Raw genomic sequence first — 143,562 nt, 5'->3', positions numbered from 1 at the left:
TTCACAACAGCTCAGGCAGTCTGAAGTCTCATTAACCCAATTTTGAACAGGGTGGGATGTGAGTAGAAAATTCAGCACTCAGAGCTCTGGAGTAAAGGCACAGCAAAGGGAGGGGGACAGCAGATGCAGTACCCTTAGAGATCCTGGGATTCCTGATTCAGGAATTGGTGTGCTCCTTGTGCCAGGGCTGTACCTTCTGCTGGAAATCTGTGTGCATTCTGGTGCCATCTCCTCAAAGGAATCATGACCGTTGATGATGTTTGGCAACCACAAACTGAGCAATGAAAAAAGGCTGAACTGTTTCTCTACTTTGTTAATGACACAGCTATGCTGTGGGAAAAACAGGTTGTGAACTGAAGAACAGGCCCAGAATGTACAAACAGAAAGGAAATCAATTACTGCTTAGCAAAAGAAAAAAAAATAATTCTGTCATTTCAAAAATTCTGGGCACACATCTTTGCTGTTTGGGTGTTGTCCATGTCTGGATTTACATAGGTAATTCAGACAGACAAGCCAAGACTTGCATGTACAGTAATTCTCTTTCAAGCTGCTTCTCATTTTCCCTTTCTCAGCTCCCCTGTTGCCTTTCATGTCACTGCATGGAAACCAGGGCATAGTCCATGAAATTAAACAATAACAACTGATGACCAAACTTTAGAAGGAAAAGATGATCACTTATCTGCCAGACACTCAAGCCATAGGGTTCACTGTCTCTGAGGACAAACATGACATGGTAGCTTGATTCTAAAAACAGATGGGCTGTTTCAGTAGCCATTAATCTCACTGCTAGTTCACAAACTTAAAACCACCCATTTATTGTATGACCGTGGGTGTGCATCCTTTTTTAGCAAAAGCACTCCTTCATGAGGAACCAGTCACAGACACAAAGACCCTGACAGTATCCAACTAATTAATCAATAAATGGTAAAGTGCAAGATGTAGATCCCTCTGCACTGCTAGACTGAGCCATCCTGATGCTGGATTTATCACAGCCTAGACAAAGTTTCTAATAAGAGCACCAACTGTACAAAGTAAGGGTTTTTGTTGCCTTCAACTGAGTCAGCTGAAGCTCTCAGAAGTGACTGACTGAAAGGGTTACAAGTATTGGCCTGCATTAGGAAAGGTTCCTAAGCAGACCAAGAGATGTCAGTGTCTCTGCAGACTTGACACCTATGAGGGCACAGTGGGAATGCTGCATTCAATTTTCTGACCCCTTCCCAGTTCAAAAGGAAAGCAGAGGAACTGGGGAGAGTTCAGCAAAGACCTCCCAAGACAGAGATCCAGAGCACTTTGCCTACATGAAGAAGTTGAGTTGGGCTTCTTGAGTTGGGCTTGTTGAGTCTGGCAGAAAGAAAAAGAGGCAAAATAACAGCAACATACAGCTGCATGAAAGAGAGTTACAAAAAGGATGGAACCAACCACTTTGGCAGTAGAAGATGATACAGGGAAGGACAACAGCCACAAGCTGCAGCTTGAGATGTTCAGATTGGACTTCAGCAAAATTTCTTTATTCAGAGAGCGGTGCAGAGAGATGGTGGGCTCTCCATCCTCAGTGTTTTCCAAAACATGAAGAGACAGAGGCACAGGTAACCTACTTTCTGCTTCAAGAAATAAGTTGGACAAGAGACCTCCAGAGGTCAGTTCCAACCCACACTGGAAAGGTCTGTGATTCCCAGAGCTATATTTATTTCATCTCTGAAGAGAGAAGATCCCCTAAGTGTGAGGACCTGGAGAGGAAGTTAACACTTCTGAGAGAGTCCAGTGAGGTATTTTTTATTCCCTATGTCCCAGCAAAGAGCAGGAAGGACTAAACACGAAACCCTCTGCACTGGCTGAGACCTGTTCAGATAAACCCAGTCAGTCCAAGTGGGTGAACTGTGTTCTTGAACAGAGGAAAATTAGAGTAAATTCTCCTCTGTCCCACCCAATCAGAAACTTGTCACAAATTATAGCAATCACTTGAACTTGGGCATATGAGCATGCCTGACTAGAAAATCACCAAAGAAGGATTTTCTGTGCTCTCTCACATAGTGGACTGTCCTTTACTGTCCCCAGGTCTAGTCCATCTCTGATGCTTCTGAGCAGAAATCAGCTTTGTGCACCAAGGTAAAAGTCCCAACTATTTTATTCAGGTTGCCAGCTGAAGCATGGGACCCAATTATACTCAGGGTCTTGAGGTGAAGTAGAGGTCTCATGATTATCTTGAGGTCAATGCTGATAGTCCATTTTTCCTCTGAGCCCTTGAAGAAAGGCTCTAAGCACAGGTCACAGGGATCTTGTGCTTTGGAAACAGACAGGACCAATAAGATTTTGTAGTATAACCTGTACAATCTGCAGGTACAGAGCTCTGTCACATTGTCATTGTGCTGCAGGAATAAATGGCAAGGACATGTTGCCTCTTCCTGGCACTTCTATTGTAAATGTCTCGTGAAGGAAAAATATATTCCAATTTCCATGTCCTGGGGTTGAATAGATAAGCAATCATTTTGAAAAATGAGTGTACGCACATATAAACACCCACGCGTATTGTTAAACCTTCTGACCAAGGAGAGATAAGCCTGATGCTGATTGTTTATGATCATGCAGTAAAATTTCTGTGGAATTGTTTTTCTTGGATGAAAAACAGAAACAGACACATTAACTCACTTCATTGTAATGCCCATTTTATTGTAATTATCTTGCAATTCTCTGAGCTTTCAGCATCTTGTTTTGGTATTATAAACACCTGCAAATCCTAGGCAACATAAATGAAAAAGAACATCTTGTTATAATAATATCTATAGAAAATGAGATTGGTGCAAAGTATGATAATTGCAGCTTTCCAGTTCTCCTATATCCATACACAAAGCAATATCATATAAAGGCTATTTATGCAAAGTGCTAAGTCTTTTCATGTTCTTTATTAGAGCACAGCCCTGTTGTGATAGGTTTCATAAATAGGTAAGAAAAAGATTGTTTCAAAAAAATTATAATCAGAGTAATTATTATTCTATTTTTTAGGTGAGTAGTTGAGATGCAGCTCCTTTAAGAAGTTTCCCTGACATCAGACAAAAAGCCTGGGGCAGTGGGGGGAAGGTAACCTAGAGCTCCTAATCTCTTCAGTCCTTTTAAGAACATCCTCTCCTTTAAGAGACACATCCCAAGAATTTAATGTTGTCAAGGGATTCAGGAGGAAAAATTGTTCCTTCATTTGTTAGCAACTCAAGTAAAAATCAGTGGAAGGAAATCCTCCTAAACACTGTTTAAGCTAAGGATTTGGATGAGTGGCATCTGGCCTATCCATTATCATACCCAACACTTGGAAAAACAGACTGTTGGTGCATCCCTGTAGCTGCTGTATCACCACTCAGAGGAACAGAAGGGGTGACATTGCAGAAGGAGATTGTAATCAGATACAGAGCTCTGAGATGGGCTGGAAGAGCCTGAAGGATCCAGTGACCTGTTCTAGGATCACAGCAGGTTAGGTAAAAGGCAGCAGGATTGCAGCAGGTTCCATAGAAGAATGCTGACAGAAACTTCCAGTTTCAGTACTTTAAGAAGGCATTTTAGGGACTAACTCCTAGACCTTTTTAGTCTATGACAGGACAGGTATCATCCTGGAGTCATATGGAAAAATGTGAAGAAAACAGCTTATAATACCTCTCCTTCCCCTAGAGCAGGAAAAAACAGTTGCACCTCAGGATAATGGGAAACAACAGTGACTTCAGTGTGCTAGGTGTGGGTGAGAGCAACTTGTGACTTCAGTGCTGTGCCTTTGGAATCATAGAAAGTAGTGGAAATGGCTGTGGTAGAAAATGTAAGACAACTGAAATCTCACCACCTTTCTGCACACTGCTCCAAGGCTGCACTGCCCTCGTGGGGCACATTTCCTCCAAGTCCAGCCTGAACATCTCAAGCCACCCCTTGTGACCGTAGCTCTGAGCTGCCATCAGAGGGCCCAGGTGGTTTGCACAACTCCACCTTATGCTCTAGGATTTTTGGTTGGTTTTTCCCCCCTCCTTTTTAAAAAAAAATAAGTTATTTGTCTTGAGGAGGATCACAGGAAGCACATGGGTGAATGTTGGTACTTGAGGGATGCTGCTTGTGTCCTCATCATGAATGGATGGATCCCAGGTGAGGAGTGCATTCTCAGCTGAGTAATCTGACAGAACTTTAAAGCATTTCTTGTCTCATGTCAGAGGGTTTTCTGTGGGATATGTGGGACGATTTCTGAGACAGAGAAAGGACTGTTGTGATTGTGCACCTGCAACTGGAAGAAGCATAATCTTCCCAAATGGAATATCTTCATAAAGAAGGGTTTATTTCTTGTGCCATGCAAAGTGAGCCCTTGCTTTATTGATTTGAGAAGGTCTGCAGTCACAATAGGCAAAACTGGTGTAAATACTTAAAGGCATTGCCAGGAATGGCTATGGGACCCAGCCTGCTATAGGAATAATATTTCATTGTCTATCTTTTGCTGCCTTTTATCTTGAAATATAAGATAAAATCCTGAAATACACCCCTTTTTTGTGATGAAAAATACAAAAGCACGTATACCTTTAGAATCTATATGTAGTGCCAAGGGAGAGCTGGAAAGGAGAAAAACATACCCCCAGAATTTTAGGGAAACATGAGGAGTCACAGCTGTAGTCCATCTCACCTGGACACTTAGTGTCACTGGCATTCTACTCATTGCTCTTTACTGAAGAATATTTTCTGAGCCTTAAAACCAAGGTGCTGGGATAAACCATGAGGTGCAGGCAGCCATGTGAAGTGAAGATGTTATCTCAATTTGCATCCCTGGTAGTTGGAGCAACTTCCAGCAACAACTGGAGGTGTGAAGTGACTGTCTGTAAGAAGCGAGGGTGGTACTTAAAGCGAACCAGTGGGAAATACAAAACGATGCCACTGAAAACGAACAGGCCGATGTAGAGGATCTCCATTTGGGGCTGATCAATGATGGGAGCTAACACCAGGTACACAGCTGCCATCAGCACAATTATGGGGATGATAATTGGGACCTGTGAAAGCAAAACATCAGCGTAAGGAGTCATGGAATTCTGGGCCTGTGTGTCTGGACAATCCTGGAACTTCTGCAGAAGGCTTTTTAGATGAAACCTTTCTGCAACCTGAGGTATTACGTAGAAATTCCAATTAATCCAGACATCCCATTTCCCAGCCTACCCCCACTCCAAGGCTGAACATCCCTGCAAGAGTTGCACCACCCTATCACACCTTAACCCCTGGTCTTTCCTGCCCTCCTAAACCTGAAGATGCAAACAACTGGGTTCAGTGCCAGGTCTGTTCTTGCTCTCCCCACTACCCTGCATCTAAAAGCCAAATTGTAGATAAAACACAAAGCAATTGTATTCAAATCAACTGTACTTTAGCACAAAAAATTTTATCCACGTGTTGACAGACAGGTGGACAGGCAATCTCACAGGCAATTTCTGGAAGCCTGGTCAGAAAGCATTTAAATTTCAATTTGAAGTCACCTTTCCTCAAAGGAGGGTGGCTTGTGCATTCATTAATAATCCTCAGTCACTGAGGGAGCACTGTAGATCAGTTCAACTCATGGCATCAGGGAAGAACAGGACTCCTGATTTCCTGCCTTTTTTCTGTTTTGTGGGGAACAAACCTGTCCTCATGTCCTCACAAAGAACTTGGGACACTCCATCTAAGTTACTTTTTCTTCTGCAAGGTTCTTACACCTGGGCTACCCTCCAAGGAGTTTGCCCAAAGTCTGCAAGCATGAACAGGTGATTACAATGTCGATCACAATCATCCCTCATTTACCACTTAAATATTTTAGAAAAAAAGAGGATATGGTAGATACATTTTCATAGTGTGGAGGTAGGGCATTATTAGCTTATCAAGACACAGAATTCAGACTTGACTTATGCCTGTATGTCCCCACTATCTCACCCCTTGTTGGCTTTGCTGACACAAAAGTTGAAATTAAAAAAGGAAGGACAACCACATTAAATCTGTAAGCCAGCAGTGCTCACTCTCTTCTCTAAATGTTCTCTTAGTCATTTGAACAATATAGGAAAATATTTGAGGGTTTTATGTTATTACTTTACCTTGTAAGATCTTGGCAGTTCTGGTTTCTTGATTTTTAAATATAGGAGCCCAGAAATAGTCATTCCATAGAAAAACCATGCCATAAAACTCAAAGAAAAGAAAAACATTAGACAGCATTAAACTTGGGGTGAGATCATCCAGGAATGTCAGTCCTGCTTTGCAGATCCCAGATGTTCAACTCTCCAATTAAAAAGGTGAATATTGATATAAATTCAGTATTTCTTCCATTGATTTCCTTTCTAGCACAACCAATAAGAACTTTAGAATTAGCTGAACATTACTGATTCAACGAGGATGAATCACATTCAGTTACTCTTTAGTGACAGGAGCATTCATGAATTGCAAGGGTGCTGGTTCCCAATCTCTTTCTTTTCTTTCTTCCCTCCTCCTCTCCCCAGTATTGGTTAGAAAGCAATAGCCCAGGCTCAAAAAGATAATGCAAAAAAATATTATAAGCAATGTAAAACCCAGGAGCACAGGGGATGCAAACAAAAACCCTACACACACATACCTGAAAAAGTTGACAATACTGGTGAAGTTTCCTGATGCTATCATTATTAAAGACATTGCAGATGTAAACAGCAGAGCAGGGGAGGGCGTGAGGCATCGCACGTGAGCCATGGACAGAATGTCTGGCTGGAAAACAAAGCAAAACACTGCATCATCATCCCATGGACTCACAGGTCCTTACTCATCCCTCTCAGCTGCTGGTGGGAGCTTTGCCTGCAGCCAGAGCCACTCAGTCACCAAATAATCATATAAAACTGACCAACTCCAAGGAGTGTAAATACAGAAAACTCCTTCAAGGGTATTTTTATTGTGTCTCGCTGGTTTCATATCGAATATGCTCAGTTTGAGCAGGCAAAATGAGGTTTTCAAACTACTGATGTGACAGAATGAGTCAAATTAGAGCTTTCCTGACTGCCATCAGGACCTTTTGCCATGGACCCACTCTTCTGCTCTCTATCACATCTCTCTGGGACTTCACTTCTCTTGGCATGACTGGAAAATGAGCCAAGGACTACTCCCAAAACATTTATGTAAATACAAATTAAACTAGGATTTGTTTCAGGATTGGTAGCCTCTTTATTGTTTGTTTCACTGGGAAAACTTAATGATAAAGGCTGCTTTTAAAATTTTATTTTATTTTATTTTATTTTATTTTATTTTATTTTATTTTATTTTATTTTATTTTATATTCCCATCCAAAATATCATGCAAGAACTTTTGCTAGAGATGAGTGTCTGAGAAATGGCCTAAGCATTCAGCTCATAGTCTGGAATGGTCAGATTCAACCATCTGTGCACTTAGCACAGAGCTTGCCATGATAGAGCAGGCACTGTCCTTAGAGAGAGGAGTTGAGGAATGTCTGGGGTTACAATACAGAGTGTGATAAAAGGTATCTATTCTATCAGCATCTGTTGAGGGGGGGGGCAGTGATCCTTATCTCCACGGCAGATATTCTGCTAATGGGCCATCCATTGAAACCAGGCAGGGCATTGTTCTTTATCTTTTCACACCCCATCCTTCCTCCAGCCAGTCATTTTCTGCTCATGGCCATTGAGTCCCACTGTGGGACTGATAAAATTACTGCATCCCATTGAAAGTTGCTCCAGCCAGGGGGAAGAGCCCAACATTTCTTACCAAGATAAAAACAGAGGTTTTGGGACACTAAGGGAGCCCCTTTGTCCACTGGACTCCAGAGGAAAACCGGATTTCTCCACATCACCACTGGAGCTCCGGAGGGAAACTGCACCTTGTACAGGAGCACTGCTCCAACTGAGCCACATCTGTCACTGCAGGAGGATGCAGCCACCATGGAATGGGACTGCTGCCAACACCCTGCCTGACGGGTGTCAGGCTGTACTCTGACTGTGTCAGGGTTTGGGGTTTGTTTCTTTGTAGTACTGTATTTCTATTTTAATTTCCCTAGTAAAGAACTGTCATTCCTAATTCCCATATCTTTGCCTGAGAGCCCCTAGATTTCAAAATTATAATAATTTGGAGGGAGGGGGTTTACATTCTCCATTTCAAAGAGAAGCTCCTGCCTTTCTCAGCAGACACCTGTCCTCCAAACTAGGACAAGGAACCAGTAACCACTGAAACCAGGAACCACCAAAACCAGCAAGCACCAGTCCAGTCATCTCCACCAACCTGGTCATTCACATGCATAAAAGATTCCCTGCTATGAACCAGGAGTAGAGCTGATGTGGAACCATAGATCCACAGAATGACTTGGGTTGGAAGGGACCTTGAAGTGAATCTAGTTCCAACATCCCTGCTGTAGGCAGAGACACCTTTCACTAGACCAGGCTGCTCAGAGCCACATCAAGCCTGGCCTCAAACTTGCAGGAATTTGGCATCCACAACCTCTCTGAACAACCTATTTCAGTGCCTTCACACCTGAGGACAGAAATGCCAGTTGTTGTGGGTGGGAATGACCAAAAAAAGCAGAGAGACTCAGGAGGAACACGAAAGGCCTGCTCAAAACAGAGGACAAAAACAGCTCAGCCTTTTTTCTCCTCTTTGTGGAGCAGTGTGGTTAAGTGTGTGTGGTGTAGCTGTGAGTGAGGGGGTCTGTATCAGCAGCTGGGGTGTGGCAGCAACCTTGGGGGCTTGTATGCCCAGGTACCAGCAACTGGAGATACTGGGATCCAGGGGCTGAGTATCTGAGCCCAGCTGCTGGAGGGACCCACACTGCACATATGTTCCTATATGTATTTCTCACTTATAAACCCCTGATCAGCCAGAGAGGGAATGAAAGACCCTTGGTGTTGTTAGTGCTGGTGTTTGTGTGAGCCCCAGGTATGTGCAGTTCTGTATGTATATATACAGCTATACATGTATGTATGTGTGTACATAAATAGTTTCATACCTGTGTTTGGGTGTGTGTGGCTACTGGGAATACATGCTGGACTTACTGGTTGGACCAGGGAGGAGGGAGCTGCAGCAGCCTGACCTCCACTGATGATGAACCCAAGCTAGGAGAGATGTAAGGCTTGGTGTCACCTGGTAATTGCGGTGAATATTGAAGAGCAGAGATGTCCTATGCTGCATCTAAGCTGGACTCCCCATGAGAAGGCTGGAACACCCCTGACACACCTGTGTAGTCAGCACAACATGCCAAGGCAGCTGGCTGGTGCTGGGCTACCTTCCCAGGGTGAGAAAAGGCATTTTATTACACACAAGCATGGCCTGGCTCCCCTTCCCTGGCAGGTGTATTGACTGGCTTGAGGTCACCTCACAGCCTGTGTCTGGTGCTCCAATGCAGCAATATTTGAGTGGTTCATTTCAAAGCTGTTCTTAAAAGTCAGAGCAGATGTGAATATGTATCTTTTTGAAAGTACCTGACTGAAGAAGAAAGCCCAGATGAAAGAGATGGGAATTAAAGTCTTTGAGCAAGGAACAAACCCCTTGAAGAGCTATCACTCTACCAGTTGAACATACACAGTGTTTTCCTCTCTGCTTTAGTGTCACAAGAAGGTGAAGTTGCTCAAAGCAAGCCAGACCCCTTTCTTTGTGCTTACCATATGTCCCTCCCTGGCAGCAATGTAGCACACACGGCCCCCGCTGAAGAACGTGCCGTTGGATGAACCAAAGGTAGACAGGGCCACCGACAGGGAGATGAGCCATGCCCAGCTGCCCAGGACTTTGTCCCTGAGGTGGGAAAGAGTTCACAGCATAAGATGCAATTTGTAGATGTATTGAATACTCACTGTAAAACCAGACAGGTTTCATCCCTCCATTATTTTCTGCATGATACGGATTTTTCTGAAGTCTTTCGAATGGTTTAAAGTCTTCTTGCAATTTCCATAGTACTTAGTGACTAGTAAGTTTATCTTATCTTTTCCAGCTTTTCTTCCTGTTGAATATATTCTGTCCACACTGCAATGGTGTACAAAGCTGTCACAACAGGCAAAAACACCTTTTTTTGTGTAGTGATGCTGTGGCAAAACACCTGAAGATACTGCTATCACAACCAATAATATTAGCTTGGAAATCACAGAAAACCTGTTCCCATCCCACTGGAAGAAATATTCTGCATTACAATCTCTTCCTGAATATGCATAGGATTGTAACCCTTTAATCCCACATGCACCTATTACTGCTCTTCTGTGAACCAGACTTAAGCCAAAGCAATGGTTTGAATTCCAGATGTTTGGTTCTATAAGTTCAGATATTTCTGGTTCCCTTTCTCATTAACAGAAGTAGCAGAGTTAGAAAGTTCAAAGTAAACATCTGGAAGGAATGATAATTTTCTCACCTAAAAGTGAAGATTGTCTTCTGAAATGAAGCAGCACTAAGAGCATTAATTGGGTAATAAATGCTGCTGTTTGGGATAATTATCACATACACAAACACTCTGTTTATCTTATTGGCAAAAATCCAAAAGTCAAATGTTTTTTAGACCACTTTATTTACAAGCAAACTGAAACCTGTGGTTGCTGTTAAATCACTGTCATCAAAGAAATGCTGGGAAGAGTTTCCTGAGCTCCTTTTGTGGTTGCACCTCTCACCACTGAACAATGTCTCTTACTAGCAGTTTTCTTCTTATATAGGGAATAAATGCATTTAAATTGACAAGTCCTCCTCTGGCTTCTTTATACTCCTCCTATTCTTTCTTAATGGCCTGAATAGCTGCATCTCTTGCTTGTGAGTCACAACCTTCACCCCCTGCTCAGACTGGCTCCCTACCTGTTCCCCAGCCTCTGAGAGCCTAGCTTTCCTGCCACTAGTTCAGTATTTCTTCCTGAATTGCACTCTTGGGTGAAAAGGTTAATCAGGCAGGAAAATGGGATGTGTTACACAGGAGGAAGCTCATGAATAACTTGTTAATTAGGAATGATGGGAAAGGAAGTGCATGGAAAGTTCATGACAGTGCAACTTAGTGAGGTTTTGTGACATGCTCAAAAAAAGCTCTAGACCTTTAAAAGCTCCTACTCATAATGACGTGAAAGGCTATTAGAGAACACATCCAGCAAGAGCTCAGTCAGGTCTTCAAATGGGAGATCTTATGAAATGCACATAGAAGCAAAGCTGCTGCTGAATTTTCAGGAAGAGGATGAGCAGAACATAATCTGTGGATACACCGTGTCATCATTTCTGCCAGATAACTCATTTAGAGCTATCAGGGATTCAGTGTCTTTGGAAATATTTAGACTAAGGTTGGATGTTCTGGTGGAAGATTACTGATGGTGTCTATACCTCTCTTCCTTCTCTTCCTAAATTCCTTGTCTTACACAGAAACTGTTTAATGTCACAGAATACTTCAGGTCGATGAAAGTAGAAATTGTTTCTGTGCAGCTCTGGAAAAACAAGCAAATTGAAGTTACAGCTACCAAAGGCTACCCAACCTGTGTGTAACACCTCTCAAAGGTGTTGTTGAGATCAATGCCATTTTCCATTTCCTCACAGAGAAACTGAGAAACTGAGAAACTGAGACAAAAGACTGTGGTCTGCTCTGAATTGCAGGTGCCAAGTGGACAGGATCCACCCAGCTGACTCCTGTCTCACTCCCAACCCACTGCTTCTGCATTAGCAGGGCAGCACACTGCCCTCTCCATTTCCCTGGAAATATCTAAAATGTGGGTCATTTCTCAGTCCCCAAGTCTGGTTATGCACCCTCAGTGCATTCCCTGTGCCTGTGGGCAGATGTTCCTGGTGTGACCTTCACCTCCTCTTTAAGGACACTTTCCATGAGGTAAAACATGAGTTGGGGGAGCTACAGGTTCTCAGTGTAAACAAAGGGAATAGGGAGTAAGGAATGTTCCATCTTGGCAGCCTAGATGCACCTTGGATTCCATGGCCAGATGGAGCTGAACCATAGAATTATAGAATTATAGAATCATAGAATAGTTTGGAACAGACCTTGAAGATCATCCACTTCCAAGCCCCTGCCATGGGCAGGGACACCTTCCACTAGACCAGGTTGCTCAAAGCCCCCTCCAACACAACCTTGAATGTTTCCAGGGATGGGGCATGCACAGCTTCTCTGGGCAACCTGTGCCAGTGCCTCACCACCCTCACAGTAAAGAATTTCTTCCTTATGTCTGAGCTAAACCTACCCTCTTTCTATTTGAAGCAATTCCTGCTTGTCCTATTTCTGCAAAAATAAGAGCTTTTTTCCAGCTCTCTTGTAGCCCCTTTGGCACTGGAAGGTGCTATAAAGTGTCCTTGGAGCTTTCTCTCCCCCAGGCTCAGACAGCAGTGTGCTTCATCCCTCTGAGCATCTTTGTCACCCTCTTCTTCTCTGTACCATGGCCTGACAGGTCCTCCTGGCCTGACCAGTGCAGTGCTGCCATTCCCTCTGGGAATAACATCCAAATCTCCTGAAACTCAGGGGACAAGCAGTGTTCCTCAGGGCTGCATTGCCCACATGTCCCCACGCAGAGCTCACCCCCAGGTGACAGCCACAGCTCCTGAAGACAGCAGCTCAGAGGGAGTCATGGCTGCCAAGTAGCTCACGTTTACCAGCAAATACAGGCACGTAACCAAAGGGATGGCAATCATCAGAGCTCTGGGAAGGGTCACCTGCAAAAGGGATGACAGCAGGGTTAGGTGCAGCACATTTATGCCTGCACTGTGCTTTTTTTGTTTGTTTTGTTTATGCCACCACCCACGTCTCTCATTCAAATTCCTCCACTCCCTAAGCTTTTCCTCAGAACAAGATGTAGATCCAGATTCACATAGCAGTTTTCACACCAGTCTTGTACAGTTCCAAAGTCAGTCTAAAAAACCCCACAACCAACCAAACAAAATAAATCCAAATCAAAAGAACCCACCAAATCTTATTAAAGAGATTTTGGTTTGTAGCTCCCCTTTTGCATACTTCTTGATTATTTTAATATTGATTTATTTATTTCTTTGTTATCAGTGTGTTATGTCTCCTGGTGTGCTGCATCTTCCCATAAACACCTCACTACCATGGACAAAGTTCCAGTGTGTGTTGCATCATGTTTAACTACTCCACAGTTTAAATCAAAACAGGGGTTTGATGTCAAAATCTCAAAGCAGATTTGCTCTAGGAAGAAAATATTTCTTTTTTTTTTTGTGGCAGGATTGTGTCTTAGAACACCACAGGATCATTTTAAGACTCAATAAAATCAACAGTGTCTTATGCAACTGAAAATACCAGGAAATGGCAAACTGTATGTGTCTAAGAACCTGAAATATCAATTTCTGCATTCCCCATTCTCAACACAGGACAAGATACAGCAATTCCTAATGGTGCTGCCTACACTCTGGAATATCAGCGCTCATGATCATGTGGGAAAGAGTGGCCCTGGAATCTTTGCTGTCATTTAGGTTAATATTTAACTGTGTATTTTCATTTAATCTGTAAGATCTTGCATGCTGGTAGAAAGCACACTCTATAAATTCTGCACTCATGCAACCCTTGCAAAATAAGAGTTGTCCACTGCTGCAGTGTTTGATCTGGGAAAAGGGGTAATATGGTGCAGAGAAGGCTGTTGTGAGATGCAGGTGAGCTACTTCAGTGCCTATAGCATGGAACTGCTCAATGCCAAAATATATAATGTGTAAAGACAGAGATCATTCACAGAGTTAGATTTCCTTTCCAATGGGGCTTGGCTTGCTCTGAAGCTGCCCCTTGATGCAACAGGGAGAGATAAAGTAGTTTTCTAAAGCATAGATTATGAATCAAATCTCTAAGGAAATACATGGTGTTAAGAATCCTTTACGGATTTTAGTAGCGAGTGGTTTTCTGAATAAATCTAGGTGTCTACAGTGAGATTCTGTAAACACGAAGACAAAACTTCATCCCCAAAGCATCCAAGTGCTACCTAATAATTTCTTTCCAGTCAATGGGTCATTTTAGGATTTTCATAGGTCCACATGATGGTTCGGATTTGCAGGGACCGTAAAGATTATGTCGTTCTAACCCTCATGCAATGAACAGGGGCTCCTTCCACTACACCAGGTTGCCCAAAGCCCCACACAAGCTGGCTTTGAACACTTCTGGGGATGGGGCATCCACAATGTCTCTTGTGCCAGTGTCCCACCACCCTCACTGTAAATCCCTTGATTACCACTCTTAACACAACCACACATGGAATCAAACATGTTAACAGCAGCATTAAGTAAGTAAAACCTAGCCTGCTTACTCACTCACTCACTCACTCACTCACTCACTCACTCACTCACTCACTCAACTCACTCACCTCAGGCTTCTTCAGTTCCTCAGTTACATAATTTAGGTTGTTCCATCCATCATAGGACCAGAGTCCCTGGTAAAACGCCACTCCAACTGTTCCAACACCTGCAGTCGTGCCTTGAAAACCATTCTGGAAACTCTGAGTTTGTCCCTGGGCAAGCAGCACCAACCCACCCACCACGATGACAAACAAAGCCAAGAGTTTGGCAGCTGTAAAAATGTTCATGACAGATGTTGCCAGCCTCACATTGAGGCAGTTGATGATAGTTAAAATCAGGATGCAGGCAGCAGCTGTGCATTTGATGGCTACCTGCGGAGACGAGCATCCTGGGTAGAACGGTGCAATGGCATACTCAGCAAAGCTCAGAGAGACAGCTGCCAAACCAGCTGGTCTCACCAGGATGACAGAAGTGTAGGCGAAAATGAAAGCAGGAAAAGAACCAAAAATCCTCAGAATGTAAATATATTCTCCTCCAGACTCCTTAATTATTGTTCCAAGCTCAGCGTACGACAAGGCTCCAAACATGGCCAGGAGCCCACATGCTGCCCAGATCAGCAGGCTGCTGGCAGGGTTCCCCATGTGATGGAGAACCCACTCAGGGGACATAAAGATCCCCGAGCCTATCATGGTGCCTGTAATTAATGACACGCCGCTAATCAGACCGACCTCTCGTTTCAGCCTTAACTTCTCCTTCCCTTCACTCAGATCTGTGGATGAATGATGTGGATCTGTCGGATGGAGTGGATCTGTTCTCTTCCTTTCCCTCATTGTGGAAATGTGAAGAGATGTTCTAAGGTGAGAATCTGAAAAAGGATTAAAGCATTTGAATAAAGACTACCTCAGGCTTTAAGGTTTAGTTAATAATTAAAAAGTCACACTGAGAATCACAAACTTATCTTCTGCATTTCACATTCTTTCATTGCCCATATTATCTTGATAATTTATTACACCAAGTTTGATTATCCCTGAATCTTATTGCAAGCAATGATAATGGATAGTATCCAGCACCAGCTCAAAATCACACAGCATACTACTGGACTGTGATCCTGGTTATCTCTCCTTTAAGTCACGCTTCAAACAGCATCTGAAATAATGATCAGGCAAGCAAAGTCCCCATGCAAATCTGTACTTTATTCTTTGCTTAAAAGTCAATGTTCAAGCACTCGCTTCAGTGCTCAATCATATTTTCCTTCTTCACCATAACATCATCAAACAAACCAGTCTGCTGGCCAGCATGCTAAGGCTTTGCTCAACAAGGAACATTTCCAGTGTCTTGATCAAAGAAACACAAATGTTTTGCTAAAAACAGTCCAGAGACTTTTTCTGCACAGTAGTACAGGACAATATGGGCTTTTTCCTATTTCAGGAAGTGCAGGAGGAGAAGCAGGAAAAGGCTGCAGTTACATTTTCCCAGGGCCTTTTTACCACTGTAATGAAGGTGTGCACACTCCTACCAGACCACAATCTTCAGAACACTTTGTCACAGCTCATCGTACACACATTTCAATGCAGAAACTTGACACAACTTTTTAAGATACCTCTGACCCTTAGTTAGATATGTTAACACATAAAATTCCAGACCTTGAGGCAGGTTCTGCTATAAATATGACAATTACAGAGCATGAGGGTGCATTTTGTGACCTGTGATGCGTATGAAGTATTGAGTGGAAGGGAACTTTCACACGGATTCCTTTGAACATGAACTAAACTTTATTGGAGTATTACTGTCCTTGGAGGTCTTTTGCAAACTTCTGTTGTGATAAGTACTAGAAGTGAGACCTTTCTCTGCCTTTCATGGCAACCACAGACCTTGAATCTTTAAAACTATCTTGTCTTTCTCAAACATTTGAGCTTAAAAAAGCATGACTATAAATAGAGCAGAATTTCTATTGTTTCTCTAAAAATTTCTTTTAAATCATTTAAACTACTCTTTCTTTGACATTTTGTTAAAAAAAAAAATCTAACCAGCTTTGCAGTTCTCTTCAAGAGGAGTCCAGGGTAACTCTTGGATCCTCAACAAAACTCCTGGGTCCACAAGAAAAACAAAGCATACAAGTGGCATAATTTCTCATGCTAAGGCAAAATAAAGTTGCTCAAATTTTATCATCAGGCTGAAGGACTTTAAGTTCTCTAAAGAAGAAAAAAAACCCTAAAATTTCATTAAAAAGTAGAGGGGATTTAGAGTATAAATGTTTTTATTAGATTAAGGAAATAATAAGAAACGTTTGATGGGTTTCATAAAGGATTTCAGAAGCTACTCCTAATATCAGCCCTTTAGTATTCCCTAGGAAATGGATGCCAGCTGCTTTTCTCCTGATTTCAAAGGCTCTTATAGAAGTTCACAGCTGATCAAGGGGCGGCTGTAACAAAAGCGAAAACTTATCTGCCAAGCAGGTTTTTTAAGGTTTCCCACCAAAGGTGTGAGTTCTGAGAGTAAACATACACCTTGTACTGCAAGGATGCAAATTAACACATTTCAAGTTAATGGTTTGCAAAGTGGTTGAGAACTCGGAGGGAGGCATCCCAGTAATGCAGACTACTTTGGTTTGCTTTTACTAAGTGACAGTGCTCTTCTCCTCTGGCTTAACTATTTGTAGTGTATTCTTATTTAAATTGCAAATGACACTGTAAAGCGAGGCTGGAATCCTTCAGGGGTCCAAAGGTCTGTTTTTTTCCCTGCACTACCGACACTCTACTTTTGTGTGCATCAATACATGTTTTAATATACCAATCCATATCGAAAACAAAGGCACAAAATAGGGTTAAATCAACGCTAAAGGAAAAGTTCATATGACATAGTTAAGTATCCTTCTAGTAAGGCTATAGATACATTTCTCTAACTCTTCTCCTGTTTTAATGACGGAACTTCTGTTCTGAAGTGTAAATGCAAGGTTTTTGGAGGGGATTTTTATAAACCTTTACTGTACTTGCTCCTAGAAATGAATAACTTTTAATCTAATGTTGTAGGAAAAAAAATCGAATTTCTTCAAACTTGATCATGTCAAAAAAATTTCTGTAAGGCCCCTCATGTAACCAGAATTAATTAACTGGTATGTGAGTAGCCAACTGGTATGTAGTAGTCAATTCCTAGAGGGAAGTCTATTTCTGATCCCACATTCATTGTTTCTCTGTTCTAACTGCTTCCACCTAAAGTAATAAGGAATCTAATTAATAATGATAAGAACCTGAGGCTATTCCTGTGGAAGCTAAGGCAGTCTGATTACTCTGGATTTTTTTTTTCCATTGTCTTGTTCTTTTTTTTGACTGATATTAGCAGTAAGGAGCAGCCAGAAGATATTTTACTCAAATGAATCGTCACAATTATAATTTGTCAAAAGTGACTATGTAAAAGGAAGAGGTATAAGGAGGAATAAAAAACACAAGTTTGGCTTTCTTCTCGTGTGGAGTAGCAGAGCTTTGCTGCTCAAGCTGTCACATAATAAATCCCCTACCTGAACAATTCTCACTTTGACACTGCAATGGATGGTTGCCATCTACTGGTCCCGAGCAATAATGCGACATTGATCAGTCTGTATTTGGGTTTGAGATTTTGCATTCCTGGCTGAAAAGAAAGCCTACTGTAAGTATTACTTCTTCAACATTAAGATAGCACAAATAGACTATATTCGAGTTGTGAGTGAAAACTCTCTTTAATGTCCTTATGGCTGTTTTTATCTCAGGAGTGACTATAAGGACTATGAGAAAACTAATTTAAAGAAAAGGTCAATGTCAGTGGTAAAAACTAGGCAAAACACGTGGGCAAATATTTGGCAATATTTTATTTTGGGTCCCAGGAGTGATATTTGGAACCTAGTATGGGCTTGGTTTCCCTGTCCCACGCTTGGAAAAGAGTTACAAATCCCTTTATGGGATTAAAAATCACCTGTAATCTGAGGGTGGAGTGGCCAAAACCATTGCCCATAACTTTCTTTGGAGGTAGACACCAGTATTATGCTTATAAAATTGCGCAGGGATTAAGTTGGGGGTTTTTTGTGGGTTTTTTTTTTTGGTTTTTTTTTAATGTATTTTAAAACCACACTAAATAACAAACATCAAGTTGTATGAGAGGTACTAAACATTAGAGAATTCATCCAGGACATAAGATGTGGGTTTGATGGCCTTCTCTACTAAAGAATATGGAAACCCACATACTCAGCTTGAATACCCTCACCTCCAAAATGCAAGATTTGAACTGCAGTTGCAGGCAGATCTTGATGCCTGTGCTTGCTATATAAGTAGGGATACCTCACTGAAAACAGAGAGGAAATAAAGGCCAGGAAAGTGGAGCTCTGAAATACAGCTCAAGCCCAGAAGAAAAATCGGGGCAGAGAGACAACACACCCCAGATGTCCTGTGTGAAAACAGACAAAGGAAAGAGGGCTTACTGAGAGGTATCTGCCTGGGGAGCTGGTGCTCATGTGTCTGACTCTAAGGCTCTGCATCCCTGGTGCACCCTGGCTCTTCTCACATCTGAGCCTTGAAAGAGTGCAGCTCCACTGGAGATGGCCTGGACCCACCAGTTTCTTTCATGCTGTGCCCAGGGGCCAGCAGTGCGTGGTTGCCCCCAAGGCAACAATGCCCCTGGCATGAAAAACAGGGCTCCTTGTGCAGCAGAGCCCTGGCTGGGATTTTAAAATTGCCAAATGTGAGCTGCAGGTAGCAGAACAAAAACACAGCTTGGGCTACATGGAGTAGGATGGTGGGGTGGAAATGACATTTCTGAGGATGCAGGACAGCCCAAAGCTTCACAACAAGAATCATCACTAAAACTGAGCTTGTTTATATTTGGAGTATCTGCCTTTCTCTGTCATGTCACAACAGCAGATCTGAAGTTGGGGGATTAAGAATGAATCTTAAACCAAATAATTCACCATGAGCCGAGTTAGTGCTCCCTGTCTGGGTCTGCAGACAGCCTGCAGCTGAGCTTGAGCCTCCCTGTTCCTGCTCAGCAAGGGCTCAGCATATTCTGGTTCTGCAACTATTAAACTTTGAAAGACCTGATTTTGTTTTATGGATATTCTTTATTAAAATGTATTTGGTATCCCATGTTTCCAACTAGATACTGAATATTTTGTTTAGTTACCTTGCTGTGTTCAGGAGGAAGCTGCTAGTGCCATACTGCACCCTTTAAAAACAATGGGATCCAGGTAGAAGGAAATCTCAAAGGCTCAGGAGCAGGCTGTCCCTATGTGCCAAAAGATGAGTCAGTGGGAAAGAAAAGCAGCCTGACTAAATAGGGAGGTTTTGCTGAAACTCAAGGGGAAAAAAAACCCAGAGAGAGAGTTTATGACCTTTGGAAGAAGAGACAGGCAACTCAGGAAGAATACAAGGATGTCTCTGGGTGATGTAGAGAGAAAATTAGAAAGGTGAAAGCTCAGCTAGAACTCAATCTAACCACCACTGTGAAAGATAGCAGAGTGTGGAGGATGAGAGGAAATGCCTCAAGCTGCACCAGGGAAGGTTCATGCTGGCTATCAGGAAGAATTTTTTCATCCTTTTTTTGAAAAGGTGGTTAAGCATTAGAATGAGCTGCAGAGGGAAGTGGTGGAGTCACTGTCCCTGGTGGTGTTTAAGAAGCAACTGGTTGTGGAATTTAGTGCTAGGGTTTAGTTGGCATGGTGATATTTGGTCAAAGGCTGGACTTGATGGTCCTGGAGGTCCAACCTTTTGATTCTATGATACTAACTGCTCTAGAAGATACTGATGGAGTAAGATGAAACACTGATGAAATGAGAACTACAAAAAAATCAGCTGAAAATAAATAATTACAACTTGGGAAAAGTACTGATGCCACTGCTGCTTGCACAGGCTGAGTTAATCTATCAAGTGCTATTGGTACTTTTTCTTTCAGCAACTGAGGGAAATTATGCAAATATCTTCCTTCATTCTGTACTTCCTGGGTTTATAGCTATATATGTATACAATGTGTGTGTGTGTATGCACAGACACACACACACACAATCTGTCCCATTTTCTTTTCCTAGCAATACTTTACATTAGCCTTAATAATTTATTTGCATTTGTTTGTACTCTTAAGAACTCCTTTTAAATGTTGGAATTAAGTTTTTATTTATTTATTAAGTTTAATTCAAGATTAGATTATCTTGTCCTATACAAAGTCTGCTTTGCAGAATCATTATCAAATGAATACTGGCATTACCAGAACACAAATAAACATTTTCATTAAAACTTTCCACCAAAAAAAGATTAAAAATAGAACTTAAACATGCCAAAAATTCTATTTAATCACTGAAATGCATTCCTACATTTCTGAGTAGATGCACAATAATACCTTCAATAACACAAGATAGTTTTATTATTTTTAAAATAAAGTTTTACAACACATATTTAGAGCTTAACCTGTAAATCTATATTCACTCTGCTAGGTAGCATCCTACAATAAAATAGTTTCCTCTGTACAGCTCCTGTCAGAAACATCATAATAACATTGACCCACATAATTCCAGTTTTCCTCTAGTGAAAAGTGGACATAGTAACTGCAGGCACTAGATTCCTTAAAAACTTCACAAAAACTGATCCCTATTTTTGAATAAAACCCTGGACCAGAAGTGACATTTAGGGTCCACAGAAGGCAGTGCCCTTCCCCAGCCTGCCACAACATCTTCCCAATAACCCTGAGGACTGAAAGGCTGTTTGCCCACCTGCCTCTCTTCTTAATCACAAAAATGAGAGAAGCTCCAGCTTTGGTAGCGTGTCACAGCAGAGGACCTGCCCTACTGCTAGGGGACTGGGAAAAGCACATGGAGAACAACAGCCAGGAAGGAAAACAGGGCAATGTTGCTTGCAGCAGCTGGTGAAAGTTTTGTGAGTTGCCTCTGCCTGTTTGCTTTTCCTGGGCCACAGAGGGGAGCCCAGGGTGGGGCTGGGTGTCTTATCCCTGCCTGGCACTGCTGCTGTCAACACGTGTGAAGAGATCACCCTGCCACTGCTCTCCCCCCACGCAGGGGTGGGATGTGCTGCAGCTCGCAGCCAGGGCCAGCATGAGAGCAGGGTTTGTCCCTACATGCCCAAAACATTTTCTTTGTGGAGTGGCTGTAAGCTGTGCAATGGGCTCTGGGCCATGCTTCCAGCCCTGTGAAGTTGATCTCCTGGGATAAGCTTAGCCACGGTCAAGGGCGCTCAGCCAGTCTCCATTCCAGTTACTGCCTAGCTTCTCACAGAGCTAGGACAAGGGGGTGATTTTAATGCTGTTTAACTATAACATCACTTAGACTCTGTCAAACATAAAGGAAAAACCAATGTTTGCCTGGAAAAGTCACATAAGTTACGACACTCTAACATCTCTGGCTGGTGCTCTATGAAGTTGCAACAAACATGCATTTTTCAGCTAATGCTCCATCTTGTGCATTTTTACCAACAGAAAAACTAATGATCTTGGGAATACAGTGATGTGCTGAGACTAATTCCTCCATCTGTATGCTTTGGTTAGAGGTAAAAATAGATATAAATAAAAGGAAAGATGAAATGGATTAAGCATCTTTTCTTGGCCTTCCAGGGGAAGTTTGCGTGGGAGATGGGAACCAGGTTTTCATTCCACTTGGTAAATTTTCACTTGCAATTGTATGAAGAAAAGAACTGTGCTAAAAGGTTTGGAGGTCTCTTCCTGATCTAGAGATCATATCTCCTTAATCACCTTTGTCAGTGATGCAGCCAGCATGACGTAACATGGATGTACAGGAATCACTTTAAGTAGTATTGTTCTCTTGAATGGAAATTGGATGCATCTACAGATGATGTCCTCTAATTCTTAGTCCTTAGCCAAAATGAGTGGAAAGGCAATCTTATTTACACATATAAACTTCCTGATTTGCAATCCAATAACAGGATGTATTATGAGGGAAGAAGTTTTCCAGCCCAACTGGATTTCCGTCTGGAGCCAGCTCCAGCCAGTAGGCAAAGCAAGCCACAGGCTGCAGGGTGTGGCCTCGTGCCTACTTTTCCTGTGCCCGGGAAATGGGAATTGATTATTCCCATTTGAAGAGCTAATCTCTGCTTCCCACTTGCAAAGCTCCTTGCTCCCAGTGTCACAGAGACAGCAAAGGTATAGCTGGCTGGGTTGTGGGTTCTTCCCCCAGCAAGTCCCACAGGAAAACAAAGCAATTCTCTTCCCTCTCACCCTGCCTTTTCCATTTTCTGCTCCAGATGCTGGCTCACCCTTGGGTCCCCACCTCAGCACTGGGGGTGCGGATGCACAAACAGCTGTTGGGCCCTGATAATAGATTAGCTGAAGACAAGGGTCCTGTACTGTAAGAGAGGGAGAGCTGGCTCACAAAAAGAACTTGAATTTTGCAATATTTAAAAATGCGCTGTTTCAGCCCAATGAATTTCTTGTTCCGTTCTGTGTTTGACTAACAGCCTAGGAAGAAGGATGCATCAGAAACCAGAAGTACTTTAGAAGTTTGTAAAATCTGCAGATGTAATTAAAGGTAAGCCCACAGGTATGAATACATTGTTATTATTTATATAATATGTGCATAACATTGGCACCTATTATATAGTATTAAAGTGCTCAACAACTTTGTTTGTGCTCAGGAAGCAAGATGGGACTTCCCGAGAATACCTGTGTCTGGTGTTCCATCCCCACTGTGCTGTGCCTTGCTCCTCTGAAGGCATGCTGGCACAGTAGGAGATTTGGGTTCTCTGTGTGGAAATAGGGGCCAGTGGGTATGTCTTCATGCCATAACCATGAGTCAGAACAGAGGTCTGAACTAGCTCTGAGCTAATACAGCTGTGCTCCAATTTGGTATTTAAATGACGTGTCCAGTCATCTTGTTGCTTGTGGTTGGGCCCCTCTGACATGTATAAGAACAGGAAATTCTGGCAACTTCAGGTGCAGTTAAGATAGAAGAAAAAATTACAGCTTAGTGATTACACTATTACAGAAGAGCAGAGATGACTGCAGATGTCCAAATGTTACCCTAAGCAAAGTCCACTTGGTGTCAGAAGAACCTTTGGCAATGGGGAGGATCAGTATTTGATACAGCAAGAGGTAGAAGGGTGTCAGTGAACCTAAGACATGAAATTATGTAAGTCAAAGTACTGTTGCAGATCTTTCTTCTACTTTATCTTTGCATTAATGCTCTCATTTTTGAAGATACAGAGAAGTTCTAGTTCATGCAAGTTAAATTGGTGAAACTTTATGCAAAAAATCAAACCCTGGATATGCTCTTTATAATGTATTTCCCTAGGAGAAATAGAATGCATTCTTCCCACTCATCCTTGTTCTGATATGGCTGAATTACGTTACCCTAAATGTGCAAAAAAAAAAAAAATATATATATCCGTATTATTCAGAGTTCTTGTGCTTGCTTCCATTTCCTCGGATATTTCTTTGAACTTTTTCCCCCTTTTAGAAATTAGAATGTTTACTTATTACTGCTTAATATATTAAATGAGTGACAATTAATTTGATGCCTAACTCTGAGGTTTCCTTCTTTGTACTGAGTATCATATGCAATCTTCAGCTCTCAGAGCCACAGCCTGCCTCTATCATGGAGAGTTCCCAGAACTTACTTCTCCACTGGAAAGAAAAATATCCTTCTATTGAGACACACAAGTTTGTTTTTTTTTTAAAGACAAGCAGTGATGCCACTCTGTTGATAAAGTGAATGTGAATATAAAAACCAGCTGGCGTTATGTCTGGCTTTGCTCTCCACAGCTATTCACTTTCCTGCATGTACTAGAGGTGATGCCATTAGTGACTCTTTGTTGTCTTACAAGGTCAATCTCTGGTGGCTGTGACTCTCAGATTGTTTATGAAGTTTGTTCAGACCTCAGCCAATCACGAGGGGATGCATGACTCGGGGACCAAAGCCATGCTGCAAGAGAAATAAATCTTCAGCTGATACCTCCTCCACCATTATAGCATAGACTTACCTAGCAAAGCATTTCCAGCAGGGACATTTCTTTCTTGGGACAAGTTCATGGTGATCTGTGCTGCAGGGCTGTACACTCCAGTCACTGACACGTCCTCTCATGCATTTCCTTTAAACATCTTGTTCTTGCAGAATTATTATCTTGCCTATAATGTCCACAGGAGCAATGACCATACATGCAACTGCATGGCAAGTCAGCATTTGAGAACAGTAGTATAGTAATGAGTCATTCAAAAATGGGATTAGTGACAAAATTTACTATAATACAATTCTGAATTTTCCATTGGTGCTAAACTCATGTGCACTAGCTCAGTATATTATCCAGTTGCTATCTACTCTGTAAAAATCCCATAATACAGGGCCTTCTTTGAAGAAATTTACAGGTGCATTTGCAGGTGGGGGAAAACAAATGGAAATAATACCACAATTTTGAGGAATAGAGCAGATTGGCCTTTTCAGCATATTGAGAGGCTGGCTGTTGTCAAATGGGTTTATGGACATAATACTAGGGAAAGGCCTTTTTGTACCGTTTTTGTGTTAAATGGCAAGTTTGAAGGACAAGTAACTCTTCAGAGTTCTTCCTACACGTGCAATGAAGAGCTTAAAACATGTAGTTTTAAACATTAGAACTGGAAATGGATGCAGTTGCATAATGTGAGTCAAATATTTCCATATCAGAAGAGAGGGTTCAGACAGGCTGTGAAGAGTGAGGGAACTCAGACAACAGTATCAGTACAAGGAGAAGCTGCAGACCGAGTTAATGAACAGGTTAGTGGTCAAAAGCAATGGAACATATCAGCCCTGACTTAGCACATGAATGGCTCTGGCAGGGAAAGGCTGTGCTTGTGAAACAATGGTGAGGCAAAAGGATGCAGGAATGGGAGAGTCTGCTGAGAAAAGAGTCTGAAGCTCCTAAACCTGTTTCTCTGAGCCTCTGGGAACAGATTAGCCAAGGGGGAGGCTTGGCTCACTGGGACAGAGTTCTTACTGCAGTAAACCCTCCTATGTATTGTGGTCACTGCCAGCTAAAACATGAAATACAAATGAATTCCTACAGCATGCATCTAGCAGCATGTCTAGTGACAGTAGCATTTCAGACTCATTGATTTTATTAATTAATTTTAAATCTTTTGACAAAATGGAATGCAGAACCCAATGCATTGGGTGTGGGAGAGTTAATTTGAGGATGGAATCTGCTCCTGCAAATGCATGAAAGTACATCTAGATCAGTATATTTTACCAAGATGTAGCTCACAAGGGAAATGCTAAGCATATAAAACACCATTCCAGGCCCTGCTCTGGAACTCCAATGGCTCCCAAGCTGCAGGGCTATCCCTCAGTGAAGGTGTAGGTAGTTAATGGCAACTGTTGTTTCAGAGAGCTCAGAGATTCACACATCCATGACTGTCCCTCATAAGCTGTAGAATGACAACTAGACTGGGGATTAGATTTGGGATAGTTAGATTTGGGTTTGGACTAGAGAGTCATCAAATCTCTTCCAACCCAAACAGCTCTATGTTTCTCTGACTGCAAGGCCAACAAAACCATTAAGCAGAAGATCTGAGATGAAGATATTGACTTCTTCCCTGCAGAACAGCCTAGCTGCAGCAGAGGGCAGCCAAAGTAGGCTGCTGATTTTGGGGACTCTCTCCAAGGAAGTCAGGCCTGTAAATCTTGAGCTAAGGAATCAAATCTGGGTGCTCCCCCATCCTGAGAGTGAAGGATGTCACAGACTGTTTTAAAAGAGTGCAGGCTTTTGCAGGGACCTTGATTATTTGTGGAGCTGGTTGAGAGTGTTATCACACCCAGTTGTTTCATTTTCATGGAGGAATACCTTCATTTTAATTAACATAGGCTAATTATTTGCTATTCTGATAGCTCCAACAGCACTGTTTGTCAAAACTGCTGGGGGACATGAATATCATGGCACAGGATAAATTCTGTTTATGTCCAGAGTTTTATGTCCCGAAGTTTGTGGCTCTAGAGAATGCAGACTTCTTCATGATTAGGCAGTAGCTGAGCAGGGGTGGTTAGAGCTGCAGCTTTCAGTTTCTGTGAATGCCCCTCAGTTAAGTGCCTTACGCAAGGTGTCAGAGGAAGACTGCAGGAAGGCAAAAGCATCCAGGCTTTCCATATCCTTGGCTAAGTCTTCAACTGTAGACTGTGGATTTGTTTAGTATTTTTCACTGAGGATGATTATTCACAGAAAAAACAAAGCATAACTGTTAAAGGAGTTTATCTGAAACGTCTGGAGTGTAAGCAGAGCCCAGTCAGCTGTTAACACATCCTTAAAAAGAGGAAAAGCTGGAAAAAACATTTGATTTGATATCAGTGGACTGATATCAAGTAAAACTATCTAAAGCACTAAGTATTTTTAAAGTTTCCACTCAGAACAAGGGTAAGAGAGAAAGGCATTTTTTCAACTATTTTAGCATGAGTCAAAAACTTTAATGCCATTATTAAATTGTGAGACGTGTGGTGGTAGAATTGTTTAATTCCATTTTTTCATTAAAATACTTTAGAAAATAATAAAATAATTGTATTTATCAGATCAAATCCCAAACTGATTGCACTTAAATATTTTCCCGTTTTATGATCAGGTTGGGTTTTTCTGAGAAAAAGCACACTGAGAAGTACACTGATGTGGAAATCATACAAGCTTATGCTTATCAAATGCATGCTGAGTTCTTTGTGAAAATTTGATGCTTTATGCAAACACTGATTAGAAATATTGAGGACAAACAGGGTCCCCAAAAGGGTGAGAGCTGGTGTAATGTAGACCAGCTGCTGCAAGCGTTCAGGATGCCAAGAGCATAACAGGGTTTCCTTCAGTCCCAGCTGGTCTGCATGAAGGGAAGGGCTGGCTTGGAGGCTGTGGCTTAGAAGCCTTCCCTCCCCAGTAAGCACAGGAATTGGCTTTTCAGCCCTACAGCCTCCCTGGAGACAGCCCTAGGTGGCAGTGGGGTGGGACACTGGGGATCACAGAGATTAGCCATGTGAATGGCAGCAGGCTGCAGATAGCTGAGTATTTAGCTGACTGGTTATTAGGCTCAAGAAATAATTTTCATTTCTTGCAGAAATGTTTCTATCTTTATCAGGAGCTGGGAACTTTTATGTTCTTAGCCATGTCTATAAATACTGAAAACAGTGAGGATTTTCTCCTTTGAGACATCTCTATTTTTAAGAACACAGTTGGTAGTCACAGACATCTCATCCCCACAACTGCTGTGCCAGCAGTAGCACCAGTTCAGGTGCTATTCCTGCAGCCCAGCTCGCCTGGAGTCACTGCGACAGGCGGGTCCTGACTCCTCCCTGCCCACTCATCGAGGGGTCGGCAGCAGCGACTGTGCAGTGCCCACAGGACCGACAGCCAGGTTTTGTCTGAAGGTTTGATCTGCAGATGGCATCTGTCACTGTTTCCTGCAACAGAGCACTCTCTAAGCAGGCTCTTGAAGAAGGGGTAAAAGGCAAAATAGGGGATTTTCTTGTGAAATGCGTGTTTTAAAGTGTCACTGACATGCAGAGATCCCTCTAATTTTTAGGGGCTGCTGGAGATGCTGAATTTATGCTCATATTGAGTGAGGTTATCAAGATGCAGCGCTGGCAATGCCTACCAACACCAGAACCATCTTTATCAACAGCACCACCCTCCTGTACCAGTGATCCCATCTTCAAGTCTCTCAGCGGAAGGGAATAATTGGCTCTTTGCCCAGAATCACCACACAATAACTATTAGCACAGCAGTTAACTCATAAATTAGTAACTGCCGATATGCATTTTTGTTTGGTGTAACACACACATGCAAGTGGAAAATCCCATGGGTGGTGCTGGGTATGGGGACCTTGGCAGTCTCCAGGGACCACTGGGGACCCCTCAAACAAACAGGGGTGGTGGTGGGCACCACCTCCTACTGCCACACTTCCTGAAAGGCCTAAAATCACAGAATCACAGAATTGTTAGGGGTGGAAGGGACCTGTGGAGATCATCTAGTCCAGCTCCTGCCAAGGCAGGGTCACAGGAACGTGTCCAGGTGGGTTCTGAATGTCTCTGCAGATGAAGATTCCACGACCTCCCAGGGCAGCCTTTTCCAGCGCTCTGCCACCCTCAGTGTAAAGTTCTTCCCTCACGTTGAGGTGGAACTTCTTGTGTTTTAGTTCATTGCCACTGCTCCTGTCACTGGGCACCTCTCGAAAGTCTGGTACCAGCCAGGCACTTGAGGCTGGAGGAGACTGAGGGGAGACTTCATTTCAGTCTTGAACATCCTCATGAGGGGAAATGGAGGGGCAAGTAGCAATCTCCTCGCTGGTGACAGTGACAGCATCCAAGGCAGTGGCTCGAAGCTGTGTCAGGGATGTTTAGGTTACCTATCAGGAAAACATTTTTCACCTAGAGGTTGGTTGGATTCTGGAACAGGCTGACCCAGGACAGTGGTCACAGCACCAAGCCTAAGAGAGTTCAAGAAGAGACTGGACAGTGTTTTAAGGCACATGGTGCGACTCTTGGGATGTCCTGTGCAGGACATCCTGATCCTGAGGGGTCCCTTCCAACTCAGCGAATTCTATGATTCTGTGATCCTGTTGGCACCTGCCTTTGACATTCTTATACACATTAATGAAATCCCCTCTCTGTTTTCTCTTGACTGAACAGGCCCAGCTCCCACAGTGTCTTCTCATACGGGAGATGCTCCTGACCCTACATCGTCTTTGTGGCTTCCGCTGGACCCTCTCCAGTAGCTCCTCGTCTTTCTCGCGCTGAGGAGCCCAGACGCGGACACGGTAGGTGAAAGTGAGCCCAGACACACCCAGCGCCCAGCACCAGCCCCGTCCTGCGGCAGGAAGGACACGGCCGGGCACGCTCCCCTCCCGCCGTGCCCGCGCTGAGGGGCGGCGCGCGGCGCATGCGCGGCGGAAGGGGCCGGGGGCCGCCGCCTCCTCCCTCCGCCTCCCCGCGGGCCGGGCCGGGGCGCGCAGGCGCGGCGGGGCCGGGGCGGGCAGGGGCGGCGGGGCCGAGCGGCGGCGGCGGCCGGGGGGGAGCGGCCGGGGAGGTTCAGCCGCGCTCTCGCTGTCCCTGTCCCTCCGCGCCATGTTGTTGTGAGCCCCAGGCGGGCGGGAGGGGAGGCAGGAAGGAGCGGCGCCCAGCGGGAGCGGCAGGAGGAGGAGGAGGAGGAAGGGGCCGGCGGGCGGGCAGGCGTGTCCCAGCGGCCGCTCCGGCTCCATCGCCGCCAGCCAGCCCGTGAGTACCCCCGGGGGGCCGGCGCCGCGCTGGGAAGGCCGCGGGCGGGCGGAGCGGGCGGGCGGACCCCCCTTCCTCCAGCCCCCTTTTGTCTGCGGGCTCGGCTGCGCGCCGAGGGAGGGGAGAGGGAGGGGAGGAGGAGGAGGAGGAGGAGGAGGAGGAGGAGGAGGGGGCCATGTTGTGGCAGGTCACCGGGCGGCGCGCGGCCTGCGCGGCGGCCTCGCCGCCTTTGTGTCCGCCCGGCAGCGGCGCCGAGGTGGGGACGGAGTGAGCGCCGAGAGGGGCGGCGGCGCCGGGGAGCGAGCGAGGGAGGGGCGGCTTTGTGCGCCCGGAGGGGCTCGGGGGGAGCCGACCCCGGCCCGGCGGGGTGTGCGGGGCCGGGCTGGTGCCCGGGAAAGCGGCGGGGGCCCGGGGCAGGCGGGGGCGGACGCAGCGCTGGGGCTACAATGGGCTCCGGCTCGGGGGAAGCGGAGACGGGGGCGGTGCTCGGACCCCACGGGCCATTGCGTGGCTGGGATCACACGGGCTTTGTTCGAACCTACGAAAAACTTGTGTTATTTTTTTAGCGCTCTTAAAGATAATAACCGCTTCCTGAGCGTGCAGCGAGAAGGCCAAATGCCTTTGGTAGCTGGTAGCACACAATGAAGCGGTGGGGTTTCATTCTGCTTCAAACGTGCCTGTGCAGACCACAATAACAAAAAGTTGAGGAAAATGCCTGCTGTCCTGAGTGGATCGTGCGTACAGCGAACAGTTTGGGGTTAATCTCCGGGGCAGTTACTGTGCAAAGATTTTTGGTTTTTGTTTTGGTATTGTTTTCTGTCATGTACTTCCTAAGGCTAGACTCTTATTTCCTTGAGAGAAAATTAATATTATTGAGACGGTTTATGTTCTTCTGGTTTACAGTTTGTAGCAAGATGGCTTAATACCAAAATGTGAGGCGTGTTTGAGATGTGATAAAGAGGTTCTTATCACCTGATTTCGCGATGCTTTTTTTCTGAGCAATGAGAATCGGTAAAACTCTTAATTCGCCTAATATTCACTTATATAGTGCATGTTAACGAAATACTTCGAGGTTTATTTTACTTTCTCTTTGTTGCATCTCCACTGAGAGATCAGGCCTCCGTAGTTTCAGTGAGCTGATGGTGTAGCTCTTCAGGTATGCGGGATATGAATGTATTCGAAATGTAATGACTATGCCGTGTTACCATTTTTACACATAAAGCATAATTTTTTGTTATATTTAGTCACGTCTAGGTTTAAAACCAGATGTTAACAACAGTCGCAGTTCTGTTAAGAAGCTGAGGGAAACGTTGCCTACTTTGCTCAACAACTCTGTATCAAGGCGAATATAAATATGCTAGGGAAGTGGGAGAAGGAAACTGGAATAAAAAGGGAAATGCTAATTTGGTGGTGGTATAGTTTGGGTTATATGTGTAGAAATGACACCAAATCACCTGACAGTTTTCTGAAGTGTTCAGAGTTGAAAATTTGGAATTTGGCCCAGGAGAATGGTTAGTAGGCAAATGCATGTGAGAAATTGCTCGATAACGCACATTCTGCAGTATATTATGTGGATGTTGCTCCTAGGAAAGTCCATGTTATTTGGATACTATTTTTCTGCATTAATAAGAATGGTTTGGTTTTATTTTTTTCCTGTAGTATCACTGTGTAGTACTGAATCTTTCTTCTGTGTTAGCGATGTTGGCACAGCGCTGAGGCAACTGTAATTGTATCTGGCATCGTGATTGAGCTAATAGTGCAAGCAGTTGGCTCAAAGAGCTGGGCTTGCCTGTCTTTGAGAAGGTGCCTCTTCTTATGACAGTGTGTATTAAGTGTTATACTGATTGTGGAGTACACTGAAGGCTTTATGTAGCTGTTTTCCTTGGGTGTTTCTCTGCAGTGTTCTCAGTGAGCCAGATGTTGCAGATGTTTAGGGCAAGTGTGTTAACTTTCAAGTGTGTAACATCAGCTTGCTGAATACTGTGAACTAGATCTGATTTTTAAACAGCACTTTTAGATATTGCCTCCTCTCCTTGGTCTAGGGTTATTTGAATATGTACTGAATAATCAGCATGTGTAGAAGCACTCTCCTTGATAATTTCATCTTTTTCTTTGTACAGTGGTTTCCAAAAACCCCAAAATTATTAGACCAGGTTTTTATACACAGGCAAGTAAGCCAGTAGAGGGCTTGAATTCCTGCTTGAATGTCTTCCTGCTTTTTTTTTTTAATGTGGAATTATATAAAAACTTATTATCCTTTGCGCTAAAAAGAAACACACATTCTCTTGAATGTTAAATTCTGTGTTGAGAATCTTCTGTAAAATGAGCATTAGTACATAGTATTTTTTTTTTAAGGAGTTTGATAGAAACTCTACAGAGGAAACAATGTAAGACACACATTATGTATAAATGCTTCTCATTGTGTGTATCAAAAGTGTAGGTATATAAGAGAGTTATCAATCTCCTTTCTCTTCAGATAATTTAGATGAAAGTGTTTGCCTCATTTAATTGGGATTTCCCCACCCATAACATTACTGTTGACTTGGTTATTCCACATAAGCCAGTGCCCAGGCCTTTGTCTTGGGAATGAGGAGAGAAATCTTTCCTTTAGAAACTCCTGTAACAAATAATACCAATTGTGTAGTGTTGATAGTGATGAAGTTGGAGGCACTTCACAGTCATGTAGTGAAAAAGCATTTTAAATTACATCAAAACATATAAAGGATTCAGTTCTAGCTGCTTCAGTGTAATTGCAAACAAGTTCTGTAAAATTTATGCAGTGGCTTGCATGCTGGAACTTTACAACAAGATTTAGTTTGGATCTCACTCAGAGTACCTGCTGTGGCTTTTAGAATAGTAGGGAAGAGCTGATATGTGAAATGTTTAACTTGCCAATAAAGACCACTTATTTCTAAAGATTATATTTCATTGTTGCTCAACAGATACTTTTTCTAAACATGGTTGTTTAAGAACAGTTCTGGAGATTATGACAACCATTTTATGAGTTAAGAAGGAAATGGAAAGCTCCATAGCAAAAAGATCTGAGTAATAATCCACGTTTTACTTTTTTGCCATTTCTCTGAACTTGAGTGGTGATACGATCTGCTGTCCTCTGCAGGCTGTGCTAAAACACATCTGCAGCCTTTCTAGGCAACAAATATTTGTGTACCTTGGACTAAGCAGTGTGGTGTATGTTTTATAGTTATGATTATTCTTAATTTGCTTCTTTAAGGTATTGGCAAAAGTCTCAGTTACAGGTAATAGGTTTGGTTGTCTGTCTTTCCATATATAATGCTTCCAGTGTGTAAATCCTAGTGGACATAAGTGGAGTCATGTCAGACCTATATGTTCATGTCTTTGCTATTGGATTTCATCCATGGTTTTTTAGGAAGAGTTTTGGGTGATGGATTGAACTAGTCATAGTTGTTTTGCATGGCTGATACGAAGTTTCATGTAGAATTAGATCATAAATCTCTTCAAAGAGGAAGTGAGCTTTTAAAAGCTGCATTAAGTTCTCTGACTCTTCACGTGTGTGTATTGATTAAATACAAAGCTAGACTTGCTGGAAATGACTTTGTGTAGTTGATCTAAAAAGGAGTCTGGCCTGACTCATATTTTTCAAGTATCTTCTTTTTGTCTCCTCTGTGATGTATATTGTTTCAATTTTAGTTGATACAGTGGTACGTGGCACTATGTCATGGTACAGTGATGAGTTAATCATGTAGTCTGAAGAAGTTGCAGAACTCAAGTTATTGCAGTATTTTGACAATAAACAAATATCTACTGTAACAGTACGGATAAGACAAAGTAGCTTTAGATCTTGCATTACTCACAAAACCAAGATTGTTCAAGATTATTAAAAAAATACTTCTACCATATAACTGTCTATATATTATATTTTTCCTTGAAGATGTGACATTTGGTAGTTTGTAAGACTCAGTGAGTAAGGTAGAATTGGAGAGAGAGATTAAAGGACTGGTTTATTTTGTCTGTATTTGATATCTGAGTGTTGTAGTCTGATTTAATATCTATCCACATGTTAGATTTTAATTGGACTTAACACTTTAGCATGAAAAATAGGGCATTTGTTGTATTTGAGTATTTTATTTTCCCTTAAAAAAGTACTTATTTTATATTGTAGGTGGTATTTTGGGTTTTATTTATGTCCATTCACATACTAAAAGGCTGATAATATGTCAGTTATGGTAGATTAGGAATGTGTGGAGATCATTAGGTGTGGGTGTTCAGGCAGGGACAGGTGTTTTTTCCAGGATTTTTTTGACACCAGAGTGTTTTGCTGTTGTCATTTATAATTCTTTTAAGCCAAGTTTTAAATATTTTACAAGTGATCTGATTAGTTTAATTTTAGTCTGAGTCTGAAATCTTTATTTTATTAAGACCCCCACATGTGCTGTTGTGTGGGTTAGACGTTTAATGTGAATTACTAGGTTAGAATGTTATGTGGCTTAACACATTTGAAAGAACAACTGAGGCTGGGGTATAAGAGGGAGATGTAGTTCAGATAGAGAAGTTAGTGTTCTGTGCTACTTTGTTACATAGTCTACTAATTATAGAATCAGACATAGCAGTATAACAGAATTAGTGGTTTTACACATCCCGCTAATAATGTAAAAGAAACTGCTGCCTTTGTGATTGAAAATTGTATTTTGATTTTTTTAGCAAGGAAGTATGTGGGCCAGCATATACAATGTATTGAGTTCTACCATTTTACTATATTGCTTTGTAAAAACCTCTGTGGTGCTTTTTTTTTTTCCTTTTAAAGTCCTAGTTTGGCAGTGGCATTTAAGATTCAAAGTTTAAATCAGTAAACATATTTCCCTATAAATACTGTTCTTGTATTGCTTGGAATTAGTTTTGTTTTTTTTTTTCCCAGTCTAATTGTAAGAGCTATATATTTAAAGATATGTAGAAGAGCCTTTTATGCTAACAAGAGGTTTTTCTTTTAAGCTTTCTGTGTGGAGTGAGCAGTTCTTGTGTCCTCCTAGGCGTGCGTGAAGTGTTGTGGCTGGAGATCAGAGGCATGGGGCATGTGAACATTGGTCTGGAAGCCACTGGGGTTGGAGTAGGGCTTGCCCCAGCTGGAGCAGTAGCTGCACTAGCATCACTGACATGAAACACTCCTCACACCATCCCTGTAACTATGGTATCAGGTGCTTCCAATATCCAGGTACCCCTCAGTGGATATTCTCCATGCCACAGTTGGAATTTCTTCCAGCAGCTGTGTGTCTGGCAGACACTGCTGGCCCACAGGAGATGGTGTTCACTTAGGTCATACAGTAGGTCGTTGATTTGCTTTTCACTGCAACAGTTGCTGTGTTGCACATCTTTAAGAACTGTATGTGTGAATTAAACTGATTTTTCAAGGCTGTAATAATGCAACCTAAAACTTGTCATTAATTTTGTTGAAGCAGTTATACATGAAACTGCATAAAATCATTTTGCAATGTTCAGTTGGAACCATTTGTTTAACTTGTGTAAGCATATCATATTTCTCTGAGTGCCTGTTTTTTATCAGAATATGATAAAATAATTAGTTTTGAATTTATGCAGAGCAATTGGTTCAATTTGAAAAGGCACTCACTCCTGATAGGCTTTATGAGAAGTAATATGAATTTAGTACTGAGTCTTAGTTGCTACACTTAGAGATAAGAATGTTTTATTCAGGTGAAAAAGAAGTAGAATCAAGTGTAGTTTAAAATGTAACTCTCCTTTTGCTTATGGTAACTGAGAAGAAAAAAAAAAATTAAGTCTGTTGCCCTCAAATGTTTGATACAGCTTCCCAAATTTATTTTTAAAACTTTTGTTTGGATTTCAAGGTAGGAATTACTTTCTCCCCCAGGATTCTGGTAGTGAGCCACAGTTTAGGTCCACAAGGAACTTTCTGCACCTTCTCAAACTCAAGGATGTAGGGACTGTACTCAGAAATGTAATAAGTGTAGGAGCAAATGTAAATAAATAAAATTTGCTGACTTTACAAGCCGGAATGCCTGTTGTGTCTTCATCTTTTTCTTCACCTGTTCTTTCTCATTCTGTAATTTCTTTTGGCATTTTGTTTCTGCCTTTCCCTTTTACTATTTTCTTCCTCTTATATTGACCTACATAGCAAAATAGAAAACCTTTTACCTGACATCCTGCTTCATGCTGTATCACATTCTTTATTACTTGTACAGAAACCATAAAACAGTTTTGTAAATCTAAAATCTACAATATTTTATTTGTCCATTCGGATACACTTCCTGAGAATGAAAATGATGAGTTTTTCCCTGCTAGTGGAAATTGCACAGGTAATGGTACTGATTTCCACTAACATTTCTCAGGTCTGATATGTTGTGTAGGTAAAATTATTCACAGATCAGTAAATGCTGAATAAGAGTTGCATCTCCCTTCTGCCTCCTGTTTTCCATCCCCAGTGGTCAGAGCTGTGTCTTTATCAGCACCTTTGTTTAGTCCAGTTAGGTCCATCCAAATACTTCTGGATTCCTCTCACAGGTGAATGTCATGAACCTCACGTATGTTTGCTGGTAACTTGAATGGGGGAAGCAGAGGAACTACTCTTAATTTTTGAAGTGCTTCAGTGGTTCTGTGCATTATGAAGATTTGGTGAAGGGGAAACTGCTCTTTGCTGTGCATTGTCCATGTGGGAATAGTAGTTTTCAGCTTACCATAATCATCATCTTGCTCTTGTGCCATTTTTTTGACTCATTTACTCTCATTCTTTCATAGCAATATACACCAGCAGAAATCAAGAACAGATCAGGGGACTTCTCCATTTCAATTCTTTGGTTTGAGTTCTGTGTACCAGTGTTCTTTGGGATTTAGTTAAGATGGAGGTTACTGCTTTATTGAAGGTGCTTTGGGTTTTTGGTTTTTTGGGGGTGTTTGTTGTTTTTGTTTTGTTCTTTAAGAAGAGAAAACTATAGGGTTAGATGTACTAAAGAAATGGGTTTTCTCAAATCTATTTTTATGCAAACAGTAGAAGGAGTTTAGCTGGGATTATGTTCTGTGTCTGTTACACAGACTGTATAGGTTAATATATTATAAATAGAGTTTTTTATGCATTCAAAGGAAAAAAATGGAAAGAAAACTAATAGAAGCAAATATAGTAGATAAACATGTTGTAATGTCTGACGTTCAGAGAATCACTGAAAGGACCTTAAAGATCATCCAGTTCCAAGCCTCCCACTCTGCCATGAGCAGGGACACATTCCCTTAGATCAGGTTGCTCAAAGCCCCATCCAGCCTGGCCTTAACTGGTGATTTCAACTAAATACAGAACATGGAAAAACCTTGTACCTACTTTGATATCAGAGGATAGCTGATACTTTTTAACTGACACTGGGTGATACATAGAAGTGAGCTGAAAGAGTTGAGAGCCTTAAGACAAACAGATCAGCTTGGCTGGAGTCACTAATAGATTGTGAAGAATCTTCAAATTAGTTAAAGTGCTGAAGAATCTCTGTAAGAGAATAAGAAATTGATAAATATACTTCATTAATTCCAAGAAATGAATTCCTAGGAAGACCAGTGAAACATTATCTTGGTCTTCTGAAAGCTATCTGAAATATCTTCAAAAGAACTGAACGTAAGTCAAGACAATGTCTTTAGTAAAGATAATTATTTGTCTAGTAGGATATTTAATTTTTTAATTTGTGGTTAAAGACTGAGGAATTGCTTGTCAGTGTCCCTGATAAGGGGTTATTGAGGAATGAACTGTGGGAATTATCAATGAAGTGTCAGTAGTTGAAAGGCAGTTCATGGCATTAATGAGATATGCTTTCAGCCCTGAAGTGATCAAGTAGTTGGATCAGATGATTCCTCCCAGCTGAAATATTCTATGTTAATTCATGGTAGCATTTGAGGCCTTTGATAGCCCAGGGAAGCATCCTGGAGATCCATGTAGTATTGAGGCTTAGTGTACCCTAATTTGGAAATTATCAAGACTATTGGAAGAACTCCAGGTGGCACACACATTTAAGAGAAGAGCAGGAAATTCAAACACCACGTGGAATTGGATTCAACATTTGGTTGAAATGGAGAATTCCTTTTGCTAAGTGTGCATTTGACACACTGGTGTCCAAATTAACTGACCACTGACTCAGAACTAACATCATCATCTTACTGAACACAAGAGGCACAGAAGCACACAGATTGTTAATATTCTCAGCCTGTTGTATTCTTCTATATCTGCTCCAGCTGCAGCAATAAAAATTGAAGTGGTGGACAACGGTTGCTGATGGTCAACACTTCAGAGACTTGAACTACTTTGCAGGCTGAGTGGGAGTCTCTAAACAATAATTTGCTGCATAGAAGAGGGCAGAGGCTAGAGGAGCATGCTTTGCATGAGGTGATAGCCAAAAATCTTTGAACACTCAGCTGAATAGTAGTGCATGCACAACTCCTCAGTACAGGATGCCAAAGCCAGCACCATTAATTTGAGTTAGCTCACCACCACTGTCACCTTCCGTATTAAAACAGTGGTTACCATCCAGTCACTGACAAGGTGAAGTATAAACTCCTCAATCTAGAGATAATCATCTCTGATTCTCATAAATATTTCTTTAAAATACTTAATAATTAAAAGAGTTATAAAGGATAATGAACTAAGTATGAAAACTTCAGGTTGCGACATTTTTTTCTTTCTCTCAACACTAAAAAAGAATTTCAGTCTCTGGTAGCAGAGCATTTGAGGAAGATCCTTTTGTTCACTTCCCCATGAGCCTGCAGATAGGTTAGTGCTGTTTGTTATTAGTTCACATCATTTCAGAAATGAGGAATTGTCTGGGATAGAAAGGTTTAGTGATCATCAATCAGTATGTAGTATTTGGAGTTACAGAGAAGTTTTTTGTAAATTCAGGATACATTTTTTGGGATGTTGGCACTACCTGTAGATGCTCTTCCCACATGCTGAAGCAAACAGCTACAACAGTGTGGTACTGCCCAGGCTACTTGTCCTGTCTTTTCCAAGTTCAGCTCCATATACTTCCCTCCCTCATGGCAAAGGCAGTTAAACACTTCATTAGTTTAATCTAAATATTTTGAGTTGTGCATTTTAATATCTGGGTGTTTTTGCTTCTTGCTTTTGAAGAAGCAGGAGTTGATAAGCAAGACTGACAAGAGAAAAAAGCTTTGGCTGTAGCAACCTTCTCCAAAAATCCAAAGGGTAGTGGTGCTATAAACAAAAGAACAGAAATTGTGTCTTTACACAAAGTTTCAGTTGAGCTGCAATTGCTGCAACTCGTTTGTGTTAGAATTGACAAACATCTCCAAGTTTTGTGAGTAGCTGCTGTAACAAAGAAAAAACGTTCCTTGGAGGGGAAGAGGAGAGAACAAAGGGAAGTCTTACTGAGTTCAAGAGCTTTTTGGCACTTCTGTGGTCTGGAGGAAAAGCTGTTTGTTTCAGTTTTTGCAAGTAACCAGTCTGATTTCTGTGGGGTCTATTAGAACTAATATATAAAAAAATGTATAGATGCTATTAAACTAGCAAAATGTGCAAATACTTAACAGGATGAAAGCCCATTCCTAGCAAGAAGTCTGCCTTGGTTTTAATAAGATTATTTTGTTTGTTGTTCAAATAAGATAGACTAATATGTTTGTGCAATAGAAATTGGGAAATCATTTTCCCATATGAGACCTCACAGTCATGTAACCATCCCTTGAAACAATGAACATAATCTCTTCATTCAAATTGAGAACAACATAATCTTTTTCCTGACCTTACAGTGGGAATTGCATTTCCTCAATCATTAGTTCTTCCTTTTATAGATTTTACTTAAAACTGTCCCTAGAAATCTAAATATGCTTGCAGTCCATTTTTTATTTCCTATCTTTGTTTGCAAATTTTAGTTCAGCTTAAAAGTGTAGTTGTGAAATATAACTGTTTTAAAGTGATTTCAAAATAGTTTTAATAAGCAGATTTTAAAAGAATTTTTCAAGTGTTAATCACCTCTACAGCACATAAATAATTGCTAGTTTTTCACTGTAATAGCACAAGTTTCATCTTAGCTGATTGTTGAGGTTGCTCTCCCTGTAAAGTTAACATCCCTCTGAATCTGTTCTGACAATCATTTATTTCTGTTTCTGCAAGCAACAAGTTCTCTAACAACTTTTTTTGTATTATCTTTCTGTGCTTGGGTTTGCTCTGGTTTAATTTTGAGTTTGCTGTTGTCATCAGTTAGTTCCAGTAGCATTTAGCTCTACCAAACTAGACACCCAGATTATGGTTGTCTAATGTATGATTTGGGCAGCTTCTCAAACTTGCAAATAACTAAAACTTTTCAAGCCTCACAGACTAGGAAAGGAAATCTTAGACTGACAGGATTTTCCATTGCGCCCAGAGGAGAGCTGAGGGGGAGGAGGGCATTTGATTCCTGTTTTGGAAAATCTGTTCCCTGTTAAAGCATCTTGTTTAATACGTTGCTGGTGAGATTCTTCTGTCATAATAGTATGAGATGGGGCAAATACTGTGAGTTTTTCAAGTGAATTGTAACGTGGGGCCTTCTGTTAAAAAAAAATTAAATGTCTTGCAACTTGTTTAGTGAGATATCACCTTATTGCCTGCTTGTGACTCTCAGTTGTGATAGCAGACATAGCTGGAGAGAGGAAATGTGTCTGTCTTTCCCCTCTCTTTGATTTGAGGTAGCTGAGAAAGGAGTATTTTGTGATGTGTTGCAACGTGGTTTCATGTAATTGGACTGAAAGAAAAGCATTGAGAAATTTTCAGTGGTATTCTTTAAAGAACTTCCCTAGTCAGAGAGGATAAAATTACAGTGTTGAATTTTGCAGATACTCGGTTTGTGTTTTTACTATTTTCAGCATGTAATGCGTGGAATAGGCAGCTTAATGTGAACTGTCATCAGGGCAGGGAAAAGGAGAGTAATTTCAGTCTGCAACTGACTGTGCGAGCAAGTTGTTCTGTGTGACTTCTGTTCTTTAGAGACTCGTTTTCTTGATCACTCCTTCCAATCACATGTGCTGTTTCTGTGTGTCTGCGGAGTTTCTGACCTTTTCACCAGCATTTCAAGCTGCAGGTGATGGTTTCGACTGGTGAGGAACTTGACAAGTTCCCCCAGTGCATATTGTCTCATGTGGTGTCACTGCTACCTCCTGCATGTAACCTTTGTATTAGTAATTTCTTTATTAAATATCTTCACCAGTGTCCGTGTGCTGTCCAACATATTCCTTTATATTTCCACCTGCTTTGATGTCTCCAAATGCCTGGCGAACACTGTCAGATGTCTTCATGTGAATGACTGCTTTATTCTCACTTTACCTATTTGGGTTCTTGTTCTTTGCAATATGTCTTACACTTAAAGGTCTTTGAAGCAGAGTCCTTCATACTTTAGTGCTTATTCAGTAATTAGCATAGGGAGAGCCTGGTTTGATACTGCAGCAAACAAATACCATATGGTCACCTGTGCATTATCTTGGATTTACATACAGATAAACTGTGGTGTGTGCTTGTGCAGCAGTGGCTTTGCACACAATCCATTCAGGTCTGTGAGGAATTGCTGACAGCAGCATAAACCTGAACAGTAGTGCTGCTTCCAGAGGGGGAGTGTGGGCTGGGAGCAGCCTTGGAGCGCCAGAGTAGGAACCTGAGACCTGAGCTGGTGGTGTGTGGAGCCAGGTGGAGTTTTTTTGCATTCATTCCCATGTGGTCCAGGGTCTAGGTGAGATTGTGAGTGAGGCCTTGTTCTAAACGTGGTTATTTTGTGGATGTGGAGTTTTGTCCTAAAGTCAAAACTTTGCTTTAGGCATTCTGGGAGAGTTTTGCATGATATCCAGGTTGTGGGAGCCAGTAAACTTGGCTAAAAATGACTGCATATAGGCATTCAAGCCTTCTGTATTTGCAGCAAATTTCTTGATATGTTCTTATTCATTTCCTTTCATTATTCATGGTGTCAAGAAAACAAAAAGATGAGTTATTGTTAGTTCTTTGCTTAATCTAAGTTATCTGTGGGTTTAGAATGCTGTTTACTCTTTTTTTTAATGTGATTTAAAATTGGTAATTTTGAAAATGTGACACTGCTGAATTGCACAGAGGAGCTGCATTTAGCTTTCTGAACTACCTTGATTTGGTATCAATTACATTAAAGTCAGGGTGAAGAAGGCTCTTGTGTGTCTTCATGAAGAGTTATGTGAAAGTTTTTTTCTCATCAGTATAAAGAGAAGGGAGAAGCAAAGTGCATAAATAGTGAAGGGAAGCATGTAGTTGGGTGAATGATTTCAGGTAATACTTTGTGAAAGGATGAATAACATGGAATTTAGCCATCTAACCAGAGATTTTGCTCATAAAGTCACCATCTGATTTTTTATTTTTTTAGATGATAATTCAAATGTACTTGTTTTTATCCACAGTTACTGCTTTTGCCTGCCCAGTGTACTGCTGTGCCTGTTCATGTATTGATAGGGGCTTTTGCTTGTAACTGCTCTTAAATTTTTGGCTTCTTAAATAAGAAAATTGAAGTATTTGGCTTTAATTCCATTGAATCACAGGTGTATCAATATCAATCTTCGAACTAATTTTTGTTAAAAAGCTTTTGTCACTTCAATTTGAATTCTAAATAGCCTACTTAATTTTGTTTTTTACTTTTGTTTACTGTCATTGGGATAAAGTCTGGTGTTATTTTAGACTGTCTTTTACTTCCTTTAAAGGACTATGCCAGCCAGCATTTAATGAGATATTAATGTCCAAAGCTAGGCTGCAACTCATAGTGAATTAAAAGTGAGGCTTACTGAGTCAGAAGTAGTGTCTAGTTGGGTTTTTTTTTTTTAGAATTGGCTGGTTTTTCAGCTTTTAGGCAATTGCAGAAATCTATGGGTAGTTAAAATATGTGTTGTCCAAAGACAGCATCCTTAGAAAACAGCTGAAATAATTGATAACAGCAATTTCTTTAAATGTCCGTTCACCTGCTGGAGGCAGATAAGTAGAAAACACATGTGCTTCCCTGTAGCAAGGGAGGAACTAAAAAAAACACTAAAAGAAATATTTTTTACCATTCCCTGTCTCTCCTTGAGGTTATGCAGAGTTTAAAAGCTAAAAAAAATTCAAGGTGGATTTTGAAGCAGTCTGACATATACTTGAAACCTTGGGGGTTTTCGCTGTTATTTTATTCTGGGAACACAGAGAAGTTGTGTGTTGTGTCAGCACCTTTCTTTGGAAAAGCTAGGTATTTGTAGTGGAATGAGGAGTCATGAGAGGTCTGAAAATTCCAATTTTTTTGTTTCTTTGAGATTTTTTGTACTATCAGCTGTTCAATTAATTGCATAAGAACTAGGTAGTTTCATCTCTGGTTGTAGCACCCACTTGGAGAAGATGAGACTATTGGTATTCCCTAGTTTCTTCTTGCCTGCTCAGGAGGGGAAAAAGAAAACCAAAACTGAAAGTCCAACAGCTTGTTCAAATAATACTGGATCATGAGGGAGAATTCATGATGCTCAAAACTTCTGAGCAGAAGTACTAGGAGAACTTAGTTTTTCTATGTAGTGTTACTGAAAACTAAATCCTTGAGAATTTGATATTTTGTGTGGTAAATGGATCTTCCATGTTCTGGAGTAAACAAAATGAAAATAAATTCTCTGAAGAATGGGATTGTTACATATCAGTTGCTGGGGGTGGGAGGAATGTGACATCAGCTCCACAATAACACAAAATAAAACTGTTTCCTGGAAATTCTGCTAGAGTGACTTCTGGAATTCCCTCAGCCCCACTTTCAGTAGGGGTGGGGTCCATGTGTATGTCTATGCATATGAAATAATCTTCTTCATATACATGTTACTTTTTATCAAGGAGTTATGTTCCATGGGATTCCTCAGGATCACATTGTTTTTAAGATGGTGTTAAAACCCATAATTTGTCAAACAGAAATTTAAAGTCTATATTGGTTTGTTTTTTACTTTTCAGACATCTGTATAGGGGAGATGTTCTGTTTCAGATTCCTTAGTAGTAAACAGAAAAGTGAAGATAATTGAGATTTCTAAAGAAAACACATCAGCAAAAAGAGTATTGATTGCAATGTAGAAAATTAATTTATGGAAATTTTTACTTGATTCAAGACCTGTGGCTTCCAGTGCTCCAATTCTTGTTAACGCATTTAAGAAAAGCTTGTTGGCTCTATTAGAATGGAAGTTATGTTTCATTAATCTTTACAAAATACATTGAAATAAATTGTCTCTAGCTCCTGCTTGTGTGTAAATATCTTTAGGGTTTATACAGTTTTCATTTTCAGAAAAGGCAAAGTTTTAAACCTTTTTTAGTAGTGTATTGCCTAGAAAGCACACAAAGATTTTATTCAAGTTTTTTAATTTACTAAATAAAGTTTCTGAATGAGACCAAATGATGAAGTAATGAAGACTGATATCTCAAACCAGTAGCACATCAAATTAATGTCATGCTTCTGTATAGGAGTAGCTGTATAGTTATTACACACTGACAGAGCCTGTCTAGAACAGGATATTAATAATGGTTAGAAATTTGGCTCTTGAATTCCTCTAAATCTTTTTTACACCACTTGTAACACTTGCTACCAGAAAGGTGATGCTGACTAACCAGTTTAACAAGAAGTGTAGATGTTTAAAATTAGAAAAAAAAGTATAGTTATATGCATATAAGTAAGCACCAATTAAACTAAGCACGTTTAGTCTGAAACTGCAATTCATAATTCATTTCACAGTTTGTTTTCAAATTTCTGGATATATTTGGTGTCCTCATTTTTTGTTTCTGGTGCATTTATGAGGGAACATTGGAGTGAGAGTTGCAGAATAATGTGTGCAGCAGAGCAAGGTGAAGAGTCTCATCAAACTACATGGGATTTGTACCTATTTTGTTTTGAAGATTAAACCTGTATGAAAAATTTCTTGCATGAAAAATAGTTCTTCTGTTTGATTTCTGAGTAGTAAAGAACCAGTCAGCCCCTTCTTTTAAGAATTACTTTTTCTTGTATAATTGCTTTTAATATATAATATAATATAATATATAATTATCTATTAATATATATTAATAAATATATATTATATAATAATTATATAAATATATTATAATATAATTACTTTTTCTTTAAATAATAAGCTAAAAAGTATATGGGGAGTATTATTTTTATCAATTGCTCTGATTAAAATTTTAAAATAATTTCCTGTTTACAGAAGCTCTCACTGGGCAAGTTTTTATGGGCTTTTTCTTCTATTTTGTAAAATTATATACTTTTTATCTTGTTTCTGGATTTTTGTTTTACAACCTTCCGTTACCCTCCCTGCTGTGCTGTACATTTCTTAGAAACTCTTTTGAGTGGATAACTTCTTACACAATTAAAAAAACTGAGAAACCTGCTAAGGTTATTTAGTCCAAACTATACGTAGGAATATATCACTTCAGCTTTTCAAATGGTACAAACAGTGTAACTGTTATAAATAGTTATGAAATCTGGTTTCAGTACAAACACAGTAATTTATGTGAGCCTGATAGCTCTGCCAGTGTTTGGCTGTACAGATTAAAGTCCTGAGCTTGAGGACATTTGACAGTAGCTTAGGAAGACTTGTACAAACAGTTCTGCCAGTCTTAGTGCAGAGCTTGAACTGGTTGGGTGGGAAAGAGAATCATGAAAGCCCATGCAATGAAGAGACAAGTTTCTTATGTGATGGAGGGGTTCATTTTTAGGGAGAGCAATTTCTTAGAGTCTATAGCTGGCTTTTTACGCCAATGAACCATCATGTAGCTCTGAAACAAGGAGGCAAGATGTCCATCATTTTCCTCTGCTTTTCTTTGTGGATAACAATAGTAATCATTTCTGTTTCATCTGTTGTCAGAAGACTATGCAAGTAAATCAGTATTTTCCAAACTTGATGGTGACTTGTGAGATGCTATCCAGCATACTTTGGCGTATATATAACATACCTGCATATTTATATATGCTGTTGATAAAAACCTAGAGAATTTATTTCTCCTCTCTGCAGGCTTTGGGGTTATTGATATTCCTGTTGAAAACACACAAGCAAAGAATGTGAGTTGGCTTTTTCAGCAGACTGGACTCTGCTCTTGCTGAGTGTATTCCACTGCCCCTTTAATGTGCTGCAGAAACCCCACCTCAGAATCTGCTCATTTCTGTCATTGTCAACATTGTCAGTGCTGCTAGGATTGCTTCTCAAACTACAGTACAAAGCTCTCAAGGAAATAAAGTGCAGGGACATTAAAATCCAGAGTGGTTGCTGGGTCAAATCAACTAAATTGAAAAATTTAGTTTTGTTAGGATATTTGGATGTAGCAGGGGTCATGGAGTGCAGAAGTGTAGTACTACTCAGTCTAAGAATGAGTTAAGAAGCCAAAAATATTGCAGTTGAAGAACTATTCACTTCCCTGCAAAAGTTTTAGTTGGTTTTAGAACACTGTTTTAACACAGTGAAAATTAAGTGCTTGCTCTGGAGGAAGATGTACTTTTGAGATTGTAACCATAGAAATATTTATTAGAACTTATAACTGGTTACCTAAGTCTTTTGTCAGAAGTGGCTAACACCTTCTTTATTTGGACTGGTTAAGGAGCCTGGACATTTTGGAGTATTTAGTGAAGTTTTCAGTTGTGATACTGTTCTATAAGGCCCTCAGAAAACCTTGTCTCCTATCAAAACACAGCACCAGCTGACTTTGAATTACTTGGGAGCAGCAACTTTCATTAACCAGTTTGGTACTAAGTGAACTTTTGGTTCTCTGGTGCTTCAAAGAAGTATGAGAAGATGCATCTACTCAAAAGCAGCTTTAATCAAACAAATGTCATGTTTTCTTTTAATGTTACAGAAAATAGTTGGTGTTGAGTGTACAGAACAGTTCAGTTGTGCTTCTAGTAATTGTCTGCCTGCTCAACAGCTTTTGTTATCTGGATGCACTGTGGGTTGGCCTCTAAACCAAAGTAAGGGTGTTTTAGGTAATTTTGGCAAAAATATTGAGTAAAAATCTCTATATACAGCCCTTTACTGCAGTATGGCATAACAGGTTTGGAGATGGGCAGTTTAGGCTGATTGTATAGTTGTCCTTTCTTGTCCTTTGTTATTTAATCTGTTCTAGATTTCTGTCTAATATTTATATTTTAAAATACTATTTTTATTTAGTAATTTCAAGTTGGCCACATATCTGAAAGGTTTTTGGCGGGTTGTTTTTTGGGAGTTGTTAAAATGTCAAGTGTCTGACATGGCTTTACAATACAGTGTTTAAGTTAATGGGGGAGTGGCAGAATTGCTATGTATTGGGTTTCAGAATAGTTTAAGTTGCTCATAATGTTAAGTCTCTGCCATAAGCATATATTTTACATAAGATAAATGCTACAGAGGAACCACCCCTGTAGAAAACTGCTGGAAGGGTATTTTGCATTGAAGTAATTCAGTAAAATTTAGAAAAAAGCAGGGGCTGTTCTTTGCTTTTGTAAGAAAAATGGCTCCAACTTATTTCTGACAAAATTCAGGGTTATTTGAGAGAGTAGTTGTCCCAAGATCTGGATGCCTGGATTCCAGAAATGGATATTACTGTAAGCAGTGTTTTCCTGTGGTAATCCTAGCTGATTTCCAGTCAAGTCTGCCTCCGGAATTCTGCCCGGGGGCAGGGTTTGGTGTTACCGGTTGAGTTACCCTGTAGCCAGCCCTGGACACTGCTGTCCCACCTCGCTGTACACCAGCCTCTCCTTGCTGCTCTCCCCAAGTCAAATGTAGTGGTCTCCTCTCTGTGGTGTTTTACCCAGTTCAGCTGGGTGAGCTGGTGAAATTCTCCTTCATGCAAAAGGAATGAAAAAACCTTCTGAATCCATTACCAAGTTCATTCAGGGCAGTGGTAAAAGCTGTTGGGTGAAGGGTGGCAGGACTGTCCTCTACAGAGTCTTAATAAAGGAATGGGTTTTGTGCAGCCTCTAGGTTTATAAAAAATTATTTTAAATTTCAAGGAAAGAGAGGAAGTGTAAATTTTAGGAAAGAGAGTCTACTAAAGCATTATTTTGTTTTTAAGCAGAAATTTTGTGTTAAAATCTCATTCCTAATACTGCAATGAAAAATGGACTAAAACATGCTCACTTGTTGTATCTAGAGCCTTTAGAAGGGGAAGAAGATGAGAATTTTCTGTTGGTGTGTTAAGGGGGAAGAAGTCATGAGTGCTTAAACATTCTACTTGCTTAACAGCAGAATGTGAGGAGCTGTTTTACCTGCAGACAGCTCAGTGTGTAATATCTGTTTGTGTGTAATTTGGGGGCCCTGTGGAATGATTTGCTGTGTAGTAGAAGTTTGCAGCCGTTGTCCAAGCCCCTGCCATGGGCAGGGACACCTTCCATTAGACCAGACTGCACAGAGGCCTGTCCAACCTGGCCTTGAGCAGTTCCAGGGATGAGGCAATGATGTAATCAAACAAAACCAGAGAAAAAGCTTGTAAATGAGGAGCACTATGTTCCACAGGCCTCTTTTTGACTTACGAATTATTCTGTATGACAGGATATGAATAAAAATAGAAAAATGGGGGTTTTTTTAGTGTTCCAAATTTGTGTTAAAAGAAGCATTAAAATGTTTATTTCTGGAACCTGTGAATGAGGTTAATGCTGGTATTGAATTAGAGAAAATAAAATGCCTTGCCAATACAGATAATCCCAATCAAAGTTTCCCTTTTGGGGAAAGGGCATGCCTTTATACATAGGAGGACCTGCCAGGTGTCATTGTGGATGTTTTCTTCTGTTGTTGTAATGATAGAGGTGGGTTAGTGTTGAAGAAAGACATGGAGATACTGGTGCTGCCTGTGCTTTCTCCAGTTTGCAAACGATCTGTCAATTTTATGGTATGGAACAGGATCTTGTGGGCTGTTGTTTTTGATGGAAAAAAGGACTGTATTTTTTTCTTGCTGCTGGTAGAAATAGATAATGCTAACTTACAATTTAAATTTTTGAGAAAGAGGCCAGCGAGCAAAATTAATGTTCATTGTGCTAAAATGCATTTAGTTTTATAAAACTTCTGTTTCTTATAATGGTCTCGGAACTGCTTAGAAGAAAAGAGTTAGCTGCACTCTCACCCTGATTCTTGGATTGTCATGGTTTTGGACTTCACTGAATTGTGAAAAACAAGCTTTTATTATTTGGTCTTGCAACACCAAAAAAAACCCGAACAAATAAAATCACTACCAAGCTGAAAGTTAAAAGAAAACCAACAAAAAACCGAACAACAAACCCCAAACAACCCACCCAAAAACCACCACAACCAAAAAAGTTCTGCCTCTTCCAAGCTGGGTTGTTTGTTATGTAACAGTGATTTGGGTAGTGTTTATTTTAAATATATTTTGGCTTATTGTATAAGCTTTACCTGCAAATTTATTTAGAGATCATTAGATCAGAATTCCATATTGAGACAGAAGTACCTAAATTAATATTGTTTTGTAATTGAAAATAAAGTACACTACCTCAGCATGAACAGGCCTAGGTAAGACAATCAGTTCTCTCAGCAATCTGTAGAAGACATTGTTTTCAGAAACTGTAATATTCAAATTCAGAAGTCTTCAAGGTTTGAGTTTGATTTTTCTTTTTAAATAATTGCTCTTCTATCCTTACATTTTCTATGTGCATGCACAAATATTTGATTATCCCTTGGAGGTAATAAAAGTTTTTGCATAATGTATGAATCTATTTTTTAAAATATTAATTTTAAGAAAAATGTCTTTAGCTTTTTTAGGGATATGTTACAATCTGCTTTCAGTTTTTAAAAGAATAAAATCAGCCTAATTAACTTAAGTGTTAGCATTACTGGAATAAGGCCAGGGTGCTGATGTACCTACCCCATAATTCAGTCTGAAACTAAATTTGCTCTTCACTATCTCAGTGAAATTGTTAGGAAGTGATTTCAGATTCCATCTTAACTAAAATATTGTTCTTCTTGAGGGAATATTTCTTTGAGCTGTGAAATTTCTTTGTCAAAAGCACAGAAACACTCAACCTCAGAAGTTAATGGCGTAGAATGATTGAGGCAATAACAATAGCTGGGAGTAGAATTTCGAGAATGAAGCGACTATTGGCCACTTTTCCAATGCTAAGACATTTTGTGCCAGAATGCTGAAAGCACCAGATTGTTTTTTTTGCCTAGTATTTGAGGATCTATTGAAAAGTGTTAGTTATGTGTTATCAGCTGTGTGGAGTAGCTTCATTTTCAATTATTGGCTGGTGTAAACAGATGGATTTAGTGATGAAAGCAACTCCTCAAGAGAGACTGGTGTTGGGAGGGAAGCTAATTTTACTTTGATCTTGAATAACTTTACCTGCTGCATGTCACTATTGAGAGAGAAGGGAAGGAAAAGAAGTAGCTCTGAATTTCCTTTTTTAATCTGTTTTTCTAAGCTTACCCTGGCTTTGAAAAGTCCTTATGGAAACCATTTTTTCAGGCAAGAGTGAACCCAGTGCATTGGGTCTGTGCCATGGAAAAAGGAGGTGGTTTGTTGCAGCAGCAACTCTTACTTGAGTAAAATACCTTTCATATTTACAACAAACAAAAAAAAGAACAATCTGCAGAGAAGCAAAAATGCTATTTCCTGGCAGAAAACATGAGGAACTGCGATAATGCAGTGAGATATTTACTATATTTATGCAGTTACTGTATTTTAAAAGCAGCACATTTCTAGTAGGTTTTGAGACCTGTCTTGTGAGGTTTTCTTTGTTTGCTGCCAGGTGTAATCACTAACACAGTGTGCAATAGTTCCTCTCCTTTCTAAAGGATTTTATATACTCAAATTTTCAATTTCACCTCTTTTTTTTCACATTCATTGCAGATGTAATACTGGCTACTGTTTCTGTAGTGAGCAATATCTGTACAGATATGTGGAGTTTAAACTGTTTAAGTCTCTTGGAATTTCTTGCCTATTATTATATTAGCAGGGTACGTTAAATTGGTCACTAGCTGTATCTGTTCATGAAATCTAGATTCATGTTCAGACTAAATTGGGAAGCACATTTTTTTGTGTGCTTTCAATATTCAGAAACATTCTGGAGTATAGAAAACTCTTACTTTTGAAAAGAAGTGACTAATGGATTTTTCTTTTGGTTTTCCCTCTACAGGTTCGATCTGTGGATGAGATGAATCATGAGTTTCAAGCTCTTGCCCTAGAATCTCGGGGAATGGGAGAGGTAATTTTTGAGGGTTGAAAATACAGTTGATTTGGAAATGTTAATAGAGTTTAAGAAGTCTAAATAATGCAACATGAAGCAAAGAGCTTCTTTTAAGAACAAGTTAATTATTTCTGTCTAAGGTGAAGAGAAACTAAGTACGTTAAAAGAACATTGGGATTGTAATTGACTGGTTCTGTTGGGTCTGTGCCATTCTTGTTAGATGAACAGTGATAGTTCTAGGGAAGTGAAAGGGTAACTTTTTGTAAGAGTACAATTCTATGAAAGGAGGCATGTTTTCACTCTCACTGTGTCTAAGCTAGTGGAACAATTGCTTGCTCACTCCTGAGAAGCCAAGGAGACTAGGATTTTAAAAAAAAGGTTTGGCTCCAATAAAAGTAACTGGCATACCCAGCAGTAGTGTGTGGTAATTTACTATTTTTTCACTGGTAATTACTCCTTAAAAGATTTTAACTAGGCTGAAGAGTGCTGTTATGTAATTTGGCTGGAGGGAAGGAGGACTATTTCTTTTGATTGATTTGATTTGTTTGGGTTTCTTTAAGTCGGTGTACTTAAGGTTGGGGGAAGGAATTTAAGAACATGAAGGGTGACTTGGCTTCTTCAAAAGCAGTTCCCTGAACTGTTTAGAAGGTAATTGACAAGTATTAGGGTTATTTGCCCTGACAGGACCTGGTGAAGAAATTTGTGTTGAACTAAGATTTCAAATGTGGATCCTTTTATCTTACTGAATATTTGCCTAATTCAGTTGATAGTTGAACCAGTGACAATATTGCAGCCTAACTTTCTTAAAATGATGGTAGAAGTCTTTATAAAAAATGAAAACTTCACTGATAAAAAAATACGTGCTGTGTTCTAGTTGCTGAGTGTTTCTGAGCTGACTTGTGGCCATTCCTAGTTGATTCTTTCATTTTAATGAAGCATTCAAGCAGTCACTTGGCTTTTCAGCAGTTTTTGCTTCATCCAGGGTTGTCTTTGAATCATCTCCCATTTGAGAAAAACAATCATAGATGAAGTCCTGTTCTTTAGAAACCTGAGTAGCCACACTACTCCCCTCCCAGCTCTTAAAACTCCTTTTGAAAAATACGTTAGTGAAGTATCTGTGATAGTACTAGCAGTGTGATAGAGTGGATGGTTAAAAGTTATGATGGTATTTGGTCTTTTGACACCCACAAAGTACTCCTAAAAGGTTGAAAGCAGTGAAAGTGAAGGATGGCGCAAATGCCTAGGAATTAAATTACAGTATACATGACTGTTCATACCAATCCCCATTTTAGGTTATCTCAGATGGAGGAATGTATTTCTGCATGATTAGGATTCTGTTGGTTTGTTTTCATGACATTCAGTGGATTTATAAAGTTGTTAAAACCACACACAAGGAGTCAGAGTTTTGATACAGTACTATGGCATCAGAAATTGATACTGTGTTGTGACCCTGCACTCACCAGATTATTTTGTCTTTCATTTCAATGATATCTTCCAGGTGTCTTGAGGTAATGCAGGTTCACATAGCTAGGTTGACTTACTCTGTAATTTTCTTGATGTATTGCACAACAATAAAGTAGTTCTGGGATACATTCCATGACTGTTTTAATCTTCTTGATTATAGCCTTCTAGAATATTAAGGGAAACATCCTTATAAAGTAAGCTAGAATTGGTAGAGGCTCCTACATGTTATCCTTCATACGCTTTGAAAGGTGTGAAAGAGGTCACATCAAGTGAACTGTTTCTAGCTGTTGGGAAATCATGTTCCTCATTTTCTGTCTGCCAAGATTTTCCTCTGAACTGAAATTAATTTCTTTTTCATAATTCTAATCATTACTGTTACTTTTCTTCACAACTGGCTGTCAATACTTGGCATTAGGAGGCTGTTAAGTCTGTGTTGCAGACATCTTTCTCTAAATGTCTCTTAAAATTTTAGCTTGGTTTAATTGATACATTGATTATACACAGATGATACTTCTGACTCCAACTCCCAAAATCTCTGGTGACATGTAAGGTCACATTAGTATTCTGTGTATTTCTCTCTTGACATCTGTTTGCTGTGTCAGGGCAAGCCAGAGTGGGCTGCAGGACTTCTAGTGTGATTCACTGCAGCCACACAAAACTTACTGCCAAACAGAACAGAAAACTAAATCTTCTTTGGATAATGTCTGTTGGTTGAACTTACAGGGTCAAAGCACACAGAGTTGATTTTAGGAACAAAGTATTAATTTCTAATGTCAAAACTTCATTTAGAGAAATTCAGCTGAAGTGTTCATTGAGCTCTGTAGGAATAACTTCCGATCTTAAAAATAAAATTTAAAAAACAATTTAAAGAGCCTTAATTCAAGAGACAGTAATGGAAACTGTGCAGTTTCCTATCAGAGAGCTGGTTAGGAGGCAGTGCTAGCATAACTGGTTGTTATCATTTGTGCCTAGTAAAGGGCTTTGTTCATCTGGCAGACACCTAATTGGGATCAGTGCTGATACTGAAAAGGACACACTTAGTGTACTTTTGAGAGTGTTTAATAAGAAATACAACAACCTGCTCCATTATTTTTACTTATAATGGGATGTATCTTTGTAAAGTTTCTGTTTTATTGTACTAAATGCGCAGAATGTTGAGGAAAACACATACTATCAAAGAGTAAAGCACAATGATTTAAAGTACCTGTATTGATTTGAGATGGCTTCTAGATGAAGTCTTTTTCAGTAGAACTAATCAAGCACATTGTTTTTCTTGTCTGTCAAAGAGGAATATGTTTCGTTTTTCTGAAAAGTACTTTTTACTTTAATTCCACAATGAAAAGATTTGGCAGCTGATAGGGCTGCTTATTTGACAATCCGAGAGCTAATACATTCATTTAAAAAGAGCATAATGTATGTCATAGCCATCTGTCAAAATAAATAATAAATCTAAATCAGTGGCTCTCAGGGAGTTGCAATATTGTTAGCTTTGTAAAATTGCATTTATTTATTTCAGAGACTTTGTTGTGTAGAAACTTTATGAAAATCATTTCAGTAAATCTGTTTAGTCTTCCGTAAGAGTTTAAATTTAGCCTCTCAGTATGGATGATGCATTGTTTTGTATTAAAGATACTTTATATTATTTGTGTACCAAAGTGCATGAAGACAGAAAGCAGTTGAATTTATCTGTTTGGAATTTGAGAGTAAGTAGTTTAAAAAAAAATTTTAACAAGGCAAACCTCAAAAAAAAATCAGAACAAACCTTAAACTCTCACGAACAAGAACAGCAGCAAAATCCCCCCTGAAACAACTTGTACTTTTGCAGTGAGAGTTAGTGCTTCTTTCTACCAGGGAAAACTACCAGAGTCATGAATGAGTTTTGATATCAAAACCAGTATTACAGTGTGTTCTGCTCTAAATTTGCTTATTATTCCTAACACTGAGTTGTCTGAACATACCTGATAGTGGAATAGCTGATAGTGGAATTTATTAATTTCAGGGTAAGCATATTTCAGGTAATTCTCATTTTATGACACCCAAGATAAGTACTAGATGTGTTTTATTCTGACAAGGTTGTTTTAGGTGGTGACACCTTCACTTACATGTTTCAAAGCCCTCAACTGGATGCATTTGTGAAGTTGACTTAGCATTTAAAATAGAATGTGATTCTCAAAACCAGGGTTATGTAGATAACATTAAATTCTTGCTTTCTGTCTACCACTCTCCTATAAAATAAAAATCAAGTAGTATTGCAAACCTGTTACAAATAGAAAGCTAAAAATTATGTGCATAGGCAGATCTGGAATTTGCTTTTAGTTGAAATGCAATTGTAAGAGTCCATTAGTCTGTTTCTCTGCCTTTGGATGGCTAACTTCATCCCTTAAATTTGGGGTAAACTTAACATCCTGCTACTCACAAAGTATGTTTGGTTGACACCTGGTGGTGACTCTACAATGCATTTCAGAGGGAGCATTTCTGTCAGGGCAGATCACAACAGTACAGCACATACTGCAAGTGTAACATTCTCCTGTATGTTTTGTTGAGCTTTGGTTGCTTATCATTCTTCCACCTGAATCATTCTCTGTTAATGAATTTCTGTAAGGAACTCAGGGATTTGGGGTTAGCCAGTCAAACCCCTTGATTTCTGGTAAGAGCTCTGGGCAGCACAGAAAAACAGCAATGCTTAAGTTTGTCCAGAGGAGCTCTTGTCACCTCTGTTGCAGTGTTAACACTGGGGCCTGCAAGTGGCAATCTTAGCCACCTCCTCTTGAGGCTGATTTCACAAGCGCTTTCAGTGTCACACTAAGAAATATCTACATTATATACTGACTCCTGTTAGTAGCTTCATCAAGGTTCATGCTAGCCAACTGTGAAGTTCAGAAAGATTCTCAGTTACAAAATTTAAAGTTCTAAGTACAGCATTACATTTTGCAGAATCTGATGAATCTCATGGATCATGCAGCTTTCTTGTTCCCTGCATTTTGCAAGTTGTTTTCACTTTAGTTTCTGTTGCTCTACCTTGTGAAGTACCTATTTTGTCTGAGAATACATCTTTTTAGTTACATAGAGAGAAAATATGTCATGTAGAGTTTGGCAGCTGTACTGTTACTGATGGGAAAAGATACAGGAATAAAGTAGTAAAATCAAAGTGAAAAGGATGCTAGCATTTGAGGAATTCTTGATTGTGTGGTGCTTCTGTCATGTCACACTAAGTCTTTCTGTCGTTGAAGACAGTACAAGAAGTGATACTGATCTAACATGACACTTTCTCTTTAACAAGTAGCAATGAAAAAAAACCCATACATCTAAATAAGTGTTGGTGTGTGGAACTTCACATGTGAATGTCAGATTTTTAACAGCCCTATGGTCTAAAGGAGCTGACTTGCTGCCATGTGTATTAGTCACTTTCTAAAATTTGGAACATGATGCATTTCCAAGTGAAGGGAACTTCACAAATGAACTGCTGCTCTTTCTGGTTATCACAGTATTAGTTAACAGCCAAGCTTTTGAGTCTTTGGCAGGAAGACTCTGTTAGTTAAAGCTTCTGAGAAGATTGTCTTGATTTAACACAGGGATTAATTTGAGTTGCTTTTTTCACAGCTGCTTCTATATTCTGGATTTCTTCCTCATAACTTCAGAATCTCAATCCTGTTTGGGTCGTTTTAACAATTCCTTTTTACAACATTAGCTTCAGTAATGGAAAGTAGATTTCAAGTATTAGGATTTCCTCAGCAATGTGCATTGCTTTAGTGAAAGCTGAATTTTGTATCAGTCCTCAGCATAGGAAAGATGTGGACTTGTTAGAGTGGGTCCAGAGGAGACCACAATGATCAGGGGGCTGGAAAACCTCTGCTGGTGCTATGGAGACAGGCTGAGAGAGCTGGGGTGGTTCAACCTGGAAAAGAGAGCTCATTGCAGCCTTTCAGTACTTGAAAAGGGGACTTGCAAAAAAGGAGGCAGAGCAAATTTTTACAAGGGCAGATAGTGGTAGAATGAGGGAAAGTGGTTTTAAATTAAGAGGAGAGATTTTTGATTAGATATAAGGAAAATTCTTTACTGTGTGGGTGGTGAGGGACTGGAACAGGTTGTACTGAGAAGTGGCTGCCTATCCATGGAGGTGTTCAAGACCAGGCTGGATGAGGCCCTGAGTAACCTGCTCTAGTAAGTGGCAATCCTGCCCATGGCAGGAAAGTTGGAATTGGATGGTCTTTAAGATCCCTTCCAACACAAACCATTCTGATTCCATGATGTAAAATTAATCACTTGCATATCCTCTTAATAGTATTGCTATTTCTGTCCATTTGTAAGCATATTTAAATAAAACCATAATGTTCTTTTAACAGCTTTTACCTGCCAAAAAGTTTTGGGAACCTGATGATTCAGCAAAAGATGGACAAAAAGGGATATTCCTTGGTGACGAGTGGAGAGAGACTGCATGGGGAACTCCTCGTAAGTGGTTGTCTATGTACTGAAAAATCAGTCATGATTGCTGAGTGTTATTTCAAAGCAAATATTAAACTCTGCATTAAATTTTGTTTTCCTTTCATTTTAGTTGTGAAAATGTGTACTGCATGGTGATTGTGTTTCTATAGCCCATTTTGAAACCGTGATTTGGAATTTTTTATTTAATTTAATTTTTGTCTTCATATTGCTGTTGTAATGAAATGCAAAAACATTACAAGTTGTGTTTTAAAAAGTACTATAGTTTTATTTATTTATTTGTTTTTAACAGACCATTCTATGTCCCAGCCTATTATGGTACAGAGAAAGCCTGGACAGGGTTTTCATGGAAACAGTGAAGTAAATGCTGTATTGTCTCCACGATCAGAAAGTGGTGGCCTTGGAGTGAGCATGGTAGAATATGTGTTAAGTTCCTCTCCAGCTGATAAATTGGATTCCCGGTTTAGGAAAGGAGCTTTTGTAAGTAATGCAGTGTGTTAAGCTTGCCTGGTTACCTACTGTGGTCTTTGTTACATGGTTATATTTTCTATTCTCTTTGTCTGTTTTTATTTTTTAACTCTTCTTCAGAAGGAAGTGTGTAGTTGCTATCTGTCTGTCTTCCTTGGTTGGAGGGGCAAAAGAGGGAAGTGGTTTGGGAATCTTAACTAAATAGCTGTCTTAAAGTGCTTTCCTTAAAACTTTATTTAAAGGTTAATAGCTTAAGTTAAAATGTGTGATGAGCTTTTTTCAAGATCTTCCTGTTCTATGTTTTCATGCGGGTTTGTTTTGTAACTGGATGTTTTAACTGTATAAAATAAACTTTGATTCAAAGTGTTACTGCTTTAGCAGCACCGCTATAGTTAAGGTTGAGTTAGCTCTTCCATTATAAATCTTGGCATTCCTTTTCACATTCTGGCAGTTATTAATTGCATGTGGTTGAAACTTGATGACCAAGTTACCCACCAAATGCAATTTAATTGACAACAAACTGTTTGTATTGTTTACGTGCACTGTAGTGTAGAATTAGGTCACCTTGTGGTGCTCCTATTGTGTTCTGTTCAATATTCAGAATCAAACAGATTCTTTTTCCTCAGGGCACTAGAGATGCTGAAACAGATGGACCTGAGAAAGGAGATCAGAAAGGCAAGGCTTCTCCATTTGAGGAGGACAAAAACAGAGATCTTAAACAAGGAGATGATGAGGATGTTACTAAAATAAATGGCAGAGGTTTGCCAAATGGAATGGATGCCGATTGCAAAGATTTTAAGTAAGCTTTTAACTGTTTCTCAAGAAGACAAGCATGTCTCTAAAGGGCATTATTACAGTTCTGGTTTGTGTGTCAGCTTTAAACATTACCCAGCTGCAGACTGATTCTTCCCTCTCAAGTCCTCCCTTTCCCACTGTGCCACATGTTTCTTAGGATGTCATTAATGTGTGTGTCACTTCTCATGAGACAAATTCATCTTAACATAGTAACTATTAAAAGTAAATGGGTACCTTCTGAATGTGGTGAATTAAAGAGGGATGAAAACTTTAACCCTTCTAATGTCAAACTAAATTTCTTTCTCTCTCTGCTTCTTTTTAATGCTCTTTTGCATCTGAGTGTTCTTGTAGAGAGTAAGTCCTACAGAATTTTAACTTTCCTTCTGATTTTGCTAGTGGATACCACAGCCTAACACAACTAATCATTTCCCCATAAGTCTTTATAGAAGCCATATCTTTGACTAAAGTGGAGCAATGTATTTTCCTATTCATATAATTAAATGTCACCTATGGAATGGTGGTGTGGTTTGGTTGTTTCTGTAAGGAAAAATAGATTGGACCAAGCTCAAGCTTTTGAACAGTGAACTCTTACATGACAGCACAGCCAGTCTCTTTTTTTCCCTAATACTGAACTGCATTTTAAAATGGGTATTTTTTAAGGGTTGATCCTTCTTTCTTGAATGACTGCAATGCATTTGTGTCATACAGAAGAATTACAAAGATAGAGAACAAGACTACTGCTCATAAATTTGTGTTAATGTGATGAACATGACCAGATAGTTGTGGTTTCATTAGTGAACAAACATATTAAAATGCATATTTGAATCCCATACGTAAGTATTTCCTACCTTTTAAAAAAATGTATTTACCTGAGGCTAAGGAGGGATTCTTCAAGTCTGTTTTTCAAGATGTATCATTGAAAAGAATACAATACCAAGCATACCAGAGAGCTCACATTGGCTCCTTTGGGATGCTGCTGCAATAAGCACAATAAACAAAGTTACTTTCATTGTTACCCATCACAAATACAGAAGAACTTGTATCCTGCTTTTCTTTACCAGTATCTATTTCAATTTTGAAATAGGTGTTTGTAAAGTACCTTCTGTATTATTTAGACAGAAGTTATTTAAAAATGCACAAATGCAAAAAAGCATCCAAAGCCAGTAAACCTCTCAAAAAAAATAAATTAAGGCCATCTAAATGAAATGGGCCATATAAAGTGGTGGTATAGAGCCCTCCAAACAGAGGTTTATAATTGAAGTATTGACACAACTTTAACTATAGCAACAGAACAGCACCAGAACAGCAACCTGTATTAGCTAACCATAAGTATTAACAAAGAAACTTCATCCTGTCCTCCTCCTTGTGTTTTTATTGTACTTGTAGCATTTTTAAATTAAGTATGTACGAAAATAACTGCCTTTTTTCCTTTTGTTCTTCACTTTGTTGATGCTGTATTTCACTTGGGAAAAATAGGGACTATTAAATGGCTTTAAACTCAAGTTTTGAGCAAGACATGGTTACTTGCTAGGATACTTAGATGGTAAGCCAACATGCTATATACAATCATCATGAGGTTGCTTGTTACATTAGAAAAACCTCTAGTCAGAAAACTCCTCCTTTCCTTGACATATTTTGTCCAGACTAATAAATTCCCTAAAAGGCTGATTTCTAGCTGTACAGACATAAGTGTTATCAGCCATGACATAAGTGCTAGTAGATTGCTTCCCATTAGTCATGTGCTTCAGTGAGGAGCAGATACTTTGGCTTTGGAGCCCTGAAGAGGAAACAGAACAGGTAGTACTGAGGCTGTGTCTCTGACCTAGAATTAGCAGTACAGCAAACTGGTCTGGCACTGTACTGCTAGAATAAACATAGGTTCTTCCTGCAAGATAGCATTTGTTATTTGAGCCCAGTTTTCACAAGTAAAGCAAACTTAACTACAAGTTTTACATTTGCTGAGAAACAATATATAATCATAAAGTTCTGCCAGTGCAATAAGGTTAGAGGATCATAGATTTTGTCACACAACTCCTTTCTAGTAGTTAACTTAGATTTTTGCTAGTAAAAATTGATAGTTTAAACTATATGGCCTCCCACAGAAGGTGCTGTACCACTCCAAATTAAGGTATCCTAAATCCAGCCAAATAGTGTTGGGAATCTCTTTAGGATGTTACACTGTTGACACCTCACTTCATCTGTTTGCCCGTAGGTGTTTATAGGTGTACAAGATGTCCCCTGTAGTCAGTAGGAATGTGATTAATACTGCCAGTCAGATGAGAGAGCAATTCAGCTTTTATCTCTAATACTGTATCTATGAGATTGTATGTTCTGTTCAGGGTTATGTTAGGAACACTTTTTCCCCACCAATCATCAGTGTAGTATAGTTTATTAAATGAGTTGTGTACAAAATGAAATGTTTTAGTCACATGCTAAATGAAGTGGTGCATTTTACTAAAGGTAAAAATATATTGCTTGCTTTTCAGATGTCAAAAATGGTTACTATATTATATGTTTGTCTTTTCCAATTGAATTTTTTCTATGTGATTCTGTTCTAAGTGTGAAATGCCCTTAGCCATTTCTTCTTTTTAAGTTTCTCTTCGGTATATTTCATGTCACTACCAAAATACAATAGAGACATCCCAGAATTCATAGATGACTACAACTCACTCAAAACAGCCTCACAGATCAGTTTGTTTTTTCTCACAAGTGATATGAAGGGCTCTGTAGTCAGTCTTAAACTGAAAAAAACCAAATTATGCTTTAGAGTTAAATGCATCCTTTATCTTGAGCCATCAGTGCATGCTGGTTGAAGATGTTAAAATGAGTCTGTCGATTCCCTTTGTAAAATCAAGTCTTCAGTTCAGAGCTGCTTTGAAAGTAGAAATACTGTACTGTGCCCATGGACAGCTTTGTTTAAGATTGAAGAGTCTGTCTTAAATTTCTCCTAAACAGTCGTACCCCTGGAAGTCGACAAGCCTCCCCAACAGAAGTAGCTGAACGCCTGGGCCCCAATCCCAGCACCACAGAAGGATTAGGTCCACTTCCCAATCCTACAGCCCACAAGCCTCTGGTAGAAGAATTTTCAAATCCAGAAAATCAGAATCTAGATGCCATGGAACAAGTTGGTCTTGATTCTCTACAGTTTGACTATCCTGGCAATCAGGTACAAATGGACTCTTCAGGAGCTACTGTAGGACTTTTTGACTACAATTCTCAGCAGCAGGTTAGTAATGGACTGTGGCAAATTGATCCTTGAAGTTGATTATCCTCTTGATAATCAGTCATTTCAACATGCACTGCATTGAATGTTATTTTGTCTGTGACTTAGTCAAGTGCAAATAACTGTATAATTAATCTAGAGGAATATTGTTGCATAATTTTCTAGTTTAGTAACTTGCTATTATGGAAGCTTTGACCTTTTTTTTTGTTAGCAAATCTGAGTATATTATAGCTCTGAGTTTTGAAAACTGAAATGTCTTTTTTCTTTTTTTTTTCCAATAGCTTTTCCAGAGGACTAATGCTCTGACTGTTCAGCAGTTGACCGCAGCCCAGCAGCAGCAATATGCACTGGCTGCAGCTCAGCAGCCGCATATAGGTGAGGTTTCAGTACAGTACAGCAAGTGTCCCTGGCAAAAGTGGGTGTGTTGCTTTGGTAGAATCCTGTCAGATTACCCAGTCTTCTCATTTAAATAGATACTGATCACTTGGCCCATTTCAGTGATTCTCATGAAAGCTCAGAATGACTGCCTATGACTTTAGTGTTCTAAACGGAGGTTTTCTGTGGTAAATTTTCCCCTTTGGACAGGTGTATACAAAGTAATAAAACTTACATTTGTTTCTGTAGAATAGTAGTTGAATGTTGATGGGAGTAAAAGTTAAAAATGCTCATTGCTATAAGCAGTAATAGAAACACTAGCTTTATATACTAAAAACCAATATGCAATTCTAAGATTCTATTGCACTTTAGTATTTTTAGTAATCCAGTACTCCATTGTAGAGTAGAATTTTGAAATCATACTGTTGCATTGACTGAGTTTGAGTTTTTCCTTGTTAATGTCACCGTTTAAACAGCTCTTTCTTCTTGCAGGTACCCTTGTGATAGAGCTAATTCTCTAGCTGGCATTTTTTCAGTGCCTTTAGTTCAGTGAGTTAGTTAATTACACAAAGTTCTTTGTATGCTGTAACTTAACAAGGAGGCTTTATTTCAGTGACAACAATTTTATCTTCCACTGTGAGGAAGCTGTTGGTGTTTAGGGGAGGGAGGTTGAAACACACATGGAAGCATTTCCTTGTTTATGGAAGGGAGGTAATCAGGGTTTAAAGATTTCCACCCTCTCCAGTTCCACTGGGCTATTGAGGTGTGTGCACAAATGTCTTTCCTCTGTGAGAAAAAAGGGATTCTCAGGCAGGCAGAAGTAGGAAGCATGGACTTGTGTCCATGCTCTCCTGCAAGTAAGATTTCCTCCCGGCTTGTTTAGGTAGGTTGGGAGATCTGCTCAGACAGGGATCAGCAGCCTGTAGCTGGGACTGAAAAGCAACAGCTCTTCACTGTTACATAGCTGACAAATGCAGGCTGAGAGCTGGAAGGATGGCAGATTGAGATGTTTGTATGAGTCCACAGGTCCTGTCTTTGACTTCTAAACTTTGGAGAAGCCTCTACTTTATCTGAAGTGCTGACTGAGTGCTGACTTAAGTTTTCCTCTTTAAAATGCAGCCCCTTCTCGTGTGCATATTAATAGCAATTTATCAAGAAATATTTGGAAGGAGGGACATAGATTGATGTACCTGACTTATTGCAAAAGTTGCTGACTCAGTGTTGGATAAAGTACATGAACTGGACTGACAGGGGAAACTGTGTAGCGATACTTTGTTTGCTGGAGTTTCTGCAGTTGTCTCCTTCTGTTACAATTCCTATATCAAGTTAGGATTCTTGGGAAGTAAGATTAGTATCTCGTAACTGGCTGTTTAAAAGCTAGGTCTCTGACTTAAACCATCTGGTTAAATCTTTTATTAATTGTCTGTGAAGGGAGATTTTTGTCTCTAGCAGGTGGTTCATTTCATCTGGCTGATTCACTTCAGATGCTGGATGACTTGTCTGCTACACATTTCCTTGCAAGACTAGTTTAACTTTCAGATAGTTGAAATTGGGCAAGATAAATTCCACCTTGAATAATCCCTTCTGTATAAGGATGGATAGACAAATATGAGGTAAATCTTGGAGTCTGTAGATCCAACAAAACAAAGCTATTAGGCCTTGGGATTAGTAAGAAAGGACTGATGAGAAGACACTGAAGTGTTGATTTCTGTAATTGCATACCTGCCCATAAGAGCTTCCAAAGTACAAGCAGTTCTGATTTTACCAGATAGGCTGTGTGATTTGGGTGGTGTGAATGTGATGGTGCTTGCTAAGAATGTTGCCTGTAATGAAACTCTGTTTGTTACTGCAGCAGGCGTATTCTCCGCAGGCTTGGCCCCAGCTGCTTTTGTGCCAAACCCGTATATTATCAGTGCTGCTCCTCCAGGGACTGACCCGTACACTGCAGCTGGATTAGCTGCAGCAGCTACCCTAGCAGGTAACTGAACACTGGAAAACGTCTGTCTTGATAATTCCACCAAATGAAAAGAGAAAAAAAGGGAAATCGGTCCTGTTTATTCTCTGGAAATGTAGTTCTAGGGAGGAGAGATTTGTAGGAAAATGAATGCTGCCATTTTGAAAATCTTTACTAAAAGAGAAAGGATTTCACTTTGTTAGAGATGGATTCCAGGTTTCTTTTGTCACTGGATTTTTTTTGTGTTCTAAGAGTGTTTAAACTTAATAAAGTGCCTCTGACATTGACAGTATGTATTATTTTCAAAAGATGAGACAGGTAACATTTCCTTGTATGTTTTTGCTCAGTGCATTAGTTTTCTAATTCCAGCTTTTCTCATTCCCAGTGGGCATGAGAATAAAGATGGTTTCCAGCATGCTAAAAGGTCCAGACAACAGAGAAACCCAGGAAAATCTCTTAAAATGTTACTAGATATCACTGTGAAACAACATGACTGAGTATTCAAGTCCCATCTAGTGCTCAGACTTGAGCATAACATTAAAAAAAACAAACAACTCCTTTGTTTCCATATGGTGTTTCAGAGAGAAGGCAGTAGAAAAAACTAAAAGACATGTATGCATAATGGTTTATATGTACAATGCCATGATACAGAGAGGTGATTCTTCTACAGGTTCTTCATCAGTAGACTGGAAGAGTTAAGTGTGCCCTCTTTGAAGAGCATCATGTATATGCAGGGGAGGCACAGGCAGTAGTTGTTCCTATAAGCCAGAAAGAGGAAAATACACAGATGTTGTATACCTGTGTGTATATATATATTTTTTATATCAATATACAGGAGGAATCGCAGATAATCAAAGTCTCAGTACATCACTATCAGGAGGATAAATTTTGTTCATTCTGTGATATTCTGAAATGATCTTTTCTTCCAAACATGAAAACTGATTTTGAATGTACTTTGGTACACAGACTCTGGATGCTTTAAGGTTTTTCTTTGTCATCTGAGTCTCAAAAGGGTATTCATTTTTTTCATAGAGAAGCTATGACTTGGTGTGAATTTTTTAAATTAACCCATTTGTATTCATGTGTCATTTTAGCTAATATGGGAATTTTTTCTTTTTTATACCAGTTTCTCTTCTGAAACTGAGAAGATGAATCAATGAGGGATGCTACAAACAGTATTTTAAGCAGCTGCACTAGATGGAATAATCCTGCTTTCTGGTTTTAGGTCCTGCTGTGGTTCCACCTCAGTATTATGGTGTTCCATGGGGGGTGTATCCAGCCAATTTATTCCAGCAGCAAGCTGCAGCAGCAAATACCACAGCAAATCAACAAGCAGCTTCCCAGGCACAGCAGGGACAGCAACCGGTACGTTCAGCACCAAAAGCAGAGATGCTTTACCTTAACATTCCAGTGTGAAAGGGTCAGCAGCTAGGAAATATTGCATATTTCTCAGGTTGCATTTTATTGTATAATAAATGAATGTTAAAAACTCTGTTTCCTTACTGATTGTCACTGTCTCACACCATGTTAAAGTTATTTTACAGTCTTGTTTCTTAAGACAATAAGCTTTAAAAATGGTTCTTTTCTTCAGGTTGCTGTGCTGTTATGCATGTAGGTAATGCTTCCTGTGTAGTAAATTATTATAAAGTTTAATCTGGAAAACTGACCTAAGGGCATGAAAAGATACACTCTGGCAATTTTAGAAGGATATTGTTTCTTTTAAACTTGAGAAAAAATAGATCTGTGTTTGCATGAACTAGCTGGAAGATTGAATGTTGCATATTTTTCAGTCCCTTCAAAAAGTAGGGGAGAAGGTAGAGAAATAAAGGTCTTACCAGTAGTTTTGTTGCTTCATAGGAAGGAAGGAATGCCCAACTTATTTTTCTGTGACATCATTGTATTGCAGTGTCACCATGTGCCATATGGTGGTTTTGCCTTGGTGAAGCAAGTGTTACAAGAACTTGTTGAAAATTCAATTTGTACTTTTAAAAAAAATGATTTTCTGTTGTTACTCTGGATACATTTTTAAACTATTGTATGAGCTTTGAGTATAAAAGAATAGCAATTTTGAGAAAGGAAAACCCCAAATTTTACAATAACTTTATACTTGAATGAATGTAAGCATTTCAAATTTTTTACCAGCAATATGGTTAATTCCAATGCCATTCTTAAAAATGTAATACAAGAAGTCTGAGATACCATGTAATTCCAGGGGTTTCCTCACTGTTTTTATATTCAGGTGGCTATTTCTTTCTGCTGATTGTTTTTATCAGTGACCTGCATTGGTAACTGAATGTGCATCATCTCTGCAGTGTCTTTTTGTTTTCTCTATAAAATTAATATCGATTTTTGCAAATAACACATACAGTTCTTTATGGGAATATATTGTGAGTTGTATTTCTCCCTTATTTTGGACTTGAAAAAGTTGATTTTAACCAAGAGAAATAGAGTAGTTGCAAGAATTGAGATTACTTTTCAGTCAGATTCCTGGAGATTTGCTGTCAGAACATAGTAAAATACGCCTGTGCTGCATGGTGATGGAGTGTTATGTGGATGTTTAAAACTCAGTGGGTGCATTATTTACAGCACTGTTGGCAATGGAATGTTAATTATTTAGACAAGTTACTACAAGTGCTGAAATACTCAGATTTACATCATTCAATTGCCTGGAAGTAATGTAAACAAATGTGTTTATCAACACATTTGAAGGTCAGGTGTTCAGTTAATAAATAATGTAGATCATAAAATGTATCACTTAGAGATTTTCTTCCTTCCTTTGTACTCATTACCATTGATGGAACATAGCTCAGCCCTGCTGTACAGAGCATGGCAGATATTTTATGGTCATGTTTGTCAGCAAAATGGTATCTACCTTTTATTCTTTGTATGTCTATACTCTTGAACCCAACAAGGTGCAGTATTCCCAACATGAAAATTGGGGCTGAGAGGCATCAAATACTTATAGCAGCTGTTGTAGACCTTTGCTAGCACATAATAGATTGATTTCTTACCTGTTAAGGAAGGGGTGTTGTGTCGGCCTTTTGCAGGTCCTGCGAGCTGGAGCAACTCAGCGCCCGCTCACTCCCAACCAGGGGCAGCAAGGGCAGCAGGCAGAGTCACTTGCAGCAGCTGCAGCAGCAAATCCAGCTTTGGCTTTTGGTCAGGGTCTTGCTACAGGCATGCCAGGTATGTATGTTATCAGTGGATTAAGAGACTCACTGAAAGTAACAATATTGGTGTTATTAGGTAACAGATTAACAAAGTCCTGTTGTGTTTATGATAAGCTGCTTAGAATTGAGTTTTATAGTTTTATGTTATTCAGTTGGTTTAAAATACTGGCACAGTATTTTTAGAGCACAGGAAACTCCTCTAGCATTTATTGTTTGGAGCATTTTCTTTGTATTTGCTGTTACAAATGTATACACAAGTAATATCATAGATTTTTACAAGATAATTTCATGTATAATGAAGCAACCACGTGCTGTCTTTTAAAAAGTCATGTGCTGTCCAACGTGTTCCTCTGCAACAGGAGGTATTAAGTTTTGCTAGAATAACTTTTATTTGGGACATAATAATATCTAAAATTCAGAATCCAAAATTAAGAAATTTTAAGTAAAATTACTGCTTGAGCATATCTGAAAATCACAAAATGCTTGGAAGCACTCCAGAGGTTGGAGCCCGAGATTCTTCCAGTGTGCATGGCTTCTGACTTCCTGAGCAATAGTTCATAGGTTTGGGAGTGGTTAGCTTGAAGTTCAACATCACTTCTAAGTGTTTGGTACAGTTACCTGAGCAAGAGCAGTTTAGTGTATGTGGCCATTCTTCAGCATGGAAGTTAAGGTTTTAACATAGGTAAGTTAGATAATGTTGATGCATTCCTCTGACCTGTACAAGTTCTCTCCTTGGTCAGCACCACAGTGAGATGCCCTGCAGTCTGGAGCCAGACTTGTTTGCTGCATGCTCTGGGGCTGCACTGTGCGCTTGGCCTTCCATGAGCACATTTTAGATTCTAGCTGCGCAGCAGGCTAGCTATTGTGTTTTTCTTGTCTACTTTCTTTTATAACTGCAATTTCTATTTCTTCTCATGTAGTAGTTATTGTCAGCTTTTTAATATCTTTCTCCTGAAGTGAGGAATCAGCAGAGTGCTGTCCTGGCACCTGCCAAGTGGTACTTCTGCACATCTCTAAATCACTGGATAGGGCCTACGAACACTGAGGCATGTGAGAGATGTTATAAGCATCTTTGCATAAGTCTCAAAGGCTTAGCTATAACTTTTTTTGAGAGGAGTTGTGATTTCTTTATAGTTACATATTAGTTCTTACTTTGGATCTGGAGTAGTAGCTGTCTTAAGACTAGCTCTTAAAACCCATAGACCCCCACCCCCCTCCAGGGGGAGGATTGAAGGTAATACTGAGTGGTCAAATACGTGACCTCAGTAGTGCAAGAACCTGTCCTTTGAAGAAGGTACTTGAAGTTTTTTTTCCTCTTCCACATGCCCCAAAAGGTTTTCTGTGAGGGCAGGAGCCTTTTTATTCAGTTTCCATTTTAGGTTCTTGTTTTATTCTGTCCGATGCTGCAAGCCTGGATGGCCAGAGAAGAACTTTATTCTTGTGAATATATTTCAGACTGTTCTATAATAGGAATTGTGTGCAACTGACTTCAGCCTTACCAACCACACTATTAGAGAGAATAGAGCTCAAAATATAAAGAAAGACATTTATTTTTTCAGTCATCATCAGATGGGTTTGAAGTGAGTCATAGGGAATGTTGGTGATTCCTCTTTTTAGAGTAAGAAGCATTTAGGATGAGGAAATGAATGCATGCCTTTATATGTGGGAATCTTGTTAATGGGTTTGGTGTCTGTATTTGAGAGTGATACTTGAGCTCCATTTATAGCAAGCAAAGAGAAATAGGAACTTGATTTGTTCAACTTATTCTTGATTTGTCTGCCTCTCTTATAGTTTCCTGATTTAGGATAAAAGTGAGTTTGGCTCCAGAGATGTCTTTTTCTATTACCTCACTATAAAATTGAATCAAGATGACTAAATAATATCTAGATAGCAAAATGTGATTCAGTGAATCCCAGATAGCAACCACTGAGCAACTCATGTAATAAACAAGATTAAGAAGTGTGGCGTTCGTGTTTCAATGGGGTAAGATGTTTTACAAGACAAAGTGAAGGTCCAAATTGAGTTTCAAGATTTTAAAGTAATTTCACAATTATAAGCTGCACCATTTTGACTAACATTTTGGTCCAAACCTGGAAGTGCGGCTTATAATCAGGAGCAACTTATATATGGACAGAGAATGAGAAGTTGCTGTTCTGGTTTGGAGGACAGGTGTCTGCTGAGAAAGGCACGAGCTTCTCTTTGAAATGGAGAATGTAAACCCCCTCCCTCCAAATTATTAGAATTTTGAAATCAAGGGGTTCTCAGGCAAAGATATGGAAATTAGGAATAACAGTTCTTTACTAGGGAAATTAAAATAGAAATGCAGTACTACAAAGAAACAAACTCCAAACCCTGACAAAGTCAGAGTACAACCTGACACCCTGTCAGGCAGGGTGTTGGCAGCAGTCCCATTCCATGGTGGCTGCATCCTCCTGCAGTGACAGATGTGGCTCAGTTGGAGCAGTGCTCCTGTACAAGGTGCAGTTTCCCTCCGGAGGTCCAGTGGTGATGTGGAGAAATCTGGTTTTCCTCTGGAGTCCAGTGGAGAAAGGGGCTCCCTTAGTGTCCCAAAACCTCTGTTTTTATCTTGGTAAGAAATGTTGGGTTCTTCCCCCTGGCTGGAGCAACTTCCAATGGGATGCAGTAATTTTATCAGTCCCACAGTGGGACTCAATGGCCATTAGCAGAAAATGACTCTCTGGAGGAAGGATGAGTTGTGAAAAGATAAAGAACAATGCCCTGCCTGGTTTCAATGGATGGCCCATTAGCAGAATATCTCCCATGGAGATAAGGATCACTGCGCCCACCCTCAACAGATGGTGATAGAATGGATACCTTTTATCACACTCTGTATTGTAACCCAAGACAGTTGCTGACAACCTGGAGGTGCGACTTATAATCACGAAATTACTGTACTCTTTACAGTATTTGTAGTTTGGCTTCAGCGTGAGCTAGCAAGTGAGAGGATATCATTCAGTCTGTCCATGCTGCTGTCCTGAAATAATTTGAGGTGCTTTCTCCTTGTCACAGCCTTCGTGTTTGGTGAAATTTGTGTTATCCCAACTATTTGATGGCTTTGTTTTGAAATTTGGTAGTTCAGGTGTTTCTTGGTTAACTGTTTAGGAAGGTGTATTCCTGTGTTGTTTAAGATACATATCTCATTCTACATGCAGAGAGAAAGTGCCTGAAATCCAGGTTACTTTTCACATAATGTTGCTGTTAAGTCTCCTTTCAGAAAATCTTAGAATGATAGAATGGTTGGTTTGGAAAGGGCCTTACAGATCATCTCATTCTAAACTTTTGCAATGGATAGGGAACCTTCCACTAGACCAGGTTTCTCAGAGCCCATCCACCCTGGTCTTGAACACCTCCAGAGGTGAGGTGGCAACAGCCTCTCTGGGCAACCTGTTCAGTGCCTCACCACCCTCACAGTAAAGAATTTGCTCTTATCTAATGCAAAGCTACACTCTTTCAGTTGGAAGCCATTTCCTCTTGTTCTGTCACTTCATGCTCTTGTAAAAAGTCTCCAGCCCTCCTGTAGGCCCCTCTGGGTACTGGAAGGCTGACAGAACTTTGGCTTTCTTCTTTAAAACCACTAAATGTGAAATGTGTTTTGCATCAGTTATGCAATTCCATTTTAAATCCTTCCTATCCTAATTGAGCAAGTCATTCAATAACAAAGATTCTTAAAAGACGGAGTGTTTCTGCCTGAGTATATGTGCAAGAGAGTGTCAGAGGGTATCCCAAATTTCCTAGGACAATCAGTATACATTCTGCTTATGAATAAAACCAGTACTCATCACAGGCAACTTCTGGGCTTGGTTTAATCATCCAAAGTCGGGAGTCTGCTTGAGACTTCAGCAGTCTAAGGAGTGATAGTGCTCAGTGGAGATCTCCCTTGTGCAGTTGCTGTAATGAGACTGCAGAGCTGCTCAGCTTGCCCTAAAATAAATGTCTATAACAACAAGTCAGCCAAATCCCTCCAGAGGTTCCACAGACTGCACTGACTAGGTCAGATACAACTTAGTTTTATGGAACTCATGCAGTAAAGCTGTCATGGTGCATCTGGCTTGCAGGGGGACATGTAAAGTGAGTAGTCTGGAAAAAAACACCCATGTATAAACCATTAAAATCAACAATTTCTATCCATTGACATAGCATTTTTTGGTTTTATTACCTAGAGGAATTTGAAGTGTGACATTGCAATGGGTAGTATGAAATGGAAGTCAAATTTCCTTATGGCGGATATACAGTATAGGCAAAGTTACAGTGGTTGTAGAAATTAAAAATGGGTTACTGGCTGGGTAGTTTGTTCTGAATTTGATTTGTGAGAGGATGTGCAGAGATAAGGCTGAGCATGTCTTCACCACAACAGGCAAAAGGTTATAGGGTTTCACGTTTTGGTGAAAGAGTTGGGGAGGGGAGAGAATGGCATTTGTAAAAGGGGCAGATAATTGAGTTGGCAGAAAGGAGTATCACATCTGTTGGATTGTGTAGAGAAGTGGCAAACTGGCATACATTTGGATGTCATCACTGAGGGAAGTTGCCTTACTGGATGGATAACGCAAAACTAAGGATGAGCTGCATAAGCCAAGAGAACAGATTTCATTTCCTCTCGTTCTTTAGGTATATTCAAGGTTTGTGTGATAAGAATCAGAAAGTTTTTCAGAGTCTGTGGTTTTTGGAGACATTTAGAAATCATTTCAGCAAAACACCATATTGGTAAACTAGATTGTTTACTTTCACATTCCCTGCTGATACCGAGTCAGTAAGTGTAGATAGAGCAATTGAACTTTAAAATAAAAGGTGTGATTAGGAACTGATTAGGAAACAGTATGTTTTAGTTTTCTGACTGCATGGGAACACCACAGTGAACTTGAATGTGAAGGCACTGAAGTGAGCTTTGATAATTGTTAATTTTGAGGGGAAATTGCAGAGCCACAGAGAGACAATGATGTGATGGAAGGCAATAAGAACTGAAACAGGAAGAGAGGCAATTAGAGACATCTTCCAAGTCACCACCTTATCTCTGATAAGAGAGAAAGTGGGGGTAGTTTCTAGATTTGTGCTCACCTTTCAGGAATGAGGCACATGGGGAATAGTGGAATAGGAATAGTGGAAGGCAGAGGATCTAAGTTTTGCTGTAAGAGCTATTCTTTAATGATTTAATCTGATCTTCGTCTCTCTGAAATTTTATTTTTTGATATGAAAGCAAAAAATTTTATACCTTTGAGGCTGTAGATGCACTTAGCAAGGTTTTAGCAATTTCACAAATAGTCCTGTTACTTTGTTGTAGTAGATTTAAGTAGGAAGCTGAGGCCTTTGGTTCAGAATGTATTTCAGAAATTGGAAATGGGTGAACCCATCAGTTCTCGTGCATAGCTTGAGCACTCTGTGACAGTATCTGGATGCTGTTGACTTAGCTTATTACTTACTTAAAATGTACTGTCTGTGGATATATCACAGGTTTGTGTAATGTCAGGGAAGTATCAGGAGGGCTTGGGCATCTTGTAAAGAGCAAGGGCAAGTTGCTTCCTTTTTAAATTTAGCAGTCATACCAGTAAATTATTGTATACAATCTAATATTAATGTATTAAACTGCATTAGTATTAATTTCAGTGCCCCCTCCAAGTATTTTGCATTGGAAAATGCGTTTGTTTATGTTGTCAGTCTTAAGTCATATAAAAAGTTGTGTATTAGTTATAGATGAGCAGGAGGGTGTAGACAGTGGGGGTTTTATGCGGTTGCACTTTAACAGTTACAGCATTATCCATGGGTTTATGCATTTGAGGAGGGTAGGTGGGCAGAGCAAATACTGGTAATCATTAGCCCATTCTGAATTCTGGAAAAGTGGTTTTATATGATAGAGCAGGAACAAACAGCAAAACCAACATGGTATTATGGGTTGAACCTGCTATGAGTAAAAGCAGAAATTATGTAGGTACTAATAATTAACATTGTTAATGTGTACAGGAACACATGTTATTATAATGAGCTTTCCTAGTGTGTCACTAATCTAATCTTTTGTGTTACCTGCAGAACTAGAGTAAAACAGACAACGGTTTTTCACCTTTCCCTACCTTGGGAATGTAGCAACCTTTCTTGGTGGTGAAGGGGCAGAGCAGAGCACATTTTTGTAGGTGGAAGAGGCAGTGGCACTTCTAGCAAAGGTTTTCTAACCAGTTCAAGTATAAGAGCATGTTTTGGTTGTATTTTTTAATGAAATTTTCAGACAAATTATGTTGACAACATCTGTCTTGTGCTGTTGGTGGGAAAGAGAAGGTAGATGTGCCTGGAATGCAAAGTGAGTAGTGAACAGTGAGATCAAACAGGTTTAAAATTATAGCAGTGATGATTTTTCATAAGTATAATGGAGGTGAATGCCTTCAGAACTGTGAATTGAACCTAAAGATCTGGATTTTCATTGCTCCTGTCCTGTTCAGTGCTACCTGAGTCTCCTTCATATCTTCATATTTTGTTAGTGTGTGGGAATTTGGACCTGTAAAACCAGCTCCTCTGCAGAGCATTGTAACCACCAGGCCAGAAGGGAGATGATGTTTCCAGCTCTTTTTTTGGAGTGTATCTAGGCAGAAGAGAGACCTTAAATCAGAGGTCCAGTTATGTTCAGGTCCATATGTATTTCAGAGAGAACTCTGCTAGGCCTAGTTCTGAACATACAAGGCAACTGATGGGAACAGCTGACTTAAAATAGAATGCAAAATCTTTCTTCTTACATGTACAAAAATAGATGTGTGACTTTTGCAATCTTGTCTTTTCTCTTGATAGTGTTAGTATATATTTGAACATGGGAGGAATATTGAAATTCCATTGGGTTTTGTTTTATTGCTTCATAAGAATAGTCCACCTAACAATTAGAAATCATTGTATTTTAAATATTGGCACCATTTCTTAGATTATCATAGATTGTCTTCCATTTTTTAGGGATTCTTAATCCAATTCATCTACTTCACTGTAAATGTCAAGAGCTTTAGAATTAATTCTCTTGCTCTTGTTCTAAATAAAGGGGTTTTTTGCTTGGCTTTCTTTTGTCTCTTTTGCTTTTCTTCATTCATATATTGTATCCTGTATTCCTTCCTACTGCTTTCTTTTCTCCTTTTTCAACTCCTCCTCCTTCATCAATTCCAGTTCTTAGCTATGAACTGAATGAAGTGCTGTGCTTGGATTACAATCTTTTTTTATTCCTGTGAAACTGACTGGTCCAAGGTATTCCTGCACACACAGCATTCCTTTCCTAATGTGTTTTTTGCAGATGGACTTTAAGTGTGGCTGGGTAATGTGTGGAATTGCCAGACTTGCATTTAGCTCAGCCCTTTAATTGTGCATGTCTCAATAGCTTCTCCATGTACAAAGGAGTACAAGAGAAATGTAGAGTATTTAAAACTGCTGGAAGAAATTGATTTTATAATGATCCAAGTACTGCCAGTTGTGTTGTACCTGTACCTTTTCACTGTGTTAGAAACTTTAACCTTGACAGTAAGTTCAACTTAAGTAATTTTAGAAGTTATTTTAGTTGTAAAAAATTACCTGAAGCATTTCTAAGTCTGATTTTGTCCCAGTATTTTATGATGTTTACTGCTTTTTCTTTGATGTCTAGTTGGTGTTCAAAGACAGTGTTGCAGAAATGCTGGTTTGCAGTTTGTGGTTACAATATTTCAAGGAGAGAGGAAATGCTGACTGTGTGAGACTCTCTGTACCACTAATCCTTGTCTCCTGTGTTGTGTAGGCTACCAAGTGCTGGCTCCCACTGCCTATTACGATCAGACTGGTGCCTTAGTAGTAGGCCCTGGAGCAAGAACTGGCCTTGGAGCACCAGTCAGATTGGTGGCCTCAACTCCTGTTCTAATCAGTTCTGCAGCAGCACAAGCAGGTAAATATTTAATCCTGCACAGATTTCTTTCACTTCTCTACTGAATCTTAACAGTAAGATGGATTAGTATTTGGCATCATTGTTTTCTATGTATCTGTGAAGTCTAGTTGTGAGGGATATACTGTGCATGCTTGCTTTATTATTGTGTCTCCTGTTCTCCGAGACTGTTCTTTCTCACTGATGGGGTTTTCCATTTTTAATTGGAATTTACAGTCCTCTTCCCATGCATACACAAGCATGTTTCTGCAAATGTTACTTGTCAGATAGGAACATTTTCTCCTTCCTCTCCCCATGCATTGTAACATGCACTTCTCATCAGTCCCCTAAATGGTGTCCTCTAGGAAGCATCATTTCATTGCTTCGGCCTGGCAGAAGATGGACAGCTCTGGAGCCTTGCTATGCTTTTCTCATGAAACTTATTTCCTGAAAAATGTGGCAATGAGAAAGCTATGTGAAGAATGGAAAGCAAAAGAGGAGAATTCGTTACATCAGAAGTCTTAGTCTTTCTTTTTTACCAGTTGTCAGATCTAGTATTACTTTACTGAACCATTTATTGCATTTGTTAAATTAAAATCCAGAGTATTAACCCTGTATTAATTTACTTAATCTGTTCAGAAAATTAGATTTTAAGTAAATCTATCAGCTTCTTTCTCTATGCAGAGCTCACTTCTGATAGTAGCTGAAGATGTCTTTGAATGACTTCTAGCTGCAACTCTGCTACTGCAACTTTGGATATAAAAAGTTCAGTAAACAGTAATGTCTTATATGTTTACACTGAAAATTCTCTCAATTACATTAACAGTTCTGCAGCTTTGATTAGTCTAAAACGTGTGCTCTCTTCACCTTTTTTCCTTGAATAATTGTGTGATACTATTAAGTCTCTTAGTCCTTGAATATGTGAATTTCTGCTTGTTTTAAGAGGGCTTCAAGAAAATACAATTTAGTACTAAATAATCCATTTTCAGTCAGAAATGTTTGAGAGAGTAATTATGATTGAAAACATGTGTTTTACAGCTGCAGCTGCTTCAGCTGGAGGAACAGCAAACAATCTCGCGGGAGCCACGAACGGTCTATTTCGGCCACTTGGTGCCCAGCCACAACAACAGCAACAGCAAACAAATAGTAGCCTACAATCCAATTCATTTTATGGCAGTAACTCTTTGACCAATAACTCCCAGAGCAGTTCCCTTTTTTCACATGGTCCTGGCCAACCAGGAAGCACATCTCTTGGCTTTGGAAGTAGCAGCTCTTTAGGAGCAGCTATCGGCTCTGCACTTGGTGGATTTGGCTCATCAGGTAGGTTGTTAATATAGTGAGGACATTCTGTGAGACTTTTGTGCTAAACAAAAAAATGTATCTGTGTCAGGCATCGTATATATACATACATTTCTAAAAAGAATGCAAAAATAGGTTATGCAAGTTTAAAACAAAATATAGGGGAATAAAAAAAGTGTTTTAAATTCACTTGGGTTTCTATATACAAGACATGTTTTTGAACAATGTCCTATAGGCACAGGTATCTCCAAAATACTTTTCCATACTGATCAATCTACTCTGCCCCAGAGGTTTGTTACTGTCTTTCAGTAAGCTGCTATTGTTTTCGAGGAAGTCTTCATTCTGTGGTTAAAGTAAAAATTGATGATAGTGAAGATATACATTCTTTTAATTGCCATATCAGAAAAAAATCCTAATTTTTTTTCAAACAAATTGAACAGCATATGACTTTCTGAATTTAATCTAGTACTGAAGTGCTTGTTTCCATAACATTTGTAAAGGATTTAAAAAACAAAAATTCTTAGTACCTAAGAACAGTCCTTGTTAACTCTAGCAGGTTTAATCTTAGATATAGTTAAACCTAAACAGTTCTGTGCACATCTGGGGCTTTTAATTATTTCAACAGGTACTCCTAAATATTACCAACCAGTTTATATTTAAAAAAAAAAAAAAAAATCATTCTGTCATGTTTCTGCTCTAAAGCAGAAATTTAGTATTCAGTTTTCAAACATGCAAGGTAGGTTTTCTTATATTTCAGATTTAGCTTTAGTAAGGCAAGAGAAACATTTTTTTGAAGAGTATTTCCTTTTGCTATTAATCTCTTAAGTTTACAGCGCTGAATTGCTTTCTTATTACTAGTGTTTTAATGAAATTAGGGGAACATGTTTAATCTTGTATATCTTGCAGATGGGTAAAAATTGGGGGAATTGTACACTCTAATGGTATTCCTTTGAAAATTAAGGAAATTAGCACTAAAGAAAGTAATTTTTAAAAACCATTACAAAATGGCTTAATATATGGAAGAGAAAAAAACAGAAGGAAAAGCACACCCTTCAGTGTTAAGGCATGGTAGCTGTTATTTGGTAACTAAGTGTGAGTAATGGCATCAAATATACTGCATACCAACACAGAGTTTTTCCTCAGTGTTGTTTTAGATAAAATAATCAGAAAATTTATTTACTTTTTAAAACTTATGCTAAGAAATCCAAAATCAGGTTTTTACACTGATCCTATCCAGTGTTTGATTTTAAAGAGGAGACTCAAAACATCCCATGTTCAAATAAAAAAAAAATAAAATGGAGACAGCTCAGTAGTGTAGGTTTTTTAGCTTTCCATAATGCCACAGCAAGTAAATTTTAGTTACAAAATTGTGCTATCCAAGTGTATATTATGTAATTTGTCCTGAGCTCTTTGTAGGGTTTCACGGAATCCTTACCAGCTGTAGATACAGTTTCTTTACAGTGGTAGATAGTGATAATAAATATATATATTTAATACAGTGCAACTATTTAAGGTCTCTAGATAGAATAAAGTCATAAAAGTTTTTATCCTGCATTATCTGAAGAACCTCCATAGAACACAAATTTTAGTTGTGTATCTATTTAAGAAAATCAGCATAGCTGTTTCCGGCACAGGAGGTTAAGCCTTTTTCTTTTAGCAAAGGTCAGTTCCAGTGCTTTGTCCAAAGCCCTCAGCACAGAGAGCACATGCTGAAATCTTGCAGTAGTATCCAGGGTGATTTAATTGGCATGGTAGTTTGCACAGGGAAGCAGGAACCCTATGCTTTTGCAGTTTGAGAAGTGCTGATGAAAGGTGCTATCTAAACCTGAAATATTTTTTAGTAGTATTATTAGAATATTATTAGTATTATATACTAATAAATTATTAGTATATTGAAAGTGCCCTTCTGCCGAGTATAAACTGTATGTGCCCAAATAGCCACTTAAAAAATGCTTCCTGGTTATTTATTTATTTTTTTAGAGTTGTGACCTGTATGTATATATGAATTCAATTACAATTAAGATGAGCACTTAAGTGGTATTCATGCATATTGAGGCAAATTGAAACAAGTTTGATTTCTTATGTGCCAAGGTTTCAACTTCTCTGTAACTCCTGTTAGTGTGTCAAAATGGTTGAATTTCAGTAAAAATATAGCTATGAAGACTGATAGATGGCAAAACACATTTTGCCCTTATGTTTTCAGTTTTTGCAGGGAGCAAAAATAGCTGCAAAAATGCAAAGGTGAGCATGTTGTAGCTTGAATGACTGAACAAAGTAACAACTGAAAGCGGCAAACATACCATATAAATGACTATGTACTTAGTCTCTGTTCTTTTATAATAAAGTTATTCATACTCAATTTAAAGGTTTAGGTACATGATGATAAGTTACTGCAGCTTAACAGGTATCCAAGAATTAGATCAACTGTGGCAGATTTCCAGATGGTGCCTTCTGGCTTGTAACAACTGTAATGGAATTGGATTAGCTTAGAGAGGGGGGAAGAGAAGTAAGCTAATGCAAATTATCTTCTGGGTTTTGGGAGCTTTGCTTGTGTGTGTGAAAATGCAGCTCAGCTGGTTTGTGGTAACTTGTTAAGCTGCAGTAATTTAGCTGAGTAAGAAACCCTGAAAGATGGAAAAATAACAATCCATCATGTAGCATTGTATTAACATTTATATGGTTCACTGAGCCAGAGCCTGTAGAGCTGGTCTCAAAGCTTGAGATTTCTTTCAACTGTTGCTTTAATTTGTTCTTCTGGTTTCTTATTCTCAATCTCCTTGCCTAGTTAGTTCAGTATCTTTTCCTTCTGGTTTCTCCTCTAGTATGTCTTCCTTCCCAATTTCTAGGCAACATTTATCTCCTCCTTCCCTCCCCCTCCTAAGTATGTTTCTGTTTCTACTTGTACTGTGTGATGTTCTTATCATCAGCTTACTATTCCAGTCTTTTTGCCCCACAGTCACATACACCTTCTACAGCCTAACTTTTCTTCAGATCTGCTTTCTTCTCATCCTCAGTCCCACTGAAAGTGCTTGCCAGTTTTTCTTGCAGTCTCTGTTGGCTCCTTTGTCTTGCTTTTCTCTCTTCTTCCTTCTGGTTTCCTGTTTTCTCTTTTCCCCCCTCCCTAGTCTACTTCTTGTGTTTGGCTTTTGTCTCCCCTGCACTTGAAATAGAAAACTTCCTTTCTGCATTGCCTCATGGGCCTTTCCAACACAAGGTGGAAGCTTGGACAGCAGTTTCAAAGTCTGTTTTTGACATGGCACACTGCAGTTCAATTGCAGCCACAACCTTAATCAGCCATCTCAGACGTGCTGTGTATGGTCAGGAGTTGAAGTTTTCAGCTATGAGTCTGTAGCAGATCTGTGCTGACCTTGGATGAACTGTGATTTTACAAAGATTTTTAGTTCAGTCTAAGAGTGGGAAAATAAAGGTCTCCTGTTGCTGGCATATTTGGTCTGAGTACATGAAAACATCAACCTCTCAAAGAGGTGGCTAGATTATTTTGGTAAGGATAGAGCACCTTTCTTTGCCAGTATTTTTGAAATGGCAGTGTTTATACAGAAGTTCTGTTAAAAATTTTGTCCAAGCACGTTCCTGCCATGAAAAATATTAGCAAGTTGTTAATGTTATGAGAAGACAAATTAGTGTCTTAAAATGGGAAGTTTCAGGAGACCTTTATATTGTGCCATGCTGCCAGCTTTAATAGCAAGGTACTTGAAAAGGATAAAGGTTATGGAAGTAAAAATTCTGACCTTTTAAAGTTGAAATAGTCAATAGTAGTAATCAATTTTCCAAATTTAGTTTAAGAAATATGTTTGTTATTAAAATATCCATAATCTTGGTTGGGTTCATGAGTATAATAATGTTCAGGCATTCTAGTTTAATACTTCACTAGTATGCAGCAGATACTAGAATTTAACATTTCTAAAAACTTTTTATTGTTCTCCTAATTTGTCCTAGACTGCTCATCGCCCTGCTCAACGATGCGGTGCAGGATAACCAGTCCTTCACTAACACACTGTTATCCAAAGCTCTAGTCTAATTTGACTTGCACAAATACTAGCAAGTATTTACACTGATAGCAGTAAAAGCACGTTTTTAATTTCTCACCTAATTTTTCTATCTCTGCTGTGCTTCTCATCTTCTTTCTTGACCTATTCCCTCTTTATAGTATCTTTTCAAAACACTTCTTTGAGAACCATAATTCTCATAGGGAATTTAAAGTAGTCATTTTTTTCCTACAGGTGAGGGGTTCACAAATGAGGAAGTTTCAGAAACAGCTGAACAGCAATATAAATTATTTTGTGAACCCTTAAACAACAACTTATTTCCTCTAGACTTTTTCCTGAAATGAGTGTCACTGTCTGACTAATAATTTATGGTGGAAAAAAACTTACCAAATAATTTAGTGGCAATATTTTTAGAATCATTTATTCTATAAAGTGACAGTGTAATCTGATCTTATAAATTCCGTATTTGTCCCAAAGCCTGAAGTCAGGCATTTAAAACAGAGTACTGCAATGTTACTGTGAGAAGTCTAGTGTGAAATGTTGAAAGACATGGATGTTGGTGAAATTACTTGCCAGTGGTATGTTTATACCCACTTAGATTTACTTAAAAGCATGTGTGGTTATCACAGTAATTGTCTTTGTCATAACGATTGCTGTAATTATTGTGATCGCATCTGTTGTTGCCCAGCTGTAGTTGGGGATAGGTTTTATTCAGTTGACACTGTGTAATTAGGGTCTTTTTATTTCTTCTTCAGTTGGCAGTTCTTCAAGTAGTAGTGCCACAAGGAGAGATTCTCTATCTACTAGCTCTGACTTGTACAAAAGATCTAGTAGCAGCCTAGCACCCATAGGGCAGCCATTTTACAATAGTCTGGGATTTTCCTCCTCTCCAAGTCCAATAGGCATGCCTCTGCCAAGCCAAACGCCAGGACATTCACTTACGCCACCGCCATCACTTTCATCACATGGATCCTCATCCAGTTTGCATTTAGGTAAAAAAAACAAAAACAAAAAACCAAAAAAACACTTTTTGTTTGTATGTGTGTATGTATTTCTATGTGTAAAATATATGTTGCATAAGAGATGTCACGTTACCTTTGCTGTTAAACAGTTTTGTAATGAAGAGGGGCCATTCCTGAAAGGTGAAGAGCACGTTCAGATGCTCATTGATTTGACAGTGGAGGGCACTCAGCTTTTGGCAGTATCGGGCCAACAACTGGTTTTTCTTCCCTTGCAGAAGCCCAGTAGAGAGCCCAGTAAGAATTATTGGTCCTTTTTCTATTATGTTTCCACAGTATGACAAGCAAAGGTGCATTATTTTTGTTTCTCCTCTACTGTGTTACCACTTTAAGGACATTTTAGATGATGTGTTTGAGTGAAGTGACTTTCATTTATGTCTCTGCTGTGATAAAGTAGAAAAGTGAGCAGTGCTCTCTCTCAATATAAAATGTATTGAAAGGTGATTTTTGAATCAGTCAACCTCATGGCCCAGATGTTTTGCCAGGAAGACAGTAGTTTATCACCAGGCTGATGGAAGGAGACAAAAGAAAAGCATTTGTCAAAGAAGTAGCAAAGGCATTATTAGTGGTGGCTCTCTGTCACTGGATGTATTTTTTAAGGAATGCTGAAAATTCTCAAATTTTTTTTTTGGTCAATGACATGGGAGCTCAACCTTTCTTGAAAAGAAAAAAAAAATTCTAAAAATCTATAAAAACCTCACCACAGTATATAGTATATTTAGTAGATAATGCCTCTAACCTGAGGTTAACTAATACAGTTTTTATTTCCTGCTGCAAATATTTGCAGTCATTTAATTTGGATGCTAAAATCATACAGTGTAACTGCATGTAATTCAAGATTGAGTTGCCAGCTGCTCCAGTTCCATGCTTGCAATAGGCAGCATGATGCCCTATACTTCTTAGTGCAGGAAAAAAAAATTAAATAAAACAGGAAAAAAATATTTAAATGCCTACCAGGATACACCTTAAGTGAGAAATATGTGAGTGATTTGTATAACAAGGTTAAATAATTAAAATATATTACATTTGCAGTACAGTATCCCCTTCAAGGTTAAGTGCTGAATACCCAAAATAAAACTGGGCAAGGGGATGTTTCAGCACATTTTATTTTTTTTTACTTACCTTTTTTCCTTTTTCAGGTCTACAAAGTGCACCTTTGGGCTGAGACCAAGCATGGAAAGTTTCAGCCCAAATGGAGGCTTTTGAGAAAGTTCTGAACATCTGACAATGGGGTTATCATGGAAATCTTTTTCTTTCTTTCTTTTCAAAGTACTCTCACCATAGTTTTCATAGTACTGAAAACTATACTTAAACCAAATTTTGGAAGGCATTATCTAAAATTTAAAACATTCAAAGTTTTGTTTGTTTCACATTTGATAAATGTTAAGACTTTTTTTTCAGTTCTGAGAAAATAGGCTGTGATCAGTATAGAGGATTGCCTCTATCTGCAGAAATTGCTAAATACTGACTTTGACCCATTTTGAACTGTTTGGCAGTGTGAACTAAGCCTAATAGCTTGTTAAAACCATGTACTAGATCAGTGTGTAACTGCCAGAATATACAGTTGTACTCTGAAAATTGACACAACCTTGTTGGCTTCCATGTGTCCTCTTCATCCTCCAAGTGAAGTGGACCTTGATTACTGATAAACTTTTTGATATAATAAAAAATCAGCCTGAAATTTGGAAATGGAGGTCTTTTATGTATTGCTTTCACAAAAAATTCAGTAATTTTTTTCAGCCTTTCTGCTCTGTGCCATATTTTTGCACAATTGCATTCTGAGTGCACCATCTCAGAGTTTAAGACTGTTTCTGCAGTTAATTGTCTGTCTTGTTATATTTATTTTGGTGTGTTCATCAACTACTCTTGGAAGCATGTTTTGTTCTCACATACAAAAAATAAAAACAAAAATCAAAGCTTTCTCACCAAGTGAGAAGATATAACTGAAATCAAACAGGGAGTGTATTTTAAGAAGGGTATGATTATCATGCAGTCACTTTTCAGAGTAGAACAACATTGTAAGTTCATGTCTGCATGCAGTTTCCATTGGTATTCTGATAATGCCTGTCAAATGCAGCTCTCCCTCCACCTTCCAAACTTGTCCTGCCTGCTTGTATCAACAGGTTCAGCTAAGTTTAACTCTTGTTTTAAAATGGGCATCAAACTCGGTTGCTCCTGTTTCAACCACCAGAATCTAGAGCACAACACTGGGAAAGGGTGCATGGTTTTATAACCCCTTTGTCAGACACTGCTGCAATTTGTAGCTTAAAAGAACAATTTCCCTTTTACAAGAAATTTGTGATATTTTACTGTTTTTATCTCTTCTCACCAACTTTTATCCAACATCCTAAAATAGGAATGTGCTGATGACTTTGTGCTAGTGTCAGTTTTCCTGTATTTGAAGGGATTTGTCAGTTGTCTGTAACTGCTTCTTTACTGTAATCAGTTGGAGCAGTAAGGTCATGAATTTGAACTACCCTTTCACTCCCAAGTACAAGGAGCTGCAAGAGGAAGTGTTATTCCATTGTCATAAAAAAATCCTTTCAGATTGGTAGTCCTTACCCTGTTTGATGGTACATTGCAGTATTTTAAGAGTAGAGTTTTGGTATAGAGTAGGATTTCTAAAATCTGGGCTTTTGAAGGTAATTATTTCCTGTGTGTTGCGAGCCAAGCTTGTTAGCTGTTGGGATTGATATTTCATGTTCAGAGACTCATTCTGGGTAAGAGTAAAGGCCCCTTGGCAAGGCAGTTTGGGGAGCTTTGCATTGCCTCAGCTGTGTCCCTCCTCTGTAGGGCTGCAGTAAACCAGTCATAATAAACATGTTTATTGATTCCTAAAATATACAGAGATATGTGTAATTCGATTTTCCGTATAAAGTGAAGCGTTTAACTTAGGATGAGATGAAGCTACTTTTTTATAGATGAACAAATACTTTATAGAAAATGAGTTTAAAGCATTTGTTTACATGTATGTGTGTTACTAGAAAATACTGCTGACATATATAAGTAACACTGCAGTAGATATGTTTTCTGTCTCTATTAGAAACAATTGAAAAATACTTTGATAAACACTAACAGACTAATGCTGTCAAAATAAGTGTGCCTGGATCTAGTTTTTAATGTTTTTTTCATGTTTTCCTTAACATTAAATATGTTAAGGAGTCAATAATTCAACATGCTTTGTGTCCTTGAACCTTAGGCTCTGATTTAGATGATCTATAGCCCCTTTAAATCTCTCTACCTTTTCTTCCCTGTGGATTAGCCAAGGGGGTTTAGGCTCAATTAAACTGTAAAGCAACTTAATATTTCTCAGTGCTTTGGAGAGCTTTGTTTTATGAGATCAGAACTGATAGCTAATTGATTGTCTGAAGAATGAACAACACCATTCGCCAAGAGTTTGGAATTGTGTGACTATACTGATGTCTAATAAGTATTTTAATTTTTCAGTGCTTAATTCAGTAGGGTATGTTCCCCAAATAGTTTACAAGACATAGGCTGTTACTTTCCTAGTTTGGTGAAGAAAATAGGCCATTGTACTCACAATTATGTCAGCATGTAACAAGTACCTAAGATAATATGCCTTTATTTGGGAGTTCTACTGGTTTTCAAATCTGCAGAGTTGCCACTGAGCCATAACATTGCTGTTATTAATGGTTATGTGAAAGTAAAAGCTACTAATTAAATTACTTTTTTTATATTAGTGTCCAGTATTTTACAAGGTTCTCAGTACCACAGGTTCTTCTGGCCACAGTGGATGTGCTTTCTTAATACAGCTTTCCTGTATTATTGTCCTGCTTAACATGATTGTCTGAAAGAGACTCACAGGGTAGACAGGAACCTCCCAGTTGTAGCATAGTTATTTTACAAGTCTTAAAAGTGATAGTTCCCAAATTAGACTGAAAAAAGATTTAATTCTGAGCAGACAATGTATATTACATATATATAGCATATTTGTTAAAAGCTACCGAGTTTCTTAATTTCTATTTTAGTTGCTGGATGAATTGTTGCATTTAATTTACAGAGATGAAGGTTCAGTTAAAAAAAACAAACAAGCTGAAGCAATTCCTGATTCACATGTGCAATTCTGTGACTCTGTGTTGACTTTGAGCATATGATCAAAACTGCCCTATTAGTTTCTGGCACAGAATTGAGCATGTGATCAGTGGAGTAATAGAGATGTTGCAACAGGCAAGTAGCCTGTAATTTCCTTTCAGATGGGCTCTGGTGCCCTCTCGTGATATTAAATAGTGTTACTGCACAACATGTACAGGGAAGGCAGGATTGCACTGTTGTACTTACATAATCCAGATGAGAAATACCATTGTTTCAGCTGCATAACGTTTTTTGTTCTTTAGAAGTCCATTCCTAGAGGAGAAATTATGGCAGAGCATCATTCTGCACACTGCTTCACCTGCAGAATGTTGGGGTTTTTTTCCCTTTTATTAGTACCATAGTGTTTGTCAATGGAAACAAAAAATGGTAGTTACAAAACGTTGATTTTCCTGGCTGTAGAGAATTAAGAGGCTTTAATTTAAAAGAAAACCCAGTGTTTTTTAAAAGGTATTGTGGGACATAAAGTATTTATTGATGTTTATCATAGAATTTTAAGACTAATTATAAAATAAACACTAATTATTTCTATTTTAGGGCATAATACTATACAGTGCAATAAGTATGATACTTGATGTGTCTTGCAGAGCACTAACATCTCAGATTCTGGTACTAGAATTTGACCTTTTGAGAAAAATAACTTTACCATTAATACACTGCCAGTCCACTGTAACACTGTTGTTGCCTGGCCTTATAAATACTTGGAACCAAAAAAAGGCTTGGCTGGGGCACAGTCAGCTGGGGATTTTTTTCTTTTTTTTTTTTTTTCCTTTTTTTAATTAAGTTTTTAATAGAGCACCATTCAAACAGCACATACTGCAATTTGTTTTAAATTCAAATGTAGATATTTATTCTGTTGACTTTGAAAAGGCTTTAATTACAATGTCACTTCCTAGACAGGGAGACAAAATGCTTTCCTTTTCCAGTTCATAGTCATTACTTTTAGGGAGTGTTTAGTTTTTTCTTTCCTTAGTTTGATTTTAGTAGTAGAATTGAGATTTCTACGTGGGAATTGTCTTTGAGTATTTCTCTTGTAGTATAGTAAGAGCATCCCTCTAAAAAATCATACAGTAGTTGGGAAAGATGCTTTGGATGTTTTCTATGATAATTGCTGCCTGTTGTTAAGTGGAGTGGAGAGGCCTGCTGGAGGAGTTCAGAGTGCCATGAACTGATCAGAGAGTAGGGTGTGAGGAGAAGTGCACAGGACTGTAGAGTGACAAGAGCTGTAGGTGGAAGCACTAGCAAACAGGAGTATGACCTAGACACAGGAAAGCAATTCAGTTCTTAGAAAGTAAGGAAGGATGAAGTGAGAATGATGAGTGTTTGTGTAGCAAGGAAAGACTGTTTCTAAAAGGAGCTTCAGTTTGATATATCTGTGGTTGATTGATAATTAAATAGAGCATTCTTAGTTACCTGGTTTGAAATTTGACATATTTAGTGCTGAGAAGAGGAGAGGTACCAGATTGAAAGCCTGGGATGCTGAAATCATCAAGTAACTTGCAGGACAGGTCCAGCTCGACAAGAGGCACTACATGTGCCTCCCCAAAAATGCCCTTAACATGCTGTAAGCTGGAAAGGTGTCTCAGTAGGGACTGAAGGGTAGTTCAGATTTCATGGTCTATTTTGACACAATTGGCTAATTTCAAGACTACTAACAAGGATATAAGCCAGTATGACTTGTGAAGTGGAAATCTGCCCACTAAGCTTAAGGCCCACCCAGTCCTAAAGTTTCTGTAAGGCTGAGTGGGTTCTCACTTTACCTGCCTTGATATGTTCTTCTAATGACATTTCTTTCCTGGTGCCCTTCAGATAAAATAAAAATGAGGAGGAGAATGGTTTTATTTATTGCAAGATAAAGCTATCTAACTCCTCCAGCCATAATGAGGTAAATAAAAATAACAAGACAACACCGTTGTTTTCTTTGGCTCCAGGGTGTATCCGTAGTTTTAGTTTCACTTGCTGTTTTTACTGTTGCTTATTTTCCTCACGGCTGTCACTGACAGAGCTGCTTCCTTGTAGGAGGACTGACAAATGGTAGTGGTCGCTATATTTCTGCAGCCCCCGGCGCCGAAGCCAAGTATCGCAGTGCAGCGAGCACCTCCAGTCTCTTTAGCTCCACCAGCCAGCTCTTCCCTCCCTCGCGCCTCCGCTACAGCAGGTCTGACATTATGCCTTCTGGACGCAGCCGACTGCTGGAGGATTTCAGAAACAATCGTTTCCCTAATCTTCAGCTAAGGGACCTTGTTGGACATATTGTTGAATTTTCCCAAGACCAGCATGGTTCTAGGTAATTATTATAGGAATAGTTAGTAATATTTTGCTGCTTTGATATTGTTTTATTAGCATCAAACTTCTGAATGAGGTGCTTGTCATTTTAATTCAAAGCATCTTAATTGGAGCGCACACTCTTTGGCTGACCTTCTCTAAGAAATTTCCTTGTAAAAGTAGTATTCATTTAGCTGCCTGTAGAAGTTCTTAGTGTAGAAACAGCTCATAACTAAACTTGTAAACTCTAGTATTAAGGTATCAAAAAGGCATTGATTAAGAAAACAAAATATGTGGATCTGGAATGTAAAACTATTTTTGTCAGTACATCATCAGGTATTTAGTTACTGTTATTCTTTTCATCTTTAATGCTTTTCAAATGAAAGTTTTCAAGTCTTAATTTTACTAAAATATATCCTTTTATATGCAAAGGCACTACTTTCATTTTAATAAATTTTACAAATGTTGACTGCTTTCTTTAGAGTGTTGAAGTGTCTCATTGAAACAGTGTTTGAGAGGTTTTCCTGTTGTTAATGCAAAGCATAATGTACCTTTTTTTGCACTTAGATTTATACAGCAAAAGCTGGAGCGAGCTACTCCAGCTGAGCGCCAGATGGTATTTAATGAGATCCTGCAAGCAGCCTATCAGTTGATGACTGATGTGTTTGGAAACTATGTAATACAGAAGTTCTTTGAGGTAAGCATAGCACTAAGTGTAGGATGGATGTACAAATGAAGTGCTGTAAATCTGGTTAATTTTAACTGGTCTTTTCCTTAACACCATAGCAGAAATTCTACATGACTTCCACAGAACCCAAGTGTGTAACTCTACATAGGTATTTTCTGTTCTGTGTCCAGTGTTTTTTGCCATAATGGACATGTTTCTCCTTATGCCAGTGGTGCAGTGTTGGTGAACACTAAATGCACAGGCTGCACACTGAGGCTTCACAAACCTCTGAGCAGCATTAAAGAGACTTTCAGCAGATGAAAGGGAACATAAATATTTGAAAGATGCTTTTTATTGGTTACTGCATAATGGTACAGAATGGGTCTGGAAAATGCCCTTGTGCTCAGACAGCTGTGTGGACTTCATGTGGTGCTGTGTATGTGGAAATTCCCATGAAATGTATTGAGGCAGAAGAATTTTGAGTAAAGGGTCTCTATCATAAGATACATCCAATATTACTACAACTAGTATTTAAAACGGATTTGTTTTCTCTTAAAAGCTATGTAGTAAAAAAAAAAAGAAAAAGAAAAAATGCTTTATCAAAGAATTACAAGATTTGGCTGCAGAGAGAAGAAAAAATACTTGTGTCCTGGGAAAAGTTACATGAAGGAAAGGTATCTAGTGTAGTGTACTTTAAATCAAGGACTGTACTGAAGTGTGGAGAGAGGGTGATGCTGGAAAACATCTAGTAAGAAATAAGATACTTGCTGTACTTGCTGTAAAGAAGAATGTAAGTTCTAATAATCTATAAAACAATAGCCTTACTTTTTGCTTCTTTTTAATTAACCAATCAAACTATCTTCTGTAAAGTATCACTGACATATAAGATCTTGATTTTGCTTAAGGGTCATGATTTGCTATTTTTTCTGTAATGTTAAGTTGGATGAATACAGAGTTAATCATTGTTAGTTGAATGTTTTCATCTTAGCTCTGCAGAACACTTCCCAAGGAAAAAAGTGCACATGGCCTTACTTGTAATAGGGTTTACTGTATAGGTGGCCAGGTCAAGTTGTTGCTCAGGCTTTCTTCAGAGCTGACTACAGGTGTGGAGTTTGACAATTCTCAGTAATGCTGCAGGAATATTGCTGTACCACCAGCTCAATGTCCAGGTGGTCACTTCTGTGTCCTCTTTTACAAGATGTGAGATACGCTGTACAAGTTTTGTGATAGAAAATCTGATTTGAATTCATACATAATAGTGACCTGTGATCATTTTGCCAATATAATTTTTTTGAAGAAGTGGTTTATTGCACTTAAATATTCTTACAGACAGACAAATATAAACTATATTGATTTCTTCTGTTGTCTTTCAAGGTAATGCATTTGATAGCAGGTATGTGAACTGGATATGGAATATTACAAAATGTTGCATTTAGAAAATAAAAGCTTCTGGTAAATATCCCCACCAAAATACAAAGTGAAAATTATTAAATATTACAGTTAAGATATATTACAAATATCTTGAAAATGCTTACTCTGACATGTAAATTCTAGCATGCTGCAATATATCTTCATTTGTTAACAGCATATTTATTTTCTTTTAGTTTGGAAGCCTGGATCAAAAGTTAGCCCTAGCAACACGCATCCGTGGTCATGTTCTGCCGTTGGCCCTCCAGATGTATGGCTGTCGTGTTATCCAGAAAGCACTCGAGTCAATCTCACCTGACCAGCAGGTAATTGTAAGTTAGAGCAATGCTTTTTAAATTTTATTTATTTGTATTGTATCTCTCTTTTTACTTGATTAAGTTGTTGATTATTCCCTTCATCATGAAATATCCTAAGGGCTAAAATAGTTGTTTAAATGAAAGTACTGGGGTACACAGTTAACACCAGTGAATATGAAGGTTGGAGTCAGGATGAAATTAAATTTTTCCCCATTTGAGGTGGGGGGAATGCCATCATAAAGACAAGGTTAATCTTTTTTTTTCCAGAATGAAATGGTGAAAGAGCTGGATGGCCATGTTCTGAAATGTGTGAAGGATCAAAATGGAAACCATGTGGTACAAAAGTGCATTGAGTGTGTTCAGCCCCAGTCACTCCAGTTCATCATTGATGCATTCAAAGGACAGGTAGTGTCAGTGGTTCATTTTCTCTTTGCAGGTTGCTTAGACTTCACAGAAAAAGATTTGCAAGTCTTTGTCCATCTTTTGCTTGTACAAGATAGTATTTGCCACTTTACACTCAACTTATTTTAAGTAGAATGAAAAAAGGGATGATGCCAAGGTAAAGCTATTGGAGAGACAGTTAACATGCTGTAAAATTATGAATTTGTTGGAGAGGAGGCTCTAGAAAGACATGTTTGGATGTATTATAAATAATAATAAATATTTATGTAACATAAATATGTACAAGGGACTTTGCATGCCCAGGCTTTGTGTTTGTGTTTTGTGATAACACCATTTCACATTTCCTTCACAACTCTTGGCAGGGCCATTTTTGATATAATAACATATGTGCTCTCTAGTATATATTTTTCATTGAAAATTACATTTTGTCTTGTTGCTTGTATTGCACGTGTGTCTGTGTTTCCAAATGGATGTCAGTCCTTAAGGAACTGCAGTGATGAATTTCACTAATCTGTTTCCTACATATGGACTAGAGAGGAGTGAAGGGGGTGTGCTAGTTGTTTACTTCAGATTGGGGTTTTTGTTTTGTTTCCAAAAAACATTATTACTGCAAGATTGATATTGTGCTGCAGGCTAGTGAATGTGCTGCAGCTAAACAACATTTTAATCCTCTGAGACAAGCGTCAACTTTTATCGTCTTGAGAAGAATTGTAAAAATCTTACTAACTTGGCTATGTAACTAAATTTTACTTTAATGGATGGCCAGATGTATTTCCTAATAAAATCTACAATATCTTTCTCATTTTACACAACAGCAATACCTGAATTATTGTTGCCCATAGTACTAAATTGCATACCAAGGTTTCTAGAGTTCAGTTTTTTACACCAAAAAATGTGTAAGAGGTACATGAAGTGCATTTTTTAATCTGCAAATAGAGCCCCTTGACTAAAGTGTGAGTTTTTTTATGTACTGAACATCCATCCTGAGCACCAAGTAATTATATATAGAAAATAGTAGCTGACATGAAATGGCAAATGAAAAATGGCACACTTATTTGATACTACTTATCGTTTTCTCCTGCCTGCATCATTTGAGTTGATGCCTAATCATACAAGATTCTGTTTTCAGTTCTAACCAACACTGAAACTTCTGAAATTAATCCCCAAACCACAAAAGGAGCTTCAGGAGAGGCAAGCAGAAGGAATAAGCAAGAGTTGGCTGTATGTTTTGAGTATTTATTTACAAACTTTCTATCTGTAATTGTGAGCCTGTTGTATATCCCAGAACATGAAATTGGTAAAAATCAGCCTCTGTTATTTAATTCCTTTTTATAAGCGTCAAAGTCTTAAAATTTGAAAATAAAGTAAAAAGGAAAACTTGGGAGGTTGAACAGCACTAAGGGTCATACTTCCAGGCTTTCCTTTGCAGCTATGTAGGCTGGAAACATTGTAATGAACACTTGGGTTCTTAGTTGTATGTTTTCTGGAGTCCTTGACACACACAAACCTGTTTTTTCATCTTTATCTGACTTTTGCTGGAAATGGAATTCTGGTCTTGGCAGGCAAAACTTTTTTTAATGGTAGTTGGTATGTTCAGTTCCATTTTGAATGCAGCAATATTGCAATAGATATGAGCTTCAGTTGGTTTAACTTCAGTTTGCAATCCTGTTTTCAAGGTATTTGTGCTTTCAACTCATCCATATGGTTGTAGAGTAATTCAGCGTATTCTGGAGCACTGCACTGCTGAGCAGACTTTGCCAATCTTGGAAGAACTGCATCAACACACAGAACAGCTAGTGCAGGTTGGTGCATGTATGCTCATTTTTAATGCACTTTAGAGTTTTTGTTGTTATAATTTATTCCTATATCCTAGTTTAAATGCATTTGCCTCTCTTTAGTTTTGTAGACATTGATTTTTTTGTTTTTCTTTCCTTCCATAGTTTTAATGAAAATGAAGTTGGGAGGCAAAGAAGATACAAAAAGTATTTTTCTTACACTTTTGACTGTAGCTTGGTGTTCAGGGGAATATTACAGCTGTTACAAAAGTATGATTAAATATATTAGTATATTAAATGTGAGGACTTCTTTCTTTAAGAGGTTAAAAGATACTGTAGCAAAGCACTGGTTTTGCCTATTTACATTTTTCATGTAAAATTTGTGGTCCATTAAGTAATTCTTGATGAAGTATTTTTTGCATCACTTTGCTTCTGTAATGTTGCCATTGCTGTATTTTCCTTATATCCATGCAAATAGTCATTTCTTACTTTATGCTCATGTACAAAAGCTGTCTGTATTTATTACTTGGTATGAACACAAAAGAAAATTGAAGTCATCTTATTTTCAGGATCAATATGGAAATTATGTTATTCAACATGTACTGGAGCATGGTCGTCCTGAAGACAAAAGCAAAATTGTTTCAGAAATAAGAGGAAAAGTTCTAGCTCTGAGTCAGCACAAATTTGCCAGGTATTGCCCAACTTTCATATACTAAAGATTCATAAACCTTGTAAAGTTGTAATACTGGATTTATTTCTTGTGTTACAAAAGGGATACAACAATTTTTTTTCTTGTTTATCTTATGTCCTGAAATTCCATATTTTTATAGAGCTGAATGATAGTGATATTTTATACTAGTTTTGGGGAAGGGAAGATGTAAATGTTCTGTAGTGAAACAAAGGTTCTGTGGGTTTATGAGATGGCTTTTGTTCACTTTGTGCAAGTGCAGGGAACAGGTTCCAAGTTTTCATATGAAGACGCCCAGAGCCAGGTGAAAAGCTCTGCTGGAACTTGAGTGATGTGCTCATGACAATAAGCTGGGACTTGCTGACTCTCAATCTAGCCTAGCAATTTGCAAGTATAACAAGGCTAGCTTTAAAAAGTGGTAATTCAGTCTGACAAATATTTTCTGCCTTAGAAAGTCTGAAAGATTGCTGTAGGAGGCATGAACTATTCTGAAATTAGAACCTAAAACTCCTTTCGTGCTTTTTGCTGAAATATGAATTGTGTGCCTTTTGCAAAGGAAAAATGCACCTCCAAATTCATTCTAGTGATTTAGTGAGACTAACCTTGTCATCAAAATAAAGTAGAAATGAACTGACATTATGGGGGCATTTGTTTTAAAAGTTGATACCAAACTAGTTTATTTGAACTTTATTTTTCTTTGCCTGAATAGAGCTCTTCATAACCCTCTAACTTGCTTTTACAAATTTCGGACTGGGATCATTTTGCTATGTTACAAGCTTTGATGGCCTTTCCAGCTTCTGAAAAAAAACTGGAAGGTCAGAGGTTTGCTCTACAAATTAATATTTGATGGAATTGCTGATGTAGGCATCCTGAAAAGTGCATTTATTCAAAATGCAAGAATCTTCATATCTGGCTTTCTCTGTTGTGTCTTCAAAGGACCCACAACCAAAATAAATGTGCTAGAACACATCTGTAGCCTGAAGTCCAGTATACCTATGTAGGTTCAGTTGAAAAGTCTCTCCTACAAAATAATCAGAAAATAACCTTTTCACATGGATGAAATAATAAGTGAAAATATAATCCTGTAACTTCCTCAATCATTAGACTGGAGATTTGGAAATGAGGAATTGATGTGTTTGCAATACGCTTTTTCTGGCATTAAGAACTGTGAAGAACTGATAAACTTCCAGATGGATTGATAATCATTACCTGAAAGAATGTTACACCTCCAGTCCCCTCATGGAGCTGCCTTGTCTTTCAGCAACGTGGTAGAGAAGTGCGTGACCCACGCGTCGCGCGCGGAGCGAGCCCTGCTGATCGACGAGGTGTGCTGCCAGAACGACGGCCCTCACAGTGCCTTATACACCATGATGAAGGACCAGTACGCCAACTACGTCGTGCAGAAGATGATCGACATGGCCGAGCCCGCCCAGAGGAAGATCATCATGCACAAGGTATGTGTGTGCATGCTTGGAGTGATTCCAGAATGTGCCTGTGCCAGCTGTTCTGCCACAGCACCTTTCCCTGCAGATGTGAAATTCAACACTTCTGTCAGCTAGAAATTGATGTATAGCATGACATTCAGTGGAGCTTGGTAAAGCAGAAAACATTCAGGTCTCTGAGCATTGAGCTAAGAAAGGAAAGTTTCAATAGTTGGATTTCATCTCCTGTCTTTGTGCCAGCTTTTATGTGAAAATACTTTTAACAGGAAAATGTATCTGTCATCAGTATTAATATAACAGAAGAATTATGGGTTTCCCTTTTAATTTCCTGGCTATGGGTATAAATCCACTCTGCAGTTCCCCCAGAAGAGATCCCCACACTTCTAGCACACAGAGAAGTGTGCTGTTGCCGTAATGGCCCAAGGCTATTTAACACAGAGTCCAGGATATTCCTGTAGGAGCTCTGTTTCTCACCATCAGGGCTCTCCCACAAAGTACTGCTTCCCTTTTCCTGCAACAGGAGCATCAGTTATTTGATGAGTCAAAATCATCAGTTTTACATCTTTCTAGAAACTTCCAGCACTTTGAAATACAGGCTTCTGGCATAATTTTGCATAATTTTTTCAAAGTGTAGTCACCTCTGCTTAAAAGTGTGGATGTTAAAAAAAAAACCAAACGTATTTCTTATTACAGATTCGACCCCACATCACGACTCTGCGTAAATACACCTATGGCAAACACATCCTGGCCAAGCTGGAAAAGTATTACCTGAAGAACAGTGCTGATCTGGGGCCAATTGGTGGACCACCAAATGGGATGCTGTAAAAGACAAAGAGAAATGGAAGAAAAATTAAATTGTGAATTATCAAAACCTACAACTTAACTCTAAATGTTCTGATTTTTTTAAATCTATTTATTGACTTTGTTCATCCATTTGTAAAATTTTTATTCTTGTGTATATTTTTGGGGAGTGAATTGTTTAAAAAAAGAAAAAAAATATCTCCAGCCCTGATCCGGAGACCTATCAGATTGGATGGCTGGCAAAGCACAGAATGCCTGTATATGATGTAATTGTATCAAAATAGCTGTCACATATTTTGTAAATTTTTACCTTGTAAAGTCACTGAAATAGTTTTTAAAGGGAAAAAGTACAGTATTCTTTTAATACACTGGCTTGCAATCTGGTAGGTCTACCCAGCATCATAGCACAACAGGTTTATAGAGTTGTATATAGAATTAATCCTTATTTTTCCCTTTTGTGTGAAGTCTTTTATACCAGATTAAAATTGATCAACTGCATAAACATTATTTAACATGTTGAAAAGTTAAGTTGTATTTTGGTGGTTCACAACATCCTACCCAAATAACAAGCAGGGCACAGCAAATTAAAGTAGGAAAGAACAAAACAATGGAAACTTTAAAAGACTAGTTTTTGGCACTTGCTGTGGATACAGGTTTTTTTAAATCATGCCCTAAGGTTTTCTCTAGCGATGTATTAAAAATAAAATGCTGTATATACTTATATATTTAATTGTTGTACAAGGTAGAGGGATTAAAATGATGGTGGTACTTCCAATCAACCAAGTACTCTGTTGGAAAAGGAGTGAACCCTGTATTAACTTTACAGTCAGTTTTACAAGGCAGGAAGAGTAGAGATATGTATTTTTTTATTTTGCATATAGAATTGTAAGGATTTGAAAGTGTTGAGCATTTATTTTGCTTTTTCACTGTAGATGCAAAAAATAGGTAATGATAAAGAGAAGGGGCCACTGAAAAGTAAACTTGATAGCTCAACATTTAAGCATGATTGATTAAATATTCAGATAGCTTTTTGCTTCCTATAAATATATGCATTGTATACGTGTAGTTAATAGGTGTAAGTTTACAGTTTGAAAACAAATCTCTTGTTTCGATGTTTATTACAAAGCCTTGCTAATTTAGTAGTGATGCTTACCTTGGTTGTACAGATGTACATTTGTAAACCTTCATGCTGTAAATGTAATTTGTTTTACTCCTTTTTGGGACAAAAATTTGCATTTTAGTGTATATTCATATCCCCATTCCCTCCTTTCCCCCTGGCATATAGTGTTGTATAATGTAAATTTATTTCAGCAAATCAAGAGTGATTTTTTTAAAATTCTATCTTTATATGGTTTCAAAAATATGAACTGGCTTTCTTTTTATCTATTGTGAGAAACATTATGTTTTGTTTATAACATAGCTGTTGAATCTGTTCATATGGACACTTTGGGAAATCAATCTGTTCAAATTTTAAATCAGGATCAATAAGCATAGTAAGAAGTGGACTGAAATATTTGGTTATCACAGAAACCAATGCTTCTTCCATCTTAATAAATGTGGCATGAATTTTTTGTACAGAAGAGTACTGTATTTTTGAATAGCCTTCTCGCAGCGTAAAGCAAATATGTATGATACTGTCGATTTTTTTCTCTGGACATATGACATTGTAACAGTAACATAAAGATGATGTACATATACAAGCGGCCTTATGTACATTTCCCAATGATCTTTTTAAGGCAGAATTGTGACCATATGTGTATAATTAAAATCCTTTTTAATCCTTTGCCTATGGAAATATTTTGGAAAAAGCTTACTTTGTATATTCAGTTTCTGAAAGATAAAGAAAGTGCTTTGTATGTTGTTGAAGTAAGTATTTTGTGTAAAATGTTCATTTGGATGGCTTAACCTAAAGTTTTGATCAACATGGTAGTTTGAAAACAACGTCTTGAGCATTGATCAAATAAAAGGCTGTTTTGGTAGGGGTGTGATCATGAGAAAGAAAATAGTAGTGGTATGAACTTGTATGAGGAATTCTGTCATGTTACTGTTGATACCAGGGTTACATAACTGTTACTAAAGCAGACATCTGAGGCGCTGCGTTTCTAATGGTAGTGATAACTCCTTAATAGGCAAATGGGAAAGTTTCTTCTGGCCTACTTGCAGTGCTTGCATGAAGTGAAGCAGTAGGCCTCGTTATTTTGAGTAAGCACAATTCTAATTGCCAAGTAGTTTTTGCATGGCAGTTCACAAAAACTCCTCCCCAGAGATACCAGCCAGAGCTTTCCCCTAGTCGCCCAAAGGATGACTTCTGAGCCACTTCCTTGGACACATCAATTCTCCTCAGTGACTATCTTGATCTTTACCCTGTGTACCTGTGCCGTGTGTTACAATCCACAGAGCTGTCATTCCTTCGACACGTAAGACAGTACGTCAGGCTTTCGGGGATGTCCAGGCAGAAACTCTTCATGTCCCTGTACTTTGTCCCTGCAGCACTCATGCCATGGTTGAATTTAAACAGTCCTGTAACTGTCATCCTTGGTGCTTTCAATATCTTGAGTATAATCTTCCACTTGCTCTCCTGAGGTCATTTGTGCACAAATTCTATCCAGGAACATGAAAATCACTGGATTTCCTTTCAACTATTGTAGGGTTTGGGTAGAACCACTAGACTTTTTGCTCAAGTATTGCTTTTTGATATAGATTGTTTACGGACCAGTTTGATTAGGTTTGACTCCAGGTGGCTCGTATTGAATAATGTAATGTTCACGTGTATATACTGTAAAAATCAAAATGAAAATGTGTGAATAACACTGTGTGAAATATATCTGGTCTTGCGTTTTTCCTGTAGGAAACCAGCCATATTCTCAGTTGTGACTTGCTTGTGTCTGTGGAGCTCAGCTTTGGGAAGGTGCTCGCTCACTTGTTCTGATGGGAATTGGGCAATTATTGAACAACTCTGGATTAGGTAATTAAATTTTCAGAGGGTAGTTTTGAGCAGCTAAACCTTCCTGTTTTATACAACCTCTTTACTGATGAGTAGTTAAGGCTACAGCCTGGTGACAGTTTCTTCATCCATCCCTGAATCCAGGATGAGTTCTGGAGCATTTGAGATAGTTAGCTTTCAAATGAGAGAAGTTGTTAGCTCTCTGTGGCATCCCTGGATCCACACTCATTTCTGTTACTGCCCAGGAGGTTTTTCAAAAGACCTTTTTTAGCTGAAGGTGTGGAGTGAAGTGGACTGACAGCACAGGAAATGAGCCTGGTGGGAAATAACTCACCTAAGGGGCCCCTGTGGATAGAGCAGTCATAATGCCCATCCCTCCATCCCTGGCTTTTCCATCAGAGCATGGAGAAAATGGAAGTTTTGGGGTCATAATGCATAGACATTTTAAAGTACTGATACAAATTCAGAAACAAATTTAGTCACTATTGCCTCTTCTCTAAGGAACATGCATTTGAAGATGTGCTTATGGCTCACCACAGCATAGTAGCACAGTAGTGGGGTTGGGCTCCACGACAATGTTTGATGCTCAGCATTCCAGTAACTCAAAGTGGGTTAACAGCGGGGTGACAACTCCCACCGTGTCATTCGGGGAAGTAAAGCTGAGAGAATGCAAAAGCGTTTTAATATCTAGCAACTGGTCATTGAAACTGCAGCTTGCATGTAAGTCACGTACCTGGGAGAGCAAAACTCAGGGCAAACTACAGAGCAGCACTTTGTCCCTGCAGTCAGGGCTGCCGCAGCTCCCCGTGCAGAATTCTGCATGGAGTGGTGCCTGAGCATCGCTTGTCCTGAGAGCCGCAGATCTGCCCTCCTGGTGACACAGCTCTCTGCTGCTGCTTGAGGGAGGAAAGGGGAGCACCATGATCTGTCTGAGCTGAGCTGTCACAGCCCAGGCAGGACAGGAGTGGCTGTTGGTTTGTTAACGCAGCCATTCACGTCGTACCAAGCTGCCGGTACCACCTGAATTCATTAGTCTGTGGGCAGCGCTGATGTGATGAGCTACAGGCAGTGCTTTACTCTGCCCAAATGGTTTCAGATACACAGGCACTATCTGTGCCCAAAGGATGCTGATTCAAGCACCTCTTGGCTTGGGAATGAGGAAGCTCGGTTCCTGTCAGGGATATCTCCCTCTTGGGGCTCTGCTTGGCTCCTGATGTTGGGCTAGGGAGGTGTGGGAGAACTTGGCAAGAACTGCCCAGGAAGAGACAGAGATGCTGCAGAGTGAGCCTGGCGTGTTTGCTCTGGTGTGCAGCAGAGCAGCCCAGGCCTCCCCAGCTCCACCATCGGAAGGGGTTAAAAACCAGCACTTGTCACAGAGAGTCACACTTGAAAAGGATGGAAGGCTGGCTGTCCATCCAGTGTTGACAGGACTCCAGAGCTGATACGGAACATGGGCTTTCCCGAGCTGGTGCAGGAAAGGAGGTTTGGCCAGGCTTTAGCCAGGAAAATGAACACCACATGTTAGGTGTCAGAACACAGAGGCTGTGGGGTGGGGGAGCGACCACCCTGAATCGGGGCAGGGAGGGTTGGGGAAGACCAGGCTTAGGGATTTAACCGAGCTGCTGGTGCTCCTCAGTGAGGTAGTGCAGGAGCGTTTCCTCTGTTGGACGGAGCCTGCTCCCTCTGCAGGCTCTCTCTGTGCTTAGGGAACTCGCCCAGCAAACGAGATGCTTGAATTAGTTTCCATTACCAGCTTCAGGGTTTTGAACCCACCTCCCTCACTTCACAGGCATTTTCCTAACCGCAAGGAGCTGGGCGGGTTTACTTTCTACTGCTGAATTTGGGCTGGGTTTTCAGCACAGTTTGAACCATTCAGTGCATCACAAAGAGCACAAGATGGAGCATGACTCCTTAAAGCACGCAGGTGGGAGTCGGCAGGTTCTGCACCTGAGATCTTTGTCTCCACTTCGATTCTCCCAGACTCACTTAATGCAAAATATGTCTCGGGAGCAGCATTCCTCCATCGTTATCAGACTGGAAACTTTCCAGAGGCTTTCTAAAAAGCAGCTGAAATACAGGAAGACCTATTCTAAAGACCCTCTTCCTTTCATTAATAAGAACAAACATTGGAATAAAACGTTCACCTTCTCACCAGCATCAGTACTCTGAGCACAGGAGGCTGTCTGGCTCTTCCTCTTCTGCTTGCACAGTGCCTACCCAAGCCTAAACTCCCCAGATCTGCAAACAAGAACCAGGACACACAGCTGCTGTGCAAGACCATCAGACAGGGAGAAACCCCTTACATAGCTGAGCCCTAATGAGCTTCGTTCGAGCTTCAGACCTGCCTGGAGGGTTCAGATTTCCTGGCAGCCACACAGCTCCACAGCCCTTCCTCAGCCTGGCTGCTGGATCCTTTCCCAGCCCAGCCTCGGGGGGAGGCAGCCCTTCCCCAGCACAGCAGTGCTCAGGAGGTGGAGGCTGTGGGGAAGGCTGCCTGCTTCTCTGCTGGTCACAGGGCAGGTTCACACGCTTCAGTTTCACAAACACTCATTCCAAGCACTGGCTCCAGATCGTAGCCAGAGCAGCACAGAGCTGCCCCAGTACCTGGCTGCTGCAGAGGAATGTCACTGCTGGGGACTAGGGAGGAATTCTGCTCCTGCTTGGGGAAGCAGACAGCTGCAGGTGTCAGGTCCCAAAGACCCCCAAAGACATACAACTGCCTACTAAGGGATAATGGAAACTAAGAAGGGAAGTGTTACGGCAAGGGAACACACACAGGTGGTGGCAGAAACACATGGGTAGTGGCAGAAAGCACTAGCCAGCCTGGCTAGCAAGGGAGATGATGGCAGCACATTTCACAGATACGTTCTCTTCTCCCACATATAGGCACCCTATCCTTTGTCTAAACTGGAGGAGCAAGAATTAGAGGTTCCCTGGTGGGAATGAAGACCTCTCTTTCCTCCCCTGTATAATTCTTATCTCCTTTTCTCTAAGAGAACTAAAATACAGCATCAGAAATACTTCCATTCCTCCCCACACAGGATCAGCTCAGGAGGAGAGATTTTGGGAGGCCATCTGCTCGTACAGGCTGGATCTTGGAGAAGGATTCAGCCCCACTGACTGGGCTCAGGTTTAGTGGGTCTGCCTAGATGCTGCTCCTTGCTCCATACCTATGTGTGAACTGGATCCCGAGGCTGGTACAACAATCAGAGAATCATTCAATAAGCAAGAAACAGAGGGCTGAAGCTGGGCTAAGGAGCTGAGGGTGGACAAACTGTGAAAATCACAGTCAATCCCAACCCCTTGCATGGAGGAATGGGATGAGTGGAGCAGAGTTCAGCCCTCAGCCCAGAGTTCAGAGGTCCAAGCTATACACTGATCCCTTTCAAGTGGGCCATTTGGCTCTTAAAAAGCCTTTTTGTATGAAAACTCACCATCTTAAGTACTCCAAAATTCACATGATGTCTCCTGTTTCCTTGAAACATCATGTGTCTCATGAGAACTGAGGGTTTGATTATTCATCTCCGTTTGGGAGTCATACAACTTCACATCCTGCTGGGAAACGGTCTATCATGCAGCCCTACCCCATGTGCCACCCATTCCACAAGCAGGGAACCAGCAGTCCAGAGGTCTGATCAGAGTGTTCAAGGTGACCCACCCCACATTTCTGTGAAGTGCTGCACAACCCCACTGGGCCCCTGGAGAAGGGACACCCCCACAGGGACCATGCAGCTACACCCCAGCAGCGAGGCCATGGGGGAAACACCATCCCAGTTTACAACCACTGTTTAAATCTGTTTAAATCTGCACTTCCAGGCAGACTCGTACACTGGGAACAGATCTTGTTCCATAGTTAGGGATCTGGTGCCATTGGAGGGACCCTTGAGCATCCAGAACACCTGGGCAGGGCAGGAAACATTCCCCAGGAGCTTGCCTCAGCCAAACCTTCTGTTCCAGCAGAATGTCTTACATGGCACTGAACACCTTAACAGACACAGCGGGTCTCTTCACCTAGCAGGTACCAGAAAGCAACATTTTATAAATCAATAGAGGGAAGGGAAGGGAAGGGAAGGGAAGGGAAGGGAAGGGAAGGGAAGGGAAGGGAAGGGAAGGGAAGGGAAGGGAAGGGAAGGGAAGGGAAGGGAAGGGAAGGGAAGGGAAGGGAAGGGAAGGGAAGGGAAGGGAAGGGAAGGGCCAATGGGTTCGTTGGGGGTGGGAGTGAGAGCAACTTTATATTGAAGAGTGGGATGGGATGACAGGTGACAAAATAAAGCACCTACATCTGCACACATGCACAAAGCTTCTGTAACCACAGTGCAATAAACAATCATAAGGACCTTTTGGATTACAAATAATGGGAAAAGGGGAAGGCAGAAGGAGCACCTTGAAAACCAAATAGTGTTTTTAAAAAATACATAACATAGTAATAATAGTAAAAAGATGCTTTATGCATTACAAAACCTTCATTCCAGGCCTCCCTGTGAAGTATAGCTAATTTCACAGTCAACTAAAAAGAAATAAAAACAAAAAAAAAGGAAACAAAAGAGCATAAAATATCTGTGTTCACCCTGACGAAGTGGAGCAGGCATCAGGCATTCATGCCACACTAAGCTTAAACCCTCAGCTTTCTCTTCCCCACAGACATGTGGGTCAGCAGTACAGGAACCCGTAGTGCCCAAGCAGGGTTACAGCCCCTGCTCCCCTCCTTCCCTCCAGCTCCTCACCCATGTGTGTGCCCTGCCGTGCCCCTGCCCTCCTCCCTCTGGCCCTGGCCTCCCCCCGGGCAGATTCTTCCATGGAGGTGGTTCACCACCAGGAAGGTGCTGACAGGCAGAGGAGCACAGCTTGGTCTCTGCTTCAGCCTGGCACCTGTGCAGCCCCTGCAGCACCCCTGCAGCACACCAGCACCAGGGGTATCCCCGCTCCAGGAGCTGGGGAAAGGCGTTCTCCTAATGAATGCCTGAGAAGGGCCAGGTGAGGGGTGAGACAGGATGGGTGGGATCCGTGGGTGAATCAATGCTCTGACAGGGCTGGGAGGCACATGCACCACCTGGAGGGTTCAGCCAGGAGTGACTGCCCTGAGCCGATGTCTGCAGAAGGGGTAAGTGGCCTTGAAACGCTAAATGAAGGATGATAATTGCAGCTAGATGCATCCGTTTGGTTAATCAGGAAGAAAACCTGTACATTATAGCGTATCAATTTCATGGCATAGTCACAATTGGTAGCAAGAGGAAATGGTAAAACCTGTGCCTGGCCCCAGAGCCATCACTCCTCAAAGACCCTCAGCCAGTCTGGGGTCCAGATCACCTCAGCTTGATGAATACATAAAAAACAACAGTATTTTTACAATGTTCCAAACTCCTGTTCTAAGCAGCTGTTACTGAAATGGAACTAAAATCTCTGATGCAGCCTAGCCCTGCTCTCACAACTGCTCTGCTGCAGCATCTGCTTCTCCCAAGACCAGCTCTTTTGCATACGTAGGAGTATTAAACCTGCTTTGGCAGAATTCCTGGAGGTAGACGTGCTTACTCAAATTCTCCATGTAGCAGAAACACCTAACTCAAGACACTTGGCTTTTTAAAGGTGACAGTCTTGAAACTTATAGTCAACATGTTTCATGTGGACTGAATACTTCTGTATTTTGGTAAAAAAACTTCCATTTTCTCCTTTGTTTGGAACTTTTTAACCAGCAGTACAGCCCTAGCTTGTGCAAACACTGCTAGCTGACTTCAAGGGTATGTTGTATATTGGGTATGGTCAGAGAGGAACAGGGACCACATTCCACAAGGAGAACTTTTATTAAAGTTTTGTGCAAGTTATTCAAGCATAACCTCTCATAATATAGAGCATAAGCCTCTATCACAAATCAGGACAATAAAGGAATACAGGGAAAATACAGGAGGCCTTTGACAAGAGATTATACCTCATTCATCTGGAGTCCCCATCTCTCCCAGACAAATAATGGGTCTCTGTGACACTGCCAGAGCCAGCTGTTGGATTAAAAATACTTATATTTTATTGTCATACCACTTACTGAGGTACTGTATCGGCACCAAGTATCACAGTTCCTATTTTGCAGGGTGGCAGGCAGCTGGGCAGGGTCCAACTTCTCCCATGGTCAGAGGGTTTGCAACTCAGGCAATCTGCAAAACTTCTCAGAACTTCCCTACTGAACACACTGAAGAAAGCTGCTGTCCCCAAGGGACCAGAGGATCCACGGAAACCTCCTCTGGAGGAGCAGAGGGCAAGGCAGGTCCCAAGCAGGGAGTGCTGTGGAACCAGGGCAGCTCTGTCCTCCCTGTGCTGCTTGCCTTTCCTCCAAAGCTCCCAGCAGTCACCTGCCTGTGTGTTCCTGGGAGCCGTGATACCCTTCTCTCCATGCTCATTTTCATGCCAGGGCAAATCCCATTCTGTGCTGAAATTATTTGGGGTCACGGAGGTCGAGGGATCACGCACTGCCAGCCAGCATGAGTCACTGTGACCGAGCTGCCCTGAGCTGACCACGGGGTGAGTGCATCACAGAAAGGCAGCAGAGCACCTCCCTGGGCAAGGAAAAGAACAACAAAAAGAGTGGTTATTCAGGTGTGTGCTTACAGAAGTACCTGTACAAGCTCTGAAAGTGGTGGGCCAAAATTGCTGAAGAGTGAAAGCAGCATCCAGCACTGCAGGAAGAGGGCTCATTAAGAGAGAGCGAGTCAGTCTTTTCTTGTGGGCAGCACCCGTGTAACTCCAGGCTAATGGGAAACCCCTCCGTAGGTTTTCATGCACCAGCCCCCAAAACCCAGCTCTGAAGCTCTCTGTAATGAGCATGCAGGATCCTACCAGGCCCTCACACGCAGCATCAAAGCAATGCAGCTGCTTTTATTACAGCTGTTTATGAAAACTATCACAAAAGTGGCATGCCACTGCCAGCTGAGCTTTTGCCAAAGGAAGCTCTGCTTAATTAGGTCAAGAATTACTTGGTTAGTGGCATGGATATATTTATATATAGTTTTCAGTGTCCACACAGAAGTTCTCACTAGCAGAACACAGGGAAAGGAGATAGAGGAAAAAGAAAAAGGTCACCAAACTCTTGAGAGAGGCAGCCAAGTTGATTCAAATAGTAGCTATGAAGCCAACACTACAGCTACCCTGACACTTGGACCATTACACTTTGCATTGTTTAAGTGGAAAAAACCCCCAACCTCCGAATTTTTACAAGAAGGCTTATTCTTGTCCAAGTAAGCAAGGCCATCCTTTCCACTGGAGCCTTACACTGGGGAGAAGAAAGGAGATAGAGCAGACATTGCCTCAGGCTAACTTCACATTCCACACCTTAGGGTGGGCCACAGGGGAGTCTCCTTCGGTCTCTCACTTCCTGGGAGTGAAAGCCAGGAGGCAGATGGAGTTACTCAGAGGTGTCTGACTCACTGCAAAGGTGGCCGGACAGAACAAGCAAAATCAGATATCAATGTGCAAGCAAACTGGGTGCGTTCAGGTGATCCTGCTGCACGTCACAGCTGCATGTGAAAGGGTCAGAATCAATTATTTCTGCATCAGTGCTAAAGGACATCCAAACCAAACCGCACAGGATTTGCTGAGGCACGCAAGGAGTTAGGAAAAGTGTATTTGGTGCCACCAACCTGAACGAAGAGAAATGGCCTGGTGAATTGGGGAGCCCTGTGTCTGGGGACCCAGATGTGTAGCACAATAGCTGGATGCCAAAGGCAGCATGCTGGCAGACAAGCTCTTGGTAGTCTGAGGCTGAAGGTCCAGCTTGCTTCCTCTTCAGACTCGTTCTTAATGCTTGTATTGGTTTAACGAGTGGGCAGATTGCTCCTTTGTTACTGCATGGGGTTAGAAAGAGAATGATGTGGTGTGGGCCATGGATAATACAGGCACTGGCCTGAGGAACTTGCAAGGGGAAGAAGAAGGGAAGCTCCAGGCTAGCAGCAAATGAAACTTTGCAAATCTTCCTGGTCTACACAGTCTCCAAGTAGGCCACCAGCCACACTGTCCTAACCTACCCCTGTCAGGACAATCCTTCCTCTTCATCTGCAGGTTTTAGCTCACTGATCAAAGCTTCTTGCTGCCAGCTCACCTGGCAACATGTCAGGCACCATCCATGGGAAAACCCTGATGTCAAAAGGGACTGTCAGTGGCAGTACTTTGCCCTTCCCAGATACCATCCCTTTTTCTTTTGGGTGCATCTTCCACCTCATTCCAAGACGTTTCTAGGGCAGATTGAATCTGGATGCATTTAACTAAACAAATTTAATATCCTGTTACTGCCCCATGTGTCCAGAGGCACCCTCCTTCCTCTCTGTCCTGTGCAGCAATCACCACACAAATTCAGGGTTTCACCTAAAGCCTTGCTTACACCTTATACCTGAGAAGTGAAACACAAGAGCTGTGGGTTTTGTGCTATTACAAATCCCCTTTAGCCAACTGAGCTACCACACAGGGGGAAAACTAGATTTTTTCTCTGTCACAAAAGCAACAGAAGAGAAAATGGCAATCATCACCTCGGAAGGCGACTACCTGGAGCCAACCAGAAAGAGCACATGTGAGCAGTGAGCTGTCAACCCCAGCAGGTGGGCAGCCTAGAGCAATCTCAATATTTGCACCTACTCTAACCTCCCACCGTGTTAGGGAATTTATTTCCCTTCTCCATCCCAGGATGTCAGGCTGTAGCATACTTAAAGAAGTTTGTCAGCTGATGAAATCACTGAGATGTGATGTGTGAGTCTGTCCAGCTTGATGCCACAGGTAGAATCCAGCCCTTGTTAAGGAACTCAAAGCAGAATCCAATCCTTTTTCTAACCCTACCCCACCTGGTCACAGTCCATTAATAAACCTTTAAGGACACAAGGCACCAGGCTTTAGGAGTCATTGGTTATCTGCTCTGCAGGCTGCGAGGTGAGTGACAGTGGCACATCCTCACACACTGCTGTGGTGGGTCTGACACCTGGAAAGCAGCTCCTGCTGCCCTGTGATACTCACATTCATCGGGGGGAGGGGATGATGGCTCCTGCTCCAGGACCCAGTGCAGAAGGGTGCTGGTTGCCCAACAGCAGCAGTTGCCATCCCTGCTCCGGCTCGCCCCTGGTGGTAGCGGAAGCAGTGGGCTGGATTCCTGCCGTGGCTGTGTTTCCCCTCTTCCCATGGCAGCACACAGTTCAAACCAGCTCCTTTTCCCCAAGGAGACTGAGTTCAATTGGGCTACACTGCTGGAAGCCCTTGATCCAGTTCTGGGAAATCCCCACAGCTCCACTGTACTGGGCAGAGGCAACCAACTCCTATGATCCCCTGAGCTCCGGGCTGCCAAGAAACTCCTCTCCATACAAGTCTCATCTGGCTTTTCAGCATGGAGTTCTTTTGACTGAAACCACAATACTTAACATGCTTCAATGATCAAGCGGAGGGCACGGGAATGTCACTGAAAACGCTTGGCTTCCAAACGCTGCATTGTTCTTCTCTCACCCCATTCACAGATCCCGACCAGAACATCCTGATCGAGCTCTAAACGTTTTCTGGCCAATCCAACAAGAAGCTCCACAGCCCTGTTTGATCGAAGACCCACTCTGGCATGTAACCCATGGGGCACTCAAGCCCAGCAGAGCCTCGCCACTGCTCCCAGGAGTGCTGTGGAAGTGTTCCCTCCCTCCTCCGTGCTGCCAGCATCCACCAGATGCAGCCTTGGCCAAACCGACCCCTGCTCCACCAGAGTCTGCTGGGAACCTGGCTGTCACTGTGTGCATGTCCTGATCCCCTGTGATGACCATGCAGATGGATGTCACCACCTGCCCACCAAGTCTGGGTGACATTTTCAGCCTCACGCTCTGCAGATCCCAGCACCAAGCTCTCTGACCCAAGTCCCATCCCAAAAGTCTCATCTCCAGTGTTCTGGTTGCACCAGGTTCAAGACATGGCAGGAAGAAAACATGGTGGCCACGGCTCATGTGAGGGAAAGGCGGGGTGGTAGGAGCTGAGTAATTTAAGAGAGAGGGAAAGAAAGCAAGCTAATTAAAGACGTGATAAAATCTCAACAGTTTTAGCCACATTGAATATCCAATTAGGTCTATAAAGCCTTCGGGCCACAGCTGTGGGAAGGGATCCTGGGTCTGGCACAGATTGACCAACACCCACTGAGAGCCTCCAGAGCAACCCAGAAACAGCAGTTAAGGCTCTTTTTTGGTTTCCCCTCTCCCAGGCAGCTCCAGGGCAGCAGGGCCCAGTGGCTGGAGCCTTAACCACATCTCTCATCCATCCAGCTGCCCCATGGCCATTCTGTGCCCATGGCCATGCGGCCAGTGTGTGTGCTGCTTCAGCTTCCAGCAGCTGTAAAAATTCCTAAAAACTCCCTTTTTTTTTTTTTTTTTTTCAATAACATTTGCACACACATTCAGCTGCATTGTTTACAGCAAACATTTCAACATGTGCTGGCACAAGCGGAGAAAATAAAACAAGACAAATGAATGGACTGGAACAGGAACTCCAGCCCTGACCCTGTGGAAGGGGGATACAATTCATCCCGTGGTGTGTTTTTGCTGGATGGTTGTTGCCATCCTCGGTGGGACGTGTGAAGACCAAGCCACAGCAGCACTGAAGTTGCTTTTAACTCCAGAAAAAAAAACAGAAGGAAAAAAAAAAAAAAGGGCGAGTTGCAGGAGGGCGCTTCTTTCAAAGCGGCATTTTTTGCCGCAAACCTCTCGCAGCATTTTACGCTGCCAGAAATCCTGTTCCGAGCGGCAGAAAAACGTGTGCACGAAGGGCAGAGGCGATGGGGCCGGGCCCGCGGGCAGCAGGGAAGACACCTCGCTTCCCTGAACACGCATTTTCTGGAGGTGACCGGGAGCTCGGAGGGCTGCCCCGGGTGCGGGGCCACCGGGGAGCGCTCCCGCCCCTCTCTCCGGGCTTTTCCCATAGTGGAACGGGAAGGGAGGGCTTTTAACAGCATCACCACTATTATTATTATTATTATTATTTAGAATTATTATTTTTAGCGAGAGGGAAGGAAGCTCGGCGGGAGCAGTGCCTCTGCCAGAGAGGAAATGTGGGAATGCAGCGCAGGGGGAGCCGGCGGAGGAGCGGGGAGGGGGCAGCGCAGGTAGCGCGGCAGGAAGCGGGGGCGGGCAGGGGCAGGGCGTGCCGGGCTGGGCTGGGGAGCCGTGCCGAGCCGAGCCGAGCCGAGCCGAGGGGAGGGGAGCGCAGCGGAGGCGGGGCCGGCCGGGGGGTGGCCGTAAGGTGAAGGTTGTTTCAGTGGGTTCATTAAAAGACAGAGTTCAACTCCTCGCCATCGCAGAGCGCTGCTGGGAGGCTGCTTCGGCTACGTGCGAAGGGGGAAAAGGGAAAAAAAAAAAAAGAAAAAACCCAAACACAAAAAGAGAAACCAGTAAAGGGAGCGAACCCGCAGCTACTTAAAACAATTCTAAGAGGAGCAGAGCAAGAGCGGCGCTGGAGACGGCGGGAAGCAGGGGCAGGCTGCGCGCTCCCGAGGCCCGGCGAGGAGGAAGGATGATAAACGTGGTGGCCGTGTGGCTGGTGGCCCTTTGCTTCCAGGCTGCTGTCCCGGTGAGCCGAGCGGAGCGCGGCGGGCGCGGCGCACGTGGGGCGGCGGGGCCCGGCTGCGTGCGGGGCTGGGCGGGCCGGGCCGGGCCGGGCCGGGCTGGGGGGACCGCCCGGCTCCCCGCTTCGACGGGCTGGCGCAGGGGAGCGCAGCGCTGCCCAGCCCTGCCGGGGGTGGAGGGCTGCGGTGGCCTTTGTGCTGGCGGCGGGCTCCAGCCCGGCTGCCCCGGCAGCCTTAATTCAAACCAGACCCGCCGCGGCGGCTCCCGACCTGCCGGCGGCTCCGCCCCGGGGCCCGCGGGCGGGCGGGCCGCGCTCCCCGCACCCCCCGCACCCCGGCCGGCCGCGGGACCCCGCGGGGCGCCCTGAGGGCCGGGGGGACAGCATGGATGGACGGACGGACGGATGGATGGATGGATGTCCCGCCGTCCCTCCGCGGGCGGTGAGCGGCTCCGGGGCAGCGCTGGCATGCGGCCCTTTGTGGTTCGGAAGTCACGGTGACTCCCGAAGCGGGGACGCTCCTGCCGTGCCCCGGGGAGCGCGGGTCGGCGGCTCCCTGCTCCTTTGTGCTGCGAGCCCCGGCCCCGTGCACGGTACCCGGACTCTGCTTTCTGCCCGCTGAAACACGTCCCGGTGCTGCCCGGCGGGCTCACGGCCGGCCCGGTGCCGGTGCTGGGCCCGGCCCCGCTGCCCGCAGCACGGTGACCCCGCGGGCTCGTCCCGCTGCCGTGTCCCGGGAGCGGCTCTGGGCAGCCCGAGCTGGTCCCGCAGCAGCAGCAGCCGCCAGGTGTCATCCGCGGACAGGCCATGGTGCCTCTGCTCTGCTCCCGCTCCTGCCAGCGCCTTTCCGCGCAAACCTGGCTCCGCAGCCCCTGAAGCGCTGTGCTCGCTGCTCCGGCTCTGTGCTGGCAGCCTGGGCGCCGCCGAGCCCCGTGTGCGGCCGGAGGGTGCGGGGCAGGAGGCTCTGGGGCCGCCCCTCGAGGGGGACAAAGCCCGGTCCCATCCCTCTCTTGTGAGATGAGGGACACGCTTCTTTGCTTCCCCCAGCAGACCTGAGTGTGCACCGGTTGTGGGGTGTTCCCCTTTGGATGAGTTGGGAGGAAAAAGCAGAGTATGAGGTAGTTTGAGCAGGGAGGGCCATCAAAGTAAAATCGGCAGGTTCTTTTCTTTCGAAAGGATTTATTTTAAACTTGCCTAGGGATGAACTGCAGCACCAGTCGGATAAGGAGTGGCAGAACAAAGTGCACAGTGGGATCTGAGCTGCTCGAAATACCTCTGGTTTTGCTGTACCATTCTGTCTGTGAACTTTGCCTGCAGCTCTGGACATGGACCCTCCTAGCCCACATGGCAGTGAGTCGTTATGAGATGGCTAAAAATTGCAAACATGTGAGTGTAGGCAGCGCTGTTCCATGGGAGGAGAGCTCTGCTCTCAACTCCTGAGTAAGCTTCTGCTTAATGAAGTGAGAAAACTGCAGTTAATTTGCAGCCTCTGTACTGTATTTGGTTAAAATTGTCCTGTGATAAATATTCCTGACTAGAAATGATAAGGAGGTGAAGCAGATGCTTGTCTGGAGTTCTCCTGTGCCTATGAGACACTCGTGCCTGGATGGCACTGCAGATCCAGGGGTTTTGGGGTGAGCACACAGAGGAACAGAAGTCCTTGGGACTCTCCAGGGTGACTCAGCACTGAGGCTGTTGCCCTTCTGCTGATCACATGGCTTTTTTTCCCCCATGTCAAAATGTCAGTGACAGGGACTAATCTGCCTTTCCCATCCATCTGGAACAATTATGATTTTACATTAAGTGGCTGAAAACCTCTAGTGTTGAACACAGAAGCAGAGTGACCTTGCACAGTAGTTTGAATCTGGCAGACTGCAGTGCTGTGGGCACTGCCATGGTTGTGTTGATTCCTGGTGGTCTGATCATTGGGATGGATGCCTCTGCTGCTGGCACATGGCTTGGCCCTTGGCTCTTTTTGTGTAACTTGACTCATCTATGCATATTGTCATTGGAATAGTAAACAGGAGCAAGAAAGTGGCCAAACAGTAGTTGTTTTCTTACCTGCAGGAATGACTGGGGAGGTTCCTCCTGTCCTTCAAGGTGACACTTTATTGCTTGAAACACTCTTTATGAGACTAATTGCCCTCTGTTGTTATTATGGGGGTATGGCCTTCCTTGAAATAAGAAGGCTGATACACCTTACCATTTTAACAGTTTAACCTTGTTATTCTCTAAATTGGAAACTTTTACACAGTATAACACTGCCAGGAAGCCGAGCCTAGATGCACATCCTGCTGCAGGAGGGCAGTGGGCAATCCATCCCACTGGTGAGAGAAGGAGGGTTCTGATTGTTTGGGCTGGTGTAGGTGCATGCTGCTGGTTGACACGAGCTTAGCAGAGCAGGCCAAACCTTTTTCCAAGAGTGATGTCACTCCTATCTGAACGTAAACTCATTAGAAGAAATTAGGTAGCTCAGCTTGCTTGTTAAACATGCAGGCAATGGATAAGGAGGAAACACTTTCTTCTGTAGTGTGCATGGAGCAGTGTCACAATATTGATCTAGCACTGTAAACAGAGCTTCTCCATCTGAACCCTGACTTGCTGGTGGCCACCTCCCAGTGAAGTGGGGACTGCTGTATCTGGTCAGCTCTGAGCAGAGCAGTGGCAGATGAGCTGGAGTTCGTGTGGTGTAGGGGGGCTCTGGTGCAGTTTTGTAGTCTTTATTCCAGGTTTCTCTTAGTTTCAAGTGGTGAGAAGAGCTAACATTTTTAATGGCAGCGCTCTGAAATTTCTGGAAACAAACAATCCTCTCTTAACAACCTGAGACAAGTTACAGCAAGTGCAAGAAACCTGTAAGCCTTCTAAAATTAAGTTAGTGCACAAACCTGAAATGTAGGCTGCTGTTTTAGCAGCAAAATCGGTCCATTTTAAGAATGTGTTTTGCATTGCCTGTACTCAGATGTCTCCAAGTGGCCTGTATACCAACACTTTGTCCTAACTTTCTTTGGAGTGATTCCTGTGTCCAAGAACCATACAAATACCCCTGAGAAGGACATTCCACACTTGCTTCTGGCGTCTGAGGAGCTGGGATTTTAGGCCCTCCTTACAGGGAGGAGGGAGCTCTTGGGAGAGAGAAGATACGGCCTCTTCCTGAGTACGTGCTGCCAATTATAAAATTGCAGTGCTTCAGCATTGCAGCGTTAGTGTTTTCATCCTAATAGCTTTGAGATAATAAAGAGCAGAAGACATCTAATACAGCACTCCATGACAGCTGAAGATAGATGGGCTTGCTGTGTTCAAATGGCACTAGTCCCTCAGGACAGCGTTCAGCTGATGCTGAAGCACCTAAATGTAGGTGTCTGTGTATGCTGGGTGCTTAAGCCCTCATTAGAGTCAAGGTGTGATTATCTGACCAGCCCCTGCACGTCTGTCTGCTCCAAGGTGAGTTGCTTTGTCAGGGCTTTATTGGCTAGATCTCAAGTTGCCTATAAGAGGAGCACAGACTCCTTTACTCTGGTGCCTTTATCTGAGACCCATTTAGCTCACAGTGATGGACTTTTTATCTGTGGAAATTTATGGTAACTTTCTCTGTAAACAAACAAACTGGACAGGTGGTGTTCCTGCCAGGAGAACTGGCAAAGCAGTGGGGAGCATCAGCTGCTGGCTAGAACAGCAGCTCTCTCCTGTTCTAGTGTAACTGTAGTCTTGCTCTGCTAAAGGTTGTGGAAGAAATTAGGGATTATAGCTGGGCCTTGTCTCAGCATTCTGAAGTGAGCAGAATATATATGAGTGGAAAAATAAGTGGTTGTATTTGGGGGGAATGGTTGTGAGCTGTTGAGTAGGCATCAGAGTGTTGTAATATTTAAAGACACTTTATTTGTGGATTAGACATGAAGAGCTTTTGTTACTCCCTAGACTTTGATATAGGGGAAGTTGCTTTCACCAACAGTGCAAGGACTTGTTTCTTACAGGTTCACTTCTGAGCTGAGAAGATACTCTTAAATGCAGAAGGCATGTGGTGCCTCCTGTGGAGTGCTGAGTGTCAGCTTTGTTACCAGGTCTGTGTTAACAAAATTAGGGCTGATGAGCATACCTCACTGGAACTGCTGCTCTGCTGGTTACTGGTGTACTGCAGCAAGGAGCCTTATGGCTAGAAACCTGGGATAGTGCCCCGTCTGCTGCGGGGATGCTAATGGAAAAGTTACTGCTCTGTGAAGCCTCACCTCAAGGTGAGATAACATTTGGACCTCCTACAAGCAGCTCTTGTGGGGCAACATCTGCTAATGTGGTGGTTTCCCAAGCTCTCTGTTTCTCAAGCAGTGCTTGGCTGCAGTCGGCATTCTGGGTCTTGTGGAACCGGCACGGGTCCAATGGAGTCTGTTAGCTTGGGCTCTGAGCCATGCTCCACTGTAATGTTTGTATCTTGCTGCTGAGACCAGTCTCACCAGTGAGGCTTGCTTTGCTGGATGGGAACCAGTGTGTTAGTGGGATTTGGATGGAGTTGGCAGTAGAACTTCCCGTTGAGTCACTGGAGCTGCAGTAACCACTGAGTCATGGAGGTGTTGTAAGTCATAGCTTTCCCTGCTAGACTTCTACTTAGAAACTCCTTGGGGTATTATCAGTTGAAGAGCTCTTGCTGCTTCACCTGTGTGTCTTGCTGCTCTGCTCTCTGGCAGAAGTATCTTCTCCACAGCCCGTGGTTTTGCAACATGATTCTCTTTAATGCCCATTCATTTTGTGTCTTGGTGTTCAGCCTTTTCTAATAACTCAAAGGTCTTCTGGATTGCTCTTGCAGAACGACTCCTGACTAAATCAAGGGTTCTGATATAACATAGGAAACTACCTGCCAACCAGTTTAAAATACTCATGGGTATCCTGCCTTGCATGGGGGCTCTATGTTGTCATACTCCACTGTGTAGCTTTTCTACACTGCCTGTGCAGTAATGTGTCTTGATTGCCAGTCATAGAAGCAAAGGCTGACAGTTTTGATTTTTGGCTGTGGGCAGTGCCAGGGACACAGTCCTGTCAGCCAACCTTCTGCAAAGCACAGCCAATTCTCAGAGGACTCCTCAGAGTGCACTGGCTCCATCACCTGAGCACACACAGACCATGGCTGGGGATGGGGCTTGCTCTTTGTCTGCACTGCCACGTGATGAGGAGCTTATTGCCTCTTTTAAATGTAAGGAAACTTGAACTCCGTTCCACTTGGAAGGGAAGTGTGCTGAATGCTTTCTGGGCAGTACTGCAGACCCTGATTGTCCTGTGCTGTTACACAGGAAAGCTCTTGCTAATTAGTTTCTAATGCTGGTGGCTGTACGCATCCTGGTCAGGGCCAGGCAGCAGCCCCATCCAGCCCCTTGCATGCAGGGATTACTGGAGGAGCAGACTGTAGATTGAAGCCAGAGGTGGGCAGGGGTGAGTGGAGCCAGTCTGCTTTCTAGAGAGCAAGTGGTGATTAATGTAATGAGTTCCAGATGAGAGCTCTTGTGAAGCTCCATGTCCTAGCAGTGGTGCTGCTGTGGCTGTGCTGGTAGGAAGCCTTTGTATATTCTCTGGGGATCAGGGCTGGCAGCTGCAGTGCTGTAGGAAGAGACTACCTGGCTCTTTCCTGTCCCAGAACAGGATCCCATGCTGCCTTTTTCTATGCTTTGAGACCAGAAGAATGGGGAAATACTGATATAGGTGTGTATATATTTATGGGGAGAGACATCTGTACCTCATGTGCTATCCAGCTGACAGCAGTGTTTGGAGGCTGTGTGCCCTGGCCCTAGCAGGGTGATCTTGGAGATCAGCCTGTTGATCTACCAAAACATCAGCATCTGCAGGAGAGACCATGTTATTGACCAGATAATAGGGATCTTTAGGGACAGTCCAGGTTTTCTTCAAAGCTGATGGGTAAAAGCCCAAACCAGAGGAACCACAAAGCTTGCTTGAATTCATATCTAACACAGATGCTAATATATGCAATATTCTTTGCAACACTCACTTTCTGTGCTCTGTTGCTTATGAAACTGTGATAGAGACTCTCACACCAGCAGATTTGATGGACAAATGATATTTGTCCACCTCACTGGCTCTAGCAGAGAGTGAGTGGCACCTACATGCAGTGGAAAAGTGGTGGTGAGGCTTGCATCGAAACTTGCCTAACAGCCTGCAGCTAGACAGCTTTGACTTCTAAATCTCTTTCTGTCCTAACGGAGGAATCATCTAGATCGTGACTACTTTCCCATCAGTGAACAAAGCACAGAACAAAAGAGGCTGACTCTGGCATGTCTGGGCAGTGGCAAGGAGTGCTGTGCTATCGAGTGCTCACATCGCCTGACTCATGGCCTGCAGAAGAAAGCTGCTGGCTTAATCCTGCAGCAGCACCGGCTCCCTCTGAAGTCTGTTTAACCTGCAAAAAGTTCCCCAGTCTGCATCTATAGTTGCACTCTGAGCTGTGAAACTCTGGTGAACTTCTTTCTACAAAAGCTGGAAAATGGGATTATGAATAATTAGAAGTTATTATTTTAGTAGCTCAAAAGTGCTAAATGCTCAGTGTGCCCTCCTGCCACCCAGCCTGCAGCCAGAAGAGGTTAAAAAGATTCACCAAACGTTCCTACACTGATGTTTGTCAGTAAATGTGGTGGGTTGATCCTGGCAGGACACCAGGCACACTGAAGTGGCTCTCACTGCCCTTCTCGGCTGGGCAGGGAGAGAAAATATAACAGAAGACTTGTGGGTCAAGATAAGGACAGGGAGAGATCCCTCACCAGTGACCATCACAGGCAAAATGGACTTGGCTTGGGGAAATCAATTGAATGTATTACCAATCAACTCAGAGTAGGATAATGAGAAGTAAACCCAAATCTCAAAAACAGCTTGTCCCTTTCAGGACTTAACTTTAATCCAAATTCTCCAGCTTTTCCCCCAGGAGTTCAAGGGATGGGGAATGGGGACTGTGGTCAGTTCATCACACATCTCTTCTGCTCCTTCTTCCTCAGGGGGAGGATTCCCCAGTCTTACCCTGCTCCAGTGTGGGGTCCCTTGCACAAGAGGTAGTCTCCACAAACTTCTCCAGTGTGATGAGTCCTTCCCATGGGCTGCAGATCTGAATCAAGTGCTCCAGTCTGGATCCCTTCCATGGGGTGCAGTCCTTCAGGAACAGGCTGCTCCAGCCAGCTTGGGTCCCCCACAGGGTCACAGGTCCTGTCAGCAAACTTGTCTGGTGTGGGCTCCTCTCTCAGTGGGGGCTACAGGTCCTGCCAGGAGCTTTTCCAGCATGAGGTTCCCATGGGATCACAGCCTCCCTGCTCTGTTGTGGGATCCTTCCCAGGCTGCAGGGGAATCTCTGCTCTGGGGACTGGAGCTCCTCCTGTCTTCTTCCTTCACTGATCTTGGGGTGTTCAGGGTTGTTACTGTCACATGTTCCCACTCCTCTCTTGTCTGGCTGCAATTACTGCAGTGCAGTAACTCCTTTCCCCTTCTTGACTGTGTTATCCCAGAGGCACTGCTGCTGTCGCTGATGGTCTCAGCCTTGGTCTGTCCTGGCTGGCACTGGCTCTGTCTTGTTAGAGAAACCACCCCTGTAGTCCCCCTGCTACCAGAATCTTACCATGCAAACCCAGTACAGTAAAGCACGTTAGACACAAGGTGTCTTGCGACCAACTTAAATGCTAGAGTCAGAACTGTGTAGGAAATCTAATTTTCTGGCTTGTTTTGTAATGCACCCCCCTCACCAGACTGCCTGCTGAGAATTTTCCTGTGCTTATTTGGGGGCATACTGGTTGGCAAGGCTCAAAACTATGCCATAAATCATTCTAATAGTATGATGGTATTGGTTGTGTTCTAGTGCCTGGGGATGTTCTCTGATATTAATTAATTTACTAGTATAATGTAGCCAGTGGGTCTCTGGCTGCAGGCCCAGAATATTATGAAGCTGAGAAAACTGCAGTATCCAGTAAAAGAAAGTGAAAGTTCACAATAGAGGATCACGACTCTTCTGTTGGAAACTGAACCTGTTTTGGATACTTCAGAGAGATGGGCAAGTACAGTTGTGTGAGAAGTCCTGTGTAATCCCTCAGCTGAGCATTGTGAGGTGAATACTACACACCTGAGACAGCATTCAGTGTTGTTGTGATGGTGCTGGTACATGCCAGTGGTTCAGCCTGTGCTTTTAGACTTGGCCCATAAACTGGTCCTTCAGCATTTTGTATTCTTGGTAGTAACTTGTTAGTAAAGCATTCACCTTGCCTTGTAATTTTAGCTCTGTTTTATTGACTTGTCGTGGTGCCTGTCAATCTATCAGCAGTGGTGTCTCTTGTCTCTTCTCAGTATAGATGTGTAAAACACAGGATGTCCAAATCACAGTTTAAAATCTTACAGTTGCCCATACGAGGCAGGAGAGCATCCAGAGTGCACAAACACGGTACCATCTCCCACTAAACTGATGGCTGCTCTGAAAGAAGGCCATGGGGAAGACAGGTGAACAAGCTGTGTGACAGCAAAAATGACAGCATCAGGTGGAACTTGGACAACAACTGAGATCAGAAGGAAACTCTGATTTGTCTTGCCTTTGTAACAGTCCCTTGTTCAGGGCTCTGCTGTACAGATGAGATATGAAACTGTAACTGGGTGACTAGGTCAGAGTTTAATCCAGTAGGTGTTTGGTCAAGAAATGCCTAATGTCCATTAGTTAAATGAGGGGAACAATGGGTGACAATTGAAGCAGCAGGTTTTTTTAAGACTGTTTCTGATGGGAGGATTTCATGTGGTGCTTCATCACTGCAGTGATACTTCAACACCCTCGTGACTCAGCATGGAAGCACACCAGTCAGCTCTCACAATCTCACTGAGGTGTTGCATAATTTAACTGGGAATGGGGCAACTGCTGTTTTGTAGTATGTGCAGGATTAGCAGTACTTTTGTAAACCTGAGCACAGACCATTAATGTTGAGTAGGAAGTGCTGTGAGCTTGATCTGTGCCATTTTGTATGGGTAGATCCCTGGCTGTGTGCTCCAGTGGTTGTGAGCACGTATCCAAGGGAATCCATGCAGTCTGAACTGTGTTCTGCCTTAGAATAACTCGGTGAAATGTGGTCCAGCCTGTGCCCAAAGACCATCTGAGCTACTGCTGTTTATTCCAAGGAGACCAGTAGCACTCAAAACACTTGCATGATGCTTTTCTGCAGGAGCTGCTGGGACTGTTGTGGAAGGAGGGGGTAATGGTGAAAGTGTGTCTTTGAGAAGACTCTTGGGACAGGGGAGCAGGGTATTCCTGCTCTGAGATGTGCCTTCTGCATGTGGTGGAGGTGTTTCACTCCTTTAGTGAATGGCTTAGTCATGGTGGTGTAACTGCATCTGTTATCAGGGATGACTTCTGCATATAAACCACCTTGGCTTAGTCAACACTGAGATCCTGTGGATAAAACAAATGTGATAGCATGCCTCATAATGCAGGGAGAGACTTGATTTCATCAGATCTGAGCTGGCAATGGTGAGCCATAGAAACAAACATAAAAAGAACACCGGGAGTCGTAGAACATACTGAGTTGGAGCTCCACAAGGATCACCGAATCCACTGTGTGCTAGTGTAAGCCCTGCCAAGATGCAGGAACTGCCTTGCATTGGGTCAAACCCAAAATGTAAAGCTGCCTGCATGGTCTGTGTGAGTCTAGCCGCTGGCTGGTGACTGAGACTCATGAGTTTATTCTTAACAGATTGGTGAACCCTGCTGTGCAAGGACAGAGTCCTTTAGAACTGGTGGGAGCTTAGCTGTGACCAAATCTGAAGGGTGCTGTGGAATGCCAACTCTTGGCTCATTTTGCTGCCCAAGTTTTACTTCTGTAGCTCCCTTGAAAATAGTCAAGGTCATGTGTAGCAGACTGACCAGTAACAGCACCAAGGGATCAGGTTTTGGGATGTCCCTGGTCCTGCCATCTGGTGTGCACAGAGGGAGATTGCATTGGTGCCTGTTCAAGCCAGGCAGCTCCTTCTGGGTGCTTCCAGCCCCCTGCTCCATCAGCTCTTGAGTGGGGCTTGTGGCTGGAAGGGCTGGTGGTGATGCTGCAACTGAGAAGTGGAGTGTGAGATTTATAGTGAAATGCAACATTCCAAGGGAACACATGTCTGGGATGTGTGTATGGAAAATACAGATTGTTAGCAAAAAATAATTTCGCAAGCATTGGAGACTTCATTGTGCATCCTCTAAAGAAAATGTGGAATTTGCACAAAAGCAAATCTTGGGCTATTGTCATGATATGAAGGAGTTGATGTAAGTTCTGTAAGTTAGACTGTGAGCAGATCAGCTGGGAAGATAAAGCAGAGTTTGATAGCAGCAGCCTTGCAGCTGGCAGGTGTTTCTGTCACTGAAGTGTGGGCAAATAGAAGGGAACTTCTGTTCTCTCGTGCATATCCGGTTGCTGTAGGATGTGTCCTCTTATAAAACATTACCTGGGCAGTTCCACTGTTACTCTGTGTAACTAATTGGAACACCTGGTCAGCTTTTTTGTTGTTGTAAGGCCAAGTATTTATAAGTTTAAGTAGTCTCACTTAAGTTTACCAAAGGCTTTAACTGAGACCTTTGGTACTCCAGGGTTGCAAGTTCATCTTTTTGCTGAGGTTTAAACAACATCCTAGCTGCTAGGAACCACAAATCCTGTTCTAAATACAAGCTCTTAGTTTGGTACACTAGGGATTTTTTGGATTTCACTAATTTAGTATAGCACAATTTGCTCAAATTAGCAACATGTATGTGTCAGTAATAGACTGAAAATGCTTCTGTCATCCTTCAAGAACTCTTAGAGCTTTGTCTCCTGGCTCCTTGGCATATCTCACATTAGGTAATTGCTGGATTCAGGGTGGAGAAGAGGGAAACTCTTGAGGTAAGAACCTGAGTCTTTTCCTATCTGTGTGCCTGGTCACTGAAGGCTGTTGCATTTACTCTTGTCTGACAATTGTTCCTGGCTGCATGTTGGCTCCCCTTCCTCAGGTGAAGCACAACAGCTTCTGTCCCCCTTGGAATACTGTGAAGCATAGTGATGTTTTTGACTTCACATCTGCTCAGGTCAGAGCACTTGTGCAGCTGCAGCACTGCTTGTGGTAGTCTGCTGATCACATAGAAGCTGGCATGGAGCTCATTTGAAATGAGCAGTAGTTCCACCAGCTAAATTGCCCAACATTTGTGTCCAGGAAACAGGCTTCCCTGGGCCAGGGGCACACATTCTGGTGCTGCTGAGGGGCATCAGCGATGCACAGGGTGCCACCATCCTAATTGAAGACTTGAGATGCCCCAGACCACATCTGGCTCTCCTAAAGCCGCTCCTCTGCAGGTGCAGGAGCCTCTTGGTGTCCTGCACGTGGCTGATGGCCCCACGCTGGCCATGTGCAGCTCACAGGAGAGGCCAGTCCCAAATGGGGGCACTCACCCCTTTCAGCCCTTCCCTCAAACCCAGCCTTGGAGCCATTCAGCAGCCTCAGGGCTGTAATGCCAGCTGGTCTGCTTCACTGGGAGCTGGGTGGTTTCTGAGGTGTGCAGAGAGGAGATGGCTTCTCCAGCCCACACATGCTGTTAAGGAGCCACCAGGCAATCTGCAGCCCACTGCTGCACTCCTCAGAAACTCTGGTTCTGTAGCAAGTTTAACTGCAATGACAATCCTCAGTGCTGATTCCTGAACAGGGTGAGTGGGTATCAAGAGATGGGGCAAGAAAAGGAATTTGCCTCCACCACAGGTCAGCTGGTTGGGAATAATTGGCAAAGAATGCCGAAGACAAAAGCTCAAGAATGTTTATATGTGCTGGAGGCAACAGTGCAAACTCCAGTCTCTTATTTAAAGTGGCTGTGGCTGCTGATGCCTTGTGTGAGCTGAGTTTTTCTTTGTCACCTGAACTCCACAGCAGGGGTTGCAGGAAGAAGAGGCAACAGGTATTTAGATACTGTCACTTCTAATTTCTTCTGCTGGCAAGAGGGTCACATTTATCTGTGCTGTAGTTACCAGTGTGTGTGGGGAATGTGGTTTGGGCTGCTGGAGTCCTCTGCTGGATAGGTTTCCATTTCATAAAGATTTTCTGCCTGCCAGCACGTTCCCCTCTTTAGCCTTGCTTTGTCAGGTTTCAGGGATTGGTGCCCACCTCTAGCCCCTGCTGAAACCAAGCAATTCTTGCTCTGTTCCTTTCTCCAAAAGCAAGTAAGTGGCTGTTGCTGTAAGAATGAATCTTCTCTGCTGGTTTTGCTACACTAGGAAGTAAGAAATGCTGGTGACTTTCAGTCAGAGGGTTTTAAGACAAGCTAGGTTTGCCTAGTCTTGGCTTAGGCAGCTCACTGCTCCATCTCTCAAGCCAGTTTAAGCAGATTGAAATTAATTTCCCAGGATGGCCTCAGTGAGCTGCACCCACTTTGCACAACCCTTTGAGCTTATACATTGGCTGTGGCTTGCTTGTGCTAGCTCAAGAAACAAATGCCTGAACTATCAAGTATGTTAAAGAGCTGCAGGGAAGGATCTTTAAAGAAAAGTGGTTTATAACATAAAACTGAACTGGCTGCTTCTCGTGAGATTAGCTGCAGGGAAATGAGCTTTCTCATTAGACTGCATCTTCAAAGCTCGGCTGCCTTGAACGTGGGAGACAAAGGGGACCCCACTTGTGGCCATGCTGTGCCAGCCTGTCACTGACACAGAGCTGAGTGTGGATGTGCTGATCTGTGGAGAGGTGCAGTCTCTGGCCAGGGCTGCACTGCTTGGCTGGAGGGAGCAGGGTGGTGTGGGTGAAGCAGCGTGCAGTAATTGTTTGATATATTGTCCAGGTGAAGCAGCAGGAGCACAGGCTGTAACTCGCTTCTCTGTGTTGCTGGGGCACTGAGCAGGCTCCTGTGGAGCTGGCTGAGAGGCAGCTGAGCTCCTGTGCATCAGATCTGGCACGGAGGGCTCCATGCACAGCTGGGTGCTGTCCCTGCTGCCTGTGCATGGCCAGCAGCTTCCCTGGCTGAGGAATCCCTCTGGCACTCAGCCACTCAGCTCTGCTCAGCCCTCTCTGCTGAAGGATGCTCAATGCACTCTTTGTCAGGAATAAATGGCAATTGCACTGGCCCTCTGTAAAGTTCAGGTGGCCCAGGATGAAGCAGAACTGCTCCCCTTTCCCCTTTGGTACTGTGTGTTCCTGCTGCCAGGAGGACTGTGAGGGCTCCAAAGCACTGCTGTCAGACCTTGGAACAAACATCCATGGCGAGCAAGCACTGCAGAGGAGAGCTCTCCCCACAGCCCCCGTCCCTGCTGGGTTTTGCATGAACCTGTGTGGCCCTCTGAGTCAGGCTGTGATTTGTGCTTGCCTGCAGTCTGGTGATGAGCATTTCCATAATGCATGGCGGGCTGGGGAATGAGTGTCAGCATCCCAGAGCCAGGCTGGGAGTCTGTGAATGCCTGAGCAGCCCTGGCTGCCGCGCTCTGCCCTCTGCCAACACAAACACTTGTGCATTCATGCACTGAGTAGGATTGAGAAACTGGTCCTGCTGGAAAATTCTTTGCATGATATTTTATCCTCTTTTTGCTTTCTTTGTTTTTTTTTTTTTTATTTGTCTTTTTGTTTTTGGGGTTTTTGTTGTTTTGATTTTTTTGTATTTTGGGTTTTTTTGTTGTTGCTGTGGTGGTTAATTTTTTTTTAATTGCTTTTTTCCCCACCCTTTTGTTGGGTTTAACAAGACCAGTTCCCTGCTCTGGTTCACCATGAGAGTGCACAAACAGACATGCAGGGGATGGTCCAGGGAGCATGAAGTGACATGCTCCTGTGAGAGGTGGGAGTTGAAAGGGCCCTGCTGTACAAGGTGAAACTCAACCTGATGGCGACAGGCTGCTTCGTTTTTGCTCTTGGCACGTTGATTGCTGTGTTTCTGCCCTGCTTAATTAAAAGAGCTGCCCTGTCACTCTAAGGAGAAAATGTAAAGCTGGTTGGGCAATAGTGTGGAGCCTCTGGAAGCACTGGGACACTGCTCTGCCTGTGGAGTAGCTGGATGCTCTTCCTTGGCCAGTGCATTTTGTGCAAAGGATCAGGGCATGCTCCTACAGCTTGAAGAAAAGGAGGATGAAAGCCTAGTGAACAGTGGGCAGTCTGCACTCTGTTTTGTTCTGCCCATAGACCCTAAGAGCCCTCATCCTCTTTGAGCAGCTACTGGAAGGTGTTTTGCTGCCTTTGAGAGCTGAGTGCCAAGAGGAAACTGCTGTGTGATCATCAGGGAGTTCAACACAACCAGGCCTTCTCCCTCCTCTCTAAAGTCACCACACAAAAATAGAAGAGGAGGGCAGTAAGAATGCAATTAACCAAGATTTTCCATATGTGTTTACACTAATAATGATCTGACAGACAAGCAGCCAGATTAACTGGCTTGCTTACCCCTTTCTGCTACAATGGTGCTTGCCTTGCTGAGTGGAGAGCACCCTTTGCTTTCCACTTGCTCCTCTTTGGAAGGAGCACCCTCTGAGCCACTAAGCAGCTTTGCTGCAGGTGACAGAGGTTGATGGATGGAAGGGTGGGGATGCTGCAGCTCAAAAGGTTATTGAGGGTGCAGGGGAACACCACCATCTGAATCAGGGAGGGCACCAGGAAGTGAGAAGTGCTGGTGACTTAGTTTGGAGAATCATAGAAGGGTTTAGATTGGGAGGGACCATAAAGATCACCTAGTTCCAACACCCCTGTCATCAAGGCAGCCCCTGATTGGAACACTAGCCAGGGATAAAATACTGCTTAAATCTAGGCTGTCCAGCCCCTGGACTTTTTGTGGGGGGTTTTTAGCTGTCTTTGTACTCTTTGGCCTGTGCTGTTAGTCTGCATCTTTGGCTCCTCTAGGAAGAGAAATACTTCACTAACCTGCACGATCACCAAGGAGCACCAGGGTTTATCTTGAGCAGTGGAGTAGCAGGAGAAACAACTGCAAGAGAATTTAGGTGAGGTGGTCCCACACTGCTGCTGAGTTCTGATGTAACAGGCTTGAATGCAAGCTTTCCTCTTGACTTGCCATATAAAAGCATGAGCTCTCTTTCTGCTATTCCAGAATTTATGGCTGACTCTTAAAAGAGAAGGTTTGCATGGCAAACTTAATTTCTGAGTCTGTAAAAGGAGGATAGATGAGGCTGCTGCTGGTGGTTTTTATATGGGGTTGGTTTTTTTTGGTTGTTGGGTGGGTTTCTTTTTAATTTTTTTTCCCTCTTAACCATTTAAGATGTCTCCCAACCATGAACATCTGGGATTGAAGTTAATTGTGCACGGGCTATTAACTGAAGAATATCAACGTTTAACAAAGCTAAAGTTTCCTTCAGCAGGTGGTTTTATCTTCCCCCACACTAATACCAATATTACCTTGAGGTTAGAAGCTCTTCAGGCTGCTCTGCCTCAGCATTTCTTCAATGTATAGAAAAAGGTGAAAGACAAACCTTTCTGTTTCAATTTATTTAAGAATTAATTGCTCAAATCCTTGTGAGAGTATTATTCTAGATGCTCTATTGCAGCCAAATTACAGGGCAAATGCTTGTCTTGCTCTTGTATAACTCTTAAACAAGAGCAAACTGTTGGCTTTCCTTCCCATGCAGTTGGAATACTCTCACAGGATGGTGAGGAAGGTGTTTGAGGTGGGAGAGCTCATTACAGTTCATTCTTTTCAGCTGAGTAAGAAGGATTTCTTAGGAGAAATAAATGTGCAAATTTAACAGCTTTATTCAGATAATGGAGGATTTCAAGTGTTTTTGACACTGCAGATCACTAACTGGATTAATAAGAGTTGGATACAAATCATCCTTAATCTAGTTAAGGGCTTGTTGCAGCTTGTGGCAAAGCCAGTGGTTTTGCTTACCTCAAAGAGCAATTTGAGAAAAGCTCTTTCCTTTTGCATGCATCAAATTAAATAAATGTGGTTCCCAGTTGGGGCAGGGTTAGATCAACTAATCAACTACAAATCTCCCCCTCATCATGAGAGAGTGCTTCAGATCTCTGCTGTAACAGGAGGGAGCTCTGTAGCAGCCGATGGGGTAAACCAGAAAGACTCATGTTTTGAGACTCTGACCAAGATGAAGACTGAAGAATAGTTAAAAATTGTATTTTAAAAAAGAAAAAAAGTCTGGATTATGTCAGCCTTCTGGATCCAATAATATTGCTAATGAGTTGTGAAAGCCTGGACCATTGTTGATTAAATTGAAGATGCCACTAAGCAGCTTTCTGGTTGTCCCAGCAGAACTGAATAACTATTGTTCTGCAACAATGCAGTGCTCAGCAAGAGCAGAAGCTAACAGCCACCCCAGGGTATCCCCAACCAGGCTGCTTTGATCCTTTCGGAAGAGGGTCTTCCACTGGTTAATGAGAACTGGTTAAAGCATATCAGAAATACGGTTCAAAACGTTACCCCTCACATGCAACTGAATTCAGTGACAGAAAATCAAAAGGATTGGACAAGTATTTCCAACCAGTTGTCTGAACTGTTAAAAAAGCCCCAACAAAGCCATACAAACATGTTAAATGGTAAGAAAGCAACATATTATAGGTGCTTGATAAAAATGTAAAGTTTTCTTGATTAGAGTACATGAGCTACCATCAGAGATCCTTCACAGGATCCACTGTCTGAAATGTAGAGTAAGCTTGTTTTAAGCTGGAATTATTTTCAGCTCTTTTGTATGATAGCATAATTTAGTGTTCTGTGCCCCTAATCCTCTTGGCTAATCAAAACCTTTCCCATTGGTGTAAGTCAGCCTCAATAAAAGGTCAAGGAAAAACCTTGGCCATGAGGTGTTTGTTGTTTGAACAGCACAGTCTGTCTTCCTGATGCAAACCCAAATTAGTTCAGTCCCTTCCAATGCTGTCCTGAGTCAGTGTTTTCTAACCTTGCTGTGTCTGAAATCCTGCAGCAGCAGATCATTATGGAAGCATGGCCTTTCTGCAGTACTTGTATTTTGTGGGGAGGTTACTGTCTTTGGAGGTTACTGCCCATTGAAGCTGTAATTTATGGAGCAAGAAATGTAGTTTTTATATAACCATACAGTTACATAAATTGGGCAAATATTCCTTAATGCTTGTGTGTCATGAAATTGGATGATGTCATGAAATTACAGCACTTTGTGGTTATTCTGACTGCTATCCACATGTGCATAATCCTTTGCTGTCCCTTGAGTATTTGGGCCAAAGAAAGTCCCTCTGAGATCCCAACTGCCTGGCCAAAGGGAGGTGCCACAAATGCCCAGAGGAGCAGCTGGGAACAAGGCCTTTTGGCACATGTAACTGCACTAAGTTCTCATATAAAAGTGTGGAAAGCAAGCTTTAGTGATGCTGATTCATGTCTTCTGTTATTCTCTTAGGTGCAGCAGCCAACCTCAGGGGACTGGGACTGGTCTGGGTCTGCAGTCCTGTTTGGAGGGTGGGCACTGGACAGCCCTGCACTGGAACACCACTGGGTGTCCATTGGGTGTCCATTGGTTTGGACTGGGCTGCACTGGGCTCCTCTCCTCTGAGGAGGACCTCACCATCCCTGCTCAGATACAGAAATCAAATGGGGACAGAACAAGGGAGAAGCAGAGCTTGCAGCAGCCTGGGAAGAGTCTCAGAGCTCGGATGTGAGAGGAGTGTAAGGGTAGGGGGGCTGGACACAATCTGTAAAAACAAAATGTGGCACAACTGAACAAGCCTCACCTATTAACCCTTCAAGGGGAAGGGGTGCAGGCTCAATAGTCAAGATCAGGAGTTGCCATTTTATTTCTTGGCAGTCTGTGATCCTTTCAGGAGGATTATTGAGGTCTGCAGACAATCAGTCTGTCCAGGTGTTGTTGGAAATCCGTATCAGCTACCCCTGAATATTTGGGGGGAAGGTGGCCTCGATCCTAGCTGCTGTGTGGTGATACAATCTTAAGCTGTATTGGCAGTCCCTTACTTCAATAAATAGCTGGAGAGTTTGCCTTCTAGCTGCTTCAAGAAGTCTTCCCACTGGGAGGAGAATGCAACCTTTACCTTTAGCAACACCTTCCCCTTTTGCGCTCAGCCAGGCTGGGTGAAAGAACAAAGGGTTGTCCTTGCCACTGCTGGTGTGAGAAGTGAGGGAGAAAAATGGTCCCCAACCCCCACCAACAAAAACTGCAATTTCTAAGGCCTCACTTGCCTTCTGAACATGCTGGAAAGGGCACACGAGGGAGCTGAGTTTGGGCAGCCTGGCAATTCTTCCTTTATTCTTTATGCACCAACAGTTCATACTCTTTAATATTTGAAGTGTAGTGAGATCAGCCTGTGTGAGTCACCATCCTTCCACACAAAAAGGAAAACACACTGGAAGTACTTATCTGACCTACTTTCTGTGGAAGGGTGCAAAAACCCAGTGCAAACAAGCAGGGACAAATCTAAAAATCAAAATCACCTCATGACTTGCAGTTAAGCAAGCGATCGAAGGGCAATTCACTCTAGAAATGTGCTTGCAGAAGCTTAAGGAATAGTGCTTTGGGGGTTTATTTCCAGTAGGGAAGAAAAGAGCTGAAGAATTTTATATCTATATGACAGATTTTAGTTCCTAGTTTCTTGTTATTTAAAAAAAAAATCATATAACTATAGTAATTGCTTAGAAGGGGTAAGATCTTGGGGCTGAATAGGCTGGTGGCAGCTTGGTTACTTGTCTTCAGAGAGGTGGACTCTAACGGGCTAGTTAAGTTAACTACCTGGGAAACTAGTTCAGTGGAAATGTGGGGAATGGATAAGGTATTAAGGATGGAAGGGAATACTGGATAAACCTGGTATCTTAAGAATAAGAAGGAGATAGGACCAATAAACACATCCATTGCACTGAAGTGACAACTACAGAGCTAGATTGTTTTGACAGTACATACTGGTGTCTTACTTCTTCCTGGGATGAGGATGGATGTTATATTCATTTTTAAGTGACCCTACATTAATGCAAGCTAGAGAAATAGAGTAGGCCTGGCTGCAAAGCTGGCAAGAGTGTATGTCCCTTTTTACATAATAAAATGAGGCTTTGCACTTCTTGGGATCATAGGGTTCCCACAGCTTGGATGATTCAATGTGACATCTAAATTTGTAGATAGCAGTGCTGGAAAGGGGTGACAAAGGTGACTTGAGGATGGGACAGAAGTAAAAATTCGTGAAAACAGGGAATGTAGTTGGATGTCAAAAAGATGAAATTTGGAAGAGGTGACTTACAGGGCTTTGGTTTGAAATGTGAGAAGGGAAAATGACTGGTTAGGTAATGGTAGCCCTGCAGAAATAAACCTGAGGCTAGTCATGAGCTGAGAGTCAGGCATGCTGTAGTGATAGGAGCAGTAAGTGTATACACACGGGCCAATGAGATGCATGAAGTAATCATTCTGTAATTACTAAATTAGTAAACACTAGAAGAGTGTTGTCATCTTTGGAGATCCTGAATAGCTTTGAGTGTTGTATGATCTGGCAAACATAGAACAGGGGTTTGCCCTCTTGTTTCAGCGACTGAATTTCAGTGCTGGTTAGTGCACTCCTTGGAGTGTAAATGGAGAAAACTCGGGGCTTATTCTCCAACAGTGAAGGCTGGCTTCTATCTCTGGATTTATTTTGGGTGCCCATACTTAATGAAAAGGGACTTTGATTCTTCTTCCAGCTAGGTGGTGTAGTTTCAGATATGTGAACAGTATTTGAGTCAGAAAGGGGAAGAAGACAAACTCCTTTGTCTCCCCTTCCCTCCTGCTCCTTAGAATTAATGCAGTGATTTGCAGATGGAGTGGTTGGTAGGGAAGCAGCAGCTGACATGGGCTGGTAAGGACTGAGCATTGCCTGGATGCAGCACTGAATGATTCCTTGCTCTCTCCTTTCCCAAAGTAGCTGCAGCCTGGAAGCAGTGCAGAGAAGGGAGACAGAGCAAGACTGACCTTTCCAACACCAAACAGACTAACCAGAGCTACTCTTTTGGGAAGGGGAGATGAAAAAATGCAGTCTGAACAAAAGAAGTGTGTGACCTCTAGGAACCCCTTGAGGACTTGCAAGCAAGCTGATCACTTCAGTCTCATCACTGACACATCTTCTTGCTCTTCTCTTTAAAGCAAACTACAAATCTAAACCTTCCCCCTGAAGACCTTGATTCATCTGGCGATGAAGACGACGCGTTCTCGGGTTCAGGTGCAGGTGAGTTTTTAGCACTTGTGCTGGTAGTGCTTGATCCATCCAGGATGAGATCTCAGGAATCACCCAAGTGAAGGGGGGTAGAGGGAGGAACCCACACACACACCCCAGAGTATGAGAGCTGGGACCAGAGAAAGGGCCTAATCTATTAATCCTGTACTCCTTGAGATGCTAACAGTCAGTAGGAAATGAGCTGCAGGAGGCTTGAAAGGGAGCAGAAGCAGAGGTAGACTCCATGTGACTGCTGATGTGAGATGTTGTGTGAAGAATGTTATGAAACTGGAGTGATTCTTCACTCATGGGGAAGAGAAATCATAACAAGGCCCCTTATGAGCAGGTAGGAGATAATGTTTGAGGGTGTGTAAAGCCCAGCCTACCAACATGTATCAAGTGCAAACCTTATCTGTCCTCAGATATGCATGTTCCCATAGACCATAGCTTTTTATGAGTTACAAAGGGGATTTAGGGTAGGGGAAAAAGTCTATAAAAGTGATTGCAACCTGCATGAGAGAGACCCTTGGTGTTCAGTGCTGAAGTTGGGGGGATGCTAGTGAGAAAAGAGCAAACTATTGAAAACTGAAACTTGCTATCTTTCTGCTTCTTTCCAGCCACAGGTTTGTATTTTAGATTAAACTCTGCAGAAATTAAGACCCTGAAATGAGTGCCAAATGTGGTGGTAGGGACTGAAGGTGTGATTGCTCTGAATCAAATAAAAGTGTTTATTGAAAAAGACTCAGATAACCACCCTGGGGAACCAGTGTACTGAAAGCAGATTTCCCTTGTCAACCCCACCACAAACAGACACTTTTGCCTTGGGGAGAAGCAGATGACTAATGAAGTATTGCTGAATAGCACGTTGGTCTGTTCCTTCCTTATTCCTCTGAAAAGGATGAGGAATTACAAACTGAACTTCTGTTATTATGAAAATTGACTATGAAGGTTAAACATCCTCATTAGGTAGTGTCCTGAAGATACTATTGACAGGCATCTAAACTGGCCAAAGATAATATTTTTTTGTTTGTTTTTTTTGCAGGTCCTCTGACTGACCAGTCTCACACCTGGAGAATCCATGGAGAATCAACTAATTCCTCAGTACTGGCAGCACCAGTGGATTTCAGTGAGCAGCCATTCCCTGGGATTGAGAGCAGAACTGAAAAGGAAGTAATATCTCCTTCTGCCAGCAGTAATCTGGTGACAGAGGAACCAGTTGTAGCTGTGAAGGATGAAGTATCCATCCTGGGCTCCCCTGATGGGAAACCAACAAGCCATGCAGTCACAACAACAGTGAGAAGCCCCACTGCTCACTTCCCTTCCGTGGTTCATGTGACTCCTTCACAAGTCTCTGCTGTGGCCCATGAGCCTGAACCTAAAATGCCCAGCTCTGATGTGCCAGACACCAAGGAGATGCCCCAGCCCCACTCCACTGTCCCTGGCGAGGGAGACGTCGCTGCCACGGCCGCGGCCACAGCTCCCGAGGATGTGGTTCCTACGCACGAGGAGGTTTCTGAGGATGGCTCTGGAGAACCGGTGAGGACTGACAGTTCTGAGATGTCTTTAGTAGCTTGTAGTAAGTTGGTTTGGCAAGAACTGGTGTTAATTTGTCAAAACCAGTGATTGGTTTAATAGGTTATGGTGGTGGAGGGTTTTAGATGAGAAAAACAATGTGCTGGAAAGTCTCCAGAAACATGAATAACCTGCCTTGTATGTCCCAACAGGGAGACTTCATCTTGACTAAAGAGGACGATTCTGTCCCCACCCAGAACTCAGAAGTGCTGGCTGACTCTGAGAGGAATGCCAAAGCAGCAGGAGCCTCAGGAATTATGGATAGAAAAGAAGTTCTTGGAGGTACGAGATATTTTGGATTTCTTGTTGCTAGAAGCAGATTCTTGTAGGAGTCTTCAGGCAGAAGAAGCTGCAGTTGTGCAAATAAAATACATCCCTGAGCAAGGAAGCCAACCTTTTATGTTAGACCTCTGAAATGAGGGTGATGCCTCTGTGTTGTCAAAACCCTAACGGGCAAATATTAGTCTACTAATAGCAGAGAGCAGTGGCTGCTTTATCTGCAATTTTGTTTAAACCTCTCCCTTCACTCCTCTGAAAGATTACAGTAAAATTTCTCTGTTGCTGCCTCAGTTAAGTTACCAGGGTTGAACAGCATAGCCTTGTGTGCTTTGCAGCATGGCCCATTGGAGATCATGTCCCTAGGACTGGCTGATCTGTTTGAGCAGGTGATGGTGCTTGGTTTGGGAGGGGACAGAAGGACAAATAAATTTAAGTCATTAGCCAGGGACAGGTAAAGAACAGTCTGGAACTTAAAATCATAGTAGCATTATCTGGTATGGCATCTAGAGTAATTTCTGTCTTTTTCTCTCCTTCCAGGTGTTATTGCTGGAGGACTTGTAGGCTTGGTGTTTGCAGTGTTTCTAGTTGCATTTATGCTGTACAGAATGAAGAAAAAAGATGAAGGCAGCTATTCACTGGATGAACCAAAACAGTCTAATGGAGGATACCAAAAACCACACAAACAAGAGGAATTCTATGCATAAACACTGATCTTCAGGACACTTCTTTTTCCATCTTTCTTGGACTCTTCTCTCCCTGCACGTGGACCTCCTAGTGTGCTTTGCATTAAACTTAAGCCATATGATCATTGGGTTATTTGCCCTTACCACTTTGCCATTGGAAATTTTATAACTACAAAGTAGATCTGGATTCATTGAACATTCCCTGCTTTCTTGCACAACTTTTTTTTTTTTTTAAACAGAATTGGAGCTACAAGTTCCTAAACTCACTTTGGTTTATCTAAAGACTGCTGGGACTGGCGGTGGGGAGAAGATAAGGGAGCACTGTATGTATAAAACTCTCAATATTTAGGGAAAGGGCTAGCAAGAATAACCAATTACCAGTGCTCAAATTCTGTATAGCAGGGATCCTTCCTATTTAACTCATAGATGTGTTTTGACTGTAACAAGTGGCTGTGCTGGGCAGACATTTGGTACACTGCTATCCTCTAGCTCTTTCTGACAGCTGTATTTGGAGCACTTAATGCCTATGAAGCATCAAGCTGAACTTGATCTCTGCCGAAAGGAGGTGTGAGGGGCAGGGTTAACAAATGACTGTCACGTGGTTTGAAATAACTTATAGTTTGGAAGCATTATCCCATACTCAGAACCAGCTCATAAGCAGTTGATCCATACACTAGCACAAAGCAAACCCCAAAACCAAGCGAAGAGTTAACTTTACCGATAGTGTTGGGCTGTCCCACTACCCTCTCTCTCTCTCTCTCAAGGTGTAGGTAAGAAGTAGATTTTTCTGAGCAGTCTCATCTCAGACATTCCCTTTCCTAGGTGCCAAGTGGAGGTTGGCTGTCCTGCTGTGGGTGATTTAACCCGTGCAGTGCCAGGTGGCTGGGCTGTGCTGTAGCACCTCCGGCCACCTCTGGCTGGGAGCTCTCTGTGCCACAGCGTGCCATGGCACACGGGATGGGAGGTGGGAATGCACAACAAGACTGCAGCTAAGGAGTAGAGAAACGTCTGAAATGAGCCTGGGGAAGGCTGAGTGTAGGTGGCCTTAAACAGATACAACATGGTGTGCTTGACTCTCACTACTGTGGAGCGGCTCCTTGGAAGCTGCTCCTGCACTTTGGAGAGGAGCCACTCCAGGGATGTCAGTCCAGCAAGGGCAGAAAAGCACCTCCTGAGCAAAGTCTGGATGCCTGAAGCTGTGTGTGGTCAGTGTGCTGCCAGATGTCAGGCACTGGGGCCTCCCTGGGGTTCCCTGAGTGTCTCAGAGCGAGCGGACACGAACGTGGTGCTCTGTGCGAGCCTTGCTCTGCTCTGCCTTTGGGTAGCTTCTCACCACTCCAGTTCCTCGTCACTCAGTGCAGAAGGTATGGGGTGGGTGGAGGAGTGTTTGTGACTGATGTAAATATTTGTACTGGTGAGCCAGAGGGAATGATCCGAGCGTATTGGACAATATTGCAACAGTTGGTACAAACGTTGCACGTCAACAGACAAACCTAAAAACCTGTGTAATTTAAATGAAGTATAAAACACTCCTGAGCTGCCATGCAGCTAAAATTGGTGCCTTCTCTGCAAACACAAGAAAAAAAACCCCAAAATGTCTTGATTCCAAACTTTTCTTTATGCACATGGAGAACTTGTGCATATGTGTAGCTGGCTGTTTTTTTAAGTAAAGCTGCAACAACCATTATGGTTTTTTGTTAGGGTTGTTTTCTTTTTTTTTTTTTTTTTTGTTTTTTTTTTTTGTGTTTGTTTTTTTTTTTACTGAATGAATTTTTATAGGTTAATGCAATGACCAGATGGTGTTAATTTCAGCTGTAATTCTTTGCTTTGTATAGGAATGTAGAAATGTTTGATAGGTCTATCTATGAAAAGGTTCTTGTAAAGCACAGGAAGATAAAGTAGTAAAATTCAGTTGTACCTCACAACCTTGTTAGGGGGAAAGGAAAGAAACTGTATATTTTGGTAGTCTTAACTGACAGTTTGTGAAACAAACATGACATTCTGTGTTATTTAAGTGGTACAAATGAAATATGAGTTCTGACAGAAGATGCAACATTGGGTTATCTGTATGCCATGTAAAGGTATACTGCAATAAATGGCATTTTGGCAAGAATGTGTCTGACACAATCTGTCTGTGAACACTGGTGTGTGTAATACTTCAAAACGTAGATGCTGTTTTTAAGACTGCCTAAGTCTTTAAGGAATTGGGTTACAGAAGTGTGAATTTTGGGGCTAAAGACACAGAGATTCAGTTCAGCATTTGAAGGGTAGGAGTGCCCTGGGTGTCCTGGTTGCAGTGAGCAGCTCTTGCTGGAGGTGCTGGTGTGGGACACAAATGGGCTCTGGTGGAGGCTTGAATAAAATGGCTTTGTTTGAGCCCTGCGACATTTCATGCTGGTTCTGGTTTTGGGACCTCTCTTTGTGCAGGATGTGACCATCCCCAAATGGTGATAAAATCTTCCACAGGGCTTCCTCTTGCTCCTCATCTGCCCTCAGGGGTTTGAGAGCAGAGGGATTCTCAGAGGGCAGCCCCCAGCCTCCTATTAAAATCTGCTTTCCAAGACAAATTGGAGATTGTACCCCCGAGGAAGGGGAACAGAGCAGGGTTGTCCTCAGTATTCTGTGTGTGCAACATCAATTACTCTGGGGTGCTATGGCTCGGGTGGGAGGAGATGGAGCAACACAGAAGTAGAGGAGAATATCCTTCACAAACCAGGGAAACTGCTGTCTGTCTGTCTGGGTCTTACTGCAGCTTTACAATTATTTTGTTTTGTAAGGTTTTGAACTGCAAGAAACTTTTTTTTTCTTCTGTAAACTGGCCGCTCTATTTTGAGTTTGCTTACACTGGAACCATGGTGGGGGCTATGTTTACAAAGAAAAAAACCAAAAATATTTGGAATAATCTTGGTTATCGGAAAGTTTTGGGATCAGGCAAAAGTATTGAAGGATTGAATTTAGAAGAGTTGTTTCCATAGCTAAATACAGCTGAAAAGGGTTTTTTAACCTCATGCCAACTTTGCCAGTCCATTAAAGCAGGTAAAGACTTGTGTAAGATCAGAGTTGGCTGGTTTGCATTGCAGGGCTGTACCAGCTGTGAATTCACTTCCTTAGGGGCTGCCCAGACTTTTGCTTCCCCTTTTCTAGTCGGTGATAATGTGTGAAGTTAAGGCAGCAGGGAGGGAATAAAATGAAGTGCTAAGGGAAGTGGGAAATTCCTGTGTGAAAATCCTTGCAAGTGCAACACTTGTCTGATCCTCAGCGTGCACTTGAGAGAAATTTTGTTGTATCAAGAGAGAATTATTTACAGGAGGGCCGGTCTGCCTCTGTACTTTGGCACAGGTTGGCCTGGGTTTTCCTGAGTCACATTTCTCTTCACTGTGCTTCCTGACTTTCTCCTTCATCCATGCTGGAGCAATTATCACATTTGCTCTTGTTCACAAGTGAGATGCAAAGAATGTGGCTGGCAGAAAAATTTGACCCCTTCTTTGTTCTGGAAAAATGAGCTGGAGGGTGTAAATGCACTGAATGTCAAAGAAGGCAAACTATGAGAGAAGGAGAACTTTTCACAATTCTCACTTTGTCAGGTTGTATTAGAGCCTATAAAGGAAGCTAAAGCAAATCTAAAGGGCTGTATAATCTTGTAATTGAAATAGAGAACAGGAGAAAAAAGAGGGCCATTCTACAGGGGTGCTGAGAAGAAAAACTATGTCAGGCATTTCATAAATGCCTTATCTGAGTCTTCATCAGGACTAGTGTGTGTATATTGATGAAAAGGAGTAGTGGAATGAAGGTGCAGGGTGAAATTTGCTCCATTTGAGCTAGCTGCAAAACAAAAAACAAAACAAACCCCAAGCTTTTAAATATGTAAGAGGTGAGGTGGAGGCTGAAAACCAAATAGTTACTTAGCATTCTTGGGGTAGTGTTTAGGTCATAAAACTGCAAGCCTGATGTTTTTAATAAGTTTGTCGAGTTAGAGGACAGCAATTTTACTGCAGAAAATGAAATGCAGCTCTTCACTAAGGAAAGAGGAAAGGAAAAGGTGCAGCCTCAGCAATATGCAGGGCCTTACAAAAGGATCTGATGGACAGAGAAATTAAAAGGTAGGATGATGATACATAGCACACAATGGATTCACCAAAAGTAGATTGTGCCTGACTAATCACATATCTTGCTTTTTGATAGCAGATTTTTTTTCAGTCAAAGGCAATCTTTTCTAATTGAACTTCACTAAAGCAAGTTATCAGTGACACACAGAAAATGAATAATCAAAAGGAGGAAGCTTGGGATTAGTGGAAGAGTTGTAAAGTGGTGAGGAGTGAGCTAAGGAGCAGCAGGCTTTGCAAGGCAGAGAGTTAGTAGGGAGAAAATACCTCCTTTTGGGGCCTTCTTTCTAAATACTGTCTGACATACAAGGAAATACACAGAATTACATTTGCTGTTGGGAATTCAGGCACCCTAGACAGTTTAGAGTATGAAAGGTACATTAATATTCTGACAAGTGACATTTGGGGTCAACTTCAACATGACAAGGTCAGGCATGAAGGGGATGACAAAAGGAATTTCTGCTCTAACCTGGGAATAAAAGGGGAAGAAAAGCTAGGTGAATTAGTCAATTTTAGAATTATTATGTGTGATAAAGCTGTAGGAATGGAAAAAATAAGTCAATACAGGATGTAGTAGTCAGCAAATATTTCCAGCAAGTAGAGGGAATTGTTGGCATCATGGGTCTCATTGTACAAAGAACTAGTGAGCCCTTTGCTTAGCATCACCTACATGGTCTAGGGTTAACTCATGTTGGGAAGGAACTGAGGAAAAACATTAAAATTATGTGGGAGAACAGAGTCTTTTTCAACAGTAAACCAATGGGATTTGGTTTGTCCAGCTCAGGAGAGCACAGACTGACAGATTTTACACTTGCTGTCTTAATGTGTTGTGGTACAGGACAGTACCAAGGATGGGGATGAGCAATTTAGGCAAAAGAACAATATGGGAGCAAGAAAAAAAGAAAAAGGAAATCAGCAAGTATAAACATTAAAAAAAATTAAAAACTTTGCGAATCATTCCTTAATAATGAGGGGAAAAGATCCAAATGTACGGAATACAAAGCTGGATGCTCAGGAAGATTACAGTATAAAATGTTCCTGAGCCAGTGGGATATCTGTGCAAAGAACACAGAGACCAGTTAAAAAACCTTCCTCTTTCTTACCCTGTTGTTGTTGTCAAGTTGTTTTTGGTTTTTGGGATTTTTTTTGGTTGGTTGCTTTGGTTTGGTTTCTTTAATTGACTCTAGTTTATTACTCTTCTCCTTCAGTATGGAAAAGCAGATGAGCCTTCTGGAGCATTCTTTGGGATAATAAAAAAAGATGATTTGGACCAATGTACTCTGTGCACATACATATGTATAAATATTATATGCAGGTGATGATGTGTATGCCTCTGCATTGACACACAACTACATGCTAATGAGAAATTAAAATAGGAACAAGGGAATGACAGTCATTAAATCCTTAAACTTTAAAAAGTCAGAAAATATCAAGTGCTTTTAAAAGTAGAAAATCCTACTTTGAAAGGGCATAGAGCAAAGAATAAATAGGTGTGATTTAAAAATAAAGATTAGGATTTGGATAGATCCTAGACCCCAGAGCACAGCTGTTCCAGTTTAACCAAAGCCTTGTGATACTCTTGTATAAAAATGTCCTCAGCATGAACCCCTACTTGTCTGATCCAACCATCAAAGCATTCCTGGCCCCTGAGAACCTGTGTGGGAGAGAGTGGTATGCTTAACATGTGCCACAAGCCCAGGGGTCCCCAAACTGTGGTACCCCTCTGATATGCAATGCATTTGAAAACAGCGTGCAGAGAAAAACAATCCCAAAACCCCAAGCCTCAAAAAACCCTCCACCCAAACCTATCTCATCTGCCTTACCTCTGGAAGTCACAGGCAGGAGCCAGCTGGGTTCTCCTGTACACAGAGCTGGGGCTGCTGCAGGTGACTGAGCTGAGGGCAGGGACACTGAGGAAAGGAGTGGGGCACCAAACTTAGGCTGGTGCCTCCAGTGCATTTCTCGCTCCAAACAAAGCCTGAGAACCCGTGCCTTAGGAGACTGGACAGCTGTTTCCTTCCTGTGGCAAGCCAGGTTGCATCTCCTTCTGAAAGGAGAGGGTTTGAGTGCCAGCAGAAACTCAGCAGGAGCTGAGAAATGCGGGTTCTGCATAAAATAGCTTTTTTTTCTGGCACCTGACTCCCATCAGATTTGGAAGGGGTATATGCTGAGAGCAAGGGGCTGCTTCTCTGGAGATGCTCCCTAAACACGAGCACATGAACCTGCTGCTGTGCTTGGGGGAGGTGCTGGGTGCCAGTGTCTGACCATGGAATCACAGAGTTTGTTATTTAACAGACACTCACAGACTGCCTTACACAAAACCTTAGCTGAGGAAAACTTAGAAGTGTTGAAGCTTAGGATGTCTGCACAGAACAAAATCAAACCAGTCAGAATTGAGGCTGAAATAATTTCAAAACACCATTAAAGAACATTGTTGCATTTTAACAACCCTCCAAACAGACTAGAACCCCTCAAAATAAAGGAAGAAAAAAAAAAAAAAAGGAGTCGCCATGTATCTAAAACAGGGAGCAGATGGCCCATTTAATTGCTGATCTGTCCATACCTGGAGAAGATCTGAATAGCTGACTTTGCTGGCAATCAAAAATCATCTCAGTCACAGTCAGAAGCCTTCAAAGCCCACCTCTGGATGGACACCAGGGCCTGGCCAGCCCTTCAGGGACTGTCACAGAGGGTGTAGGACTGGGCATGCAGCTACATGCAGCACACAGCCCTGATGTCATTTCCCATTCAGTACACCCAGGCCTGAAGTTGCCTTTATGAACAACTTGATGAAACAATTGAGTGTTCAGTCTTCATAACACAGAGCAGTGGTTCAAGAACTTCTGGGAGTTTTATTGTTCTCAGGGTGGCACAGAGAAAAATGTGGCTGTTTCAGAGCAACATTACATGCTTTTTATTCAGACTGAAAATGTGGCACTATTACTATTACTATGACTATGACTATGACTATTACTATTACTATTACTATTACTATTTCTGTTCTACCAGAGGAAAAGACAGTTTTGTAAATGCTCTTGAAAGTGCTGCTTGAGTCTGCTCTTCCTGCTCAAATAGTGCTGTTAATGTTTGATAGCAACTGCCTGGGAACACAAGCCTTTGAACTGTTTATTGTTCTCAGAGGTGGCTTGTGTTTTTGTTATACAGATATATACACACTGGAGCCTGGCTGCAAGTTTGTCAGAGCTGCCATGGATGGTTAGAGCCCTGCTCAGAAGTGTTGTCAGTTTTAAGGGTTCCTTTCAGATGTTCCATCTCTACTTCCGACCCAAACCTGCCGTGCGCTCGCACCGCTCTGAGCAGAGGTTGTGTGGCTCCTGCACACTGAGGATTAGTCACACATTAACCACAGCTGTAAAAACACATCTATGGGAAAATCACTGCCCAACACTGAGGCCTTTGAGGCTGCTGCTTGTTTCCAGAGGTGGGTTTCTGCTCCATTTTGCTCCAGCATTGTGCAAGACTGTTCAGTGGCACGTTCACTTTGCTGCTGAGGTGCATTGTAGCTTTTCCTCTGGCACTCCCCTACCTTTTCCACTTGCATGGACCATGGTGGGCAGAGTTCTTACAGGTAGAGCTGAGTCAGCCAGTGTCTCTAAACCAGCAGGGGAAGGGGTACTCACACTGTTCCAGTGTTAAGCAGTGCTACCTGAGGCAAAGCAGATGTCAAAAGACAACTTAGGGCTAGAAACTTTTGGTCTGGCAGGAGCAAGGGCACCTTTACCCACTGCCAAGGTGACAACCATAAATGCTGTGGCAAGTTCTCTTGTTTTTGCTCAACAGGAAACTCCCATTCATCACTGTTGTCCTTCTCTCAACATGTCCCATTCTGCAAAGTACAGATCCTGCAGTCAGTTTCCAAGTCCTCCTCTGTAGCAGTGGTGGCATTTTTGTACTTCTTAATTAGTGGTTTGTTTCAGTTTCTTTTGTTTTTATTTAGAGTCAGGATTAAAAAATACATGAAGGAAATGGATTTTTTGTGTTTGGGCTTGGTTGTTTATTAAATCTTATTTAAAAGTACAGAGTGTTCAGTAGCACTTCTAGTTACCTGCTAGAAGTGAGGGAAATGGAGGAAGATCCAGCTGCTACAAGGTCTCTTAAACAGTCTAATAGAGAATTAATATTTATTTGATGTATACTTTTTAACCTAATAACTAACTTCCTGTGATCTTAAGCGTGACACTGATTGACCAACTAGGAACCACTATCTGAAACTTCTGAAGAAGGAGGAAGGTGAACACTGAAAGAAACACTACCCAAAATCTTTTTGTTTGTTCCATGCTTATTACTATACTGTAAAACCTTTAAATTTAAAATCTTTTATCATGTGAAAGCACACACTTCTATTTAACTACACACCCGTGATTTTAACTTCATTACTTAAATTTGGAAGCCTTCTCCAAGGGCAGTGTTCTCCAGGGGGTCAGTGCCAGAAAGCACAGAAAGCTCAAAAACCCCAGGTTTCTTGAATTCAACACTCCTCTTCACATCTTCTCAGAGGTGGTAAAGCTGGAGGGCTTGGAGAAGAAGGAGAAAGGACAGCAGCATATTCCCTGGGAACTTGTGACTTGTTAGAGCCACTCTGCATCGAGCTTTGGCCTCTGAATACTGCTGGTGTCACAGGACACAGGTCAAGGTTTCCAGGAGAACATCCCAAATCATCCCAAACCATGGATTCTGTTATCCCCCCACTGCTGTTGGAGTCCATGGAAAGAATGACAGACCTTCTTAATGGGAGTATTTTTTGAGGGGAACAAAAAAGGTAGTGCAAATGAGAAATAAACAATTAGGAATGCTTTCTCCAAAGCTGCTTTGGGCAAAGACAAGCAGCACTCGTGGAGAACATGTAATTACCATGTCCTCTGCCCCACCCTTGCCTTCTCAAGAGAAAATTTCTGTATTTACTGATTTGCTTCAGGCCTGTGTCACATGTCCCACTGAAAGGCAGCAACCAACAAAGTCCCTTTCACAGAAACAAGTGAGGCTCCTTCAGATTCCTATTGAGTACATGAAGGAGAACTGGGAGCTGGGAACAAGGCAGTTTGCTCCCTGGTGTTTCTGAAAGTGATGTCCCTCTGTTTGGGAGCTGAAGCTGGGAATCCTCAGCCAGCTTCTGTGGTTCCATGAGGATTTCTGAAGCCATATCCTCACCCTGGCTCCTGACTGGGAAGGGGATTTAGGCTGGGGTAGGAACTTACAGTAATTTCACGATTATAAGCCGCACCATTTTGACTAAAATTTTGGTCCGAACCCAAAGTGCGGCTTATAATCAGGTGCGGCTTATATATGGACAAAGAATGAAAAGTTGCTGTTTTAGTTTGGAGGACAGGTGTCTGCTGAGAAAGGCAGGAGTTTCTCTTTGAAATGGAGAATGCAAACCCCCTCTCTCCAAATTATTAGAATTTTGAAATCAAGGGGCTTTCAGGCAAAAACATGGGAATTAGGAATAACAGTTCTTTTCTAGGGAAATTAAAATAGAAATACAGTACTACAAAGAAACAAACTCCAAACCCTGACAAAGTCAGAGTACAACCTGACACCGTCAGGCAGGGTGTTGGCAGCAGTCCCATTCCATGGTGGCTGCATCCTCCTGCAGTGACAGATGTGGCTCAGTTGCAGCAGTGCTCCTGTACAAGGTGCAGTTTCCCTCTGGAGGTCCAGTGGTGATGTGCAGAAATCCGGTTTTCCACTGGAGTCCAGTGGAGAAAGGGGCTCCCTTAGTGTCCCAAAACCTCTGTTTTTATCTTGGTAAGAAATGTTGGGCTCTTCCCCCTGGCTGGAGCAACTCCCAATGGGATGCAGTAATTTTATCAGTCACGCAGTGGGACTCAATGGGCCATTAGCAGAAAATGACTGGCTGGAGGAAGGATGGGGTGTGAAAAGATAAAGAACAATGCCCAACCTGGTTTCAATGGATGGCCCATTAGCAGATTATCTGCCATTGAGATAAGGATCACTGTCCCCACCCTCAACAGATGGTGATAGAACAGATACCTTTGATCACACTCTGTATTGTAACATGCGGCTTATAATCAGGTGCGGCTTATGTATGGACAAAAACCAAAAAGTTGCTGAAACCCAGAAGTGCGGCTTATAATCAGTGCGGCTTATAATCGTGAAATTACTGTACATAATACCATAATGTGAGAAGTTGAATTGTTCTGAGAGATTGTGTGTTGATTGTGCATTGAGCTCATTTCCCTCCTTACCAAGCACCACTGCCTCTAATGTCTGCTCCAGTTTTCCTGTTACCCCACAGCACATTTCAGACCCTGCCTCCCCTTCCCCACCTGCAGTAATAGAAGGTTACCTGGGGCTTTACCTGGGGCTCCTCACCTTTTCTCTGCATGAGGAGCATGAACTCCAACTTCACCTTGGGCATGGAGGCATCTATTGATCTAGGAAACACCTCACAGAAAAAAATCATCTGAAATTATTCCATGCAGAGGGTTCCTACACTGATCCCCAGTTTCATAAATGGGTAAATAAATCCTGTACAACACAATCCTCTGGCCAGTCAGGGCACTTTGTTATTTCAGCACTGCCTCTTGAGCAGTTTGCTTGTGCTCCCATCAATCCTCCAGCCCCTTTCCATTGCATTCATCCATGTTAAATGAGGATTGAGCAATAAGAAACACCAAGGTACAATCTTCACCTGGCACTGCTGGCATTTCCCCTCCAGAGGCAGCTACACAGCCTTCTGTGCTGTGGTTCTCCTTCAGGTACACAAGGACTGAAGGGGGGTGAAAAGTATGCTGAAGTTTCAGGAATAAGTGTTTAAACTTCTCCCTGTCCCCCTGCCTTCCCTCACCCACTCCAATACTAATGACAATATTGGACCCAAATAGTCTCTTGTTTATTACAGAGAACAAATACATGTTTTCAGCAGTTCTTGCACTACATAGTAAAGAAAGGCATCTGAAGGCAGGTCCCTGCAGTCTGGAGATGGAGGCAGAGTGAGGGTCTCTAAATCACACACCCCTCTGGCCCCTGCAAGAGGAGGAGCACGGTCACATTCCAGGGCTGGCTGCTCTGTGCACTCCCAACTAGCAGGGCAGGGACAGGCTATGCATGGGCAAGAGAAGCTGCTGTCAAAACCTACAAAAAGGGCTCTCCAGGTATGTAAACAACAAGAGGAAACAGAAAGAAAGTATTGGCCTGCTGTCCAACAGGAGAGCTGAACTAGTCACCAGTAAAACTGGAAAGGCAGAGGTTCTCAAGGCTTTCTTCACTCCTGTCTTTACCTGCACTGCTGGACCCTCAGGCCCCAGGCTGGGCCAAACACAGAGCACAGTCAGTGAAGGAAGAGTTGGTCTGTGAACAATTTCAGGAGCTTGGTCCCTGCACATCAGTGGGCTCTGACATCCACCTGAGGGTGTCAAGAGAGCCAGATGATGTCATGGCTGAGGTCACTCTCCGAAATCTTTGAGAAGCCATGAAGACTGAAGGACATCCCAAAAGACTGGAAGAAGGTTAAGGTCACCCCCATCTTCAAGAAAGGCTTAAAGAAGGAAATTATAGAAATTAGAAATTATAGAAAACCCAAGAAATTATAGGCCCATCAGTCTTACTTCAGTCCCTGGGAAAGTTAGGGAGTGAATCCCCCTGGGGCCTATCACAAGTCAGATGAAACATTATTGGGAAAAGCTATCACAGTTCACCACAGGCAAATCGTGCTTGACAAACCTGATTGCCTCCTGCAATGAAGTAACCTGCTTGGTTGATGTAGGGTGAGCAGTGGACATTGTTTACTCACAGTTCTCAGAGGCTCCTGATCCCATTTCCCACAGCCTCCTCCTCCAGAGGCTGATGTGTTACAGTCTAGACAAGCCATTGGAATAATCTCCCCAGGGAAGCAGTGAATTCCTCAGCAATGGACACTTCTGAGATTCAGC

At 41.7% G+C, this 143,562-nt stretch overlaps 3 protein-coding genes across 9 annotated transcripts; 2 read left to right on the top strand and 1 right to left on the bottom strand.

The window, feature by feature from the left end:
• Positions 1 to 4,766: 4,766 nt before the first annotated feature.
• On the bottom strand, positions 4,767 to 15,005 carry LOC116994560 (b(0,+)-type amino acid transporter 1-like). Its single transcript, XM_033056368.1, has 6 exons — positions 14,244 to 15,005; positions 12,461 to 12,594; positions 9,591 to 9,720; positions 6,575 to 6,699; positions 6,063 to 6,150; positions 4,767 to 5,000 (listed from the first exon to the last, which is right to left on the bottom strand). Exons 1-6 carry the CDS (start codon positions 15,003 to 15,005, stop codon positions 4,767 to 4,769), a joined length of 1,473 nt encoding a protein of 490 aa, XP_032912259.1.
• A 14,138-nt stretch (positions 15,006 to 29,143) lies between these two features.
• On the top strand, positions 29,144 to 97,260 carry PUM2 (pumilio RNA binding family member 2). Of its 7 annotated transcripts, none has more exons than XM_033054662.2 (21): positions 29,144 to 29,365; positions 50,434 to 50,502; positions 56,292 to 56,397; positions 56,681 to 56,868; positions 57,483 to 57,655; positions 60,607 to 60,877; positions 61,156 to 61,249; positions 63,105 to 63,227; positions 64,429 to 64,568; positions 66,251 to 66,389; positions 74,118 to 74,261; positions 75,276 to 75,557; positions 80,299 to 80,535; positions 86,692 to 86,959; positions 87,505 to 87,634; positions 89,209 to 89,337; positions 89,596 to 89,733; positions 91,407 to 91,532; positions 92,075 to 92,196; positions 93,455 to 93,647; positions 94,329 to 97,260. In XM_033054662.2, the coding sequence occupies exons 2-21, from the start codon at positions 50,452 to 50,454 to the stop codon at positions 94,458 to 94,460; spliced, it is 3,186 nt and encodes a 1,061-aa protein (XP_032910553.1). In that variant the 5' UTR covers positions 29,144 to 29,365; positions 50,434 to 50,451; the 3' UTR covers positions 94,461 to 97,260. The 7 variants fall into 7 exon arrangements, with proteins under 7 accessions (XP_032910553.1, XP_032910551.1, XP_032910552.1 ...); XM_033054660.2 differs by having other exon boundaries at positions 89,209 to 89,343; XM_033054661.2 differs by having other exon boundaries at positions 63,102 to 63,227.
• Positions 97,261 to 108,185: 10,925 nt separating this feature from the next.
• Positions 108,186 to 133,656, top strand: SDC1 (syndecan 1). The gene is made up of 6 exons (XM_033056796.2): positions 108,186 to 108,206; positions 108,665 to 108,933; positions 128,943 to 129,024; positions 130,055 to 130,548; positions 130,737 to 130,866; positions 131,401 to 133,656. Exons 2-6 carry the CDS (start codon positions 108,877 to 108,879, stop codon positions 131,565 to 131,567), a joined length of 930 nt encoding a protein of 309 aa, XP_032912687.1. The 5' UTR covers positions 108,186 to 108,206; positions 108,665 to 108,876; the 3' UTR covers positions 131,568 to 133,656.
• Positions 133,657 to 143,562: the final 9,906 nt, after the last annotated feature.

Source organism: Catharus ustulatus, chromosome 3 (assembly GCF_009819885.2).
Source record: "Catharus ustulatus isolate bCatUst1 chromosome 3, bCatUst1.pri.v2, whole genome shotgun sequence".
In the NCBI taxonomy this organism is placed as follows: domain Eukaryota; kingdom Metazoa; phylum Chordata; class Aves; order Passeriformes; family Turdidae; genus Catharus; species Catharus ustulatus.
The sequence above is the reverse complement of the archived record's forward strand: the minus strand, read 5'-3'. Positions and strand labels throughout refer to the sequence as shown.

Excerpts from the sequence above, each read along its gene's own strand:
- LOC116994560 (XM_033056368.1), bottom strand. The coding sequence starts at position 15,005 with ATGAGGGAAAGGAAGAGAACAGATCCACTCCATCCGACAGATCCACAT. Across the intron at positions 6,700-9,590 it reads CTGCCAGGGAGGGACATATG|CCAGACATTCTGTCCATGGC; the intron begins GTAAGCACAAAG and ends TTTGTTTTCCAG. Across the intron at positions 6,151-6,574 it reads AGTATTGTCAACTTTTTCAG|TTTTATGGCATGGTTTTTCT; the intron begins GTATGTGTGTGT and ends CTTTTCTTTGAG.
- PUM2 (XM_033054659.2), top strand. The coding sequence starts at position 50,452 with ATGAATCATGAGTTTCAAGCTCTTGCCCTAGAATCTCGGGGAATGGGA. Across the intron at positions 75,558-80,298 it reads TGGTGGATTTGGCTCATCAG|TTGGCAGTTCTTCAAGTAGT; the intron begins GTAGGTTGTTAA and ends TTTCTTCTTCAG. Across the intron at positions 86,960-87,504 it reads CAAGACCAGCATGGTTCTAG|ATTTATACAGCAAAAGCTGG; the intron begins GTAATTATTATA and ends TTTTGCACTTAG.
- SDC1 (XM_033056796.2), top strand. The coding sequence starts at position 108,877 with ATGATAAACGTGGTGGCCGTGTGGCTGGTGGCCCTTTGCTTCCAGGCT. Across the intron at positions 130,549-130,736 it reads AGGATGGCTCTGGAGAACCG|GGAGACTTCATCTTGACTAA; the intron begins GTGAGGACTGAC and ends ATGTCCCAACAG. Across the intron at positions 130,867-131,400 it reads TAGAAAAGAAGTTCTTGGAG|GTGTTATTGCTGGAGGACTT; the intron begins GTACGAGATATT and ends CTCTCCTTCCAG.